This window comes from Phycodurus eques, chromosome 13, assembly GCF_024500275.1.
Source record: "Phycodurus eques isolate BA_2022a chromosome 13, UOR_Pequ_1.1, whole genome shotgun sequence".
Classification (NCBI taxonomy): domain Eukaryota; kingdom Metazoa; phylum Chordata; class Actinopteri; order Syngnathiformes; family Syngnathidae; genus Phycodurus; species Phycodurus eques.
In genome coordinates, this window is record NC_084537.1 from 9,954,727 (window position 1) to 10,080,405 (window position 125,679).

The window sequence follows — 125,679 nt, forward strand, 5'->3', positions numbered from 1 at the left end:
TCAGATTTCACCACGCCGCGACGCCCACACCCTCTGCCGAAACATCACAATGGCATCATCACAATAAAGCATCATCAACATCTTGAGGCTTTTCTGACAAAATCTTAGGTGAACCAGGTCAATGTGCTTAGCACAGTCCATTAAAGTTTAAAAGATGACATTTCTTATCGCCACTATTAGGGATTTTTTTTGGGAGCATGTACAGGGGAGAGCATTTCCTCTTGTGTGGCAAAGGAAATTTTATAATTTGATGCCCTGCTCCCAACATATAGTATGGCGAAATAAACAGTTAATAACCTTTAATGTTCCAGGCGTCATGAGCTGGCCTGCAGTTCCACTGTTGGAGCCTGGGTGGCGCTTTGCATCCTCTCGCTCTCTCGCTCTCCCCTACCCTCTCTCTTTCCAGCATCTTCCTCGGCCGCGCACCTGTCACCAATCAGCCCTCATTACCACCTGCTTTTAAGCCTGCCTGAACGCAGAAAACCTTGCCAGAGTATTGAAGCTTCCCAGTTACCAAGTAAGCTACGTTATTCCTCGTCATCTTTCTGACCTCCCTATTTCTCCTTGTCCTCAGTGTTCCGTCCGTGCTCCTCATCAAGTGGAATCCTGTCACCACGCAGTCAAGCCAGCCGGCTGTCCTCGTCACCGCCTGCCACACATTCCCTGCCTCTACTGGCGGGTTGCCAGTATATCTCAAGGACCATCTCCATTCCACTTTTCAATAAACTTTTCATCACAACCTCTCTGCCTCCGCCTGCTCTTGGGTCCGGTCTGAATCAACATGTGACAGAATACTCTGGCCAACAATGGACCCAGCAACCCCGGATGCGTTCAAACATGCACTCACCCTCCATGGTGCCCACATAGGACGACAGGAAAAAACTCTGCAAGAGATCATGGAATCCCTAGACTCCCCCACGCATCAAGTCCCCCTCCATTCCTTGAAGATGCAATCCGACCTTCCTCCAGTAAGTACTCCTTCCGAGCCCGGAGCCTCAGAGCCACCCCGCCTCCCGTACAAAGAACCTCATGTCCCACCGCCCGAGCCCTACTCCGGGGACCGAGGTGCATGTAGCCAATTCCTCCTTAATTGCTCCCTAGTTTTTAACCTACAACTGTACAATTATCCCACTGAACGATCCAAGGTTGCGTTTGTCACTAACCTCCTCCACGGCAAAGCAGCTAAATGGTCCACCTCGTTATGGCACAACTCCTCCCCGGTACTCCAGTCATTCAATTCATTCTCCGCCGAACTAAAGAAGGTATTTGATCACCTTGATCAGGGCAGAAAAGCCACCCGCCACCTCCTTACGCTCACACAGGGCGCTAGTTCCGTAGCTGCCTATGCCATCGAATTTTGGATACTTGCGGGGAATGCGGGTAGGATGACGCTGCGCTGAGGAGAATCTTTCTTACGGCCTTTCAGAGGAACTTACAGATGAGCTCGCTGCCCGGGATGAGCCCTCCTCTCTCGATGATCTCATCGCACGCACCATCCGCCTAGATAACAGACCGCGAGAGAGAGCACGAGAGAGGGGGGGGTTCGAGTGCGTAAGATCACTCCCACCATGAGCACCGCGTCGTCAGCATCTCACCCGCCTTCTGCACCTCCGACTGCCCCTTCGCCACCCCCCACTGCACCTGAGGAACCCATGCAAATTGGTCACACCCGACTAGATCCCCAGGAACGTCAGTGTCGTATCGTCCATCGGCTGTGCATTTATTACGGTCAATCAGATCATTTCATTGCCACTTGCCCCCTGCAACCAAAAGACCAGGCTCGCCACGGTCTCAGAGTGCCGTGGTGATCCAAACCAACATTTCCTCTAGCTCTCCCTCCCGTGTGACCGTGCCTGCTCGCATTCTAGGTTCTGCTCACAACACATCCATAGTTGCCCTCATTGATTCCGGTGCAGACGATAGTTTCATTCATGTATGTATAGTACATCAGCTCCAACTCACTCTCCAACCACTTCTGTCCCACAAAGAAGTCATCTCCCCTGTCACCCACCAAACAGTGCCATTCATCTTGCTGATTTCTGGAAATCACCGTGAGAACATCTCTCTTTTTGTTATCCCTTCACCTGAGACCACATTAGTCCTCGGTATTCCCTGGCTCATAACCCCACCATAGACTGGACGCAGTTAGCTATCACCGGTTGGAGTTCTCACTGCCACTCACACTGCCTGCTCTGCTATACCGCCCTTTGGTAAACCACCACCATCTGCCACGCCAGTTGACCTTTCCCGTGTCCCTGAAGAATATCATGATCTCGCCCCTGTTTTCAGTAAAGACCTGGCCATTTCTCTTCCCTCCAGCCTCAGTCTCTTCAACCTTTCCCGACCAAAAGGCAATGGAGGATTATATATCCATGACTCTCTGGCTTCCGGACTCATTCGTCCTTCCTCGTCTCCAGTAGGGGCCAGCTTCTTTCTTTTTTGTTGAGAAGAAAGAAACCACTCTTGGCCCCTGTATCGACTACCGTGTCAATTACAACACCGTGAAAAATAAATCACAGCAAGGTCGCAAGCCCCCTCACCAGCCTTACATCCACAAGCTTCCCCTTTCAGTGGACCTCGGCAGCAACTCAAGCCTGCCCTTGTCACCGCCTGCCACACGTTCCCTGCCTCAACAACCCACCAGTATATCTCAAGGACCATTCCCCTTTTTCAATAAACTTTTCATCACAACCTCTCTTCCTCCACCTGCTCTTGGGTCCCGTCTGAAACAACATGTGACACCAGGTCTTGAGATGGTCCAGAGCATCTATAAAGTGAATTGGTTTGAACTACATTCAACCTTTCTAACTGGAAAATGTTTATCTTATTCAAGAAATGTATGGAACTATTTATCACATTCCTCAAATTCCCACATTTTCACAAAATTCCAAAATGAAGAGAGATTTTGCATATTTACCTTATCTTTCCACATTTCTGACCAAGGGCTATTCTAGGATCAGAGGTTGAGGGGTGCTGGGATTTCATTTTAGCCCAAAAATGGGCTACAAATGTCAGTCAGTGAGCTAAAAATTCCTTCCACATATCTTAAGTGATTAAAGCCATTCTAACTTGAAACTCTTTAGTTTAATTATTCATCTCATTCCCAGCATTATCACATTTTCTACATGAAATTCCCAAATTAAGAAATGTTTTACATATACATTACTTACCTCCTGCTTCCAGATTTCTTGACAAATTCAAAGCATTCCAAGTGAAAATCTCACATTTATTTCTACATTTCAACAAATCAATTAATTTCACAGCATTTTAATTCAGCTTCCGCACCTCAGCTTCAGAAATTGCGTCCAATTCTCCAGTTAAACATGTTTCACCGTATATCCCATTGAATTTAGTATCTAAAAAACATGCCAGGAAATAACATTATGTGCATTTCTGAGTCAGGTGTCACAATGAAGTAGTAAAATGAATCTGTGAGTGTGGAAGTCCACTTAAATGTAGTTCCTAACAGAATTTAGTTGCTTAGCTGTGTTTTATTTACGTGTTTCATATTTTCTTGTGCTGGCAACAAAAAAACATGTTAAGAAATAGCATTGAAGCACAACAGCACACCACCCCAGTACCTCACCAAGGTCAATAACATTTGGTTGACCTGGAATAGAACAACAAATCATCAGTCGACCTGTTTGCTCTGTTAACAAACTCACTGTTAAATGTATAGAAACAAAGTCCAAGTTTAAATTCAGCCAGACAACAAACTATTATTCAGTTGTTGCCTGGAAACTGAGAATATTGGATAATTTTAAAACAAGAAAAAAACAACAACAACAGCATTTTAGTCCATTGTTTCATAACCTCTATTGAGCCAAGGCACATGTTTTACATTAGAAAAATCTCACACCACAAATTACGACTCAGTTGTTGCCTGGAAACTGAGAAAAAGATTTCTCAAACGAGAAAAAAAAAAAAAAAACATCAATTATAGTCCAAGGCACATAAAACATTTCACATTAGCAAATGTCACAGCACACAACCGAACATGTCACAAAATGTATGAATACTGAAATAATAATGAACTCGTCTTAATATAAACACTTGCTATAGGTATAGTATACCAAAATATTTTAGATTTCAGTGAACCAAGCTTGTCTGAAAACCAATAAATGTTCCTGCCCTCAAATAACCGCCCCATAACAAACATCCTTTTTTATTGAGCAAGCCACTGATAACAGAGGGACCCTGCTCAGTGTCTGACCTCAGTGGGTGGACTGTTCTGGTCATCCATTCATGATTTTGACATTCAGCAGACATTTCGGGTTGTGTTGTTAGCTCTGCTGCCTTGTGTTTATTTCAAATTTATAATTTTAGTTTCATTATGTATGGCACTTTTATCTACAAAACAACTGACATGCTTCGTAAAGTTGGAACAGAGATACAGATAGACTGGAAGAGTCACAGAAAGAAATAGAAATGGACGTTCTTGGAAATTTTTTGCGCGAACCCCTGCTCTAAGAGTTTGGCGTTTTCATCAGTGACAATAGCAGCAGGCCTTCTGCTGCGAATGTTTTTTTTGAAGAACAGATCCTGTGTTAAAAATTTGCCATAGATAGCACAAATTGTACAAGGTACTACGCTTTGGAGCAGTGTGACGGCCGTGAAGCTTCTCAAGCTGCCCCTTAACTGCAATCGGGGACAGAAAAATGTCTTGCCAAGCAGCAATTTTGCAACTCTGCTACAATCCCAATTTATGTAGTACTGAATTGTGGATCGTTAAAACTTTTCACCATTTTAGTTATACTGAATTTTTGGGGCGTGACTAAAATGCTGCCTATTGACACAATTTGGAGTCCAGCATGAGTCGCCCCTTCCCCACTAAACAAGAACTTGAGCGCCTTCGTTCGCATCAGCGGTCATCCAGCACAATTGTAATGTGCAGTTAGCTAGCTAGCTATGTCTACACCCCGAAAACGATAGTCGGCTGGCATGACCGCTTTAGAGTGCCTTTTTGTCGACCGAGAGTGCGCACACATCATGGAGAATAAGGCGGAAGAGTGATAACAAAACAAAAAAAAGTCAGCCTTCGTAGCCAGCATGTGGACAGGCTTCAGAGCGCCTCATTGTCAGCTGTGAGTGCAAGGGGGGATTTTTATTTATTAATTTTTTTCCCCAAATTGACAGCCAGCATGTGGACCAGAGCTTCGGGCTGGCATGGCCGCTTTGGAACGTCTCGTTGTTGTGTGGAAAAACCCTGCACTGCTATACATTCTAGCCACCGAAGTGGATATATTTCTGCAGCTCAAACATGTAGTTAAGTGGAGGCATAAGAATGGTGCTAGATGAAGTAGCATCCATTTTTCCAGGTCGTAGAAGTAGTACAGTATAACCTCAATTTAACGGCTCTTGACTTAACGGACTTTGGACTTTGTCCAGTTGGAAATCAAACCACCAATATTTTTCATGCTTTTCTATATTTGTTTCCAATCATTTTGTATAGCTCAAAAGAGCTTTTAGCTCACAAAAAAAAGTACAAAAGAATAATTTTATACTGTACTGGCGTTTTTAGGTTACATAAAAAAGTGCCCTGCGATTGGCTGGCAACCAGTTCAGGGTGTACCCCGCCTCCTGCCCGATGACAGCTGGGATAGGCTCCAGCACGCCCGCGACCCTACTGAGGAGAAGCGGCTCAGAAAATGGATGGATGGATGGATAAAAAAGTGCCTTCATTTAATAAACAATCAGATTTAATGGATGGCCCCCACATCGAGGTTCCACTATCTTTGATTTTGCTGTAAGTTCATTCAGCGGACACACACACAGCATTTGGAAGCGGAGAGAGCGGGTTGATTTTTCGTGATTTTGATGCCTCGTTTTATACGTATGGCGATTGTTTTTTATCATGCAAATTTGTTAGGGTTGTTAAACTCTCTTCTCTATGGTGTGTCAAATTTAGAAGACTTTTATTTTCACTTGACAGGGACTTGAACCGGCAGAACAGTGGAGGATGGTGAGAGCGTCTGCCACACCGTTCTGAGGACCGGGGTTCAATCCCCGGCCTGTGTGGAGTTTGCATGTTCTCCCCGTGCCTGCGTGGGTTTTCTCCAGGCACTCCGGTTTCCTCCCACATCCCAAAAAACATGCATGATAGGTTCATTGAATACTCTGAAGTGTCCCTACATGTGAATGTGAGTGTGAGGGGTTGTTTGTTTATGTGTGCCCTGCGATTGGCTGGCAACCAGTTCAGGGTGTACCCCGCCTCCTGCCCGAAGATAGCTGGGATAGGCTCCAGCACTCCCGCAACCCTTGTGAGGATAAGCGGCTCAGAAAATGGAGGGAGGAGACTTTAACCGAACTGTGTCAGTTTTCTGAATTTATTTTAACCATGTAAAGCATATAAATAACTTCCATTTACGTGACTACTTGTGTCAATTGGGAATATTTGCATTATAGAGCACTGCTCGACAAAGTGGGAATTGGATGTGAATGTATGAATGAAATGAATAATATTGGGAAAGTCTCAACTTTTTCTTTTTTTCTTTTTGTTTTTTTTTACTATTGACCCCACCATTCAACAGACTTCGGTCAGCATTCAGTCTATACCACCCACCCACACGTGACGTGAAAGGAAGGACAGTACTTGTTTAACTTGGCTGTTTTCCCATTTAAAGTAATATATATACACTCAACCTGCATGAGGCCTCCCTCTTTTCCTTATCATTCTTTCCAATTTTCCACCTCCTCTTGCATAGAAATGAATCGGCTAAGTATCATAGTGGTTCTGGGACTACTGGCACTCGGGTGCGCTCAGCTCAGTCTTCGTCAGCCCGAGTGTGACTCTCCTGAGGCAGAAGAAGCCGCATTGGTGGCTCAGGATTACCTCAATGGCCAGCATACTCATGGCTACAAATATGCACTAAACAGGATTGAGGACATCAAGATCATCTCTAAGGTGAGTCAGTGACATTCAGTCAAATACAATAGTTATGTATGCAAAATATCTTTTTTCTTTTCCATGCAGAGGATATCCATCCATTTTCCGTATTGCTTATCCTCACTAGGGTCCCAGCGTGCTGGATCCTATCCCAGCTGACTCTGGGCGAGAGGTGGGGTACACCCTGAACTAGTGTACCGTTCAGTTCAACATGCTTAACATATCAACATATGCCATAGTTAGCATAAATTGAAGAAAAATCAGGTCCAATCTCATCTTGGTGTTATCAATAACAAAGCAAATAAGAACAAATGTATGTTTTGATATCTAAAAAAAAAATGTGATTAAATACATTTTTGATCTCTTGTAATATGAAAATTTATTTCAAGTTTTTAATAAAAAAATCGTGTGACCAAATTACATTTAATCAATGTAATGTTAAAACAAAAACAAAAAAGAAAGGAAAATGTTGGGTACTTTGTATCATTCAATTATATCATTTTAAATAAAGAAAATGTTAAAAATTGTATGGCAATTTATACCCGTGACCCTAGTGTGGATAAGCTGTATATGGATGGATGGTAGGCCAATTTTTTTTTTTTACATTGAAAATTTTGAATTACATAAATTTTAATTATTTTTAAATATATAATGTATAAATGTTTTTAAATTACATAAAATGAAATAAGTGTCATATCTTGTAACATTCAAATGTACAATTTCAAATAAAAATTTTAATTGCTTTTAAAATTAATTTTATGAAAAAAAAAATATTTTTTGGGTGGACGACTGGTTAGCACATCCGCCTCAAAGTTCTGAGGACCGGGGTTTAAATTCTGGCCTCACCTGTGTGGAGTTTGCATGTTCTCCCTGTACCTGCATGGGTTTTCTCTGGGTACTCCGGTTTCCTCCCACATCCCAAAAACATGCAAGGTAGGTTACTTGAGGACTCTGAATTGCCCGTAGGTGTGAATGTTGAGTGCAAATGGTTGTTTGTTTATATGTGCCCTGCAATTGGCTGGCAACCAGTTCAGGGTGTACCCTGTCGCCCGAAGTTGGCTAGGATAGGCTCCAGCACGCCCGCAACCCTAGTGAGGATAAGCGGAACAGAAGATGAATGAATGAATGAATAATATTTTTTAAATGTTTATTTATTTATTAATTTTTAGACAAATATAGATTTATTTCAGACTTTTAAAATCATGTGGCAATGTTCTTTTTAAAAAATTTAAATTATATAAAATAAGTTTGATATCTTGTAACAATCCGACTTTTTTTCCATTTTCATTCTTGATTTTAACAAAGTGTGTGCAGCTCGCCAGTGGGCTGAAAATCTTTGGACTTTGGGCACCCTCTGGTGTAGCCTGAACTCAGAATTTCATGTTAACTTCTATTGCGATATTAAATTTGAATGTTTGCTTTGTCATAGCCCGACGCAGATGACGTGTATGTCGTTGAAGTGGACCTTCTGGAGACAGATTGTCACGTGTTGGACCCCACACCTGTTGCTAACTGCACAGTCCGACCCAAAGCACTGACGGTAAGTAAAAAACAAATGTAGACTTGAGCAATAGCATGAGCCAAATATTCTGTATGATAATAAAGCTTTTTAACTGTATAATTTGTGTCTCAATTCAGGCAGTAGAAGGAGACTGTGACGTGGTTCTGAAAAGGGTTGGAGGAGTGCTGACTGTCACAGCGTTCAAGTGTAAGACAGAAGGTAAAATTTGACACTGTGTGTGCACAGTGTCAATAGAATATTATTTGGATAAGAAATATGCTGTATTGTTTCGACCCCAAAAGTCTGTGATGATACAATTTATATTTATATACAAGCAATGTGAAAACAGGGAAAAATATTAATCATACGTGGCAAAAGTACTCCCACTCTGTATTTAAAGTAGAAGTACAGAAAAGTGTATTATAGTGGTAACTTGACTTAGGAATACCCTAATTTAAGAGTCTTTGCCACATTTTTTGCATCAATTCAATGGACATTGTGCTGCTCCCTGGTGTGTGCATTGGCCACCTAGGGGCAGTATAATTCAGATTTAGATACACAAGGTCCCACATGGTCTAGCGGTTAGGATTCCTGGGTTTGACTCCCAGTATGGGAACATCTCTTTAAATTCCTTGTGTGTTTTTGACATACTTGGCAAATAAAGATGATTCTGACAAAGAAGACGGTCACAACTGCCCAGTAAGCCACAGTAATTTTAGTAGTTCTTGACAGAGGAAAAATAATATATGCCCTTGACTATTGTTGTACTGTTTACATGTGTTACTCCACATTTGTGTTCAAACATCCGTTGCCTAAAGAGTTACAACACCGCAACACGGATGCTATTTGTTAGCCCGTCGATGGCGTTTCGCATGTGTTAGCATTAAGCCAAACTGACTTTATTAAAGCAAAACTATGGGGTTGTTTTAAATACATGTGTAATTCTCTCTGTTTTATGTTTAGCTTGACAGTAAGCTTTAACAAGGAGTGGCAATAAAAAAGCTTGAAGCCTATTTTTTGAATAAATGCTCACTATCTTCCAAACTGCTGTTTGCTGTGATGTGAGTTGAGCTCACCCGCACCACAGAGCTCTCATGTTAAATCTTTGCTCATATCTCGAGGCACCACTGTATTTGTACTTCATTACTTCCCACCGCTAGTTTTACATGTAGGAAAAAAATGTCATCAAGTCCTATTCGTGACTATCATCACTTTTAGTGTAAAGGTTGTGTAAATGATATCAACATCCAGATGAATGTGTCTTTATTTCTCTACGATGATGTTTAGAATCAACAGAGGACCTCTGTTTGGGCTGTCCTATCCTCCTTCCACTGAACGACACCAAAGCACTGGACTTGGTGCACGCCTCTCTGGCAACCTTCAACAACATCACGGTCAATACAACATACTCTCTACTTGAGGTCGGAAGAATGTCGACACAGGTGGGCCTCCCCAATTTGTTGTATTGACAAGCTCTACTGCATCTGGATCTGTTACTTTGTGTGACAACCTGTCGGGACTTGAACAGTTGAATAATTGTTTCAGATTGTCTCCGGTGGGCCTCGCTATTTGGCTGAATACGTTATCGCTGAGGCTAATTGCACTAATGATGTCTGTGTGCCGCTGAATGATGTCATGGCTGTAAGTATACAAATTATCAAGATGGTTCCCTAACAGTGTGCAGTGGGAAATTATCCAATTTGATTTAATTGGTCTGAAAATTATATATTTTTTTACTACAAATGTATCTGTTCCTCTATTTATGCCAGTGATATACAACGGGTATAGTGACAAGCAGAACAATTAAATGCTCTTCCACTAGATGACAGAAGGTACAATTAATCTGTGTATACACCTCTTGCCATACATACAGTACAACATAGCTTTGTGTTCAACAAAACAGGCCCCGATTTCACATTGTGCAAGTACATTTGGAAGTAAATTGAGAGACATTTTTACACAATATATAGTTTTTATGACATTTTTTGTTTGTTGGTGTACCATGAGATTATTCTGTTAAATATCTGCCTTGGGTAAAGAAAGCTTGGTTGTTTTTGAAGCTTTAATTAATTATGGCATAGTTCAACCACAAACATTGATCTCCATTTTTCTTGCGTCACAGACTAGCATTGAAATTACGCTGAATACAAGTAATCTAAAAATACAGACTGGTTATTTTCCCCACCAAGCCACCAACTGTGCACATGATTTTCCAACTTTGATTTTCTCAATTAGAATCGTGGTATTTGCACTGCCAAAGGCCTAGGAACTGCCCACGCAGTAGACTGCAAGATGTTTCCCGTTATGGTGAGTTACACAGTATTCTTGTCTAAACCATGTTGACATTACACTACTCACAAACCGTTCGGGATATTGGGCTTTCAGTTTAAAATTTTAGTATGAACTGACTACAAAATGCACTGTAACCTTCACAGGTCAACTTAATTTGACTTTTCTAAACTTTTGAATGCAAATGTCCAACTGTTCAATGTTTCAAAACTTCTCCAAATTTCCAAGGACTTCTATGCCTTTCTGTGACTCTTCCCATCTCTCTGCTGTAAAAAGCTGATGCTCTAAACTCAGTAGCCACTTTCTGAAAACATTGAATTATTAGACAGTCTGTCAAAATGTGTACATAGTTGAAATACAAATTCTAATTAAATCAAAAAAATGGCCAATTCATGGATTAACTGTTGTGAATTTAAAGGTAAAAAAAAAAAAGGTTGGTTATGGCGCATTTTAGTTTATCCTGAAACTTCACCTGAGCGCTGAATATTCATAACTGTGGTGCAGGTTACTGACTGGATTCCACTTATGCATATCCTTCAGGTACCGCCTCAGGATGCAAACAGCACTTACGTCTTTCCGACAAGCCATGTGCGCACACAAAACGTGACCAGAAAGCATGGTCTAAGACACTACAAGCTGACTTCGATCCACAACCCGCATATTACTGGTCTTCTGTCTGCCGAGACGGCGTCAGAATCTTCTGAAGTGGTGTCCGTAGCAACTCCTGCACTGTTAAATGCTACAGCGTCTGTTGCCTCAACCCCAGCTGCTGACACATCATCAGCCTCAGTCAGTGCAGAGGTTCCTGTTGTGGTGGTTAAGAGAGACGTGCCCGCCGCACCCGCCACAGTAACAGACCCTGTTCTCCTGATACCACGATGCCCAGGAAGGGTCAGATTCTTTTCTTAAGTGTTCCTTACCATCATGTTCTTTTCTTAAAAACCTGGGTTTTAACAGTCTTAAACAGCTATTTTTCATGTTTGTAAAGGTGGCATTTAACACCCTAGTATTCCTAGGCTTGAAGTGTCAAACTAAAAATCAGACAAAGCTATTTTATTGTAATAAATTGCACTGCTTGAAATTTGTCTCAAAATGTGTACTTCAGTTTTATTCAAATAAAATCCTATGCATGCATATATACACCCATACTTGCTCAGCTAGTTTAAACATTTGGAGGCATCACTAGTTCAAAGTTGGTCGTACAGACAAAACAGACCAACTGCCCATTAACTGCCCACTATTCTCCTTGAATAGCTAAAACAGGATACTACTGTAAATGAGTAGTGGGAAGCGAGAAAGTACAAATAGTTACTGGACTTGAGTGATCAGGTATCTGTACATTATCTGTACATACATCTATTTTTCTGATGGGTTTTGCTCTAAATCTGAAAACACATGCGCACCCTACTCTGTCAAAGAAGGCTTGCTGGTTTTTCCAAACTTCACAGATGACAAAAGAGAGGTAAAGTCAATAGTTTATTTGCAATTAATGCAATTCATCTCAGCTTGTTACAGTCCAACCCTGTAAAAAAAAAAAAGATCAGTTTCAACATTAGCAGAGGAAAATTAATAGTTTCAAGATTAGCAGTGGAACTTTAAAATGACATACCATGTTTGTTGAACTCTATTTTGGTCCAAGAACAAGCGGTGCATTTGTTTGAGTTTTTTTTAGTTTAAAGTGATTTCTTGAAGACTCGGTCAATCCTTTACCAAGCAGAGCTTTCCTATTCCAGGTGTTAACATGCTGGTGCCTTGCAAAATGTTGGACCGGGACATTTTGGTCATGAACGCCAACCTTGAAATTTTTGGACTTCACAGACCACCTTGGTGCTTTACCTGGTGGGCCACGCTGAAGGAGTACGTATCCTTTTGGGTCAGAAGAATGGTCAGTCTGATCACGTTTGGAGGATTTTTTGGGTTTATTCCAATGTGACGATTGTGGCAAATTCTGCAGGAATGAAGTGTTTTTTGTTGCTTCAGCATCATTAAGCATGGAGTAAGGAAGCAAAGGGCTAAGCCCGTCCTGGACTTCAGAACGGGAAGGTCTGTCAGATCCATATGAGAATTCCCTAGGTATTGGCATACGATTTGGGTTGTGCTGTTGAAGATACTGGTCGATATTCGACCTGGCATTCAGACCAGATGGATAATTTATGACTCTAGGTAAATGTTGGTAGTTTTGAGTCTTTGGGTGCTCATTTTGTGCCTCTTGATTTACAGGGGTAAATAAAGGGCTGTAAAATCGATTCTGAACCCTGAAGGGCATAACTTGTGGTGATAATTGGCTTGGTGCTAAATTTGGACTATTCTCATACAGCCACCTGGAATACTGTGAATTAGGTTTAAAAGCCAAATAAGGGTAACTTGGTCTTTCAGGAGCTGCTACCTTGTTGGGAATACTTCCAAGTAATGAAGCAGTATTGCTACCTGATGACTGGTGATATGGTTGCTTTTCATTTGGAACAGAGTCTACATTTTTCTCAGGATTTTTTTCAGGTTTTTTTTTATAACCCATGCCATTTCTAGGTCCATAATAGGCCATTGAAGCAAGAAATGGAAATTTATGTGTCACTTTATCAGCTGGTCCAGGAGAGGAAAGATACAGATGCTGATGCAAAGTAATTTGTGGGCAGCAATTTGAAAAACCAACAGCACAAATTTGAAAGCAACCACTTGCTGAACCCTGGGGGACCACAGCACCGTTAGTGGACTGCAGGAGTGGAGTAGCCTGTTGTGGTTCCTTGGCTGGGGGTAATGTTACATTATGCTCCCATTGTGGAGGAGGCATCTTACTCTCCGGTGACTGGATGGGTGAAAGTTTTTCACCTTCTGCAGGCTTCTGAGTGGTATGTTTAAAAAGATGTGTTGAAATATGTTTTACTGGTGTTTGAGGTTTCAAAGGCCAATAGACATTCCCAGGGACCTCAGGTTTCAGTGGAGCAGGTGAACTTTTAACTGGTCCAACATTAATTGGATAGTAGGGATAAGCTGGTTGCTGCACAGGGCCAGGGACTTCAGGTTGTTTTGAGTCTGGTGGCTGTGGAAAAGTCATTGGCTTTTTGGGCAATTCTCCTAGGCTGGGAACAGGGTAAACCAGGTAGGGATTGTGCGGCTGTGAGACCAGACTTGGAGGGAATACGGGTGTTTGGGGGTGCTGTACAGGCTTGGCAACTGGTTTGTTTTGATGCCACAAGGGGTAGACTGGCCACGCCACATGACTCTGTGGGGCCTCAGGGTCTTGTGATTTAAATGTCCATGGATCTGGCACTGGCTTCTTGGCTGTTTTTTTAGGGCTGGGCCTAGGGTAAGGTGGAAAGTGGTATGGATCAGCTGGCTGCTTCACTTGTCCAGGAGGGAACTTGGGCTGTTGTGGTTTGAATAGCCATGGATTTGGCATGGGCTTTTTGGCTGGTTGTTTAAGACCTGGCTTAGGGTAAAGTGGATAGGGGTATGGATCGGTTGGTTGCTTCACTGATCCAGGAGGGACTTCAGGTATTTGTGGTTTGAATGGCCATAGCTCCAGCATTGGCTTTTTGGCTGGTTCTTTAGGTATAGGGTAAAGTGGATAGGGGTATGGGTCGGTTGGCTGCTCCACTGGACTTGAAGGAACCTCAGGATTGTATGGATGAGGCAATGGCTTTTCGGTGGGTTCTTTAGGACTGAGCATAGGGTAAAATGGGTAGGTGTATGGATTGGGTGGCTGCTGCACTGGCCCTGTAGTGATCTTGGGCTTTGGCATTGGTTTTCTGGTGGGTTCTTTTGGTCTGGGTGTAGAATTAAGTGGGTAGAAGTATGGATTGGGTGGCTGCTGTATTTGACCTGGCGTAACCTCAGGCTTTTGTGGATTAGGCGTTGTTTTGGTGGGTTCTTTAGGTCTGGGCAAAGGGTAAAGTGGATAGGTGTGTGGATGGGTTGGCTGCTCTATTTGATCCAGAGGGTCATTAGGCTGTTGTGAAGCAGTCATGTGCTTGTCATTTGGTTTAGGTCCAGGTCCTAGCATGGGGTTTGAAGGAAAATAATTGACTGGCTGTTGCACTTTGCCTGGTGGTTTCTCAGGTTCTTCTGGTTGGGATGGCTGGGGTTCATTATCAGGGTCTGGGAAAAATGAAGAGAGGTAGGGATAGAGTGGTTGCCCAGCTCGAACTGTTGGAGCCTCTGGGTTTTGTGGCTGTGTGAGCTGTGGAGAAAGTGTAGGCTTGGCTTTAGGGGTTTGCAGAGGTTGGTTAGGGGAAGCTGGCTGTGCACCTTGACCTGGTTGAACCTCAGCTTGTTGTGGAGAAGGAACCGTCTTGGTATCTGTGCTTTGTTTATTTTCAGTCTGTGAATTTGGTAAGAATGAGTAATATGGTTTCTGCAAATAACCTGAAGGGACATCAGGTGGTTGTGGCTTGGGGGGTTGTGGAGAAGGAGCTTTCTTGGCGTTTTTGCTTGGTTTATTTTGCGGTGTGAATTCAGCCTGTGGATTTGGCAAGAAGGGATAATATGGCTTCACATGACCAGGGAATTCTGGTTGTTGACGCTTTGGGGTGTGTGCAGAAGGAACTGTCTTAATATCCTTGCTTGGGTTATATTCAGGATGTGGCTTTGGCAAGAAGGGATAATATGGCTCCTCCAAATTACCAGAAGGGACTTCAGGTTGTTGCGTCTTGGGGGGGTTCAGAGAAGGAACAGACTTTGTATCTTTGCTTGGTTTATTTTCAGGCAAGAAGTGATAATATGGCTTCTCCACATGACCTGGAGGTACTTCGGGTCGATGCGGCTGTGGAGCAGGTGTGGGCTTTTGGACAGGGTTTGCTACAGGCGCAGGTGTAGTATAAAATGGATAGGGGAAGAGATAAGATGGAGTATCAGGAGTTTGTGCTTGGAGAGGCTGTAGATGAGGTGTGAGCTTATCGTTTGGTTTAGTTTCAGGCCGTGGTACAGGAAAGAGAGAGTACACTGGCTGCCGTACATGAGCAGGAACTGCTTCAATTTGGAACGGATGTCGAACAGGCTTGGGGTTGTGAGGTACCACAGGTTTGGCGGGACTTAAAGGTGAATGATGGAATGGGTATGAGGGATACAAGCCTATGTTCAGGGGTTCCAGTGGTTCCTGTGTTGGGCTTTTTGTAGGTTGAGATAGACCTGGGGCCACTGATGGACAAGAAACCTTAGTTTCTCCTTCACCAGCCAATTCAAAAGTGTACAGCCCATCCTGAAAGAAGTCAATCATTGAAATATGTTGAATAAAATCTTACATGCTAATTACATTTCTTTACCTTCTCCTTCAGACAGGGACCATATCGAACAGACATGACCACACCTTGGCCATGTTTTACTATGCTGATCCCACATTTGGGTGATGCAGCAGTTAGAAACTCCCACTTGCCATTCACTGTTAGGGGAGTTACAATGGGATCAGACAGTTTAAGAAAACAATAAATGTACAAACTATTTTTGCATACAGTTTAATTTACACAGTGGAAATAAGTTCTCAAACTGGGCTCCTGGGACCATTGTCAGCCTGTGGGCCACAAATTATGGTAGGTCTGCAAAATAATTTAACCATATCGTATTTGAAAGTGCATGCCAACCAGGGGTTTTTAAGTTGACACTAATGTGATGGAAGTTGAGTCAACTAGACTAATTTCTTTTCAGTACTGCAATTAAAAACAATTTTAAATTTAAAAAATAAAAATCAGCCAGAGGAATACTTTGTAATTTATATTCACTGGCAATGGAAAGCTCAGAATAGATTACATTTATGCAGAACATAAACTACAACACAACAGCATTGATGTGGGCTGGGTGATGGTATTTCCAGCCAGAGAAAAAAAAATCCTCACGCTCTGCTTGCCGCTAGGACAGTCCGGTAACATTTACATAACTTTGCTAAAGGGGGAAACCTGTACTCGTTCTGGGTACGAGTTCTGCATGGCAGGAATTTGTGGTGTTTGCAAATCATGGACCAGTGTCTGCAGAGGAATAACTACCCAGGTTGTCCTTCCACTTTAATAGTGCAGGCCGAAAAGTTGTTCAAACTCTTACTCGAGCCTAGCTACCCCCCAAACCATTTGTTGGTTCTCCCTCCCTTACCAAAGGTGTGCATTTAGAAATACAGTGGAACCTTGAGCAATGTAGCCAGAGAATGGGACTGACATATTTACGGATCACAGCTATACAAAAAATAAAAAATAAATAAATAAAAATCCAATTCCAAAAGATGTGGCAGCTCTGTCAATGGTTATAGCTATTGTGCCGTAGAGTGCAAAGAGCGAGAGAGACATGGCAGCAGTGTTTAAGGATTACAAGCCCTTGGACTCCGGAACATGCCATTTTTGGTACAGTAAGTTTTTTGTCAAGCAGTTTGCCTTTGGAAACGGGTTTGGAACTAAGAAGCACCCCCAGTCCATTCTATCGAGGTTCCACTGTAAGAGAATTTAAATCAATGAAGGTGACCGATTTCATTCAACATACTGAGTGGAGTCTGAACATTTCTACCCTGTAAGGGTATCCCTGGACCCAAAAGGTTTGAGAACCCCTGGACTAAATGTACAGTAACAGCTTTCAGATACCAAGAAAAAGTGATTTAAAGTTATTGAACAGTGACTCACCATTTATTTTTATTCTCGAGAGTGGAATAGCCCATTCAGTTTTCACAATCATGCCCTCTGGATGGCAGGTGACCATTGGTGGGTTAGTTGAAGATTGTCTAATGAGTGGGCATGTCATCCTCACTGGGAACCCCCACCAAAGTAAGGGTAGGACATAAGAATCCTCCTGGAAAAACATGTTTTAAAGTCAATATTTATTGTGTGCGCAGTTTTGATTTTTAAGTGTCCTACCAAGTGTTGACAACTACTTTTCAGGAGATGTTGCCAAAGGCGGGTCTTGTTGAACCCTGAAATTTGTTGATTTAGATTACTCAAATATTTATGAGGGCTTATTTTATTAATTTGGTTTTGACTGGTTGTTGAACTGAAAATTTAAACGTACCAGGTAAATTTTGCAAATAAGCTACTCGAGAAATGTCTTTGAAAACGTTTGAAAGTCTTTGCTTGATTTAAATCTGTAGTGATGTATTGTTTGTCATTTCTAACATTTGTATTTTAATCTATATATTTCACCATTTAATTTTATTATATAGAATCATTTTAGGCTGAGCCCTTTTCAGAATGTTAATGCAATGCTACTGTGCATGACCAACTTCCCGAACCCCCGCAACTGTACTCAGCCAATTTTTATTTTTTATTTTATTTTATTTTTTTTTTAAATCACAATGCGGTGGATAACTGGTTAGCATTTCTGCCTCACAGTTCTGAGGACCAGGGTTCAAATTCCGGCCCCACCTGTGTGGAGTTTGCATGTTCTCCCCGTGCCTGCGTGGATTTTCTCTGGGTACTCCGGCTTCCTCCCACATCCCAAAAATATGTGGTAGGTTGATTGAAGAGTAAATGGCCGTAGGTGTGAATGCGAATGGTTGTGTTTATATGTGCCCTGCGATTGGCTGGCGACCAGTTCAGGGTGTACCCAGCCTCTCGCCCGAAGATACCTGGGATAGGCTCCAGCACGCCCGAGACTCTTGTGAGGATAAGCGCTACAGAAACTTGATAAATCACAATGCACTTTTACATCGAGGCAAGTGTGTTTTTCTGACAGTAGTGGCTTTTCCACCCACAATCCTGGGGACTATGACTTCCTGGAAGCAAAAGGTTCCTGTGGCCCATGTGGTTGTCACACTTAGTTCATTGTAGCTTAAGCAAATGAAGCAGATTTTCTCAATGACACCGAGGTAGTGTGTTTTATGTACAGGCACATTTATATATAAAAAAAAAAAAAAAAAAAAAAAAAAAATACATTCTATTTTATTGAGATCACATGCCTAAATACTGCGCAACAGAAGCTTGCAGATGACTATAGATGTGATTTACCAGCTGGAAAATGCAATAGGGACATGAACCTGAAGCCATACAGTTCCACTACAAATTTGAGACTAAATCACTCATCTGCATGCTTCTCCATTTATTTAAAAAGACAAGTTTTTCAAATGTCTTAGCATTCAGGCAATTACATTTTTCTTCATGCAAATTCTCCAGCTTTAGAGGAAATCCACTCACAAGCATTTTATTCACCATGTGCTATGTTGAATGTAATATTTAACTTGTTACTATACCAGTTTGTATACAGTGGGTACAGAAAGTATTTAGATCCCCTTAAATTTTATATTTATTATTTATATTGCAGCCATTTGCTAAAATCATTTTTCATGTTTTCCCCTCAATGTACACACAGCACCCCATATTGACAAAAAAAAACAAAAAAAACAATTGTTGAAATGTTTTCAGATTTAAAAAAAAACCAAATATCACAGCATAAGTATGCAGACCCTTTGGTCAGTTATTTAGAAGCAGCACCCTTTTGAGCTAATACACCCATGAGTCTTTTTGGGAATGACGCAACACCTTTTGCCACACCTGGATTTGGGGACCCTCTCCCATCCCTTCTTGCAGATTCTCTCCAGTTCTGTCAGGTTGGATGGTGAACAGTCATTTTCAGGTCTCTCCAGAGATACTCAATTGGCTATAAATCAGGGCTCTGGCTGGGCCATTCAAGAACAGCCACGGAGTTGTTCTGAAGCCACTCTGTTATTTTAGCTGTCTGCTTAGGGTCATTATCTTGTTGGAAGGTGAACCTTCAGCCCAGTCTGACGTCCTGAGCACTGGAGAAGGTTTTCATCCAGGATATCCCTCTACTTGGCCGCAGTCATCTTACCTTTGATTTCAACCAGGCGTCCTGTCCCTGCAGCTGAAAAACACCCAACAGCATAATGCTCCCACCACCATGCTTCACTATTGGGACAATTGATGAGCAGTGCCTGGTTTTCTCCACACATACCACTTAGAATTAAGGCCAAAAAGGTCTCTCGGTCTCATCAGATGACAATCGTATTTCTCACCATCTTAGAGTCTTGGTGTTTTTTTAAGCAAACTCCTGCAGGCTTTCATGTGTCTTGCACTGAGAAGAGGGTCTTCTCCACTCTGCCATAAATCCCCGACTGGTGGAGGGCTGCAGTGATGGTTGACTTTCTGGAACTTTCTCCCATCTCCCGACTGCATCTCTGGAGCTCAGCCACATTGATCTTTGGGTTCTTCTTTGCCTCTCTCACAAAGGCTCTTCTCCCCCAATTGCTCAGTTTGGCCGGACGGCCAGCTCTAGGAAGGGTTCCGGTTGTCCCAAACATCTTCCATTTAAGGATTATGGAGGCCACTGTGCTCTTAGGAACCTCAAGTGCAGCAGAATCTTTTTTGTAAACTTGGCCAGATCTGTGGCTTGCCACAATTCTGTCGCTGAGCTCTTCAGGCAGTTCCTTTGACCTCATGATTCTCATTTGCTCTGACATGCACTGTGAGCTGTAAGGTCTTAGACAGGTGTGGCTTTCCTAATCAAGTCCAATCAGTAGAATCAAACACAGCTGGACTCCACTGAAGGTGTAGAACCATCAAGGATGATCAGAAGAAATGGACAGCACCAGTTAAATATATGAGTGTCACAGCAAAGGGTCTGAATACTTATGGCTGTGTGATATTTCAGTTTTTCTTTCATAAATCAAAAATTTCAATTCCTTTTTTTCTTCCCGTCAATATGAGGTGCTGTGTGCACATTGAGCAAAAAAATGAAAAATGATTTTAGCAAATGGCTACAACAGAGAAATTTAAAGGGGTCTACTACTATACTTTCCATACACTATGCATTTGCTTGTTTTTTTATTTTGTATTTATTTTTATTTTTTTTAAATACCGTCTGCAGCCAGGTTGGCATTGCAAATACCTTACTTGCATGTATAAGTTTCAATAAATACATGACTTCATGGACAGCTTTTTAAATACTGCAGTGTGAAGTATTTGGTATCTGTAAATGTGTTGCTAAAAGTTCAAATTAAATTTTAAATTGCTAAATGTGTTGGTGAGTGCTAGTTGTAAGGGTAGTCTGTAAAGTTGCCAAATTTAGCAACAATAGTGCTAAACTGGCATAAATGGTTTTACCTCAAGAGTAACAAAACAGCCATCATAAGGAGCAACCAAGACCATTTCTCTTCGTGTTGACATGATGTTGTAACCACAGCTTTGGGGTAGCATGGATAAAGGCAATGGAGACAGAGTACCTAGGACATAATTTCAATTCAACAGATCAATTAGAATGGGATTAAGTGAATGATTCAGCCATTTCCGCATTAGAGTTAAAATATTCCTAAAGTAGAAAACATACCCCTATCCACCAAAATCAGAGCTCCAGGAGTGGAAGCAACATCTTGGACTTGAAGTTTCATAGAGTTGGCTGTACATTCCACCTTTGGATCCATTTTAATGAGATGATCCGTCAATACTTTGTCAGCTTTTGAAAAATCATCCTGCACACCGGGCTGCCAGTAAATATTCCCCCCTTTGCAAAAAAAAAAAAAAAAAAAAGAGAATATTTTTACAGTCACTTTCAGAGGCTCCAATGGTCAGGCTCCTCCATATTTGGCGTCATTTTAATGTCTTTGCCTTTTACTTAGTCTCACACACAAGATTAAAAATTGAATGATACAGCCTTGCAGTACATTGCGCCCAAATTGTTGAATGCACTTATGAGCTCAGAAATGCCTCCGAGGACATTCTTAAAATATAAAGTTACAAATTTTGTTCGACCTTTGATTTAATTTCCTTATATAACCCTCAGGCCTTGTTGGATTTTATCCTTTCGACTTGTTCATGGCCAATCCCATTTTTTAAGATTGAGTTGAGTAGTTTATTTTTTCAACTTAAATTCCACTTTGTGTACAACAATGCAAAGGTTGGAAAACTTAAAGAAAATGAAACTATTCTCAGTAACAGACTTTCCAAAAAATTAAAATAGCATTGGTTTATTTCCATAATTCCATTTAAAAAATTTAACTTTCATAGATTCAGAGCACACAATTTAACAAATTTCAAGTATTTATACATAATTTTGTCTTCCAGCTCATAAAACCCACAAAATCAGGAATTACAAAAATTGGAATACTGTGAGGAAATCAGCCCAAACTTTGCAGGCCATAAATGTTTTAAACAGTCACAAATCTACTAAACTCAAAGCACCTGCACAGGTGTCATTAAATTGCTTCAATTTGGGTCAATTGTCTCAGTTGGGTTTAATATAGGGATGACTGCAGACTTGGCAACTGGCCAGAAGACCATTGATACCCTCCATAGGATGGGAAGCCACAAAAGTTCATAGCTAAGGAGGGTGGCTGTTCACAGAGTGCTGTGTCCAAGCATATCAAGGGAAAGTCTAGTGGAAGGGGAAAAAAATGTGACAGAAGATAATCCAGCAAAAGAGATGACCGTGGGCTTCAGCGGATTATCAAACAGAAAACTCAAGAATCTAGCAGAGATTCAGAAAGAGTGGAATGAGGCAGGAGTAAAAAACCATCACATTCAGACACATCCGGGAGATGGGCTACAACTAACTGGGAGGAGGACTGGACTATTGATCAGTGGTCCAAGGTTCTCTTTTCCGATTAAAGTAAAGTGTGCCTTTCATTCAGGAATCAAGGTCCAAGGCTTTGGAGGAAGACCGGTGAAGAACAGAACCCAAGCTGCTTGAGCTCCAGTATGAAATATCCAGTCAGTCATGATTTGGGGTGCAATGTCCACTGCAGGTGTTGGCAAACTCTCTTAAATCCGGTCACAACAACAGTCTACCAAAATGTTTTAGAGGACTTCATGATTCCTTCTGCTGAGTATCTGTATGGAGATACAGATTTCATCTTCCAGCAGGACCTGGCCCCTGCTTGTACCGCCAGAAGCACCAAAACCTGGTTTGATGCCCATGCTATCACAATGCTTGACTGGCCAGCCAACTCGCCAGATTTAAACCCTGTTGAGAATCTATGGGGTATTATCAAGAGGAAAATGAGGGGCACCAGACCCAAAAACAAAAGAACTGACAGCAAGCATGAAGGAAATCTGGGCTTCCTTAACACCCAGGCAATGCCACAGGCTGATTGTCTCAATGCCACAGCACATTGAGGCAGTGATTTAAGCAAAAGGGATTCCCAAACAAGTAACATATCACTTTGAAAGTACCATATTTTAATTGATTTAATTTGATCATTATTTCTCTTTTCTACAAAAACTGAGAAGTAAATGATTTCTTCACAGTACTCTAACTTTTGGAATTCCTGATTTTGTGTTTTATGAGCTGGAAAACCAAATTATGTAAAAATACTTGAAATTGTTAAAATTGTGGGCCCTAAATCTATAGTCTATCAAAGTTAACTTTTTGAATGGAATTATAGAAAAACGTTTACATGAGATTAAATTGTTTTGTTTTTTTTGGAAAGGGTCTGTATATTGCTAATAGTACAGTCTACAGCCAGGAAAGGGAGCTTACACTGAAAACCAAAATTCATTTGCTCTATTGAAGTGCTGTACGACAATGGTTAAACCTTTTACACCAAGTAGCGCCTAAAAAGAAATACTTGGGACTTGTGCGCTACTTTATCAATCATGATGGTGGTACTTGGGTTGCCAAATGTTCTTCAGAAATTATATACAGTATATATTATATTTATTATTGTAAGCCACTAACATGATGCAATATGCACAGTTTAAACATTAACACTGCATTTAAACATACTGGATGTTAAATTTCTATCAAAATTGTACCTAAAATGTTTAAAACCAATGAAATGCAAGTGTTTTACAAAAAGTTCTAAAGTTAAATTTAACTGAACTATATTTAAGCAGTGTATTTCGCAGACCACTAAAGGAAGCCCATACCGACCGAATGGTATCCATACCACACTGAGAATCATTGCCAGTGAAACACAAACGCCTCAGTCAGAAACCAATTATATGAAATTGCTCGCTTAGCTAATCATTGTGAAAGGTGTTGAGTCTAAAATAACTTTTTACTTTTTTCTTAAATGTATTTTTCATGGTTTCAATTGACAAAGTGGCCATGACAGAGCCAAAAGGTAGTTATGTTTAGCTAAAGTAAGCAATTTAAAAAATAAAAAGACAAAATACCTCACCTCCAGGTTTCATTACATTTCCATTAACACAGCTATAATGGTTTAAAAAAAGCAAGATGGACACAAACAGTAGTAAACCAAAGGGCTTACTACAAAATTATGTTTACTATTTGTATGACTCCCAAGAAATCATATGTCCACAGTCCTTTGAATGGATTGATAAACGTCACCAACAATGTGAAAATAATACATACCCACATCTGCCTGGTAATCTGAATCAGCATCAAGGATGTTTGAATGAGGAACTTGCTGAGGGACTAACAGCCTTCCACTGTAGGAAATACCACTTTTGTCTGCAATCAGTGGGGAGTTGTGTCTTACTTGAACTGATGTCTTCAGCCTTGCCAATTGGGAGCATTTGCAAAATGTACCGGCAGCAAGCAGAAAAAGTCCAAAATAGAGTAAAAACTTAGAGCCACCTGGCTCTCTACACGCCATTGGAACTAAAGAGGAAGGCTCTGCATACAGACAAAGTCAGATTCTGCTCTGTGCTGACAATTTAAAAGAATGCTGTCTCCACAGGTTGGATTAATAGGGAACCAAAGGGCTGTACCACTGCAGGTGTTAGCAATGGGGTAATTATGGGTGTGGCCCCAAATGTATCCCATTGGCTCTTCGAGCCTGTTCACCAGGAGAGGGACAAAATATTAGAAACACAGGGGTGGGCCATGCATTTAGTACCTGGACCTTTACAGGGGATTCATCCATCTCTTAACACCCCCACTATCATGTCGCAATTATAAAAACCTTTAACACTATAAAAAAATGCAATGTACTGTAACAGCATACAAATGTCCCATGTACATCATCTGGAACAGTTCAAAATCTTATTTATCAAATTACATGACAAAAACATATATATGAAAAAATGTAATACACCATACTCACCAGATACTAATTACAGTGGATTCTCAGGTTACAAATTTGTTCCGTTACCCTGTTCTCAAACTAAATATTATATTTACCTTATTTTGATCAATATGTGGTTAAAAATGAATACTGTGCTGTGTAAAAATAGGTGAAAAATCCAATTTCCTATGATGAAATAACAGTGAGGTTGCTAGCAAATCACTGCAGTACCCTAGCCTTTTCGGACACAGCCCTTAATTGCCATTTTAGGCAAAAAAAACTAAGATACCTCAAGCAGAGAGCCAATTATGTTTGTGCGGCAAGAGAAAAAAACAAACTTAGCCTTATGCAGCCATACCAAGACTGTTTGTAAACCGAAGTGTGAAACCCAAGGTAATGTGTATTTTAAAAAATTGTTCATACACGGAATTGTTCGCAAACCGAGGTTCCGCTGTATTAAATATTGTGTGCAAATCGTTCCAATCGTGTTTTGCTAGTTGAACAGTTTTGCTCAGACCGAACGATTACAGGATGGAAACAACGCTGACATCACTGAGGGCCGTCTCAGTGGCCTTATGATGACAACATCTGATTGGTCAAAGAATAATATATTTGAAGTTTACATGAGCCGGCACCACTGATTCTGAAGGCCCTGGGCAGATTAAATTGACATGGTAAAAAAGGAAGAGAGGAAAAAACACCAAACATCCACATACATGTAGAGACTGGAAGCAGCGCAGTGCAGGCAAGAGAAATGCTACTAAATGAAGATAATTACTACAATTTCATGGACCAGATATTAGAATTTAGGTTGTAAATGTACTACTATCGGACTACATTTAAGATGCATGATCCTATTGCTATTTCATTAGCTATCCCATTTCTGTCTTTACACTCCAAAAGTGTGAGATCTTGTAGAGACAAAATCTGTTGAGTAAATGCTACTTTCCAGACTGGCTTTTTTTAAACTGCCAACTAGGTTTTGTTAATTAAAAGGTTTCAAACAATAAAATTAATTACACGTCTATACAGTCAGTATAGCAATGTACAGTATAAGGCTGATTAATAAAATCGGTGCCCGTGCCCCTCTTTTGGGAATGGACGGACGGGGTGCTTCGGTCGGGCTCGGGACTTCCTTGGGTCCTGCGGGGGTCAGTGGCGTCCCCCTGGTTGGGTCCCCTGCTGGACGGGCACACAGACATGGGCCCTCCCCTTGTGCCAGCTCAGCAACTCCATACACCAGTTGACTAACATGCGATATGGTGTTCATTCACAAATAAGTTTGATAGATACACAATAGGCTTTAATTACTTGTGTTTGGATCACTAACAATACAGATTATACTAACATATTAATTACTTGTGTTTGGATCACTAACAATACAGATTATACTAACATATAAACTCACAGGTCCTTACAGGTGTTTAGACTCTAAAAAAGAATTCCACCGCACCACTCGTCAATAGCACTGCCTTGCTCATTTTCCCACATCCTGTCCTGCCCTTTTCTGTCCTCTTGGTTAGTTATTGCATGTCTTCACCGGGTGCCCCCCATCTCCTAATGACTGCTGTAATGTTGTGTTCAAATATCTAGACTCTCACTATTATTCTGCTGTGGTTCTCACCCTTAGTCCACTCTATCCCTTAAAACCATTTTCTGTTCGGCTGCATTTTCAATAAACATCAGAATAAAAATTACAAATAAACAGAGGGAATATTTCAATCTCCCCTGTTGCACTGCAAACCTGTTCCAGCACAAAGGCATACAGATACACCATTCTACAAGGCCATCCAGCTGAACAGGACAGGTTAAAAAAAATTGGGGGTTTCCATCGGCGGCACGGTGGACGACTGGTTACAGCATCAGCATCACAGTTCTGAGGACCGGGGTTCAATCCCCGTGCCAGCGTGGGTTTTCTCTGGGCACTCCGGTTTCCTCCCACATCCCAAAAACATGCATTGGAGACTCTAAATTGCCCGTAGGTGTGACTGTGAATGCGAATGGTTGTTTGTTTGTATGTGCCCTGCAATTGGCTGGCAACCAGTTCAGGGTGTACCCCGCCTCCTGCCCGATGATAGCTGGGATAGGCTCCAGCACGCCCGCGACCCTAGTGAGGAGAAGCGGCTCAGAAAATGGATGGATAGGGGTTTCCATCATTTTATACAATTTTTTTGTAATCCATTGGACGTACGGGATTTTTGGCATTTGCCACGCACTACTCTGCTAACTACAGTGTGGGTAATAAGTGGTAAATTATTTTTTTACATGGTTTTATTGTCCACAAATTTAAGTAATTTTGATCATTTGTATTCAATTTTCACATTTGGCACGTTGCTGTCCGTCCTGTCATTTTGGGGTAACTGCCCTTTTAAGAAACTGTTTTCATTGACACGATGATCAGCATTTTGTCTTTCTTCAATGGAGACCGAAACAGTACCATTTTCCAGGTGTTTCCTAATTTTCATATTGTGTGTAGTTAAGGTGGCACAGTGGATGGTGGGTTAGCACACCTGCTTCACATTTGTGTGTGGAGTTTGTATGTCCTCCTCGTGCCAGCATGGGTTTTCTCCCAAAACATGCATGGTAGGTTAATTGAAGACTAAATTGCCCGTTATGTGTGAATCAAAGAGTGAATGGTTTGTTATATGTGCCCTGCGATGGGCTGGAGACCAGTCTAGGGTGTACAACCCCTCTCATCCAGTCAGCTGGGATAGGCTGCAGGACACCCACGACCCTATTGAGAATAAACGGTACGGAAAATGGATGCATGTGTGTAGTTGGATGTTGTCAAGCTTTTGCTAGCTTGACAAATTAACATTGTCATAGCAAAATATCAGTTGATCAAAAACCTTTACCTTAAAATGAGAATATATTTAATGTTAAATCTCAATTTCTGGGGGGTGAAATTGGTACAGCACTAGGATATTGACTCATCTGAGTCATTACATGTTCTGGGCAAATATAATAGCCTTTAGGTTCAAATATAAAAGATTTCTCAAAATTTCAACATTCAATTCGATATAGATTTAATCAGATTTTTGTGTGACAATTCTTAATCCTTGTCATATTTTGACAATGTTATGACACCTGGGAACTATGTGAAATTTTGTCACCCTGAAACTTAAGTGTTTAAACATTATTTGAGATTGAGAATGGACCATTATTAGATTACAAAAATTGGGGACTACCCTATTATCGTTAGCACAAACAGTATTACAATTTATTATCCACAATTATAAAAATGGTCAGATTACAATATTTTTTTTCAGCATCACAAAAGACACAAACACATTTTTTTCTCTCTCGTTTAATTCTGTACATAGTCCATAAAGTCCGGAGATAACTGATGCCAAAATGTCCCTTCGGAAAGTGCCGTTAAAAGTTATATCTTGCCAGGGCAGCATGTAAAAATCCAACTAGTAGCAACACATGAGGTTGATTTTTATGGCACTGAATACACAATTCTCTGAAATTTATCACAAGACAACTTACAAATGTTCTTATTCCAACCAACACCACTTTCAATTAGTGTACACAGCATTTATTTATTTTTTTTAGCTATAATACTTCTAAGTACCATACGATGACAATTTGTGAATACATCTTGGATGACTAAAGCACAATGCAAATAACGACAAGATGTCAGAAGCAGACACCCTTGGTTTACAGTCAATATGCATTCATGTAGATTCAGTAGTTAATGAAGTTAGTCAAAAAATGAAAAACAAATACAATTAGTGTTGACAAATGTATAGTGTCGAAGTCTTGTATATATATAAAAAAAAGGGAGCAGTTACGGTTTTACCACTTTCTGAAGCCGTCAAGTTTTTTTTACTTTTTAAATTACAGTCAACGGGTGATGCCAACAATCATCTATCAGAATGGCGGTGAACATCCTTGTACATCAAAGATTGGTCCAAGGGGGAACAAATGGGGAAGGAGGACGAGGAAGGAAGAGGTGCTAATTAACAGCCAATTGGACATATTGCAGGAGCTGATTGATAAATGTGAGCTGTCACAGAAGTGGAATGACCACAAACTCCAGAATGTATGGAAAATTGTTGAGCATTTATTCCATATCCTTGATATCCAGCTTAAGGTCCATGTACTAGAACACTGCCCTCACTAGTAAGACAATTAATTGCACTGGTAGAACACAACAATTCCTACTTCTAAACATTTTCTCCACAACTTGTGCCACTTTTGGCCTACTAGTATGAATTTAAACTGGATATCGAGGATATTGAAAAAATGCTCATATGGTAAGCCGTTCGAGCAATTATATCCATCTTAAGGTCTATGTACTAGTGCTTTTTGTCCTCACTAGGAGGACATCTTTGACATTAAGAGTAGGACAACTACATGTTACTTTTCAAAGTGAGGCAGAACTGTGCACTAGTTTACCACTGCATGATACTTGACAAAATTAAGCAATTCACTCGTAGTACTTGTAATGTGCAGTTTTCAACGACTGCAGTTTTGCCTCTCTAGTAACATGTACTTGTCCAATTAGTATGCTAAAGTTGTCCTACAAGTGAGGACAAAGAGCGTACTACAGGTGGATCTCAAATTATAAAACATATTTCTGGAGTTAAATTCAAAAACTCATACACTCATTCCACAGAGTAAACTATAATTTTTGTTATTTTAGAACCGGTCAAAATTTTTAATATGGAAATGAGGTTGGAATTGGCCTTCTGAAAAGTATTTCGTGTTGACTGAATCGGTATAATTTATGGGTTTCACTTTCGGAATCGCAATGATCTCTCCCACAGTATTCAAATTTATTGAGAGATGCACCTGTAGTACATGGACCTTAAACTTGATAAAGGATATTGACATCCTTAACTAGTAATATTAGTAAGACAATTCATTTTATATCCATTACTGTAGGACACTCCTGCACACTAGTAGGACAACATGTGACGAGTGAGGTAAAACTACTAGTGGGCATTATGGTGCTACTAGTAGGGTCTAGTAGTAACTACTACATAAGTTAACTAATCAGGTTTATTACATACTTGCAGGTCAAAAGTGGCACTAGTAGTGGAAAAACATTACTAGCAAGTGTCATTCTAAGAGTGCGCTGAATTGTCTTATTAGTACATGGACATTAAGATGGTTATCAAGGATATTGATTAAATGCTCAGTTTGCCAAAATGTACAAGTAGTGGGCAGATGTCAACTAGTGCAGTTTTGTCTCTCCACAAACAGTTGTCCTACTAGTATACTAAAGTTGTCCTACATGTGAGGAGAAAGAACATACGAGTATATGGACCTCACACTGGATTTCAAATAAATGCCACTGGATTTCAAATAAATGTCAAACAGCTTGTCATAAAGCCAATTGAGCATTTATTCACAACGCAGTCGTTTTTTCATAATTCCGCGCACTAGTAGCCTGAAAATCCATTTGAGCATTTATTAGCTTACTATGAGGACAAAGAGTATACTAGTACAGGAGCTTCAGGTGGATATTAAGGCTAGAGTAATTGCTCAAATGGTTTCCGTATGAATGTGTTAAAGTATCACAACGCTGTCCTAACACTATACTCTAACAAGAAACCAACGACGCAGCTTTAAAAGACCACATCCAGGTACAACACAAAAGCATGTGATGGTAGGTTTATTTATTTAAAAAAAAAAAAAAAAAAAAAAAAAAAAAAAATAGGAGGGTGGGGGTGTGAGTGGCAAATTTATCCACAGATACAAGATTTTGTTTGCGTAAGCCGTTTTATTGGAGGCAGGTGTTTTGGCTGGGAATATGGGTGAAGGGCCTGGAGAACCATAAAAGCAGATATGCATGCAACAATGCAGACATGCTGATGAATGGGGTGGGGGGGGGGGGTGCCTTTTTTCAATTAGCTACTAGCGAAGCAGGTGTCATACAAGGCAAATTCATTTTTATTACACTTTGTGGTTATTTTTTTGTACACTCCTTTGGTATATAAACATTGAAACAATTTCATGATCATGCCATTACTGTAGTGTTGGGGGGAAAAAAAATTCAAACACATCGTGATGAAAGGGGGGGGGGGGCTGTGTATCAAAGAGAAGGGGATGAAAGAAACATTTGCCCTTTAATCCTAGAAGTATGTGGTGAGCTGTTAGGTTGACGGATGGTGAGGTTGCTTAAAATCCAACCTTCCTCAGGTAATCCGCCATATCATGTGCTTTCTTGTTAAGCTTTCCACCATGGACGGCCTCCTTTCCCATGAGTATAACCAATACTGGGGCACATTTTGGTGGGGGTGTGTGGGGGTGGTGGAGAGAGGGAAAAAATGCAGGGGGAAAATGAACAAACCTGAACTGTCCCCACCCCCACATAATGGAGGGGGAGGTCCAGATGTCAGGATCTTACCACTCTTCAATGCTATATAGGTTTCCATGACATTTGACAGCTTGCAGGAGAAATCTTAACAGCAATATTTATTTTCTCTTCTTTATGTCCCTCAAATTTTTACCTAAATGATCCTGGGAAACATTAAAAGCCTGAATCCCTCAAGTATTTTGCCATCGAGTAAGCCTTCTTATTCAATCCGCCTCCATGGACCCCTTCCTTTCCCATTACAAGAACCAAAACTGAAAGAGAAGAGATAGAAAGGGGGGGGGGGGGGGGGGGGTTGTTAAGGAAAAAGGTGAGAAATCCCATCAGTAGTTATCTGGCGTAATTGCGAGTTATTACTAGGCCCAAGCCTGCTAGCTTACAAGCTAGCTGGTAGCTAGCGCTGATTTTTCCAGCCACCAGAGTCTATATATTTAACTTGAACTTTTATGTAACATGTAGGGACTCTGTGAAGGCGTTTAAGGTCGTAGTAGTGGTATTTGACTGACAGTTAGCAGGACGCTTCAGCAAATTCAGTGGAACAGCGTTTGAGTGCATACAATGGCTTGATTTTTCACCACTTTGAAGCCTCATTCTATAGTGCCAATTTTATTAATCATTCAAATTTGGCAGGGTTGTTAACAACACTACTCTGGGATGAGTCAAATTTTGAAGACATTTTCTCTTTACAGGGACTTTGTGACAACAAACTGTCACTGTAATCATGCCACAAAAAAAAAAAGCATCAAACTAGTTGTCAGTTCAACCAAACTTCTGCGCAAACAAACTGTTTCAGAAGGCAAAAAGGTCTTTCATATCTAATCACAAATCTAACAGACGCCGTGTTAGATTTGTGATTGACAGTCAGTCAGTTGGCAGGAGTATTGTACATGGTAGCGCCCAAGTCTCCTTTGGCTTAAGATAGTATTGCCAAACTAGGACTACACTCTGCATCAAAACCAGTCGAATCTCTAACAGCAGCTCAGCAGAACATCGCTAAACCCATTTACGACTGCCAGTTTGTTGTCACTGCGTAGATCCAGCAGTTTCGGGACCCTCTGCCTAAGAAGCAGCGGCTTCAGCACAAGCTGCCCCAGGAGTGTCAGCCCCATTGATTCAATTCCTGCGCATTGCTGTGCAGTCAAATATTCATTGATTTACACTGGACAGCACTACGACAGTAATGCTTTACAATCATCAGAACGGTTTATGTTAGTTAATGTACAGGTACTACACTATGTCTATCTGCATGCTTAGCTATAAGTTGTCTATAGTACTGTATTTTCAAGTAATGTTTTAAGATCTTTCAGAATTTGAAGACCAAGTTATTTGGGATCCTAGTTTGTGGTATATTTATAGTTTAAACTATTAATATAGGAAATTATCACTCCTAGGGGAGAGTCAATTTGTAGAAATTTGTCATTCACTGTAAGGCTCGAACCCTGTCTGAATAACGGGACTCCACTTTATCTGTATTGAGACAGAATATGAATAAATTTGACATGGGAACCTTTGGTAAAAACAAACAAAACAAAATCTCAGCACATTTTCGAGTCTTTCTGCCATGTTCTTGATCTAATTTTCAGCCAAAGATCCACTCACAAGACAAAAACTCACTAACTAAAATTTTTGCTAGGATATGAATCATTCTGGTTTTAACTGCTTGACCTAACAAAGCCAGACATTTTAACAAGGTGTATCCCCCTAATTGAGGAATCTAAAGAGCATAATATCAAAAAAAAAACTGTGAGGAATCTAAAGAGCATAATCAATAAAACACTAAGTGTTAGGACTTCAGTCTTGATGCAGTTTATTTATATTTTTGATACTGCAATGGTAAACTGAGGAGAAGAAAAAGGCTGAAATGGGAAACAGTTTGGTTCTGTTGTTCCCATAAAAGACTTGGCTGTAGACTGAAAAAGTTGATACGAGGGAAAGGCTGAAACACCTCAGACATGAAAAGACCAAACAGAGGAAATTATGCGAGACAAACCTTACATGAGATTTAATGAGGCAATGGCACAGATCTCGGAATTCCACCCAAAAACTTAAATGTTGCTACTTTGACCTCCCCTACAATACAGCAAACTGATCATTTCTAAAGAGGTATCATACTAATATTTATGTTGGATCTATCTGCAGAATGCATTTCCTTAATTAAACAAACCATGCACTTTTGAGGAGCACACCTACTTCTGATAAGCCTACTCTAAACCTCATATTTACCTTGTCCGGCTCGTCCCACAGAGATGTTGTATGTAGGTTCTCCTCCTTGGCTCTTTGTTCTCATGTCCATTGTCCAGTCACCCTCATCTTGCAGACTGTCTCTGAGCAATGAACACTTCTTTGAGCCCAGGGTGAGACCAGAAGTGTAAAAGGTCTCTCTGTCTTTGCCTACCAGCACATCAATTTCTTGGGACTGAAAAACAAAAACCACAACTATAGAAACGGCATTGCGGCAATTTAAGAGAGTGAATTACATCAACAATGAATGTTGCGCATTATTTGAAGATCATTGCTTTTAATTTCATTATTTTGCAGACTATCTGCTCATTCCGATTGTGACCTGAACAATACAATCACATTTCCCTGCAAATCTAGAACACAATTTAAAATAATTATTTGCAGTTAAATGGGTGAGATTTATTGGTAGATTACTCACTTTTTTAAATTATTATTATTTTTATTTTAGTTTTTAATTCTACTCCGGCAAAGAAATTATACTTTATTTAATTGGGCTTAACTTACGTTTTACTTTAACAGATATTTTTCACATTTGTACTTTAAGTAATTCTGCCTTTGTATCGTTTTCATTGTGGATAATGCAATTGTGAAATTCCCTGAGGTGTGCAAAAAAGTATCTACAGGGTGGGCCAGAGTTGATGACTCACTTGATTATAGCTACATTTGTTAAAGTGAACTCCGATTGCAATTACATGTTTTGTATATATGATCTCTTTCAACTTGAGTAACATAAGATACAACTTTCGATAATCATTTCCAGATTTATATATTTTTACAAATCGTAATTTCGTAATTTCAACACGCCATTGTTTTTTTGTCGCAGTGCATTCTGAGTAGTGACGTCAAATGGGGATGTGCCCGACGCCCAGAGTTTTTTGCACTAGCCACAGTAGCAGCCCCTCGGAGCGATGAACGCTGTTCAGCCATTTCAGTTCGAGCCAGTGTGTGATCAGGGAAATGAGAGGTGTGAAGAAACTCATTTTCAGTGGTGCATTTGTAGCTAATGCTTGCCAATGCCGACTGAGAAAGAGTATCTGCTGTAAAGAGCTCTGTTTCATTTCTGCCGCTGCTAATGGTACTTGTTCGTTTTGCCCGATGTTATAAATGTATTCAGTGATAACTGAGTAAAGTTACATGCATACCTATTTTACCATTTTTCACTGCTAACTCAGTGTCCGATGGCAATGGTTTGTTTACAACAGCTGGCGCTGCTAAAGTGAGCTGTTCAAGGTAAGCGGCCAACACCTCTTGTGTTTCTAGTCTTTTTGCTTAGCTTTCGCTTGTCACACACGGCCATTTAGGCTCCTTGTGAGCAAAGATAGTCGGCACGGCATTGAACTTAAGCCGTCGTTTATACCCAGACACACTGGTGAGCTCTCTCATGAGCTGGAGCTATCAAAGGCTTCGAACAACTACGGATATATCGGAAGCTAAACTCTTCCGGCCACCGTTTCCTCAACTTTATCTTTTTGGGAAAGCCATGAATGCTCACTTCCTTTTTTGCATTCTGTCCTGATTGGAAATTGCATCCCAAAGCGGTGCAGTATGACATTTTTAACTATTTTCACGGAGGATAAAAGTTGTTCGCAAGTTGCTAGCTTAGCACCACAGAGAGCAGCAACGTAACAATTTTACAACAGCCATTCTACCTCATCATTCCCAGAATTCTTTGTGCACGCTAAACATAGCGACGACAGTGTATGAAATTATGGCCTAACAAATTTTTTTTAAGTTATAGGAATAATTTACAAATATATACCACTGCATTTCAGTAGTAGAGGTCAGTAGTTGTAAAAATAAAATGTGTCATTTCAAATCGGAGTTTACTTTAACACAAATTCTTAGTGACCATAATACTATATACACAAATTAATGAACAAAATACAGTACAAACTAATCTGATATATATAATTAATTCATAAATAACTGAAACGTCATGATAACTAGGCTTTACACAATCAGGATTTTTGGGGCCGATCACAGAGTTTAAAAAAACGATAACTGATCAGATCACAAGATGGAGCAATGTGTCTATTTAAATAACATTTAGTGTATATACTTGTGTACTGTATACTGAGTATTCTCTATTCAGGTCATGTATTCTAATCAGGAGGGTCAAACCAACATTACAGAAATAATTGGTGCTAACTTATTGTAATTACTTTGTAATTAAATTACTTCAGACCCACCAAAACTTTAGAGAAACAAGGCTAAAAATAAACTCTTTTGGATTAAAATATGCTATACACGATGGTGACGTGAATAAAAGACAGGATGTGGTGGTATCGGAATACAAGATTGTATTGCAGTAGTCTGAATAGTGAATAGTGCAATCGTGAAAGACCAAATTTGTCTTTTAGTCTGATCCACGCATTACACGTCTGTCCCACACTGCCGCCCTGTTTTTTGTTTTTGTTTTGTAAACTTCATTGGTGGTCGGATATTTACAGTACTATGTCAAAAGACACGCAAGAAGGCTAAAAATAAACTAGCTTTTGGATTCAAATACACTGTATACGATGGTGACATGGAGTAATTATCTTTTGTGGACCCCATCAATGATGTCATTGATCAGATCGGCAAATGATTAAAGCCGATCAGCATAAAATGCTAATTATCAGGAGATACCAATCAGATCGGTGTAAAGTCTAATAACTTGTGTTTTCGTGGAGAAGTTTTTAATGTTCTTTGTTCAAACAGCTCTTGGTTGTCCCACTCTTTTGGGGTCCACAACGCTGCTTGTTTCATCAAATAATTTATTGATCCAAGCAAGTCTCATGTTAGTGCTAGTGGCCCACAAGTTGACATCCATTACTTGGCCAACTTCAGTGACAACATCCATTTGAGCAAAATAGCTTTTTCTCCATGCTTAGCAAAGAAAGTGCAAATTATATCTTAATTATTAAAAGGGATGTTAAGCTTAAGAAATTCAAAAATTGAGAATGCAATTTCTGTATTAATTGCATGGGAGTGCTGAAGAGCTGACGCTGAACTGAAATTCTGTGGAATTGTTGAAATTGCATTTAAGTTGGAATGGTTTGAATAGGTCCAAAAAAAAGTGAGCAGGTAAATTTGTAAAATCTCTTAATTTAGAAATTTTGTGAAAATCTGGGAATTGTGACAGTTCACGTTTATGTCCTGAATGAGTTGAACAGTTTGAAGTTGTAAATGTGAAAGGAGGAAGTAAATGTGTAGAATAACTGCATTTCATTTGAGAATGTTATGAAAATGTGGGATGTGAAAAATAGTTCAAGATGGCCTTAATGACTTGCACAGTCTGAAATTGGAATGTGAATGATTTTTTTGGTTTTTTTCCTCTTAACTGTCTCATTCACTTGAAATGTCAAGTTAATCAGCCCTTAATCACTAAAGAGTCTCAAAGGACTTTACAGGAACCGCTAACAAAAGATCGGCGACACCACCAAATGTGTTTTTGTGTGGGGTAAAACTGGGAATTTTTGGAACTGGTACAATACTTCCCTCAATATACTGTATTTTGTTAATATTTGAATCAGTTGAGAAATGATAATTTTGTGAAATATGGGAACTTTGGGAATGTGATCAATTGTTCCCTAAATGTTCTGAATGACTAAAATTTTTAAGTGGAAATGGTTTGAATGGGTCAATGAATGTGGAAAGATGAGGTAAAATATGTAAGATTTCTCTTAGTGTAGGAATTTTAAATGTGGGAATGTTGGGACCATCCTAAATAGTTCCCAGCATGTCCTGATGTAGCTCAATTTTGACATTGGAATGGTTTGAATCATAAAAATACTGAGGGAGTAGGTAAACGTGTAAAAATCTCTAAAATTTGGGAATTTTATTGTGAAAATTTGGGGAACATGATAATTCCCAAGATCCCTTGAATGAGCTGAATATTTTGAAGTTGGAACGGTTTCAATCGATCGAAAAATGTGGTAGGAGGAAATTAATGCGTAAAAGATCTCTTAATTTGGATATTTCCAATGTGAAAATGTGGGTTTTTGGGAATGTTCTTGTTGCTCCATGCATCTCCTGAATGAGCTCAACAGTTTGAAGTTGAACTGGAAGTTGAATCAGTCAACTACTGTTGAAGAAAGGAGTGAACATCCAAACTCTCTCAAATTTGGTAATTTTAGTTTGACAAGTCTGGAATTGATGAGTTTTCTTGGAATGCGGAAAGGAGTTTCTATGTCTTGAATGAGCTGAGCAAGTTGAATGTGAAAAATGTACTTTTGTTGAAGGTCTCATTCACTTGAATGTTTTTTTCCCATATGGGACAATGCAGAATTGTGGGAGAACTGGGAATTTTTGAAACAGGGAAAATAGTTTCCTGCATATCCTGAATTCTGTGAATATTTGACAATTGGAATGCGCTTTGTCATTCACACAGTCACAATAAAATACGCATATTGAGAACTAAAAAGTAAGTCACATTAGCACATTCTATCTACAACAATATCAATGATGCCACACAATCAAAGCAATGAAGAATGACGAATAGTCCTTTCCACCGACGATTGCAACAATCCCACATCCCGTGCTACATCCAATGCAATCACAATAAAGCGGGTTTAAAATGCATTTATTATCACAGGTTAACTAAAAGTCACCAAGTACACGCTTGTTTTGTCTTTTTTTTTTTTTTGTAACCACAGGTAACCGGCGGATCGGAGGCTTAACGTTAGCTAATCACCACATCCAGGGCACACAAAGAATTCTCCTTTGACTTCAATGTCTAACCGCGGCTCCTTGATGGTTTAACAAAAAATCAAAACCGAAATTATCAATGGTTCTCTAAAATAGGCTTTGGCTTTGGCTATGGATAAGATGTTTTGCGTTGGTGTCCACGCCCGTTTTCAATGTGTCTCGTCGTCCACGAGGCGGCTGAATAATCCTGCGGCGTTTCCTCAGCCAGGAAAGGCCAGGGATGCGTTAGCCTAGCATCGCCGATAGCTGGCTAGTCATTTGCATATATAACGGATTTTTTTTTTCACCCGTCGTTTTTTTCCCCCAGGAGTGTCCGCCTTGGGTTGTGATTCCTTCACATTTATGATTAATTCATTATAATTTATTCATTCTTACCGTGATATTGTTGAAAGTGCCACCGTCATGTGCTGCCCAAACGTATTTGGCGTCCAAATACCCAACAATGGCGCTGTCCTGACAGCTGCCGTCGGCCATCAGGTTTTCCACGTAGTTTTGCCAAGACGACATGTTGAAAAAGACAAAGCGGGGGGGTTACAAAATGGCTAAGAAGAAGGGCGAAAAGAGAGAGAGAGAGTTTGGGAGCCTCGGATGTAAGCCACCACTACTCGGACGCGCTGGGGCGGCAAAGAAAGCCGAGGGGGCACTAGTGCGGCTGCGGTAGCGGCTGCGGCTGCGGCTGGCTGGGTGTTGTCCGTATTTCAGATCACTCCGCACAATGAGCATCCAACACCACCGGTGCTTTTACGGCAGCAGGCGGCGGAAGAAAGGAACGAAGAAAAGGAAGAAGCAATTATCGGCTCGGCTCAGAGGCAAACTGTCTAGAGGAATGTTGGGGTACACAAAAAGGCTGTTAGGAGGTTTACGACAATGCTCATTTATTGTGTGAATGCTTAAGAATTCACGCCTATGTTACTTTGCAGCCTTTTTTAAAATTCTTAATACTCGACCAATTTCTACTCCTTCCACATTTCTTCAAACCATGCCAACTTTCACCTCGTTGAAGACATCTTGGGGACTAGTTTCTCAAAAATGTCAACTTTTCCCCACAAATTCACACTTCCACGAAAATAATTACCAGTAAAAAAAACGAGGACATTTTCCAAAATTTATTTAACAATTTATTCAGCCAATTCAAACATCTTGGACTATTGAACTATTAGCTACTACCCTGAACTATTTTTCACATGACCCAAATTCCCAGATTATTTATTCCTCATTTTCACAATAAAATTCCCAAATTAAGAGAGCGTTAACATACTGACCTTATCGATCCACATTTCTTGACCAGTTCAAACCATTTCAACTTCAAATGTTCAACTCATTCAGACATATATGGACCTATCTATAACAATTTAATTAATTCCACAACATTTCAGTTCAGCATCAGCTCCTCTACATTCACATACAGTTTATAGCATTGTCTAGTTAATTATTAGTCATTCAAACAATGAATTTTGTTTTGTTCATCACACTTAAATCTTTCTGATCATCAAGACAATTTTAACATCTCACAAAGACAACCAAGCCACAATTGTTTTTCACAGCACTATATAATAATTGGACAGCATTTTACAACTCCACTACACAGAATTGTGCCCCACAAAAATAATTTTAAGAGGATAATTATGCTCAGTTTTGAACACTGTCCAAGAGGTATTCAGTTAATACACAGGTGTCAAACTCAAGGCCCGCAGTCCAGATGCGGTCCGCCACATCATTTTATGTGGCCCAGGAAAGCAAATCAGGTACGTCGTCATCTACTTCATGTTTCTCACGAAAATGTGCTCCAAAATTGAGAATTGTCCTCACTTTTAATAACGTTCAGAGATTGCAAGCATTTTTTCCTTACAAACCACTTTTTAAAATATATTGAACAGCAGTTGAACACATTGTTTTCCTTGACTTTGTATTTCAAAACTAGTTAACCAATTTTTGGGGGGGTTTATATGTATGTAATAATATGATAATAATATGGTTTTACAGTCATAACAGCCCTCAAATGGAAACCATAACTACAGTGTGGCCCATGGCAAAACTTAATTTGCCACGTCTGATTTAAAAGTTCACCTACTATTGTGGTAGCAGTTTGCACTATGTTTGTGAAAAACTGGACTACCTAATACCAATATCATGAAGTGTATGGGGAAATATACGTAAATGCCCGTCAGTGTAATGCAATGTGGTTAAAGAACCACAATAATTAATATTATTCAACTGGTAGCCGTCATCAAAACCGAGCATTATTATTTTTGATGTTTTTTTCTTTAATACACCTTGTGTGTCGTTTTTTTTATTATTGTGTGGGTTTAACTCGTGTTGTTGCCAGTGCAAGTGTGTAATGGCTTTCAACATCCATTCATTCCCTCTACCGCTTATCCTCACTAGGGTCTCGGGGGTGCTGGAGCCTATCCCAGCTATCTTCGGGTGGGAGGTGGGGTACACCCTGAACCGGTCGCCAGCCAATCGCAGAGCACATGAAACAAACAACCATTCGCACTCACAATCACACCTACGGGCAATTTAGAGTCTCCAATCAACCTATCACGCATCTTTTTGGGATGTGGGAGGAAACCGGAGTGCCCGGAGAAAACCCACCCAGGCACGGGGAGAACATGCACAATCCACACAGGCAGGGCCGGGATTTGAACCCTGGTCCCCAGAACTGCAAGGTGGATGTGCTAACCAGTTGGTTACTGTGCCGGCGGCTTTCAACATCCATCCATCCATCCATCCATTTTGTGAGCCGCTTCTCCTCACTAGGGTCGCGGGCATGCTGGAGCCTATCCCAGCTATCATTGGGCAGGAGGCGGGGTACACCCTGAACTGGTCGCCAGCCAATCGTAGGGCACATACAAACAAACAACATTTTGCACTCACATTCACACCTACAATCTAGAGTCGTCAATTAACCTACCATGCATGTTTTTGGGATGTGGCAGGAAAACGGAGTGCCCGGAGAAAACCCACGCAGGCACGGGGAGAACATGCAAACTCCACACAGGCGGGGCCGGGGATTGAACCACAGTCCTCAGAATTATGAGGCAGACGCTCTAACCAGTCGTCCACCGTGCCGCCTAGAGAATTTCATACACAGATAAATCTACCATTTGGCACTTAATAGCATTAGCAATTCTTGTTGTAATGCCATATGACCCCTTCTGTGACAAATTAAACCATAGTAACAATCTCTTTTTGTGTTTGTCAGATGAAACCAGAAGACTTTTTGTTTTAATTTGGCTGAACATTTCAATTCGTCACTGTTTTTAACTCTCTGGGTCACATTCTTTGAACTTGTGAGTGCAACCAGTAGCATAGTAGTTTCACCCGTACGGACCCTCTAGGCACATCACTAAACCCAATTATTCATTGCAATAGTCATTGCTATGCAAGTCCTCACATTATAGTAGTGCTGCTGATGACTTGGTCTCTTCTTTTCCTCACAAGACAAAGTTATTCAATTTTGAACAGATCAACATTATTGTTCCCTTAGGGAAATCGATCTGTCGCGTTTTTTTTTTTTTTAAGCCAAAGCAAAATGTGGAGGACCCATGTGCAGGGAAGCAAGGAGGCAAGGCAGGAGTCTTAAAAATGCTAAATAAACAAGATACCAAAACTGATCACCAAAGAAACACTTGAATACCTAAAACTGGGAGCAAGACATGACAAGTGAAACTACAGGGGACTATGACATGTGACACAGACAGTGACAGTAACAAGGATTGAAAGAAACCTGGGAACTAATTACACAAATTGACGAGACAACGACGAACACCTGGACAAGACACGAGTGGCTGGAGGGAGCTGATTGGTCGACACAAGGTAGAAGGTTGACGAGAACAGGTGGACATAATAAATAAACGAGCACACAAAACATGGAAAACATGGGACACAGAAAAACCTGAAACAAAACCAAACACAATCCAACCCAAAACATGGATTGTTGCTTCACCAGTGAAGCAACTGCAACTACTGCACTATACATGGATTCTTCTACAACACAATCATTACATACATGTCATAAAAAACATACACTACACACACACACACACACACAAATTGGTACCTCCACTTAGGAGTGTTTTTTGAGATATGTGCCGTTTGTCGGACAAATATTTTTGTCTTGAGACGCGAGGAAAAAAAAAAAAGTTACAAGCGCTAGACGGCAGCAGTTTGGCAGGTAGTGAACAATTCTTTTAAAAAAAAAGAGGCTTCAAGCTGTTTATCCCCATTTCCAATTAAGTTTAATGTCAAACTAAACAGAAAAAAAATTATTTGTGCATGAACCAAACATCATAAATTTACCTTACGAAAGTCTGCTAGTGTCATGCTAACACACAATGCAAGACGCCATAGACTGGCTAACGAATAGCATTGATGTTGCGGTGTTACAACCAGAGGTGGGTAGTCATGCGTTACATTTACTCAAGTAACATTTTTGATAAACTGTACTTGGCAGAGTACTTTAAATGCACCATACTTTTTACTTTAAATTGAGTATTCATGTGAAGAAGGAGCGATACTTTTATTATGTTTATGTTACAATGATCGACATGCCGTTCACTATTTTTATTTATTCATTCTTGCATGTGCGCCTATTTTTAAATTCCATCTTCGACTTCCATATAGGGCGCCCGTTGCGCCAATCCACCGTGTGAGCACGAATGTCGTTTGACTCCAATTCACCAATCAGACGACACAAGATAGTCACATGACCGCGCACGTAGCCTTCGCGAGCCAATCAAAATGATTCATTTTAGGGTTTTAAAAAAACCCAAAATAAAACAAACAAACAAAGAAAAACAGCCGTGCTTTACAGACTCAAAACACAAAACAAACAAAAAACCAACAACAGCTTTGTCGTGGAGGTCTTAAATTGTGGCTTCCCAAACTTTGTTATTTCAGCCCACTTCAAACTTGAGAAAACACCTTGCGGTACATTGCAGTTGTTGGCAGTGGCTATGGCAACATGAGCCCTAGCTTATAGTGTCACACACACACACACACACACACACACAAGCACTACGCCTGTTCAGCAAACAGCTTCTTCATTCAGTCATTTAAGTGAATAAAGCAAATAATGTTTCTGTAGGGCCCAATGCATGAGTTGTTGGTTTTTGGGCAGTTACAAATTTAAGTGGTGGCAGGTGTGTGTCGTCTCCCATATATTATGATTATAATTTTTTTAATTTGATTTGATGTTCATACTCTGATTTAAAAAAAAATAAAAATAAATAAAATTAAGTTACTCACAAGTTACTCTTTACTTGAGTAGTTTTTTCATTGAGTACTCTTACTCAAATATTTGGATGACTACTTTTTACTTTTACTTGAGTTTACAGCTTATTCTAAAGGAACTACTCTTGAGTACACTATTTGGCTACTCGACCTCCCTCTGGTTATAACCCCTTAAGCAACGGACGTTTGAAAACAAATAGTGCATACAATATAACCACACTCAGGCATATACGCTGTATCCTTTGTGAAAAACAACTAATATTACTGCAGTTTATAGAGCAGTTGTCACAGTCTTCTTCGTGTATATCCATATAGTTGTACTCTATAGAATAATAATACTCTGGTGTTGAATCTCTGGGTCAGGTGGCTCCTGACGTCCTACCAGCCTCCTCAGGAGTCCCTAATCAATGAGTTGTCCAAAATAAGCTTCCGCGAGGTCCAGGAGCGTTCTTCCGAACCATACACCTCCCAGTCCACCAGGAATTGAAAACCCCTTCTCCAGGGCCGCACATCAAGGGTGCGTGATACCGTGAATGCAGGATGGTTGTTGATGACACGGGGGTTGGGGTGTAGGTGGGGAGTACGGCCGGAGGACTAAGGGTACTGGCGGAGCCATCTTAAGCAGTGAAACACGAAATGTCGGATGGAGCTTGAGAGATAGTGGAAGTTTTAACTGTACTGAGGTGGCATTGATTATTTTAGTGACAGGAAAGAGACCAATGAAGCGTGGAGTAAGCTGATTCAGTTTGGAGAGGGAGGTCATGGGAAGAGAGCCAAGCCCTTTGACCCACCTTATTTTCTGGTGTGGGAGAGCGATGAAGATCCGCCAGTCGCTTGTTTTTCTCGGCTGAACGAGTAAGAGCAGCCCTGATGTCCTTCCACACAGATTGGACACGTCGAAGGTGCTCCCTCACTGCGGGAACCACCACCATATGCTCTTGTTCCTTAAACAAGGGAGGTTGGAAACCGTAGCATGCCATAAAGGGAGACATACCTGTTGCAGAGCTGGTGAGGGAGTTGTTGGCATATTCCACCAATGGAAGAAAGCTGCTCCAGGAGGCGGGAATGGGGGCAGCAACACAGCGAAGAGCGGACTCCAGGTTTTGATTCACCCGCTCCGTCTGGCCATTGGATTGGGGGTGGTAGCTGGAAGACAAACTGGCTGCTGCACCTATCGCCTTGCAGAACTCCTTCCAAACCTGCGAGGAGAACTGAGGCCCTCGGTCCGAGACAATGTCGTTCGGGATGCCGTGAAGTCTGAATACATGCAGGACTAAGAGGTTAGCAGTCTCAAAAGCAGAGGGCAACTTGGGAAGGTGTACATAATGGACATACTTGGAGAAACAATCTATGATGGTGATGATGGGGTAGGCCCATAACGAAGTCCAAGGAAATGTGGGACCAAGGGGGACTGGGAATGGGTAAGAGGCGCAGAAGACCAGCTGCGGGTTAGTGTGAAGCCTTACCTCAGGCACAGACAGTGCAGGCTAGGACGAACTCTTGGGTGTCTTTAGCCAGACTGGGCCGCCATAAGTGTTGTTGAATGCATTGAATGGTTCGGGTGATTCCGGGATGACAGGTTAGTTTGGAGTTATGGGCCCACTGAAGTACTTCTGAGCGGACAGAATTGGGCACAAAGAGACGGTCAGTTGGTCCAGTCTTGGGATCGGGTTGGGTTTTCTGAGCCTTCTTGTTCGATCTTCCACATGGCAGCCCAAACAAAGCAGGAGGAGGGAAGGATGGGGTCCAGGTCCCACGAGTTGGAGAGGGGGTGAATAAATGCGAGAGAGGGCGTCCGGTTTGCAGTTACGAGAACCAGGGCGAATAACAAACAGCTGGAGTGTTTCATTGTGATTACTGGAAATGAGCAGGGTGAATGGTGCAGTTTGGTGGGTGACAGGGGAGATGAGTCGCCCGTCCAGGGCCGTAACTTTTTTAGGGAACGGGAGTGGTTTGAGGGGAAGCTGGAGCTGACACGCCAAGCCCTCGTGAATTAAGTAGTCATCTGTACCGGAGTCGATGAGGGTTGGGACAGGGGTATTGTGATTGGGACCAAGAATACATGAGGGAACGGTCATACGGGAGGAAGACCTAGGAGAGGTGTTGGTTTGGCTCACCATGGCGCTCTTGGGTTGTGGTGAGCCCGATCTTTTGGTTTTATGGAGCAGGTGGCTATGAAGTGACCTGGCTGTCCACAGTAAATACATAATCACTGATTGAAGCGACGCTGGCGTTCCAGGGGGTCTAAACGTGGGACATGAGGCTCTTTGTACGGGAGGAGGGATTGGTTGGAGGCTGCGGGCTCGGGAGGAATACTCACGGGAGGTTTGCGGAGGTGTGGGTTGCCGGAGCGGGAGGACAGGTGAGATACTTGTTGTGCGAGGATATTTCATGAGTCCATAATTTCACGGAGGGCTTTGTCCTGTCTGCTGAGGTGAGCGCCCTGGTGGGCGAGCGCTTCCCTCAACGCTTTCGGTGTCACCGGGTCCATGTTGGCCACAGTATTCTGTCACAATACGTATTCGTATCGAATTAGACTGGAACCTAAAGCAGACTGAGGCGGAGGGAGTAGATGATAATTTATTTTATTTATTTTGAAGTGGCTTATAGTTCATGTATCCAAGGCGTGCTTGTGATCCGTCGGAACAAGGAATGAGCAGGAATCGGGAACGTGAGGAGGTGGACGAGCGTGACGGCGTGGTTGGAGCGGGCAGCAAAGCGGGAGGCACGGGAGGAGCACTGGAAGTGGAAGAGAACAAGTGGTTAAGTACAGGTGCGGATCGTCAGATAATAACTTACACACGAGAGCTGGCCTGTGTACCACAAACGAGTGCAAATATTCTGCCGTTGAATCTTTGGGTCAGACAGGCTTAAATACAGGCAGTGATGACTGCTGATTGGGCACAGGTGCGCAGGCAGTGATGAGTGCTGATTGGGAACAGGTGCGCAGGCAAGGTGACGGTAATAGCTGGGGAGGGTGGGGCGCAAAGCGCCATCCAAGCTCCAAAAGAGGAATTGCAGGGCACATATCACGACATTACCAAGCTGTTAATTCAGATCACACATATCTTAACTATGTTAGGGCGCCACTGTACAGAGATTTAACGAACATTCTACACACTTCTCATGTCATCTTCATGTCATGCAATTCAGTCTTTGTGATAGTTTTGCACAAATACTGTTGTCAACATGCTGACTCCATTTCAATAAATTATGTATTTGTGCTCTCAGGTATACATGAAGATGCACTGTAATTGATACCAGTTGTATTACACTACTAAATTATTAGTTATTACTGAATAAACAGTACTGATCTGAATCTGAATTATGGGACCGATGAATGATGCAATAAACATGTCTATCAAGAGTGCCGTAGTATTTGTTGCATTAATTTAGCCGTTCCCCCCTCAAATTGACGATTCAAGATCAGCAATTTACAGGTGTATATAATTCGATTTGATTGACTCCATTGTAAGTAAATTTGAAAAAAACAAAATAAAAAACTAGATGAATTATGTTACTATTAAAACAAATGATTTGACAGATTGTACCTACACATTTGAATGTTTTAACCTTTATTGATTTATCTCCTTTAACTAATAGAATTTGAAAAAAAATTTTTAAAAAACAATTATAGATGCACATAACATTTTTATTTGATTAAATCATCCATCCATCCATTTTCTGAGCCGCTTCTCCTCACTAGGGTCGCGGGCGTGCTGGATCCTATCCCAGCTGTCATCGGGCAGGAGGCGGGGTACACCCTGAACTGGTTGCCAGCCAATCGCAGGGCACATAGAAACAAACAACCATCCGTACTCACATTCACACCTACGGGTAATTTAGAGTCTCCAATTAATGCATGTTTTTGGGATGTGGGAGGAAACCGGAGTGCCCGGAGAAAACCCACGCAGGCACGGGGAGAACATGCAAACTCCACACAGGCGGGGCCAGGGATTGAACACGGGTCCTCAGAACTGTGAGGCTGACGCTCTAACCAGTCGGCTACCGTGCCGCCTTGATTAAATCAATTATAATAAATTACAAATAAAAAAATTTAAACAAATAATTATTTTCAAAATAAAGACAATTGGAATATTTCCCTTACTTATTTTGAGTTTTTCAACCTTTATTCATTTAGTTCATCAAATAATTGCTTCGTTGATTTATTGTAAATAACATTTAAAAACAAATTTACAAATATATAACATTTGTTTCACTTTGAAAAAATACATTTTACGTACATTTTTTTTACTTTGAATAAATAAATTAGGCATAATTACTTCGGAAATGATACAGTAAAAACGAGAATTACTTCGTATTTTTTATTTATAAAATAAAATATTTTACACGTTTTACAAATACTATTTCATTACCTTCATTTAGCCACTAGGGGCAGTGTTAGATAAGGCTCATATGTTTACCGCAGACCACTCCACACTCCAAGGCAGAAGTATGGGCAACCTCGCTGATTTCAACATGAAATATAAAAGGACGTGAAAATAAAATGCATATTTAACCACCCTTTAACTGCGTCTTACGAATCTTCTACCTCCGATCTCAAATAAAGGCTCTATGTCATCATCCGTTCTCATGGCCACTCTTACGCTGTCCGATTTTTCCGCCCGGTACGGGAACGCAGCACCGACCGCACTAGTCTACCCAGCATGCACCGCCGCAGCATACAACATATGAACATAGCCATCTTGTCACCGAGTGAGGGAGGTAACAGTTAGGTTCTCGTCTCAATATCCTCGTTATTCTTAAACAGTGACATTCTGGGACGCTTCCCTCCCCCCTCCGATTCCTTCGACCATAGTTGCGTGTATGGTAAGTGAGCGGTGAAGTGAGTGGAGACTGCGCGGGTGGGAGGGGAGTGGGGGGTGCTTTGGAAAAGATGTCTCGCTTACTTGTTCCGACGTAGGGGGGAGTGTGCGGCAGCCAGTTGGCTTGACACGCTAGCTTTTTGCGAGGGCTGCGGGGCCCTCCTCGGCCCTCAAGTAGCTTCCTCCCGTAGCGGTGGAACACACTCTGCGACAACGGCACCGACCGGGGGAGTCTAACAGACGAGGCAGGCAACCCCCCCCGGACTTTGAGACAACTCCGTCCGACGAGTGGACGTCGTCTGAGTCGTGAATCGCATCCGGAGACGCGAAAGGGATGGCGCAGATTCACCTCAATTACAATTAATCCTAAAATATATCCAAGTGTGCCGTTTAGTAACTCTAGTCAATTTTAACCCCAGAAAAAAACACAACACCGCCTGATGGACAGAATGAATTTGCCTGCTGTGTAATTGTCAGCCTGTCCTTTTCTGGTGGAGGAGGTTAGTGACACACTCGAGGTGAGGAATTGGCCTTGCCACTATGTGGAAAATGCCGGCCAAGAAGAAGAGCTGCTTCCAGATCACAAGTGTGACTCAGGCCCAGGTGGCTGCTGTAGGGGCCACGGACGACACGGAGAGCCTAGAGGACCCGGACGAGTCCCGCACAGAGGATGTGTCGTCCGAGATGTACGAGCCAATGTGTGACAGGAATTCGTCAGAAGAAGGGCTGAATAACACCGGAGAGCCAGAGGCGACGGGAGTCATAGCGCCGTCGCAGTTACATCACTTCTCTCTGCTGTCAGTAAATCCCCTGGGGGAGGTTCGGAAAGCGCCCGTGTCTGGTCCCGTTCAGCAGCCAGCCGGGATTGGCTGTACAGCAGTCTTACCCCTCGTCACACAGCAACAAGCGGCCCCGACCTCCAGTTCCGGTCTGGTCATTATGTCTGTAAATGTATCCCAACCCGCTACAGTGCCCAGTCCAGGTCCTCCTCCTCCTGCTGCCACCACAGTGACTTGTACTTCCCGTTTTAGGGTCATCAAACTTGACCATGGTACTGGAGAACCCTTCCGAAGAGGGCGGTGGATGTGTACAGAGTTTTACGAGAAAGAGTCTGATGGTTCTATTGCGAATCGGACTGTTGATGTCACGAGGCGAGATATCAGCGCGACGCCGGAGACTGCTGCAGACAGAGACAGTGCGGTGGGGCATACCACCGGCTCTGTAGTTGCCCCGGCGCCGCATTCGACTCAGGCCTCCGGAGCTTCACCGGATGTCACCCGCATGCATCCAGCGGAGACGTCTGCACAGCAGAACTTCACTACCCGGCAACATGCTGTCAGCGGGTCTGGCCCGCAGATTGTCCTCACTGGTAGCAAGCCCACATCTGTGCCAGTTCAGCCTGTGGTGGTGAGCATCCAGCCCGCTGCTCCTCAGAGCGTCGGCAACGGATTGCCTCACATGCAGAAGTCCCCTATTTTGCCTCCATCAGGCCAGACCCAAGCTTACCAACTTTCCATGGGACACCACCTAACGGGCCTGAACCAGACCGAGTATTATGAACAACAACCTGGAATTGCCACCGGTCAGTCACTTTCAGTGTCAGGCCAGTCCGCAGGGGCACAGACAATGGGACAAGCAACCTCTCCTGCTATGCCTCAAGGGTCTACAGGAGTTTCCATGCCCGTTCATTTTGGGGATGTTGCTGGCGTTGGAGCAGTACTTCCTGGACAGACTGCTCCAAGTCAGACTGGTGGAATGGGAAGTGTTGCTGGCTCCATATTGGTCAGTGGATCTACTCACGGTCAGTATGCCACCACTGGACAGCCCAAACCCCAGGCCCTCCACCCCGCATCCTCTGGTGTGCAAAATGTGCCTGTCACTGCAGCGAACTCCGGCATGCCCCCCACTGTGCCTATTGTGGTGCCCAGTGCCTCCAGCACAGCCGTGCCAAAGGTGACAGCCGCTAGTTTGACTCCAGGTCAGATGACCCAAGGCAAAACACCAGGAGCGTTGGCGGGTCACAGCCTCCTTGTAGCCGGATTTGGACAGGTAGAGGGAGTTCCTGTAAGGAAATCTGATGGGGTTGTCAATGCACAGTCATTTGGGAAGGATCTGGTGAAGCCCCTCATGCCTGAGAGCCTGCAGCTCGCCACGCCAACTGTCAACAGCCTGTTTGGAATCCACATACCAGTCGACGGGGATGAGGACAGGTAACGTGTTTTCTTACTTGGCATCTTTTTGTTTTGTATTTTTTCTGTCTTGCAAATTGTGGGTTGTTAGAGGTCTCACATACCTGGTGAGAATGACATTGTCATCACTAAACTGTAACACATACCCATTATAAATCACAAGCAGGTCAGTATCTCTATAGTGCTTATTGGTATCCTCGTCAGAATTAATCAATCACCATGAAAATGTAGCAGAATAATTAAACTCTCAGGTCTTATAAGTGGTCAAATATTTGTACACATACCAGTACTATACGTCTCTTAAGATGTTTCCTTCGTTATACCATTCCCCCACTGGCTATACGAAATTTTGCTATGTCCCACACACTGCTTTGCTAACTACAGCCTGTGTAATAAGTGGTTGAATAATACTCAATCCAATGTTTTTTTTAATTTTTTTAGTTTTACTGTTCACAGCAAGTTATTTGATAAAATGAATAACTTTGAACATGTATATTCTATTTTCATAATCAAACTTTTCACGTTTCCCTGAAATTGCTGTCCACCCTGTCATTTTGGGGTAACTTCCCTTTTAAGAAACCCTCTGGTGTTTTCACTAGTGATATTACAACTAGCATTTTCTCTTTCTTCAATGGAGGCTGAAACACGGGCCAGTTACACTTTGTTTCATAATTTTCACCACATTATGTGTGTAGTTGGATGTAGTCAAGCTTAGCATGTCCACCCTATCATGTGAAATATCAATTGCTATAACAATCTTCAAGAAATTTTCATTATTTTTGTTAAACAGGACAAATACAGCTTCCTAACCGAATCATGTTGCTAAAGTCCACCATGTGCTCATAAAATGCTCACAGCTGAAATTGTCCACCCTGTCATTGTCCACCCTGTCAGCAAGCTCACATATTTGGCAATTAATTTATAAAAAAGTGTGGCATCTTGACCAATATGCATTTTTACAGCATACATTCTACTTAATACAATGAATTTGAAGTTCAATGGAAAATTTCAACTGTTTTAGTTGAAATGGGGAAGTATCAAAGGGACCTTATGGTGATAGTGACTCAAGTATGTAAATGTTCTCCTACTGTGGGTTGGCTCTATGCACCAACATTTTCCCAAAGTGTTACAGTTTTAAAAAAAAAAAAAGCTGGGACTTCCCTTAGTGTCAGTGAGATGTGCAAGGGATGACGTTTCGAAGGAAGTGATAAGAGGAAGGAAATAGTGTGTCAGATGTTTCTCACTTGTGCTCAGAAAAGTGATGTAGCACGTGTGGAAGAAAACCATCACTGCCTCCGCTTACTCAGAAAACATAACCATGCAAATGATTTACATTTGAAGTAGGGTGTTATGTTTATGTAAATGGATTCAGTTATCACCCACCAGGAAATGTCCATTTTGCACAGTAGATTTAGACTCTTAATTTTTGAATGAAAATTTCATATCGATTATGGTGACTAACATCAGTATCATCGTGTGATGCTAAAATAAATGTAAACAAGAATGTCACAGATACATGCACCAATAACCTTGCAGCAGTTTCACTTTGAATATTAAAAAATATAGATAAAATCACCAATCTTGGCCGAGTTGCAACCAAAATGAATTCTGTACAGAGATGACTCAGAAGTTTGGCATATTGCCCCCCTTAAAAAAAGAAACACAGAAAATAAACACCCCCATACATCTTCCCTAATCCTCTTTGTATGTGGATCTTATCTTAAGTCAGTCCTCATGAAATTCCCCCAAGGTAAATATTCTCACAGCACTGGCTGAAATAATTGTAGTGGTGCTCTGCTTCCACAGGGGAGTCTAATACCTACCCACGCCATACGCATCATACAAGGAGGACATATGAATATATCATGTTCTCACCCCCCCCCCCCCCCAAAAAAAACCCAAAACAAACCATAGTTTAAATCTGTGCTAAGCAAGTAAAATCTTGTGCATCTCTTCAGTGTTGTTGATTGAGGGCATAGGTATTAAGCCCACGATCAAGGATTGATTCGATTCTATAGCCAAACATTTTGATGGGCGCAAGAGTAATTGATTCATAGCAAACCATTTTCTGGGAGTCCTGAATAGGGATATCAGCGAAAGTCAAAAGATAATCTTCACTTTCATGCAGCAGTGTGAATGAAAAAGGTTAGAGCATGGCCGGCCCTAGCCAATGTGGCGCCCTAGGTGAGATTTTATATGGCGCCCCCCCTCCATCAATAATTTAAATAAGCTTTCAAAAAAGTCGAATACCAATAGTTTTTAACATTTCCTTTAATTTATAAGATAACATGCGACACAATTTAAAATAAAACATTTTCTTCATTTGGTTACTCAATCGTTACTGCCAAACAAATCCTGCAAGTAATGGCTGTTACGACAGCTAATAGGACAAACCAAAAGTTGCAAAACTAGACCTGTCATTCTCCCATTCCCCCCCCTTTTTTTTCTTCTTCTTCCCTATGTTCTGGACAGTTTTGGTCATTTTGACATTTCTAGAGTTCTCTGGGGTGACGTCAATAAATTTGCCCAGACAGAGCAAACAGTGTTACCAATCACCCAGAGGAGGGAGTATTTGCTATTATCATTTATAATCATATTCATTGGGAATTTGTTGACATTTGAATCTACATTGTCGGATGTTTTTGCATGTTAAAAGTTAGTTGTCAAGCTTCCCCACTTAAAACAGATTGATTCAGCAATGGAAGATTTCATCTGGATTTTACTCAATGACCAAGAATCATTTTCTTTTTGTCTCATTTTAATTTTTCATTGAGTAGTTTGACAGTTCCTCAACAAGTTTCATTCCTTACATTTGTCTCTAGCAATGAGGTGCTTGTAAGTCCATTGACATCTTCATTTTAATTATATTTAGGATTTTGAGAAATACCGAAAAAAATATGTTGTGTATAATTATGAGAGAGAGAGCTAGAGAGTACACAAATTTGTAATTTCTATACAAAATTTTCTCCACAGCAAATGAGGTCACTGTTGTTTTAACTTTTTAGTTTAACATTAAATAATTAAAGCTTTTACTTCCTTCTAACCCTAAATTCTTCTACATAAGATTATTATTGTCTAGCTGTGATTATGCATCAATAATAAAAAGAGAGTAATCGTTACACAAGTCCAAGTAATTATTTGTTTAAATTGGTCACTTAATTACAGCATAAGCACCAAGGGTTAAGACGCATTCACACTGCACCTAGCACAACGCTGTGCACCGTCAACAACCCATTGGTTTGGAAGGTGCACTGTGATGACATTTCGGCACATCCTTTGGGAGTGATGTTGGCCGAGTTATTTTTGCTTTAAAATAGACAGAGATTGTACAGTGAAAACAGCATGGAGGAGAAAATTGAGGAATCAGTAATTAATGCAGTGTCCTGAACTTTGTGGCACAAAACCGATGACGTACTGTGATTTGGTAAAAATGAAACTGCTCCTTGCTAAGCCTGAAGTACACCTCAAAGCGGTCTTCACGGACAAGCCTAATCTCCCCCAGATCCTGCAGTGCCATTACAATGTGTTCAATCAATATCCAACTGCTGCTCATCTATTACCGGGCTGCAGCCTACTTTATGCCCAAACCAGCAGGAAAAGGCACCATGCTACATCCTGTTCAGTCACTTCGTAACCAGCGCCAAATATGGGCAAGCTTCTGCAGTGCCATCATTCCTGTGCACTACCCTGAGCTGGTCACGATGAAAATCTAGTGCAGTGTGTAAGCTCTATTATTATTCTATAGGTATGCAGTTTACGTTGTTTGGATGACAGTTCTGGTAAAGCTTTTTTTTTTTTCTCTGTAATTGTTTGTTTCTCTGAGAAAACCCAGCCCCTTGACTGATAAGGGCAGGGGTCCCTTACCTCAGCAAAGCCCTATCGGACATGGACATGAAGCAGCACTCTTTCCACTATGCTACCATTTTGCTGATAAGAGCTCTGTCAGTGGGGTGTGCAGACAGACTGGGCTTGATGTATACATTTTCTTTACATTACCTTTTAGGGCCCTCTGAAATGCCAAAATATACATACTGTACTGTATCTAATATGTACACACTGGGTGTTGTGGTATCAGTGTCGCCAGGGCTTTGTACCTGCGGACCGGCGCTTGACATACAAGCTGTGGCAATTGTTAATGTGTAAATGAGGTGCTGAATGACATTCCTTTTCTGCAGCAACTGTTATACTCCAAATAGGTGGAGGAAGTTGCAGAGGGAAACTTGTTGTGTGCTACTTGAGCAGGCATTTGAGCTATACTTCAGTCACCCCTCCACACTCTGCTCTATCTACATTGGTTCTACACTTTATTTTTCTCCCCCCATGTAACACAAATGATACTTACAATCCTACCCCCTCTACTTTTCAACTTGATTTATGTTAATGACGTAGTAATCTGTTTTAAATAGCAAAAATTATGCACACTATTGATTGATATAAACACAGTTGAACAGCCGTAGATAAAATTTCCTCCTTCACCTTGCCACTGCAGTCCTTCAGACTAAACAGCAGAGATACCAAAGTCATGAGAACCAAGATGCTGCTCACATACTTGGAATATGATTCACTCTTTAATGTTTCCCAGATGGGTTCGGCAACCCAAGGTGTAAAAGAACAATGCAACATTGTTATTAAGTACTCTGGGGTTTGCTTCAGTTTTTGCAGAATAATTTGCACAAACAATTTGTGTTTGGAGGTTGGGGGAGATGCAGATGCAGGAATTGGTCATTGTGGAAATTCTGATTCCGATAGTAGACTGGAGAAGTCATTCCAGTGTTTTGATGAGATGAGTGTGGAGAGCGCAGAATGGTGGAAGACTGGTTAGCATGTCTGCCTCACAATTTGGAGTTCTAGGGTTTGAATCTCTGCTCAGGGTTCTCTGGTTTCCTCCCACATCCCCAAAACATGCATGTTAGGTTAACGAAAAACAAAATGTCCATAGATGTGAGTGTGAGTGTAAATGGTTGTCTATCTGTATGTGCCCTGCAATTGGCTGTATAAAAGTTAGGTTCACACAAATTTTTGTCTTAAAAAAAAAAAAAAAAAAATAGCTCCCTCTCTTTTCAGGCAGTATTGACTGGTAAAATCTGGTTAGCAAAGTTCAATTTCACTTACTGAAAACTGTTGGTGCTTGATGTGCTCCATGTCAGAGCGTTGGTAAGGACTTTCGGACGCATCAAGCCTTAACATTCTTCACTAGGGTTGGGCATCGTTTTAATTTGAGGGATTCCGGTCACGATTCCGGTTCCAAACGATTCTCGTTTCCGATTCTTTTAGAGGGCTGGGTCAAAAACGTTTGCATGGTTTAAATAAAGGGTGTCCAAATTATGAACATCAATTTTCTTAGCCACAGCATAGACTAAAATGAACATTTGAACCAGGGTTCCTGATAACTCGTATCAACATCAAACCTATGAGCTAAAAGGCAATGTGTGTGGAACTAACCGAATTGACTATTGAATATTTATTAATTAATGTTTCAGCTAAAAGTTAAATATAGCATTGTTAAAATCATTATTTGGGACTGTTTTATCACGTCAAATGGTTTACATGTGCAAGTTTTAACTTGACTTCCTGTTTTAAGCTTGTAGCGTTTTAATCTGAAGGGTACGCACCGGAACTCAGCATTTGGGCACGAAAAGTAAGTTCACATGGCACCGTTGATTTTTAATGGTAGAACCAAATGCTATAAAACTTTGATTCCTTTCCTTACCCACCGATGAGGCACAGGGTTAGTGTTTGTGATACTGTGAGGCAACGTTTATGTGAATTTTGTCCCAATTCGTTGTGATTAGGCTTTACACGATCAGGATTTTTGGGACCGATCAGCAAGTTTAAAAAAAAAAAAAAAAAAAAAGAAAAAACTATCACGAGATGGAACAATGTGTCTATTTAAATGACTTGTTCATTTTTTGTATATACTTGTTTACTGTATACTGTACCCATCCATCTACCCCATTTTCTGTACAATTTATCCTCACAAGGGTTGAGGTTAAAACACCAATGACCTGTAGGGGGCATTCAAGGATTGGCCACTGACATAAGTTTAGGTCAAATCAACATTACGTGACAGAAATAATGGGTGCTAACTTACTGTTAATTACAGTAAGTACAACTTGCAAACAAGTAGATCTAATAGATTTAATCTATGGAATAATGGGTAGAATAATCCATCCATCCATTTTCTGAGCCGCTTCTCCTCACTAGGGTCACGGGCGTGCTGGAGCCTATCCCACCTATCATCGGGCAGGAGGTGGGGTACACCCTGAACTGGTTGCCAGCCAATCGCAGGGCACATACAAACAAACAACCATTCGCAATCACATTCACACCTACGAGCAATTAGGAGTCTCCAATTCATGCATGTTTTTGGGATGTGGGAGGAAACCGGAGTGCCCGGAGAAAACCCACGCAGGCACAGGGAGAACATGCAAACTCCACACAGGCGGAGCTGGGGATTGAACCCCGGTCCTCAGAACTGTGAGGCTGACGCTGTAACCAGTCGGCCGCCGGGTAGAATAATCTATTCTAAAAATATTTTATAGCTGCTGCCCAAAAGGCAGCATTATTTGATTTAAAGGCATTTAACAACACTGCAAACACTACTATCCCTCAACCTTAAAGCTGATTTCACAAAGAAGTTTTGTTCTTCAGGTTGGACTGACACTTCTTGTCTGATGGCTTTGCATAAATCATCACCTCCAAGCAAGCTAGGGAGGCCCGCCATTGTTCTTACAACCCTGACAACAAAGTCAAAGTTCAAATGATTGAGCTTTGGTTTCAACAAGGTGATAGAGTACTATGCTTTCCATATTGTTTATAGAATATTGCATTGAAGTGGCTTGGAAGTTGAGTAAAACGCTTGATTTGATTTGTTTGCTTAAGCTATTTTCTGCTGTAGCAAAAAGAGGCACTTTAATTTATGGAACAACCCAACCCAATGTGCTGTCAGTCAATATTTAGTCTCATGTTCCCATTTTATCATCCTTTTGTCTGAATGACTTTATACTTTTAGCACTTGCTTTCTGTTGGAATTTATCCTGTGCTCACAAGTTACCTGGTGTGCAAATTCTTGGAATTCGAAACTACTGTATGCCCTTGCATTAATCACATCCTTAGAGAATTTCCTTTGGAAGTGGACTGTGTGAATGGGATGATGAGTAGTAGTTAGCCTGGGACATGCTTTCTTTCTCCTGGAATCCAAATCCTTTGCAACAAACCAAAACAAGACAACCACACCAATTTAAATAGTTTTGACCTACTTCTTCTCTGTGGCAAGTTGATGGCTGTTGCTGAGTGCGTGAAGCCTTATGAGCACCAGCAGTGGGAGGTTTCAACACCCTTGTTAATCCCGCACTTCAACTCGCTGCACCACGTGCGTCCTGATTAGTCTAACTATCCATCTACCCTCTCACTTTTTTTAATTGTCCCCCTTTGCTGAAGATTTTGAAGCCTAATGAAGTCACTTAGAATGGATTGCTCGGAATTGTAAATTTTTTAAACTTGCTATTCGCGTGGAATAGGGACAGAGCTCTGCTGTGAATGGTGAAAATCAGAATAATTGACTACAACTGTATTGTAGGGATGGGCGATTATGGAAAAAATTAATAATCACGATTATTTTGATCGCTATTGAAATCACGATTGAGAAACCAACCAACCAACCGTTATCTGAGCCGCTTATCCCCACAAGGGTCGCGGGAGCGCTGGAGCCTATCCTAGCTATCATCGGGCAAGAGGCGGGGTACACCCTGAACTGGTTGCCAGCCAATGCCAGGGCACATATAAACAAACAACCATTCGCACTCACATTCACACCTACGGGCAATTTAGAGTTTTCAATCAACCTACCATGCATGTTTTTGGGATGTGGGAGGAAACCGGAGTCCCCAGAGAAAACCCACGCAGGCACGGAGAGAACATGCAAACGCCACACAGGCGGGGCCGGGGATTGAACCCCAGTCCTCAGAACTGTGAGGCAGACGCTCTAACCAGTCAAAACTTTTGATATGAAACTTTTCAATTAATTACCTAAACTCAACTTTAAATATAACTTAAAACAACCTGAAAACAAATTAGTAACAGGTAAAATAATGACTCTTTAAAAAAATAGAAAAAAACATGGCTAAAAACATTGGCATGCCTGGGGAAACACTTTTATTTATATATATACAAATATATATATATATATATATATATATATATATATATATGTCAAACAAAAATTATTTCCATTTAGCAAATGGAAATAATGTTGGTATTCCTAATTGACCGAAAAGAGATTTCATGTCGGGGGGGGGAGGAGTGTTTGTCTTTTTATGCAAAGCCATGACTGTATCTGCTGTTCCTGCTATACTTGCCTTTGCCTCTTAGGGGCAGTGTGGTACGTGCATGGAGCTGAATATTTACAGGAAGCTAAAAAAAGAGTAGAAGGACAAAGTCCCAATAAAACTTTAACTTGTTCTTCACAGATTAGGAAGAATATATCCTTGTGAGTATTGTTATAGTGTCTGTCTGTATGTGTTACTAGGGCGTTTCTGTGTGAATATTTATTTGAAGGTAAATCCCTCCCATGATCTAATGCTAATGTTAGGTAGCCCATCAATAGGGTTTTCCATGGACTGTTAGCATAAGCTGGAGATTTCTAAAACATTGTGTGTCTTGTATAAATATACAGTGTGTGTGTGTAATTATTTTTGTTCTGCGTTTAGTTTTACAGTAAAGTCCAATTGGGCTGTCAATAAACAGCTTAAAACACGCTCAGGGAGGGCAGAAGAACCTGCGTCACACGTTTGCTACAAGCAACACGGTACGTTCACAACACAGGAACTTACATACACAACCCGCACTGCGGCACATTAATCTTTTTTCTTCGATTATAGTGTTATGATCGTGAGAAGCCCAAATCGAAATCACGATTACATTTTGATTAATCACCCAGTCCTACTGTATTGCCATGTGTACTGTATGCCATTAGTCCATAAATAAGAGCACATGTACAAGGGCTGCACGATATTGGGAAAATAATTACTTGGATTTTTTTTTTTTTTAACCCTGCGATATATTGCCATGTGGAAAAAATACATAACATACTTGTGACGGGAAAACTAGCACACATTTGTCTTTTTTCCTCGATTTTTTTTTTTTTTAGACACTTTATAAAAGCTTCAGTAGAAAAGAAACTATACTTATAGAGCACAAAGGTGTACTGAATAATTTGTATATAGTCAAGTCATTATATTTAAATGCACTGTAGTACTATTGAGAAGGTAATAGTCCAGCCAGACAAATAAAATAATTTGTGATATTTGATGGAACCTGTAATGACGGGTTGACGTTGATGCGGCGTATGTTTGCTGACTGGGTACCGTCCCACCCCTTGTTTTATGATAGTTTGTTGCTTGAAAGCAAGGAACGATGACCTCATTCCAAGTCATCTGACCTTGATAATTTCAGCCCATTGCTGGCTTTCACTGAGCTTTGAGGTTTAAGCTGTGAAGGGAGATTTTGTCTCGTGGGCTTGCACGTACGTGCATGTGTTGAGGGTCTTTAACACTGTTGTCCATAAAGGAAAAGTGTGCAAGGCATAGGGAGAGGTTTGTGAGAGTGTTTAGTCATGAGGTAATGCGAGGAAGAGTGTGTGTGTGTGTGTGTGTGTGTGTGTGTGTGTTTCTAGGAAAAGAGCCTTGTATTGGTGCTTACACACATGCTATAAATCAAGTCCTTATTCCTGTGTGCAATTTGTGTATATGCTGAGCTATGTGTCCACTTGCTCACTGTTTGCTAAGTTACGTTATATATATTTTTTGCTCGTTTTGGTTTGAGAAATAGTTTTAAAGTGCACAAATGTTTCTGTGTGGGGGGTTGGGGGCGAGGGGACAGTCTGGGGATTTCCTTTCCCTTTTTCAGCATACATCCGTTACTGTAGGACACAATGTTCCCATAGCCAAACATCAGGAATATCTGCGCATTGGACACTTTTTAGGTACACAAGCATGACACTGTGGCTTGGATCACTCGACACTACTGATTACAATGAAATTGGGTAGTGCATGAAAGATTTAATTTTGCTTTAAAATGTATATATGTTTTTATGTAGAACCAATTGATTAATTTTCAATGACTTTCTGGTTACTGCCACCTACAGGACTGGTGTCAAACTCTTACAGTGGTCAATGAAGGACGTTTAATATTGTTTGGCCTTAGCAGAGATTTCCGCTATACTGAGGGGCATTCTAGTCATCTTTGCAAAGATAAAGTTGAGTTGTTTAATGGGATATAATTATACAGTGGTGACTTGATATGCAAGTTTAATTACTTCTGTGATCAGGCTCGTAACTCAAAACAGTGATATCTCAAATCATCTTTCCCTTTGAACTGAATAGAAATGCCATTTATCAGTTCCAGCACCCCCAAAAAGCAAAAATGTTATTTAATAAGAAAAACAGCACTCTATAATGTACTTTTTAAAAGTACTCTGTCAGTACGATATGACAAATAAAATGTGCACGACTCAACCACCAGGGGGCAGACAAGGATATACAAGTATATGGAGACGGTCAAAACCCCCTTGTAAATTGCAGTAATATTATACATTCTGCGCAGAGGATAAAGAATACATTCCTGTGAGTGTTTTTATATTATCTATCTACATGTGTTGGTCAACCTTTCGTGTTCAAATATCTGCTGCCATTCTGTGGCTTGTTGTGAAGTGAGTTGAGTTGAGCTCACTGCCACCATACAGCACTCTTATTAAAATTTTCAAGGCACCGCTTCTGCTTTCCGTTCATTGTGTAGAGGTAATAAAGTTAACATTTCATGTTTAAAATGAAGTTATAATACAAGGCAGACCTTTTTTGGTTACTCATGACAACAGTCAAACAAGTTACAATGTGCAAGAGCATAATAATTGAGGAAGGCGATCTTCAGCCAAGTTTACTAGTGGTGAACAGCTTAAAGAGTATATGGCGCTGCACCTTTCTTTGCGTGTCTGTCGACTTCTGTGCAACTTTGCATGCAGTCAATATCAAATTTTTGTTAAATGAAATGACAAAGGAGTTTTCTCCAGACAAATTCAGTTAATAAGCCAAACCGTTAATTTCCATTGCCATTTCTAAGAATCTCATTTGCGATGATGCATTAGTCTTGTTTCCCTGTTTCAACTGTCCTTATTTCTTTTTCTTTTCCCCCTTTCCTGAATCTGGCTGACACAGGAACCCCTCCAAGGCTTTCTACCAGGCCTTCCAGTCTGGCACCAGATTAAGGGACTCAAAGGCCCACAGTGATAGGTACAGTACGATACTGGAATGGACTGGCCGGGGCCTTGCAAGAGTGCAACAATGTGTGTGCCGTGTTCTTTTGGTAGCTCAGAGCTTTGCAATTGGCCACATGCATGAGTTGAGATTGGAAAAGCCTGGGAGCAAACGCAGAATTGGCCAGTAGACCTCTCACCAACATCTTTGTCTGCCTTTAATATTCTCACATTTCTTCCTCTTGGACTTTCTCTGACACACTTTTGCTGTTGTAATTTAAGGGCATTTAACTTTATACGTTCCATTGTACATTAGAAATGTTTTACAAAAACTAACCCTGTAAAATAGGGGTGGGAAAAGTATTCGATTCCTAGATGCTTTACGATGCAGATGTAAACGATTCATAATCAATTAATATTAATAACGTACATAACAGCCATCTGACCTTTCACTTGTAATTTGCAGCGAATAAAAAAACTCTGATATACGTCAGAGGGAAAAAAAGTTCTAGGACTGGTGTCATATAAGATTCCAAACCCAAAACTATGAGTTTTTCCCATCAACCAGAAGTTCAGTGGGCGAGAAGAAGCGAGAGTTTTGGCAGGACAACTCGTGGCAGATTCACCATGACAGCACACCTGTTCATAATGCCCTGAGCAACTGACCGTTCCTGGCCCAGAAGAACATCGCCGTGATGGAGCAATCTTTCAATCACCCAACCTGTTTTTTTTTTTATTCCCCCTTTCTTAAGCTCAAGGAGGTCATCAATGGGACCTGTTTTGAAGACGAGGACAGCATCAAGATGGCCATGATGACAGTGCTGTGGAGGATCCCGGAAGAATCCTTCCAGGAGTGCATGAAGGCGTGGTCGAGAAGGCTTAGCATATTTTACATTCAATAGGGATTGCTTCGAAGGTGAAAACCTATAGTTTGTAGTCCATCTAAAACCCCAATTCCAATGAAGTTGGGACGTTGTTAAATATAAATAAAAACAATACAATGATTTGAAAATCATGTTCAAACTATATTTAATTGAATACACCAAGACAAGATGTTTAACGTTCAAACTAATCAACTTTATTGTTTTTAGCAAATAATCATTAACTTAGAATTTTATGGCTGCAACACGCTGCAAAAGCTGGGACAGGGTCATGTTTACCACTGTTACATCACCTTTTCCTTTTAACAACATTCAATAAATGTTTGGGAATTGAGGACACTAATTGTTGAAGCTTTGTAGGTGGAATTATTTCCCATTCTTGCTTGTTTTACAGCTTCAGCTGTTCAACAGTCCGGGGTCTCCGTTGTTGTACTTTACGCTTCATAATGCGCCACACATTTTCAATGGGAGACAGGCTTGCTGTGTCTTGCTGAATAAGCAGGGGCGTCCATGAAAATGACGTTGCTTGGATGGCAGCATATGTTTCTCCAAAACCTGTATGTACCTTTCAGCATTAATGGTGCCTTCACAGATGTGTAAGTTACCCATGCCATTGGCACTAACACAGCCCCATACCATCACAGATGCTGGCTTTTGAACTTTGCGTCCATAACAGTCTGGATGGTTCGTTTCCTCTTTGGCCAGGACTCGTCGGACCATAGAACACTTTTCCATCAGTCCATCTTAGATGAGCTCGGGCCCAGAGAAGCCGGCGGCATTTCTGGGTGTTGTTGAGAAATGGCTTTTGCACTTACGGATGTAGCGCTGAACTGTATTTACTGACATTGGTTTTCTGAAGTGTTCCTGAGCCCATGTGGTGATATCCTTTACACATTGATGTCGGTTTTTGATGCAGTGCCGCCTGAGGGATCGAAGCTCACGGGCATTCAATGTTGGTTTTCGGCCTTGCCGCTTACATGCAGTGATTTCTCCAGATTCTCTGAACCTTTTGATGATGATATGGACCGTAGATGATGAAATCCCTACATTCCTTGCAATTTTTACGTTGAGGAACATTGTCCTTAAACTGTGCTTGTGAATGAGTGAGCAATTTAGGGAAGCTCCTTTTATACCCAATCATGGCACCCACCTATTCCCAATTAGTCTGTTCACCTGTGGGAGGGTCCAAACAGGTGTTTGATGAGCATTCCTCAACTTTATCAGTCTTTTTTGCCACCTGTCCCAGCTTTTTTGGAACGTGTTGCAGCCATAAAATTCTAAGTTCATGATTATTTGCTAAAAACAATATAGTTTATCAGTTTGAACATTAAATATCTTCTCTTGGTAGTGTATTCAATTAAATATAGGTTGAACATGATTTGCAAATCATTGTCTTCTGTTTTTATTTATGTTTAACACAATGTCCCAACTTCATTGGAATTGGGGTTGTACTCATTTTCCGTACTGCTTATCCTCACTAGAGTCGCGGGCGCGCCAGAGCCTATCCCAGCTATCTTCGGGCGAAAGGTGTGGGGTACACCCTAAACTGGTCGCCAGCCAATTGCAGCACACACATTAACAAATAACCATTCGCACTCACATTCATACCTACGGGCAATTTAGAGTCTTCATTTAACCTACAATAACATACCATGCATGATTTTGGGATGTGGGAGGAAAGCGGAATATCCGGAGAAAACCCACGCATGGGAGAACATTCAAACTCCACACAGGCTAGGCAGGATTTGAACCTGGGTCCTCAGAACTGTGAGGCAGATGTGCTAAACAGTCTTCACCGGCACGCCCATAGTTGGTAGTTTAGTTTTGAAATATATCTTTTGTGACACTAGTCCTGGAACTTTTTTGACATGACTCATATCATGTAAATCACTCACTTGTGTCTTGGAGCTCAGCCAGGTGCGCATAGCTCCTCCTGCTGCTAGAACAAGAATGCTGTGTGTGATGCAAAACCCAAACCAGCAAAACTAGAAATTATAACGCCTAAATATTTTTTCATTTAACACTTTAAAGTTCATCAGAAACATTTTTGCATTTTCTTAATGAAAGATAATGTATGTAAAATTTGTTTCAATCATGGTAGTATGTCATTACTAGACATTCCACTGATTTTATAGGCCTGATCGGTATCGGCCAATAATTAGCATTTTATGGTGATCGGCTTTGTCATAATTCGCCAATCCGATCAATGACGTCATTGATCAGCTCCCCAAAAGACATTTACTCCGCGTTGCCAACGTGCACAGTCTATTTGAATCCAAAAGCTAGTTTATTTTTAGCCTTGTCGCGTATCTTTTGATGTAGTACTGTAAATATCTGACAGCCAATAAAGTTATTTAGAAAAAAGAAAAAAGCTGGCGGTGTGTGACAGATAACACGACTGAGACAGACATGTAATGCGTGGATCAGACTACAAGACAAATTTGCTCTTTCAGGATTGCACTATGTCAGACTACTGCAATAAAATCTTGTATTCTGATACCACCGCATCCTGTTTTTTACAATCATTGGGCTTTATCTTGTCAACTCAAATGCAACCGGATACACTGGTTACTGTGGCGACGACAACACGAGTGGATCGCGCCGACTGTATTATAAGGACAAAATGGGGAAAAACCTGTGTTGGTGGTCACCGGTGCTCAGGACAGGAGAGGATGTTCGTTTAAGGCTTGTTTGAGGTATGTTCCCATACTTTTAATACGATACGCGTATCGTTCCCGTACTTTTAATACGATACGCGTACCGGCTGGCCGCTTGGCCAGCCGGTACCCATCAGCTGCCTCAGGAGTCCCACATGCCAAAAAGGCCCGATAGGACTCCTTCTTCAGCTTGACGGCATCCCTCACCGTTGGTGTCCACCACCAGGTTCGGGGATTGCCACCACGACAGGCACCAACCAACTTACGGCCACAGCTCCGGTCGGCCGCCTCAGCAACGGAGGCGCGGAACATGGTCCACTCGGACTCGATGTCCCCCGCCTCCCCCGGAACATGAGCAAAGTTCTGTCGGAGGTGGGAGTTGAAACTCCTTCTGACAGGGGATTCCGCCAGACGTTCCCAGCAGACCCTCACAATACGTTTGGGCCTGCCATGTCGGACCGGCTTCTTCCCCCACCATCGGAGCCAACTCACCACCAGGTGGTGATCAGTTGACAGCTCCGCCCCTCTCTTTACCCGAGTGTCCAAGACATGCGGCCGCAAGTCCGATGACACGATCACAAAGTCTATCATCGAACTGCGACCTACGGTGTCCTGGTGCCAAGTGCATGTGTGGACACCCTTATGCTTGAACATGGTGTTTGTTATGGACAATCCATGATGAGCACAGAAGTCCAATAACATAACACCGCTCGGGTTCTGATCGGGGGGGCCGTTCCTCCCAATCACACCCTTCCAGGTCTCACTGTCTTTGCCCAGGTGAGCATTGAAGTCCCCCAGCAGAACGGGGAGCGCTCTCCAGCACCCCCTCCAAGGACTCCAAAAACGGTGGGTACTCTGAACTGCTGTTTGGTGCATAGGCACAAACAACAGTCAGGACCCGCTCCCCCACCCAAAGGCGGAGGGAGGCTACCCTCTCGTCCACCGGGGTGAACCCCAACGTACAGGCGCCGAGCCGGGGAGCAATAAGTATACCCACACCTGCTTGGCGCCTCTCACTGTGGGCAACTCCAGAGTGGAAGAGAGTCCAACCACTCTCGAGAGGACTGGTACCAGAGCCCAAGCTCTGCGTGGAGGCGAGTCAGACTATATCTAGTCAGAACTTCTCGACCTCACACACCAGCTCGGGCTCCTTCCCTGCCAGAGAGGTGACATTCCACGTCCCAACAGCCAGCTTCTGTAGCCGGGGATCGGATCCCACAGGTGGTGAGCCCATGGAAACGGGGACCCACGTTACCCTTTCGGGCTGTGCCCGGCCGGGCCCCATGGGTGCAGGCCCGGGCCACCAGGCGCTCGCCTTCGAGCCCCACATCCGGGCCTGGCCTCAGAGGGGGGCCCCGATGACCCACGTCCGGGCAAGGGAAACCTGAATCCATTTATTGTACTCGTCATAGGGGTTTTTGGAGCCGTGCTTTGTCTGGTCCCTCACCTAGGACCTGTTTGCCATGGGTGACCCTGCCAGGGGCATAAAGCCCCAGACAACTTAGCTCCTAGGATCATTGGGACACACAAACCCCTCCACCACGATAAGGTGACGGCTCAAGGAGGTGCTCTTGGACAACTCTTATGAATATTCTTGGCACTCGTCTGTCAGAAATCTTGTGAGGAGCACCTGATCGAGGTACATTTATGGTGGTATGATTGGCTTTCCACTTGTGGTCCCAACTGTGCTCACTGGAACGTTCAGAAGCTTAGCTATGCGCCTGTAACCAATGCCATCGTTATTTTTTGCAGCAATTAGTTTGCAATGATCATGACCACCAGAGCAACTAGAAACCCATCAGTGACGTGTTCCAATACTTTTTCTCACTTGAAAAGTGGGTGGGTTCAAGCAAAAGGTGTTCTGCCCTGAGTTGTTTAACACATCTCGATGTAAATACCATGAAATAAAAGCAATCACTGGAATTAATTAGTTTGCCATGGTCTTGAGACAGCTCTCTGCTCTTACCCATCATATGATGCATCTTGACTCACACCTTGTCAATGAGACCTTTTTGTTAGCCATCAATTAGGACTGAACCAGCTGATATTCATTCACACTGACAAGGGGCTGGATTGCTGTTTAATTATTGATATTTTAGCAGTCTTGGCTTTCCATGGCTTTTTACACCTCCCTTTCTTCGTGTTCAATACATTTTCCCTGTGTCATTTCACATTATTACACACAACTTAATTTCTGATCTTATTTGTTCTACTTTCTTTGTATGTATGGATTACTTGGGTTTTTCCCAAAATCTGGTGAAATGTTCAGGTCAATAGCACCTTTAGAAAATATATTTAGTGAGAAAAATGGTGACATTTTAAATACTTAATTCAGCCGCTTGTATTCCCTTCAGCTTGTGTGTATTTTTTATATAAATTTGGCCACATTGTTCAAAGTAGTTTCCACAACAAGATGGCATCCGTAACACCAATGAGAGTTTATTGGTTCAAGAACCAGCTTTGGATCGTGAAGTGTAGTCCACTTTTAGCATTCGCATCAAGTTTCACTTCCCAGTAAGCAAGCTGCTCAAACCTTTTATAACCTTCCTGGTCATATGACCGCTCATGTGGCATGAATGAATTTTATAATTCTCCATGCAGTTTTTGTTAGAAATATTTTGGCACCCCTCAGCTTGTTTCTATCAGTGTGCAGTTTAATTACTTATTAACCTGTAAAATCTTGAACAAATGCTCAGCTTAAGCTTGGCTTGTTGCAGCACTCTGTCTGATTCTAAATATACAGTACTGTGCAAAAGTATTGGTCTTCCATTAGATTTGCTATTTTAGCAATGCCATAATAACTTGGTATAACTAAAATGTCACACAGTAGAGCACATACCTCCCCCAGGGTTAGTCTTTTGTTTGTAGTTATATGTATATGTATATGTGTGCACACACACACCGCGTCTAAAATAAGTATTTAACACGTCAGCCTTTTTCTCATTTTATATATTTATATTTCCAAAGGTGTCTTGGTGGGGTGTTGCTTGGTGACCGTGCATACAGGCCATGGAGTGCATTACTCACTGTTTTCTTTGTGACAACAGTACATGCTAATTCCAGGTATTTTTTAAGCTCTCCACAGGTGGTCCTTTGCTCTTGGACAACTCTTCTGATTATTCTTTGTACTCCTGTGTCAGAAATCTTGCAAGGAACACCTGATCGAGGCAAATTTATGATGGTATGATTGGCTTTCCACTTACGAATTATGACCCCAACTGTGCTCACTGGACATTCAGAAGCTTAGATATGCGCCTGCAACAAATGCCATTGTTACCCATCATGAGATGTGTCTTGACTCACACCTTGGCAGTGAGACCTTTTTGTAGGCCATCAATTAGGACTGAACCAGCTGATATCCATTTGCACTGACAAGGGGCTGGAACACTGTTTGATAGATTTTAGGTGTTATCTTGGCTTTCCATGCCTTTTTGAACCTCCCTTTCTTCATGTGTTCAATACTTACTCCCCGTGTCATTTCACATTATTACTTTTTAAATAATGTATTAGCAAATTATGGTGGCATTTGGTCGCCTACAAACAAGCAAGATTACCATGAAATAAAAGATGGAAGTCTGAACTTTTGTCTCATATTTATCTTTAGATCTGAAACCGCAGTGTCTTCAGTATACAACAAAAACAAAGGAATTGATTGGTCTTGCCCTTCCAATACTTTTGGAGGGGACTGTATATTTAGTGAGAAAAATGGTGACATGTTAAATACTTATTTCAGCTGGTGTATTAGATATGCATGAGGTTCTCATGGGACCAAAGGGACACACAGTCCCAACATTTATTTCTGTATGGCATTTATTATCTGCTAATAACAGAGCACTAAAGGAAATGAATGTGAATTGTAGTAAATTGAATATACCCAGCGGCACAGTGTACGACTGGTTAGGACATCTGCATCACAGTTCTGAGGACCCGGGTTCAAATCGGGCCTCGCATTTGTGGAGTTTACACGTTCGCCCCGTCTGCGTCGGTTTTCTCCCGGTAATCCGGTTTCCTCCCACATCCCAAAACAGGCATGTTATGTTAATTGAAGACTCTAAATTGCCCGTAGGTATGAATGTGAGTGGGAATGGTTGGTTGTTTATTTGTGCCCTATGATTGGCTGGCAACCAGTTCAGGGTGTAACCCGCCTCCTGCCCAAAGATAGCTAGGATAGGTGCCCACGACCATAGTGAGGATAAGCGGTGTAGGAAATGGATGGATGAATATACCCAAGTGTTTTTACAATGGTTTGCTCTTGTGTTGGAGTCATCTGCACTGCTACATTGCTGTGGTTCTTATTTCACACCTGACCTACTGGCCTTCAGTGCAACTATTTCTGATGCACAGCACTTGTGGTCAAAAAGAAAAGGCTCCTGTGTGGGCATCCTGTCTGTCAGTTTGACACAGGTTCCTGGCAGTGGATTATTATTTTTTTAATTTGATTTGTTTTTAAGCACACCCGCTTACTCTTTGATTGTTCGTTCCTTCGCAACAGTCTACTCCAAGTCTCCTTAAAGTAAACTGATTTAGTATATGTCATCTTTGGAAGGATGAACATGGCATAGTGTAAAGCGCTACATTTTACATTGCGCTTTACAAGCAGAAGAACACAAAGGCGATGATTTCAAGGTTGTTGGTCTTTTTATATGCGGTGTATTGTTTCTTTTTTTTTTTTTTTAACTCATTATGAAACATATTGTCATAAATTATGTCAGTAATTTTAATACAAATCGTTTGACGCACAACCCTGTGATTTATCAATATCTTTGTACTTGTTTTTGTTTGTACTCTGTGAACAAATTTAGAACATCCTCAGACCATGTGTACACACAAATAATGGAGGATCCTTTTGCTCTGCTATTCCCTAGTCTTAACAACCTATCATAACATTTGTTCATTCTCAGCTCTTAAATAGTTTTTTTATGGTTGTTTTGTGCCACATTCTGTAATTTAACTGTGAAATTAATTACATGATTAAAATGACTTTGATATGTTATCGGTTTCTGTGTTTAGTAAGCTTTTCGATAATACCAACATTTTGAATTTCGGATAAAGATTAAGAAAGTTTTTAAAGTTTTGGATCAGCCATCTCTTGTGGGGGGGAATCCTCAGCACATTGGCTGACATGCATCAGACGGACGACCTTTTAAAGGGAAATAGGGGCACGATTTATGCAGCTCGGACATCGCAGGGACAAGCCCGTCATGTAGAATGAATTGCGATTCATTAACATACATGTATTTCAACACATTGGTGAACAAGGCCCAGTGTGTAAAGACTACATACTAACTGTCTTGAATGTCTACTTGCTTGAATTCATTGTAAAGATTAATAAAGACCTGTAATAATTATTTACAAATGTAAATGTGGAAGACTTGACTCTTAGAGCCTGTTATAGCACGTGTTCGGCTGGTTTTTGTTCCACATACCCACGACTGTTTCTAATAGACTTTTCATTAACAGATCTATTGGAAATGAACTCCACTGATGCCGATTACAGGTGTTGCTTGTGCATAATCAACTGCAGGAAAAGTTAATATCCTCATTAGCAGTCTCTTATCCCAGTAGCCCCTGGCGGGTGCTTGACCTTAAATACGTGACCACTGTTTACTTTGTACACTGCTCCGACCCAGTGAGTTACACTGCGAGTGTGTTTCGAAAGTCAGCCACTCAAACAAGCTCTTTGTTAGTTTGACATGAGATCTGGAGGCTTAAACAAGATCATGTGTGTCAGGAGACAGAGTCTTGCCAAGCTCTCTCTGGCTTGCTCTCTCTGACTTTCTGTCTTTTGCTCTGCAAAACATGTCATTCACGCTGTTGCGTCAAAAGTATTTGCCTTGTGCCAGCTATTCCTGGAAGTTCTACTCTCAGTTCCAGATGCTGTCCCAATATAGTTTTGACTTGATCACAATTCCTGCTTGTTTCCTCATGTATTTTCAATCAAATATGTAATAATTTTAAAGACCATGAAACTTTTATGACCTGTGTAGATCTTTTTGGGCCATTGAAGTTAGCCTTTTGTTAATTGGTCGAGCAGCTCTAGCTATCAGCTGCTGTGTACCGGTGCTATGATTTACAGCTCACCAAGCTGTTTTGTTATGTGGGGTTTATCATAAAATGTGGCGAAATAGAAACGCCTCATTGAGGGGAAAGTAATTTAACCTGTCAGAGGTTTTCATGCTGTTGCTGTGCTGAAGAAGAAAACAACCACAACAGTCAGTCAGTATATGTTGACTGTAGTTAAATGTCATCAGTCACTTAAGGTTAAAAATGTTTTGTCATTTTTGGCAAGGAATAAACAACTTCAAAAGAATTGTTAATAGCCAGAGGAACTCTACAGCGCCTCCAAGAGGTCAAATTCTTCCACCCAGGTGGTCAGTTATAGCCTTATCCAATATTGACACACCATCTCATCACATCCATATTGACAGAAAAAAATGAATTGTTTAATTATTTTGCAGATTTATGAAAAAAGAAAAACTGAAATATCACACAGCCATAAGTATTCAGACCCTTTGCTGTGACACACACACTTTAACTCAGGTGCTGTCTGTTGCTTCTGATCATCCTTGAGATGGTTCTACACCTTCATTGGATTCCAGCTGTGTTTGATTCTACTGATTGGACTTGATGAAAGCCACACACGTCTATAGAAGACCTTACAGCTCACAGTGCATGTCAGAGCAAATGAGAATCATGAGGTCAAAGGAACTGCCTGAAGAGCTCAGAGACAGAATTGTGGCAAGGCACAGATCTGGCCAAGCTTACAATTTTATTTTTTATTTTTTTGCTGCACTTAAGGTTCCTAAGAGCACAGTGGCCTCCATCAACATTCCCAAAAAGACTCATCATGGCTCATCAAAAGTGTGCTTCTACTAAATACTGAGCAAAGGGTTTGAATATGTATGGCTGTGGGATATTTCTTTTTTTGTTGTTGTTGTTGTTTTTTAAATTGCAAAAATGTCAACAATAAAAAAAATTCTGTCAATATGGGGTTCTGTGTGCACATTAATGAGGTAAAAGTAAACTTAAATGATTTTAGCAAATGGTTGCCATATAAGAGTAAAAAATTTAAGGGGGTCTGAATACATTCCGTACCCTCTGTATATAGACAGACTATAACAATACAGTGGACCCCTCTATTCGCGGAGGGCAGGGACCGGGCCGGATCGCTAATAGCAAAAATACTTCGATAATTGACAGCCATTGGAATTGTTTAGATGATTATAAATGTTTTTTATTACTGTCCCCTCCAAAAGTATTGGAAGGGCAAGGTCAGTTCCTTTGTTTTTGTTGTATACTGAAGACATTTGAAGACACAAAAAATGGTCTTAGTTGGCCAAGTCAATCACCGGACCTTAACCCAATAGATTGAGAAAAACCGTCACTGAGCAATAAAGGGTTGCTAGTTATCTGGTAATGTCGGTACAATTTTTTTTAGGACTATTGTGCAAAAAGATGCAGAGTCCTGTAGCACTGAGAGCAGTTTGAATGACTAATCTTGCAATAGTCGGGTGCAATGACCATTGTGCAAAGGGCACCGAGACTTCAAGGAGTGTATGCAGTTTAAAGTGACTAGTAGCGCGATAATCTGGGACAATGTTGATTGTGCAAATGTTGCAGATACTCCTCAGTCAGTGTGCAAATGGGGCAGATGCTACTCTGGCCTGAGTGGCCAGTATTGGTCAACAACAGATATGCAAATAGTGCAGCGTGCACGAGTAGTATATAATTGGCCAGACAAACATGTGACAACAAACTCAGACATCCTGTAACATTTGGTTATGTAACCATTTTGGGGAGGGGCTCTTAGGGGCTCCTACACTATCATTTATGTGAAATATGAGTGAGGCACTTCTGGCTCCGATAGTGTAAATTCCTGCATGTGATTTATGTGAGGTGTGTGTGTTTATCTTTTGGTTGAGAGTCACTCAATGTCTCAGTCACCATACTTGCCTTTTTCATTGTGCAATGACTTGGCAGACGTCATTGTCAGTCGTCTCCAATTAAGTCAGTCATATAGGACAAATGATGTGACACTTTGATGGGTGAACATTGTGTAGCCCCCTCAAGCACAGCCTCTTGACTACAGTCTACCAAAAGCCATGCTGACCTCACTCCCATAAAATGGAGGACATTAAAGAACGGAACATTTTGTCCTGAAAGGGAGAAATAATTGGGTGTTTTAAAGTAATGGGCTGCTTTTTTATCAACCTCTGTGCGGACTGAATCCAAAATTATATTTTTATAAGCTTGACTTGATTTCTGGTGCTGGGATAAGACAGTTAAACTGGAGGAAAATGCTGCTCCCACGTAGGCCACATGGACCTTTTTATTAGCAGTGATTTCCAAGCACCTGCCATTCAGGTGTTCCGCGGGAGTTTATCCAATTTCACTTAGTTGGTGCCAACATGAACATTTATTGACTACAAGTAATGTATCTTTGTTCATGTATGCCACTTGAGGACAGGATGTAATGTACTATTAACCTGTGTCATTCATAGAAAATAATTTTTTATATTATACTAAACAGGCCTAGAATTAACACAAGGTCTTTGTCAGTAAATTGATCATCATTATTTCAGTATACAATGTTCCCCCGCTATTTGCGGGTGATACGAGCTAAGCCCTGCCACGGATAGCAAAAATTCTGATTCTAATTTGCATTTATAATTTTCTATCGTTGCCACAAGATGGCGGCAAAGCTAGTTTATACAGTATTATACAGTGCAAGGCCTATCTAAACGAAGCTCCTAAACTCACTTCAATAAAGCTCTTTGGCAAAAAGATGCCAGAAAATGGCGGTGAAATAAATAACTTTATATTTAACAGGGTTATGGCCTGAGCACAAAAACGGTAACAATAACGGAGGATAGGTTCTAAACAAATCTGTGAATAGCTGAATCAGCAAGTCTTGAAATGCGAATATGCAGGGGAACGCGATACTTGGTGACAATTTTGTTTGTTGGGATTTTTGCAGTGGGATTTTTCTAATGTAAAATATTTGCCTTGGCTTCATTAAGGTTGGGGGGAAAACTACTGTATCAGACATCATCATCAGTAGACCGTTGAAGTCTGCATCTACTGTCATGAGTGACACTGTGTGTGTGTTTGTGCTGAGGCTGAGTTGTCACAGCAGTGCCATACAGTACAGGAAAAAAATAGTAGGCTTACCTTTGCAATCATTTGAAAAACATTAGGAAGAAGTGATCAGTGTAAATTACGCTTAAAATCACAGTAGGTTACAGTGATTTTAACCGTCACTTTACTAATGTTGGCCTGATATTTTTGGAAGAAATCAGATGTTCATAGTTACAGAAACAAATTTCTTTATTTTTTTTTTATTTTTTTTAACCTGTTTAAAAATCCACCAAATCGTCCTGAAACATTTGCAGTGTCTCTGATACTCTGCCATACTGTAATACTGTGGTTGCAGTTAAAAGTACATGACACCCACCTTCGTGCAAAACTTAAAAAATAAAATAAAATATCTGTTTCAGTGATGTCAGAGATTATAGAGCCGGAGGTGACCGGATATTAGGCTGAGGCAGTCCCCTCCATATTTTATGTGCAGGAAAAACACGGGGTTTACTACAATATCAATGTTGGATTGGCTTGTGTCAACTAATAGAAATATCCATATTTACTATCCTCTTTATGACCAGTAGAGTGTAGTCAAGGTTCATTCATCAGCAGTCAAGATATTTTCAAATGGAAAAAAAGGCATCTTTTATCGTGTGAAATTAAAAAACAAAACAAAAAACACCAACAGCAAGTTCTGTCAAGTTAGAATCTACATTTAACTTGATGTTCAGTTGAGCCGTGAAGTATTCATATTTTGGCAAATTAAAGTGGATTTTTATTTGATGAATGGTTATTTTTCTGGCTGAAAATGACAAGGAAGTGGCAAAAGAGAGATTCATTTTTATTTTTTTAGTCTTAACTATTAATGTTTAAACTGCGTAATGTTACAGTGACTGCCAATAATTATATATTATGCCAATAACCTTTTGGAATAAAACCTGTCTCGTTTGAGATGAACCCTATGGCCTACTGTATTGTATATAATGTTGTTCATGATGCTGACACTTGGTGAGTTAAGTATTTTTTTAGGTGGTACTTGGGGTAAAAAAAGTTACTACAAAACAGCGAACTCACTATATACAGTGGGTACGGAAAGTATTCAGACCCCCTTAAATTTTTCACTGTTATATTGCAGCCATTTGTTAAAATCAATCATTTTTTCCCCTCATAAAGTACACACAGCACCCCATATTGACAGAAAAAAAACAGAATTGTTTAAATTTTTGCAGATTTAAAAAAACAAAAACAAAACTGAAATATCCCACAGCCATAAGTATTCAAAACCTTTCCTCAGTATTTAGTAGAAGCACCCTTTTGAGCTAATACAGCCATGAGTCTTTTTGGGAATGGTGATGGAGGCCACTGTGCTCCTAGGAACCTTAAGTGCAGCAAAAAAAAATTTGTAAGCTTGGCCAGATCTGTGCCTTGCCACAATTCTGCTTCTGAGCTCTTCAGGCAGTTCCTTTGACCTCACGATTGTCATTTGCTCTGACATGCACTGTGAGCTGTAAGGTCTTATATAGACGTGTGTGGCTTTCCTAATCAAGTCCAATCAGTAGAATAAAACACAGCTGGAATCCAATTAAGGTGTAGAACCATCTCAAGGTTGATCAGAAGAAATGGACAGCACCAGAGTTAAATATGAGTGTCACAGCAAAGGGTCTGAATACTTATGGCTGTGTGATATTTCAGTTTTTCTTTTTTTTTTTTTTAAACTGCAAAAATTTAAACAATTCAGTTTTTTTCTGTCAATATGGAGTGCTGTATGTACATTATTGCGGGAAAAGAATTAACTTAAATGATTTTAGCAAATGGTTGCAATATAACCGAGTGAAAGTTTTAAGGGGGTCTGAAGACTTTCCGTACCTACCGTAGTGACTAGGGAGCGATTTCAAACACAGCCAATCTCTCTCACTCTCTCTAGTGGTGGGTTCATGTTTCTTTATTCTAAATGCGGTCACAGTTACACCCACTAAATGCCTCCCGTCCGCCACCGTGGCCCTCTTTTTCTCAACTGCCCACCAAGCGGTCAGTGCTGGCAGACAAAAGTATGCTGTGTAGATTTTCCTACAAGGTTCCATGCTGTCCCGCTGGTCCGGCCCAGGGTGGGACAAGCTCGGTGCTGTCCCGTCGCCCATCCAGCAGGTAATCATTGGCTGCACGACTGCAAACCTGATGGCTTCAAAGGCTCTGAGTTTTGAAATTGCTTCAAACCTTTTGGATTTATATCTCAGGATGTGTTGGATTGGTCTGGCTCCCACCACGAACTGGGAATGTGCATTATTTGTATGAATCTAGACCCAAGTATCTGACCCACATTTGAGGAGTTGTATCTTACCCAAATGAATAATGATTGTTTGTGGAAGTTGTTGAAATCCCAAAATTATGTTTCATTCATTATTTGTCTCTGTCATTTGTACTGTCCATCAATGCTGACCTGTGTTTTTTATTCTTTTTATGTTACAGTGCCTCTGGAACCAATATTGTTGCCATTGATAATAAAATAGAGCAGGCCATGGTGAGTACTTGCTTCAAAATTAAAATGTTATATAACATTAATGTTAAATGTTAATAATAGTGGTAATAATTGATAAGATATCTGACATCAACTAAGGGCAGTTGAGCTAAATAAAATATATTGTGACCCCTTCTCAGGATGGCATATGACACTGGCATCCAAAGAGTGGTTCAGAACATTTAGAGAGAGCTTCACATATTGAAGTACAAATAAACATTTAAAAATAACTTTCATTCATCTTCCATTCCGCTTATCCTCACTTGGGTCGCGGGCGCGCTGGAGCCTATCCCAGCTATCTTCGGGCGAGAGGCGGGGTACACCCTGAACTGGTTGCCAGCCAATCGCAGGGCACATATAAACAAAGAACCGTTTGCACTCACATTCACACCTACGGTCAATTTAGAGTCTCCAATTAAACCTACCTTGCATGTTTTTGGGATGTGGAAGGAGAAAACTCACGCAGGCACGGGGGGGAACATGCAGGCACGGGGGGGAACATGCAACATGCAAACTCCACACAGGTGGTGCCGGGTTTCGAGCCCCGGTCCTCAGAACTGTGAGGCAGATGTGCTAAACAGTCGTGCCGCCTTAAAAATAACTTGATATATACTATTCAATTTATTCAAAATTTTCCCTGTCAGTGATTAAGGAAATTTTGACCCATCCTTACTATCCAGATGTGAATCCGTTTAACTGGACACAACCTGAATTCTTACTGATGATGTAACTTTAAGATGAAGGCATTAACAATAGGGTTATTGTTGCTAGGTGTGACTGAAGAATGACCATTTTGCATACCAACTGGTCGTTCACCTCCCTGGTGGCAAAACAGCTCTTCACGTGGAATGAGACAACCTTTGGGGGAGAGATGTCAGGATGTTGTTTTCAACAAAGAAGAATCCAGTTGCCTTGTTTTTTGGCGGGGGGACAGATTGACATTTCAGTTCAATTCAATGGGGATTTTTGATTTGATATTGAGTTCCAAACTTGGTCATGGAAAGAATTAACCTCGTGTCAAGGTATCACTATATCAGACGCTCTGTCTCTTCTTTTTGCCGTCAGGACCTGGTGAAAAGCCATCTGATGTACGCTGTACGTGAGGAAGTGGAGGTCTTAAAGGAGCAGATCAAAGAGCTCTTCGAGAGGAACTCTCTGCTGGAGCGAGAGAACGCTGTGTTGAAATCTCTGGCGAACAGCGAGCAGCTCTCGCAGCTTCCTGCCCAGTCGGCGGGTGGGTCGGCAGGCCCGACACCGCCACTGCCTCAACCCTCACAGCCCCCCCAGCAGCTGGCGGCTGGGCTCCCGCCTCAAGTGCAGCCTCTGCTCCAGCAGCAGCAGCAACACCCGAAGGCCCCACAGACTCATCCCCAGCTCGACGCAAGCCAACAGCAACCCAACGTCACCTCAGCTTGAAAAACATCGCTACGGGTGCAGACAACCACAAGATACATTACAATTATAGTCAACCCCCGCAATTCACGTGGGATCGGGACGGAGTCCTGACGCCAATGGTGGTGCCAACTCAAAACTTGTCTAATTTCAAACACATCTTATATTATTGCCCTGAAAAATAAATGGCTTACAGATTAAATGACTTATTCAAAATGCACTGGAGGTAATAATGATAACTTTATTATACAGCACCTCTAAAAACGTGTTGAACTGGAGAGCTTACATGAAACAGAATGAGCACAAATACCAAGGTGTGCTAGAAAATACGAAGTGACCCATAAAAAACGCATTGGAAACAATGAGACGAGACGTTACCGCAAACAAGACTACCTGCGAACAATCCAAGCTAAACTCAACTCCTCTCCTGGCATACAAAGACCAGTCAAGATGTCTTACTTCAAAATACACTACTCACAAAAAGTTTGGGATATTGAGCTCTAACAAGGAGCCGAATGGCACAGTCCACAACAGGTGTTTGATACATGAACATTTCCAAGTTCGTACACTTCTATGTCTTTCTGTGACTTTTCCAGACTCTCTGTTGCAACCTGTTGATGACACTGTAGCAAGGCTTCAGACAGGATGTTCTCAGAGGGATGTGGCCGCTGAGTTTGGAGTGTGACTGGGGGAGGCACAGAAGACGACGTCCTTGGAAATTGTCATGCATCAAACACCGTCGGACATGTGCATTCAGGAGTTTAGAGGTCAAACTAAGTTAATCTGTAAAGGTTCTAGTGCATTTTAGGCTCATCCTGAAATTACACTATTCACAACATTTCAACATTTTGTGAATAGTGTACTTTCTCGACACCAATTACTACTTTCCTATTAGCCAGGGCTTTGGCGTAATCTTGGGGCATTACGAAAAGAGCACAAAAATACACCGAGATCCACAGAAAAGTGGGGGTTCACTGTAGTGTCTGTGAAATTTACAGGAAAAAAAGTTTCAAGAAACTTGTCCTCTTAGCCACCAGCTTGACCACGAAGTGCAGTGCTTTTGTGTGTGTGTGTGTGTGTGTGAGAGACTGATCTTTGAATGTATGTGTGTCTGTACTGTGGGCCTTTCCAGTGTTAATGCAATCATTAGGAGACAGAATTTTGTCAGAGATGGAGAACTCAAGAGTGGCTGTGTGGGCATCCAAGACTGATCTGAGACCTGCCCAAGTCTGTAAAGGAGAGGATAAAGGGAGGGGTTTTGCCTCACATTAAGGGACAAACGATTGTTTAAAAGAAGCATTATTTTTTTATGATCATTGTAGGTAAAGAGGGGTTGGGGGGTGCATTTTAGCCTTGCTGAATCCTTGTAAAGAAAGAAATGTCTTCTGGAGTGCCACCTCTGCCGTTACTTGTACATGAACCCTTGCATCAGTCTTTTTGACGTCTGCTGTCAAGTGTTTTATTTATTACAGGGGCTGCTGTATTCATAAATGAATTGAATGAAACTATAGCCCTCTTGTTTTTTTTGTAAGTGTTTTAAAAAAAAAAAAAAAAGAACTTGGCCAAACCTCCGGGGGAAGGGAGGGGGGCAATGCTTTACATTAGGGGTTCTCAAACTGGAGTCTGGAGACACCCAGGTTTCTGCAAAACATTAGCATAATTATGTTGTATCATTTTTTTTTTTAAATACAAAACTAAATTTTTAGCAAACGGTATTTTTTTAAGTTAAAAATAACTTGGGCAATTTTGCTATTTGGCTAACAATATGGGGAACGATGTCCAATAAAACAAACATAACAAACCAGTGACTCCAACCTACCCTAGCTTTGGGCTAATTAAAAGCTCTGATATGATCATGATGTATCTCATAAATCTGACCCCCCCCCCCCCCCCCCCCAAAAAATGAACAAAACATGTATTCCATGCATAGTCACATTTACTTCAAGATCATGGGACAATTGAGCTGCAGATATGCTGCCCCAACATCTGCAGCTTACAGTTTGAGATATGAGAAAATTGAACTTTGTCACAGAATTAATTAAACTCATAAGCTACCACTGTTAAGTCCTTTTTTTTTTTTTTTTCGAGCGTATTAATCTTTTGCAGAATAAAATGTGTAATGTTAGAAGGTCGAAGTTGTATTTTAAAAATTCACTTCTTAAAATGTGACTTTCTTCCCTGGTTCAACTTTGATTTTAATATAATCATATTGTGGTGGATAGGGAACGAGCCAGACTGGGAATAGCGAAAACTTGGCAAAATGTTGCAAAAAAAAGGTCAAAGCACTTCCTCCCGGCTTGGGTGGTTGGTGAAGGGGACTGTGACAAAATGCCACCACAGAGTTACCAAACAAGACAATATCCAATATTTAGGCTCTTTAGTGTAGCATACACAGGAAGTCCGCTAACCTGCTTTCCAGGTTTGGTCACGTGGCGTTCCGCATTTAGCGGATTGAAGCTCCCTTATAATTGCCTTGTAAAAACAAAACAAACAAAAAATTTAATAAGCGGGGAATAGGTTGCACCCCCAAAAAAAATCCATGAATACGTGAGGTTGTGAATGCTGCACTGCGAAAATGTGGGAGTCCACTATTTCTGACTTTATCTTGGAAAAATACAACTTTGTTCTCATAAGATTAAGACTTTTTAGCCTGACAAAACATTTGTTCCTGTGAACATATCTTCTTCTTGAAAATTACAGTTATTCTCATAATGTTACACATTTTTTTTCTTCATTTGTTTTTGGAACATTACACCTTTTTAATTCCTGTGGCATTTAGGGAAGTGCTGAGGCACAACTTTACGGAAAATCTCACAGCACACCACCAAACAAAAACATAAAAGTCTAGTGGAAGGGCATTTAATTGTTCTGTCACTGGCATAGAAAATAAAAGAAACAATATTTCAAGTACATTTTTGGCCCGATTTAGTGAAATTGAATAATTTCCCGCAGCCTTATGACCTCACGGCACACTGGTTGGGAATCACTGATTTGGGGTACACATGGTAGTTATGTTTGATTGGCATTGTGATTATGATCAGGGGGTCCTTGGAAAAAGTTTGAGAACCCATGCTTTACATGTAGTAGTGAAAAGCCACATGGAAGTCTGACAAATCTTAAAACACTAACTCAAATTTCATGCTGCAATTGTCTATTTCGAGTTAGACTCTTTATGAATGTATGTTATTAAATCTGTTCGGGAGCCCTGTTGGCCAAAAGTGAATCGGTATCCCCCCGTGTAAAGCTCTGAAATCATTCAACCTACTTTGTAACCAAAGATGCAAAGCTGTATCGATTGATTACTTTTTCAAATGAACACATGTACACTACTTGGAAAAAGTTAGGGATATTTGGCTTTGGGGTGAAACCTCAGGATGAAGCAAAAATTTCATTTCTGTGACTTACAGTTTCTCTGTTGCAACCTGACAGACAAGGCAAGTTTCTCAAAACAGGATCTGCTCTGGACAAACCATGCGGTGGAAGGCTTGCTACTACCACCACTGATAAAAACACAGAACTGCTTGAGCAGGTGTTCCCGCAAAGCCATGAACATTTTCAAGGATGTCCACTTCTACGTCATTCTGTGACTCTTCCTGTCTCTTTATTTCTTTGACAACCTGCTGAAGACACTGTTTTTTAAGCTTAGTGGATACTTCCCTCTGAAAGCATCTTGTCTTTGTAGAGGAAAGTGGCCACTGATCTTACTGTCATCAACATGTTGCAACAGAGACTGGAAGAGAGAAAAGACATACAAGTGATGCTCTTGTCTCTTCCTTGTTATAGCAAGTTGTGCAAAAAGAACTCAACAGTCGGACATTAAAAAGTTTCGAAAAGGTCAACTTCAGTTCACCTGAGTAGGTAGGATCTAGTGCATTTTAGGTTCATCCTGGAATTTCATCCCAGTCCAATATTCTGAAACTTGTTGTGACTAGTGTATTTTCTTTTTTTTTTTTTTCCTCTTGTGACTCCATCACAAAATATTTGTGTTGTCATTCAGCATGTTCTGTCACCTTCATACCACTTTCTTACCTCATTTTTATTCATCACTCTGATTGGAAGACAGTCTGTGAACAGTGTAAGTGGGGAGAGGGGGGGGGGAAATTTGGGGTTCTGAAAAAGGGGTTGAATCACGCAGCAGAGTTGGCGCCAGCAGCGAGGGGGGGGGGGGGGGAAGGTCGTGATTACGGACGCTAGTCACAAAATTAAGTGAGCCATCTTTTGTTTGTTGAAATGGTGTTTGAATTTCATATACCAATAGTTTTGTTACATTGCAAATTTTATTGTATTTAAATAAAAGAAATATTCAAATTCCATAAGTGCTTTTGTTGTTTTAGTAAACACTGATTAGTACCTTATTTAATATTTTGTGCTCAAAGGCAATATTTAATTTTTAAAGTGGACAGATGGGGCAAAAAAAAGAACTGCAGGCCTCCCTTTCCTCAGTTAAGGTCAGTATTCATGACACAAAAATAAGGTGAAAACCACTGCTGACCAAAAAGAACATAAAGGCTCATCTTACTTTTGCAAAAAAATTAAAATAAATAAATAAAATAAATGTCAATGATTCCTAAGATTTTTGGGAGAATATTATATGGACAGAGGTGATGAAAGTTGAGCTTTTTGGAAGGTGTGTGTCTCGTTGCATCTGGTGTAAATGTAGCACAGCATTTCAGAAAAAGAACATTATACCAACAGTCACTCGTGGTGTGGTAGTGTGATGGTCTTGGGCTGTTTGCTACTTCAGGACCTGGCCAACTTTCTGTGATTGATGGAACCATGTATTCTGCTCTTTTAACAGACAATCCTGAAGGAGAATGTTCAGCCATCAGTTTGTGATCTCAAGCTGAAGCACACTTGGGTTCTGCAGCAGGATAACGGTCCAAAACACACCAACAAGTCAACTTCTGAATGGCTTAAAAAAAACAAAATAAGGATCCGACTGAAATGCAGTGGCATAACCTTAAAAAGGCTGTTCATGCTCAAAACCCTGCATTTTGGCTGAATTCAAACAATTTTGCAAGGAAGAGTCGGCCAAAATATCTTCATAGATATGTGAAAGACTCATTGCCAGTTATGGAAAATCCTTGATTTCAGTTGTCGCTGCTGAGGATAGCCCAACCAGTTATTAGATTTAGGGGGCCATTACTTTTTTCCACACAGGGCCAGATAAGTGGGGAAACTGGGAGAGGCTCCAGCACGCCCGCGACCCGAGTGAGGATAAGCAGTACAGAAAATTGATGGATGGATGATGTTTAATCTTTATGTACAGTACTGGAGTTGATTTTGAAAGTGCTCTATAAATACAACCCCAATTCCAATGAAGTTGGGACATTGTGTTAAACAAATAAAAACAGAAAGAATACAATGATTTGCAAATCATGTTCAACCTATATTTAATTGAATACACCAAGATATTAGATATTTAACGTTCAAACTAATCAACTTTATTGTTTTTAGCAAATAATCATTAATTCAGAATTTTATGGCTGCAACACATTCCAAAAAAGCTGGGACAGGGTCATGTTTACCACTTTGTGACATAACCTTTTCTTTTAACAACATTCAATAAACGTTTGGGAACTGAGGACACCAATTGTTGAAGCTTTGTAGGTGGAATTCTTTCCCATTTTGCTTGATGGACAGCTTCAGGTGTTTAACAGGCCGGGGTCTCCGTTGTCGTATTTTACGCTTCATAATGCGCCACGCATTTTCAATGGGAGACAGGTCTGGACTGCAAGCAGGCATCTACTACCAGCACTCTTTTACTACGAAGCCACGCCGTTGTAACACGTACAGAATGTGGTTTGGCATTGTCTTGTGTTTGACACAACGTCCCCACTTCATTGGAATTGGCGTTGTACAATTAAGTCAAAGGACAACAACTGAGGAGGAATTTCCTTTAATTGAATAAAAATGGCCCAAAAAAAATCTTGTGGTTCTTACAGCAGCAACAATAAAAGTGCAGATACAACAAAAGCAGAGTATATAACAATAGAAAAAGTCAGTGGGTGTCCACACTGTTGTGTTTTGGCCTCAGTTGACACCCACAACCCCCTACTGTGGAAAAAGTGTCCACTCTTGTTTTTACAGTCTGTAGTTCTTCCTGAAGTCTAGTCCACCACGACAAATCTGCTGCCTTTACTTTTTTGCACACGTTGATCTTTTAGGATACGGAACCTCTCATTCAAGGTAATCGACGTATGCTTATGGAAGGAGAAATTGGGGGGGGTGACATGTTTGCTCAAGTGCATTTTAGGGTCATTCTCAAACTTCACACCAAAGCTCAATATGTCAAACTTTTTCTGAGTAATGAACTGAATGTGTGGTCCTCCACTTTATAACTTACCGGTTTCCCAACACTGTTGATGTCAAATTGTAGTGGAACTCCTTTTGGTATTTTCTTCTCCGCCGTTTCCACGTTACTTATGGGCAAGTGAGCAGTCGTGGGATGCAGAGTCCAAGCAGAAGGAGGCCTATGGCGAGAAAAACCAGGTCTAATAAGTCATATTCCTCCCGAGTTTGTGTTTGTCTAGTGACTTACTCAGGCTGAGTCATGGCCGTGGGGTTGTCTATTGATACAGTCAAGATTCCAGACCTATTCGTTGACGCACGCCACCTAATGGATACATGGTAAAGATAAGACATACATGGCCTCTGATAAACCTAAAAGTACTTTCGGTCAGTGCATCCCAACCTTTATTGAACCCAAGCACATATTTTACATTGGAAAAAATCACAGCACACCAAACAAGAAATGTTGAGCTGAAACCTTGTACAGTGGAACTTCGATAAAAGGGACGCCGATATAATGGATATCACATAAAACAGATCATCTGGACTGAACAATGTGTCCATAACGTTTCCATTTGTCACTTAAACTTTAGGAGACAAAGTCTGTTAGTTCCAGAATTGGCTGCTGTTGTTTACTGGCGCTGCGGCGCAATGAAGGCAAAGAATGGGACTGACTGTTTTTCGGGTCAGAGATATACAAAAAAAATAAAAAATAAAAGTTGCACTTACGGATGCGGGCGTGTTGAATGTGGGGCATTGACGTGGCGGCAATGTCATGATGGATATACTCTATCTATTGTACATAGAGCAGAGAGAAAGCGGCATGTCTGCGGCACTAACTCTGAGGAATACAAACAAGTCTCTGGAGTCTGGAACATGCTATTTCTGGTACAGTAACAGTTTTTTTTTGTCAAGCTGTTCACCTACGGCAACAAATTTGGAACTAGAAGGCACAGGAATTCCTCACGGCTCATGAAATTGACTCGCCTATGATGAGTACTGTATGTCAAAAATGTCACCATGACCAAGCACACCGGCATTTTAAGTTTGGATGAAATGTGAAATTTGCAAACATTTCCAACCTTTTTTTACCATATTTATTGACAATAACTTTGTACTGGACTGGACATTTTAGGCCACGAAAAAAAAACAATGTTGTACTGTACAGTAAGATGGGTGCATATGGCCTCAAAAAAGTGCCTCACTATATCAGACAATCGGCTATATCGGACAACCCCCCCGCCCCTATTAGTGCGTTCTATCGAGGTTACACTGTATCGATCAATCGATCAAGTCGATCAATCAATGATGCCATTTCTATTTTACCAGTCCGGAACAGCAGTCCCCAACATTTTTTTGCGCCACGAACCTGTTTCACAGAAAGATATATTTCGATGGCCCAGCATAGAAACAAATAAAAACGGGAGCCGTACAGCATTATGTCGCCTAAAGATGTATTCAGTTTTTTAGACAAAACGAGTGAAAATTGTTAGGTTAGATACATTTGTGTAAGCCTGTTTTGTTAAAAATCGATAGCTGTAATGATTCGTTGTAAAAGGAACTGGTCAGCCAGGAAACTAAGTTTGCGCATATATATATATATATATATATATATATATAAAATCAACAACAACTCACAGATGAGTTCTGATGGGAAGAGTGTGGGGATGTGTCTTCTGCACCAGAGCTTGCACCTGATGTGGAGCAGAAAACAACAGCAAGTAAAAAAAAAAAAAAAAACTGTCGTACTGCCACAACATCCTTGTTTTCATAACCAGACAGTCACCTTGAGTCCTCTGTGATAAAGAAATGTGGCCTGGCGTGTGTCCGTCTGATGCACTGGAAGGAGATATCTTCACAGAAAAACAGTGCCTTTTTATATTATTTCTTTTTGTACAACAACCAAGAGGTCCAACTGTTCTCTAATCCACTCTTGTCGATGATGAGCAAAGGTTTTCTCACCGTCGTTGCAATTGAAATGGTCTGTTGACTGGCATTCCACTGGGGTCCTTCTTGGGGACGTCAGCATTTCTGTACAAAGCCGAAGCTCCAATCTTTCCTTCAACGTGCATAGTGCGTTGAAGGAAAGGTTGGGCCTTCTGCTTTGTTCTCTAAAAACAAACAACATGCTTTTTTAAAAATCATATGAAAGACTACAAATCAAACTTCCACAACTCAACAATACCTAAATGTACAGTCCCCTACAAAAGTATTGGAACGGCAAGGCCAATTCCTTTGTTTTTGTTGTATACTGAAGACATTTGGGTTTCATTTGGGTTTGTCTGGCAGTTTACAGAAAAATGCATCCAAACTAATCGGGAGAAGCTTCATCACGCAACAAGACAATGACCCAAAACACACTGCCAACACAACAAAAGGATTTCATCAGCAGGAAAAAGTGGAAGGTCTTAGACTGATCAATCACCAGCCCTTAACCAAATAGAGCATGTATTTTACCTGCTGAAGAGGAGACTGAAGGAAGAAAGGGGTGACTGTTACAGGTCATTATTGCCCTGTGACCGTCACACCTCACCCCCATCAGTCTCCCCAATTTTAATACACCACACACAATCACGTTACACGGATAATTGTTGCCAGCCGGGGACCTGGTACCATAGTAATTGGGCGGGTGGTGGTTTTTCACATTTCTTTTAGCTTGATTCCTGGGGCCTAGGGCTGCCTTCAGCTGTCATGCCACAGAGAAATGCCCCTCCCTCCCCTTTGGGCCCCACCTTCCTCTCCCCTCTCTTGGTGCCCTCGCCCGTCCTTGCTCACGATGGGCTAGCTTTTGGCGTGCTGTGACCGTTTTTGGGAGGCGGCTGGGGCCCCCATCCTCTCTGGGGGTGGCGATAGCGGCAGTGGGGTTGGTTGGGCATGGGGCGCGGTGGTCCGGTGCCTGTGCCCCACCCTTTGGGACTGGTTGGGGTGCTTCAGTTGGTCTCGGGACCTTCCCGGGTACTGGGGGGTCCCATGCTAGAGAGGCTCGCTGCCTTGGCCCCCCTTGTAGGTGGAGGGGGCCGGGCCCACCCTTCCTCAATGTGCCGGCTTGTAATGTTACGTGTGCTAAAATATCTAGACTAACTGTGCTGTGGTTCGCACCCCTACTCCCCTTGTCCACTCTGTCTGTCCCTTAAAACCCTTTTCTGTCCAGCTAGCTACATTTTCAATAAACATCAGAATAATTTAAAAAAAAAATTATAAGCAGAAGGAGTGTTTCAAACTCCCCTGTGGCACAGCAAAACTGTTCCAGCACAAAAGTCATACAGATCCACCATTCTGCAAGTAACCGGACAAATTCAATTATTAAGCCACGCTGTTCTCACATCATGAGCGATGCAGGCAAATACAGTTATGTCCTGTTGGAAGTCACCTGAGCGGGTCGCCTGAGGAGGCTGGCGTTCTTCCTGGCTGCCAGACCGGTGACTAGCCCCTGTCCTCGTCGCACACCCGGCATGACCCGCGTTCTTAATTTAGCCGCTCCTCCTCCAAACACGATGCCTGTAACATGTTAATAGGTACAGATAATGTGTCGACAAGGCAACGTGAAGAAAAAAATTGATATACCATCAGTGTTTCTCGACCAAGCTTTCATCTTTCCTTGAGATAAACGATTCCTTCGCCCGACTGCTTGTTGATTGGGCCGTTTCCTGTTTGTATGTTGCTCTTTTTTATTCAACCGAATAATGTCATCTGTCAAAAATAAGACAGAAGAGCAGTTGCAACATAGACTGAAGGAGTCACAGAAAGGCATGCACATGGAGGTCCTTGACTAACAGAATACATGCACTTGTTTGTTTTCTGCTGGTCAAAGATAATTGGATGCGTGTGTAACTAACCTGGCTAACAGCGAATTAAACTGAATAGTAAACATGAGAGGCAAACGTTCTACGATTAAGGTAACTGAACTGAACACAGCAGACTGAGAGTAACAGCCAGGAATAAATTTTTAGACTAAAGTGACCATGGTGAGGACCTCACCTAGTGACATATCCACCTTATCGCGAACTATCGTTTTTTTCCTCCCGCCGGCAGTAAAATTACGTTTATTCATCCCGGTGGGCAGCACGGATAAACGCCACACAAAAACTAACACAAACAAAATAACGGCGTTACGTTTGATTCTGCTAACCCTTTCACGCTAAATGATCATAGACCCCCTCATAGATATTAATGGATAGATACGCCAGCGCAGTGAAGCAGCCCGGTTTAACCAACGTGCCTATAGAGCGGCCATGTTGGGGAGGTCGACGTTCCCAAAGAAGGCGATGCATGGACACCAATTAAGTCGTAACTTGACTATTCCTGAAGTCATTTTCACAAGGGTTATTGTTTTGTTGACGTCAAAGCGTATACTATCAATAAACATTTTTAAAAGCAAAAAAGAATGCATTTAAGTATATTTTTTCATGTGGAAGGGACTCAGTACCCTTGACGTAATATAAAATAATACATCTCATAATATAATGTAATATAATAAAAAATACTTTACGCAACCGTATGCAGAATAACGAACCCGCATCGTTGGTCTATAGGGTTTCTTGCCTTTCACATACTGTGAATGCGCTGACGACTTCGACCTCCCTAGCTTAGCGTCGCAGTCAGCACGCAGTTTAAATGGGCGTGTCTATCTACTAAGGCCTTGTGTGTGCGGTCTTTGTGGTTGCCGCGTCCCATTCAGCTAATTTTCGATAGCTGGTTGGACATATAGCTAGCTGGCGTGACAGATTAGCTAGCTAGCTAGCTAGATAAATAGAATCTTAGATAACACATATAGGCTTGACGTATTAAAAATGTGGCCAACCCAATCAAGTACAGGAGTACCAGTACACAAACAATCAGCAGCATTCAGGAGGGATTCAAATAAATTGTAATCTAATCTAAACAGAAATAAAAATTAAATAAAAACTGCTGTTTAGAGTCTGGATGTCAGTATTTGGTAGACGACAAGAACTAACAAAAACAAATTCACTGAGGCTAATATTTAAGGACATTTCTTCCCACTGTTCCACAATGGTCACAATAGTCTCCTATGTTAGGAGCCGAAAGCTGTTTTAAATGTGACCCAAACGCAAATAGCGGCATCCAAACATCAGTGGTGCCGTATGTACTCACAATCTGCACCAAATTAGAATTATAAATATGTGTGTAAAAAGAACACTCTCATAAAAGTAGAAGTACTGATTCAGGTGCTTTACTTATGTAAAAGTAATGAAGTACAAACTCTGAAATGTACATAAGTGCAAATGTTCTTTTTATGTCGATTGTTTTGAAAACTTCTCTCCACACGGAAATATTGTCTTACATACAGTGGGGCAAGAAAGTATTTAGTCAGCCACCAATTGTGAGAAGCAAGATATTCCCTATCAAGGTCTTTTGTAAGAGAATGTTTTAATCTTGTCACCTACGAGAATGATTCATGGTGTAGGTTGTGTCTTGTGCCAGCTTTTTTTTTTTAATATAAGAGAATGTGCTGTATTAACTACAGTGGGGCAAAAAAATAATTTAGTCAGCCACCAATTGTGCAAGTTCTCCCACTTAAAAAGATGAGCGAGGCCTGTAATTTTCATCATAGGTATACCTCACCTATGAGAGACAAAATGAGGGGAAGGAGAAAAAAAATAAAATAAAATCACATCTGATTTTTAAATAATTTAATATTAGCACACTATGGTGGAAAATAAGTATTTAGTCATTAACAAAAGTTAATCTCAATACTTTGTTATATACCCTCTGTAGGCAATGAAAATGTTTTCTGTAAGTCTTCACAAGGTTTTCACACATTGTTGCTGGTATTTTGTCCCATTCCGCCATGCAGATCTCCTCTAAAGCAGTGATGTTTTGGGGCTGTCGCTGGGCAACAAAGACTTTCACTTCCCCCCAAATATTTTCTATGGGGTTGAGATCTGGAGAATGGCTAACCCTCTCCAGGACCTTGAAATGCTTCTTACCAAGCCACTCCTTCGTTGCCCGGGCGGTGTGTTTGGGATCATTGTCATGCTGAAAGACCCAGCCACGTTTCATCTTCAATGCCCTTGCTGATGGAAGGAGGTTTACACTCAAGATCTCACGATATATGGCCCCATTCATTCTTTCCTTTACGCGGATCAGTCTTCCTGGTCCCTTTGCAGGAAAACAGCCCCAAAGCATGATGTTTCCACCCCCATGCTTCACAGTAGTTATGGTGTTCTTTGGATGCAACTCAGCATTCTTTCTCCTCCAAACACAACAAGTAAGACTTTTTACCAAAAAGTTCTATTGTGGTTTCATCTGACCATATGACATTCTCCCAATCCTCTTCTGGCGCATCCAAATGCTCTCTAGCAAACTTCAGACGGGCCTGGACATGTTCACTGCTTCAGCAGGGGGACAGAGATCTTGCGTGGAGCCCCAGCTCAAGGTAGATTATCAGTGGTCTTATATGTCTTCCATTTTCTAATGATAATCCTCGCCTGGTGGAGGTATCCAATTTTGTTTGTGGTGTTCATTCATTCACCTCATTCTTGTAGGCGACAACATTAAAACATTCTCTTACAAAAAGGCCTTGATTGGGAATATCTTGCTTCTGCTTATGTGTTGCGTCAAGGTCGGCAATGCTCCCTGGTCCACAAGATCTCAATCAATCAACTTGACTTGACTTCTTGCGATTTATGTCTTTTTTATGTCAAGTCATCATCTGCGGGAAGTTGACAAAAGTATTTTGTAAAAGGACTACAAAATATATATATTTTTCAAATGAAGGGAGTAAAGGTAAAAAGTTGTCAAAAATATAAATGCTCAAGTGGCGATACCTGAAAAAATGTATTGAAGTACAGTAAATTTATTCGTACTTCATCACTTCTCACCACTGCACAAGATGTTTTCTGTTGCTGTGACTTAGTGTACAGCTAAAGGAGGGAGGAAGTCATGGTTGAAGTTCATAAAAGACTCTTTATTTCAAATTAACAACCCTGAGCGGACACAGTCGCACTGTACTTTTGTACGCCGGTCTTCTCTCGTTGAGGTTGAAGCCGAGGAGTCGAGGCAAGCCAAATCGAACGCGCCCCACTGTTGCAAAACAATGACGTCATCACTTTCGTCACGCGCTTGTGTAAACTCAAACCAGCTCACGCGGCATCATCGTGTACAGTGGACATTACAGCTAGCGCAGTGTATTTATTTCATTGAATTCTAATTCATTCTCGACTTCTTTTGTGACTTCCTTTCCACCGTGTATGAGGCATTGTGTCACGAGGAAGTAAGTTGAAACACGAGTGAACAGTCGTTGAGTGAGTTTGTGGCATTGTCTTACATTGGTTTTCAACAGTATTCATTTTTCCTCATTGGCCTTCTTATTTCACAGCTCATTGTTCTCCTTCCTGACCAAATCATTTGCTACCATGTCGGACAAAAAGCGCAAAGCAACCTCTGCTACTGCTCAGCCCAGCGCCAAGCAGCAGAAGTTGGCTTGCACCAAGGAGGCCAAGAAGGAGAAGGCAACAGGCTGGCTGCAAGACCTTGTCAAACAACACAGGTCCAACAATAAGGACATGAAAGTCAACAAGAAACGTGTTCGATTGATATCAGACGCGCAACAGACAAAGCAGGACTCGGAAGGGGTCCTCTACTGGATGCTTAGGGACCAGAGAGTACAAGGTGAACACATGATATCATGCAATGAGGAAAAAAACAACAACAACAGTCAGCTCTTCCTTATGGTCATTGTTATAACACGATGAGACTTGTTTTTCTCTAGATAACTGGGCATTGATCCACGCCCAACGCCTGGCCTCGAAGAAGAACCTGCCTCTTCACGTCTGCTTCTGCTTGTTTGCCCCCAAATCCGAGCTGTCCACCCTGCGACATTACAGCTTCATGCTGAAAGGTCTGGAAGAAGTTGAAAAGGTGCACTAATGTATTCTGTGTTTAGGATTCAACTGTAACCTGCATGGCTGGTTTTGTTCTTTTTCTGATTTTGGAAAACATGTTGCTGCAGGACAGCGCGAGAGGACATTTTGTATCACGAATATGGCCCAAGTCATCACGATTATTGTTGTTATCACAATATCACAAAAAAAAAAAAGAAATGTAAATACAAAATTCACAGATTTACACAGCCAAAAATGCAGCACGTTTTGTTTTGAATACAAAAATTAGCACTACGGCTGCAAGTAGTTTTCAAAAATGAGCACTAGGGCTGCAACTAACACTTATTTTCATAATCAATTAATTTTTTGATTATAGTTTCATATTTAATAGATGAATTGGATTAAAAAACATTTAATTTCCATCCCTTTAGTCAAAAATCAGGACATTATTTCACATTTCATTTGCGAGTGCAGACGTTTCACTAACATAAATGGATTATGATTCAGTTACTGGTTTGGTCTGTAACACGTCAGAAAATAGGCTGCCATATTGATCATCCGTCCATTTACCGTACCGCTTATCCTCACTAGGGTCGCGGGCGTGCTAGAGCCTTTCCCAGCTGACTCTGGGTGAGAGGCGGGGTACACCCTGTACTGGCCTCTTACATATTACTGCAGTTAAATGAGTTGTGACCACCAGAAAATCTCCATGTATATCTGTATTATGCTGCCCCCAGATGGCCAAGGTGTGCACAACAGAAGGAGCAGCACAATATCCATTGAATTTAAGCAAACATTTTTTTATTTCATTCTGTTTATGTCATTATTGTATGTTCTTAAGAAGTACAAAATCCATCCATCCATTTTCTGTACCGCTTTATCCTCACTAGGGTCGCGGGCGTGCTGGAGCCTATCCCAGCTATCTTTGGGCGAGAAAAAAAAAATATATATTTTGATTACTATTTGATTAACATGAGATTTATTTATTTTCCATCTTGAAAAAATTATTTTCCATCTTGAAAAAAGGGGCCCCCACAAAAACGTTTTGGCACTGTTATTGAAAGTTGCGCTTCATCCATGCCCAAAACGGCACTGGCACAGAATCTCCCTACCCCTTCGAAAATAATATTTAGAAAATTAACAAGTGAAATTGTTTTGTAAATTAAACGGAGGTCCCCTGCGATATTTATATTATCTTATCTAAAGTAAGGTGCATGCATGAAGGGGGTTGAAATTCCAAAGTTTTAAATTGAAAATTAGCATTAGCAATGGGACTGTTCAACCAATCAGATTTAAAATGTGTTCTTCTGTACTATACTTCTACAATTGGGACATGGTAGCAGTAGTGTTAAGAGGTGGATTAAGGCAGTTATGTCCCTGCCAAAAACCTAGGTACAGAGTGCCCAGGTACCAACTGGCCAGCCCGCCCTTGGTTAAAACATTCTGTTCTTGTCATCCAACAGGAATGCAAATCTTTAGATATCCAGTTCCATTTACTGTCCGGCTCTGCAGGAAAAGTGCTGCCTGGCTTTGTATCCAACCGTGGCTTTGGAGCGGTTGTGACGGACTTCTCGCCCCTCAGGGAGCCTCTGAAGTGGTTGGACGATGTGAAAAATAGTCTTCCAGATGATGTTCCACTCATTCAGGTAACTGAAAAAGCTTGGAGATAATTGGATTCTGTAATTCCCTGAATGCATTCGCAGTGAAAACCATGTTTGGTTTATTTCTATCTGTTGTTTACCATAAGTCACTATTACTTCATAAACTGTCTTTTTAATTTGGGACCTGATTTTTGTTCTACAGGTTGATGCCCACAATATTGTTCCATGCTGGGTCGCATCTCCTAAACTTGAATATGCTGCTAGGACAATGCGGGGAAAACTTACAAAACTTTTACCGGAGTTCCTCACTGATTTTCCCATGGTTGAGAAGCACCCCTACACAGCGACCAAAAAAGCCAATGTACGTTATGAGAAACCAATGACTCCTCATCCCTGCTTGAATAATGTTTTTTTTTTTTTTTTTTTTTTTTAAAAGAACTAAAGGCGGCACGGTGGCCGACTGGTTAGAGCGTCAGCCTCACAGTTCTGAGGAGCGGGGTTCAATCTCCGGCCCCGCCTGTGTGGAGTTTGCATGTTCTCCCCGTGCCTGCGTGGGTTTTCTCCGGGCACTCCGGTTTCCTCCCACATCCCAAAAACATGCACGTTAATTGAAAACTGTATGTGCCCTGCGATTGGCTGGCAACCAGTTCAGGGTGTACCCCGCCTCCTGCCCGATGATAGCTGGGATGGGCTCCAGCACGCCCGCGACCCTACTGAGGAGAAGCGGCTCAGAAAATGGATGGATGGATAAAGAACTAGAGGGGTATTATTACAGAAATTAAGTTTTTTTTCAGGAAACACAATTTTTTTCAAGGATATGATCCTACTTTTTTAAAGAGAATAAAGTAGTCTTTTTCTTAATACAGCCTTATGAGACTGTAGGCTGGTCCCAAGCCTGGATAAATGCAGAGAGTTGCGTCAGGAAGGGCATACGGCTTAAAACTTTGCCAAACATCCAAAGATTCCATACCGAATTGGTCTTGGCCCGTCTGCCACCAGCGCTGTTAACCTACAGGGCGCCAGTGGAAATTCAGCTACTGTGGGTCAAAGATGAAGGAGAGGTGAAAAGCAAGTTACTAGGCAGAAATAAAAGAGAAAAGTACAGAGCCTAGAACTGAATGTGGGGACTTTGAATGTTGGGACTATGACAGGAAAAGCCCGGGACTTTGTTGACATGATGATATGTGTCCAGGAGAGCAGGTGGAGAGGCAGTAAGGCTAGAAGTTTAGGGGCAGGGTTCAAATTATTTTACCATGGTGTACATGGGAAGAGAAATGGAGTAGGGGTTGTTTTAAAGGAAAAGTTAGCTAAGAATGTCTTGGAGGTGAAAAGAGTATCAGATCAAGTGATGAGGCTGAAAGTTGAAATTGAGGGTGTTATGTATAATATAATTAGTGGCTATGCCCCACAGGTAGGATGTGACCTAGAGGTGAAAGAGACATTCTGGAAGGAGGTAGACGGAGTAGCTCTGAGCATCCCAGACAGAGAAAGAGTCCTGATTGGTGCAGATTGTAATGGACATGTTGGTGAAGGAAACGGGTGATGAAGTGATGGGAAAGCTTGGTATGTTACAATAGTACAGGACATGTACGAGGGGCGCAGAACAGCTGTGAGGTGTGCTATACGTAGGTGTGACAGAGGAGTTTAAGGTGGAGATGGGACTGCATCAGGGATCAGCCCTGAGCCCCTTCCTGTTAGCAGTGGTGATGGATAGGCTGACAGATGAGGTTAGACTGGAATCCCCGTGGACCATGATGTTTGCAGATGACATTGTGAGTAATGTAAGACTCAATTTATGTGCATGAATGAGAGGGATGGAGGGGGAGGAGTGAGGCTAAAGGGGGAAGAGATAGCAAGGGTGGAGGACTTTAAATACTTGGGGTCAACAGTCCAGAGCAACGGTGAGTGTGGTAAGGAAGCGAAGATACGGGTCCGAGCAGGCTGGAACGGGTGGAGGAAGGTGTCAGGTGTGTTATGTGACAAAAGAGTTTCTGCTAGGATGAAGGGTAAAGTTTATAAAACAGTGGTGAGGCCTGCCATGATGTACAGATTAGAGACCGTGGCACTGAAGAGACAACAGAATGCAGAGCTGGAGGTAGCAGAAATGAAGATGTTGAGGTTCTCTCTCGGAGGGACCAGGTTGGATAGGATTAGAAATGAGCTCAACAGAGGAACAGCCAGGGTTAGATGTTTTTGGAGACAAAGTTAGAAAGGGCAGACTTCGATGGTTTGGACCTGTCCTGAAGAGAGAGTGAGTACATTGGTAGAAGGATGATGAGGATGAAGCTGCCAGGCAAGAGAGCTCGAACAAGACCAAAGAGAAGGTTGATGGATGTCGTGAGGGAAGACATGAGGGCAGTTGGTGTTCGAGATGAGGATACAGTTTTACATTGAAAAGGATGACACGCTTTGTCCCTCATGGGACAAGCTGAAAGGAAAAGAAGAAGAAATTACTCTTTTTCCCTCAATAATCTTTGACCTTAGCATCATAATTAAACAATTAAAACATAACTTTCTTGAAAAACTTTGACTTTAATATTATATTACGACTGTCTTGGAAAAATGCAATTTAATTCTCGTAAGATTATAACCGAACAAAATCGGTCTTTACTCCCGTAAGGATTACGATTTATTTTGTCTTTAAAGAAATATTAGATGAAAATAAAGATTACTGCAATAACATCACAGTTGGTTTCTTCCAAGTTTATTGTAACATTCGGAATGTTTTTTCTTTTGTTGAAATTTGACTTTGATATATATCTTTTCCCCCTCAAATCTGAATTTATTATAACATTGACTTTCTTCCCTTGTTAAAGTATGACCAAAGTATTATAGTATTATGAGCATTATCATAATATTACAACTTGACCCTGCGAAAAGATTTAATTCTCGTACGATTACGACCTTTTACCCCGACAAAATGCGTCTTTGTTCTTGTAAAAATTGAGTTTTTTTATTTCTTAAAAAAAAAATCTGACTTTATTGTCATAACATAACTTTTTCCCCCTCTAAACAATATGAATTTATCATATCAAATGACTTTCTTCCCTTTTTAAACACTATTACAACTCTACAAGAATTATCACTCAAGCAGTGGATTGACATTTACTGTAAATGTTTTTGGTTTGTTTTTTCAGCCAGTAGAATGGGCCAAAACCTTGGCCTCCCTGCAGGTTGACCGAACCGTGGATGAGCCAGAGTGGGCCCAGCCAGGCACCATGTCGGGAATGGCCATGTTGGAATCCTTCATCGACGTTCGCCTGAAACTGTTTGGCACTCAACGTAATGACCCCAATGCTGCTGCGCTCAGCCAACTCTCCCCTTGGATTCGCTTTGGTTAGTAGAAGAAAGATGATTTGAACACATGCATACACAAGCTTGCATGCGTGGGCCTCTGTGATTTGAATCCTAATCTTACTTGGCCAAGCTCACAGTTCTTAAATAGTTGATTTAGGCACACTGTTATGTCTTGTATGAACACATATATTTTAAAGAAATGCACAGACAGTGGTGCCTTCATTTAAGAGTTATAGTCATTACATGACCACATTTGTAACTCAAAACATACATCTTTCAGTAACTTTGCCCATCAAAATGAATGAAAATGCCTTAAAATACGTTCCAGCACCCCCCAGAAAAAAATGTGTAACATTCTTAATACAAAAAACGGCACACGTTACTGTCTTTAAAAAAAACAAAAAACTACGGTAATAACATAAATTAAACTTAAAGAATTAAATAGTTTATGCATCATGAGTTTATGGTTTAATACATTGTGCAGCTCCTACTGGTTTCTGCGGCTTGGCCACCAGGCGGCAGCATAATAGTTGCATACATGCATTCTTGAAGAACATGGTCACAATTGCTCCAGTATGCTGCAGTAATAGAAGGTGTTTTTTTTAAGAGGATAAAGAATATATGCCTGAGTATTGTTATATTGTCTGCCTACATGTGTGATGATGCACCATTTGCTGTTGCTTTAAAAGTTCTAACTACAATGCTAGTTTCGTTAGTTTGTCGATGGCGTTTTGTATTGTGTGTTAGCATTAAGGTTGCAGACTTTTGCAAGGCTAAATTCTGTTGTGACCTTTGGCTTTTGGTTGGCTAAGTACACAATGTGTAATAATTCTCATTGTTTTATGCGTCGTTGTACACTAAACTTCAACTGGGAATGGTAATAAACAGCTTGAAGCAACCACACTGAGCACCTTATTTGAAGAGTTGTTCACTATCTGCCAAACTGCTGCTTGTTGTGAAGTTCACTGTTAGCATAGCTAGCTCTCGTAACTCAAATTTTTGCTTGTATCTCAAGCCCCAAAAAATCTTCCAAATGACAGCTCGTATCTCAAAAAACTCATAAGTCAGGACACTTGGGATGGGGACCGAGTCCTTCCATGAATAGCGAAAATCCGCAAGTAATTGACTCACACAAAAAGATTTGTCATTGCCTTTTGATGCCACAAGACGGCAGCAAAGCACCTTTTTTTAAATTAAACATGGCCTGACGACATGTCGTTCCTCCCTTCACGTTATGGCGGCAAAGCAATACTTTTATTTTAGAAAGGGCTTTGGGCTGAGTAAAAAAACTGCGATTAGGTGAGATTTACAGCGAATAACAGCGGATAGGTTAAAAAGAATATCTGCAAATAGGTAAATTCGTGAGTATGCAGGGGAACACTGTACATGCTGTACATATGATGCAACTGAAGAGTACACTTTTCCACTCCCAAATCTGTTTTTCACCAATTTAAGTGTGGGGAAAAAAAAAAAAAAAACAGCTGCACGTGGAGCTTTAAGTGCTTCCGAAAGGGGCTCACTCAATAAAAACGCATTCTGTGTAAATGGACCTCTCGTCACGCCGACATTGCAATCGCTCTACGCCACCTCAATCCATAATGCGGCTGTGTAGCAATTTCCCGCGCGATCATGCTGCTGCCTCTTATCCTTGAAGCGCTGGATTGCTTTTGTCACAGTGCTCTTCTATTGATTTCTCCAGAGAGCTGTTGATCTCAGCAGTGTGTCATGAAGAGATGCAAGTGCTTGTCGCTTGCATCCACGTGGCATAAGCACGGCCCAGTTTTCAGTTCGACACCGAACCCACATTTGTCCGTGATATAGAGAAACCATGGATGTATTTTTATTTAGTTTTATTTTTTTACCCGTACCACTCGCCTGATACTCATTTAAACTTTTTAATTAAACACCGTTAAACTTAGTCAAACGTGCTTTTTCAACTATAGTGGACCCCCACATATTTACTACCGCACTTAATCGCAGATTTAGTAGGGGGTTCACTGTATTGTGCTCTTGTAACTCCTTCCTGATATTGTGAAAATTCGTGACTGATCCCATCAGGATACCTGTCCGCCCAGCGTGTGGCACTGCAAGTCCAGCACGGAGGGAAGAACGCCAGTCAATCGGTGGCGCCCTTCATCGAAGAGCTGGTGGTGCGCAGAGAGCTAACGGACAACTTCTGCTTTTACAACGACAAATACGACAGTGTGGAAGGTCTGTTAAGATCTTAAATGTTTCGTTTCTAATTATGCACTGTGAAGATTAACTTTGCAAGTGTGTTTTGCTTTTTTTTTTATTTCCCCAATGAAGGGTACCGTTTGATGACAAAGCGTGAAAGTGTAATGGTAACTATAGCATCATAAAATACATCCGGGCTGCTCAGTTCAATATGAGCAATGCAATAAATGTTTTTTATACTTCATCATGTCACTAACGTAGCGGATGGCCAATCTTAACAATGCAAATCACTAGAGAAGCATAACAAATGGCACAAAACTTTTCTAATCAACAATTTAGACTGTTGATGTTCTTAACCAAGCCATGCCAAAGAATAAATACAATTGTTAATGATTGCAAATTGTAATATGAATCATACATTGTTAAAAAAGTACAATTGTTATGTTTTTTTTTTTATTACATATATTAAAAAGTCAACATTCTATGACATGACTGACTAATACATTTGTTATTTGAGAAAGTTCTTCATTGTTAGGTGTGTCCAATTTTTCTTCATTCAAAGTGGTGACTCACAAAATAGATGATTTCCTCCATTGTCAGTCCATCAAGTCATTAACATTGAGTGCATCTGAAATGACAACCTTTTTTCCCTTTGTGCCATACATTTCCAGGCGCTTACGAATGGGCTCAAAAGAGCTTGAAAGATCACGCCAAGGACAAGAGGCCTTATCTGTACACCCGAGAGCAACTGGAGAAAGCCAAGACGCATGACAAGCTGTGGAATGCGGCTCAGGTATAACGTTTTTCCTAAATTAAAGGGGGAATATAATGGAAAGGCGCAGCATGGTAAGTGTTAGGACAAATCTGGAAAGTTTTCAGGGCACTTCACTTTTTCCACATTTTTTTAATGTTACAGCCTTATTCTATAATTGATTGAATTCATTTTTTTCCCCTCAAAATTCTACTCACACACCCCACTGGTGCACTCACGAATTACGGCACCAAAAATCTTCTTGTCTGTGGGGAAAGCCGACGTCTCCCCGAGTCATGACGCCGTGAAATTTAACCAATAAAGAAGCGACCTGACAAAAGAACAAGAAAATGGCCATCAATAAAAACATGCATGTCTTACCCAATGTTTTTTTTTTTTTTTTTTTTGTATAAAAGTGGATTCCACAGACGGCAAGATGTATTTTCCAAAGCAAGTAGATTTTTGACGACAACGGCATTTTCCAATGCTCCTGCCTCCGGTCCTTCGGAAACACTTGGCAAACATCGGCGCATACCCGGAATTGTCTGCTTGTCTTCGTTTTTGTGAGATTACGTATGATCGCAGGAGATTTCTTCCTCGGAGGTCTTGTTTCTGCACCTTTGGCGGAACAGAATGTTTATTTGTGCGGTGCTCTGTGTTGAAATTATCGGCACACACCACACACAATACCATCAAAACTGTTGAATGCCAAGTTTTTTTTATCTTCATGTGTACGGTGTGTCACAGATTGAAAAAAATATTTTAAAATTGGAAAAATCCTTATGTGTCTACAAGGCCTAAATCTAAATTAAGTTCCTCAACTCGCTTTAGCACCAAGATGCCACCAGATGGCGTCAGAGAAACGGTATTGCGGTTTTGCGAATAACAGGATAAGTTTGAAAAAAATCTGCAAATAGGTAAATTTGCGAATGCTGAACCGCGCCTCAGCTGGCCGGGGTTTGGTACTTTTGTACATCGTTAGCCCAATAATATAGTTTCTAAGTCATATTTGAATGTTTTTTGAAAAAAAAAAATAATAATCTTTAGCAGGTACAATAGTTTTTTTTATTTTTTTTATTTATCTGGTAACAGGAGCTTTAAAATGACTTAGTTATGGTTACAGGCTCACATGATTTCTTTTTTTATTTTTATAAAATTTGCACAAAAAAACTTTTGAAATTGTCATGATGGGGTCTTGGGTGTAGAATTTTGAGAGGACAAAATGAATTTAATATATTTTGGAAGAAGAGTGTAACTTACTATAAATAAATACAAAATTGGAGTGATGGAAATAATGAAGCTCTAGGAATACCTTCCGGATACACAGTAAATTGCCCACAGGTGTGAATGTACATGTGAATGGTTGTTTGTCAATGTATGCCCTGCAATTGGCTGGTGACCAGTCGAGAGTGTACCCCTCTTCTCGCCCAAATCCAGCTGGGATAGACTCCAGCTCACCCGCGACCTTAATGAAGACAAATTGGACGGACGGAAATCATGGAAAACCTTTTAATTCCTTATTTACAAATAATCGTGTCTGTGGAGTGCCTGGCAAGCCATGAAGTGTGAAATTAACAACAAAGTCATTTTTTTGTGAGCCCATGTCAGAAAATGTGTCTGTAAACAAAACATTTAGATATTTTTATTTCCTTGCACGTTAGAACCAGACTACACAGAAACACAATATATCAAATCATGTAAAACAAAGATTCTGATAATTGGTACATAGATGGAACGTATTTGACTGACGGGTATTTAAAGAAAAGGGTGGTGAGAAGTGTGCTGGAATTCTTGATCGTATTTTGACAAAAGACGGACATTTCATGAAACCACCTGGCAACTGTTTTTATTTATGGAAAATTTGAACAAAAAAGTTAGGTCCCTTTTTGATTGCCTATATTAACTCATTCTTTGCCGTGGATGTTTATATTTGTCAACTGGAATCCAATCATGTAGTGCCATCTATTTTCTGAGCCGCTTCTCCTCACTAGGGTCGCGGGCGTGCTGGAGCCTCTCCCAGCTATCATCGGGCAGGAGGCGGGGTACACCCTGAACTGGTTGCCAGCCAATCGCAGGACACATACAAACAAACATTCGCACTCACAGTCACACCTACGGGCAATTTAGAGTCTCCAATTCATGCATGTTTTTGGGATGTGGGAGGAAACCGGAGTGCCCAGAGAAAACCCACGCAGGCACGGGGAGAACATGCAAACTCCACACAGGCGGGGCCGGGGATTGAACCCCGCTCCTCAGAACTGTGAGGCAGACGCTCTAACCGTTTCTATGTTGTATATCTTTAAATATGTTTTGCCACAAAAAGCCCTATCTCAGTGTTGTTTTTGTTGTTTCAGAGCATATGGTATAGTATAGTAAATTCACAGTTGTGTTTGACATGCATTTGTTTTCCACAAAAAAAGGTTGTTTTCTCAGCTTTCGGTCAGAAACCGGTGTTTTGGTGAAACCAACCCATGTTCGACTGCTAATTACTAAAGAATGGAAAAAGTGAGATACAAACTGTTTTTTTCTGCTGAAAGAATAGGGTTTTTTTTTTTGCAAAAAATTACTCGGTGTCCGGTTTGAATTGATGGTTTTATGTTTTAAGTTGTCATGATAGCGATTGTAAATTGCATCCTTTCTTTAGTATCAGATGGTCTCTGAGGGCAAGATGCATGGCTTCCTGAGGATGTATTGGGCTAAAAAGATTCTCGAGTGGACTTCTTCACCAGAGGAGGCGCTCTCCATCGCTCTCTACCTCAACGATCGCTACGAGCTGGATGGCCAGGACCCTAACGGATTTGTGGGTAAGCTGCATCGCTGCCAATTCTTTTGTAAGGTTAAGCCAATCATTGTCCTCTATGATTCAACTTTGGACCTGCCTTTTAGGTTGTATGTGGTCTATTTGTGGCACCCACGACCGAGGATGGGCAGAGAGACCTGTTTTCGGAAAGATCCGTTACATGAACTACAAAGGCTGCCTTCGCAAGTTTGACGTTCCCAAGTTTGAGAAAAAATACTGTCCCAAAGGTCTTTGAGCCCCTTCAAAAGCTCGTAGAAAACTGCAGAAAGCTTATTTGAAGCTGCATGTTCTGTTTCGATTTTTCTCCATTTTACTGAGTTAGAGAGCATTTTGATATGTTGTGAAATGCAGGTGAAAACTGTTGGTGCTATTGTTTCATACAAATTTTCATTTACTTGAAGTGTCATACCTATATCTACTTTATCCATCTTCTGAGCCGCTTATCCTCACAAGGGTCGCGGGAGCGCTGGAGCCTTTCCCAGCTATCATCGGGCAGGAGGCGGGGTACACCCTGAACTGGTTGCCAGCCAATCGCAGGGCACACATAAACAAACAACCATACGCACTCACATTCACACCTGGGGGCAATTTAGAGACTTCAATTAACCTACCATGCATGTTTTTGGGATGTGGGAGAAAACCGGAGTCCCCGGAGAAAACCCACGCAGGCACAGGGAGAACATGCAAACCCCACACAGGCGGGGCTGGGGATTGAACCCCGGTCCTCAGAACTGTGAGACAGACGGTCTAACCAGTCGTCTGCTGTGCCGCCTATCTACTTTATGTGGACCATAAAAACTTTGTATTTTGATAGTAACGTGCAGGCCTTAACATTCGTTTCTCAGCAGAAACAAAAAAACAATTATTATGAGTGCTGAAATGTGGGGTGGTGGCCTAATACATTTCGTAAGGAGTATATATGTATTTTTTTTAAATTTTTCCTCATGTTGGTTTTCTGTTGGAAGACTAAAAAAGTATTTTTAAAAACTTGATCGTTATTGTTCATTACAGTTTGTCTAAAGTATTTGCGGAGAAATAAAGTAATGAAATAAAAAACACTTTCAACCCAAAATATCCTAATCACAATAAGGATGAATAATTAATTTCAATGACATATGCCCTTTATGCTTTTATTTTCAACCACTGCGAAAATAGCCAAAAGGGAATTTCCACGTCTGCGTTCACACATCCATCAATGACTCCAACTTCTACAATGTGTATTTTTACACACTGAGAGTTGCATCACACTTACATAACAAGCTGAACACTGATTACATTAAGCTTTAATAAAGACTTCATTAACTACACTAGATGGGGGGAGGGCAACTTTTACCTTGAGCAAGCCACACACTATTTCACAAACATCCATCCATCCATTTTCTGAACCGCTTATCCTCACTAGGGTCGCAGGCGTGCAGGAGCCTATCTCAGCTGTCATCGGGCAGGAGGCGGGGTACACCCTGAACTGGTTGCCAGCCAATCGCAGGGCACATGCAAACAGACAACCATTCGCACTCACATGCACACCTACGGGCAAATTAGAGTCTCCAATTTATGCATGTTTTTGGGATGTGGGAGGAAACCGGAGTGCCCGGAGAAAACCCACGCAGGCACGGGGAGAACATGCAAACTCCACACAGTCGGGGCCGGGGATTGAACCCTGGTCCTCAGAACTGTGTGGCTGACGCTCTAACCAGTCGGCCACCGTGCCGCCTATTTCACAAATAGTATATTACAAATATGAAACGTCTTTTAAAAAAATGATAATAATTAAATCGGAAAAAATGTCCTCTCAGATCATGTTTTGCACTAATTAGCAAAAAGGATTTATGCAGTGTAGGTCTTTGATGCAGTAAGAAGGGATAATAGTATCAAAGTGGCAATATGAATTGAATATACCTAAAAAGAACACCTAACTAGAAACTGCAATTCTCTTAGAAATTGTGCCTGAGCAGTATAGGCAATGTCAGTAATTTGATTAAGATATCATTCTAGTGCCCATAGCTCGCCAGCCAATTGACAGCAGTGCAGACTGCATTTCAGTGCCAGTTTGAGACGCTTTTTGGCTGTACTCTGGGAATTGAATTGATCGCAACTGGACGGTTGTCTTAAACGACGTTTTGGAGGCATAAATAGTTGAATTTTTCAACATCAACTCAGGCTAGTTCTGTCCTAACTTAGCCATGTTGCATGAACTGATGAAGCCCGCTCGGATGAGACACTTCTAATGACCTCTTTATACTCCCGCAGTCGCGCGGCTGACAACGCCTCACGTTGCCGACGAATTGGCCCATGCGGCCCCTCCGCGTATCTTGATGCGCACACGGCAAAAATTGTTGCTGCGCGTAGAATGGCGCGGAGATCATCTCTGGTGATTGGTACATTTTAGTCACATGCTGTGATGATGTAATCAGCGTTCCTCCCGGTTCCACATAGCACCGACGCCTCCGCCTTCTCGATCGATTTTGCAGTATAATTAAACATATCATCTGGTCATCAAGGTCCATTTGTTCTAGCAGACTCTGTTCCACGGTTCCTTGTTACGGAAAGGAAAGGAAAAAACGGCTACCGGAAATGGCCAAAGAAATGCAGAGGAAACTCCACCCTGTGGTGTCCTAGCCAATACCAGCCCTAGCGACACCCCCGACTTGGAGGAGAACTGCAGCACACTTTCAAAACAGCGCGCATGGGTTGCGCTCGAGTATAAAGTCAAACTGCGAGCGGGATAGCCGCAGTGATGTCAGCGCGGTCGCTGTCCGCGCGAGTATAAAGAAGCCTAAAGATAACCAGAACAGTTGAGTTGCAATCCATTCAATGCCCTGAGAATTAAATGACCCGGATAATTTATATTTACAGGCATATTTATGGCTGTACACTGTTCCAGCACAAAGTGCAAGTTTCTCAAAACGGGATCTGTTCCTGACTAACTACACAGCGGAAGGCCTGCTATTACCACCACTCGTGAAAACACCAAACGTCTAGAACAGGTATTCATGCAAAGCCAGGTGAAGTCTATTCGGCGGGTTGCACTGGAACTCGGCATCAACAAAAGCTCGATTCAGCAGATGCTTCGGAGAGTGATAAACCTTTACCAGGTATCAACTTCAGGTTGTTGAGCATCATAATTTGCTTGAGGCCTTTTAACAACCAGAAGTTGCCATGGGTGTTTTCATCAGCCGTGGTTTATCAAGAACAGATCCTCTTTCGAGAAACTTGCCATGGGTAGCGTAAATGCTACGATGCAGTGTGACAGCTACGAATCTTGGTGCTGAACTGAAGTCTGCAATTTTGCAATGCTGCTCCAGTGAGAATTGGTGAGCCATTGGCAAAGGAATGATAAGCTTAGAAAACCTACAAAGTTATGCTGTGAAATGTAGTTCGAGAAGCTTTATGGCCAACAGACTGCTCCATTGCGTAATACAATTTACATGATGGAAGGCCTGCTACCACCACCACTCATAAAAACACAGAACTTCTAGAGCAGGCATTCACGCAAAACCAGGAAATGTGTATTTGGAGGGCTGCGCTAGATTCAGCCGATGCTTCGGAGAGTAATAAAGCTGAAGCAGCATTGGGAAGAGATCCTTTTTTAAGAAAGTTTTCATGCATAGAATAAATTGTACTGCGTGTTAGAGGATTGTGACGGCCATAAATCGTCTCAAACTGGCGCTGAACTGCAGTTGGGGACAGAAGAACTTCTGTAATAGGTCAGGCCAGTAGCCTGCAATGTCACTTTGCAAAGAAACATGATGCAGGTAGGTGCTACCTGCTGGTTTTGACAAGGCTGTCATGAGCAAATATAACAAGAATGTCATTTAGTCCAGCACAGACTTCCACCAAGGCCAAATGCTTTATAAAAATGAAAAGAGAAGGCATGGAGCTCCGTATTTGTGTTTCTCCCCCATCTGTTAGTTAGCCGGCTACTTCCTGTTTCATGGAGGATGAAGAACAAATACAGGGTGCCATTATGATTCTTGGTGGGGTTGATTCTCACCCAAATGTATTTGGGGTTGTCCTTGCTCAGGCTGCTGGGACTTAATGATGCGTGTATTTGGGATCATTAGTGTACAGTTCAATGGGGATCACTTTATAAAATTGATGGGACAGGTGCGAACACTAGCTTTCCTCCATTTAGTTTACTGGATTGCCTGCCTTCTGTTTTTTATTTCTCCCTGGTAATCTTCATGTGTGTCAGTTATTCCAGGACAGGAGGGAATGCACTGTAAATGTAGTTCTTCACACTTCACTGTGGTGTTCTTGGATTTGGTAGTATGAAGTAACAAATTACTAATACGTTTTTTTTACTTAACTACTAATAGTACGAACACTTGGTTCCTGTGCTTAAGTAGATTTTCAGGAATCTGTATTTATTCTTACTACCTACATTTGAAAACAAGTATCTGCACTTAAAAAAAAACCAACAAAACAAAAAGCTGACTAAAGAAATTAACATTACAAAGAGAAACTATGCAGCAAAGTTGGAAAAACAGTTTAGCGCTAACGACTCTAAATCAGTCTGGCATGCATTCCAATCGCTGACCAATTACAAGCGACGATCACCCCAAGCTGAGAACAATAGCACACTAGCCAACGACTTGAATACTTTCTACTGCAGATTTGAAAAGGACACTTTCACCAGCTCGCTCCAATCTTCACACAGATCTTCAATAGAACTCTGGAACTGTGCAAAGTCCTGTTTCAAACGCTCCACCATCATTCCAGTCCCCAAGAAACCTACAATCTCGGGTCTAAATGACTACAGGCCTGTCGCCTTGACATCTGTGGTCATGAAAATGTGGACGTTCCCTCTCATATCTGGCCTTGCGCGTATTCTGCCCAAGACTTAAACGTGGGGCGGATTCGCGCCTATCCGTGCAAACTTCATTGACTTTCTAATCACGCTGCGTCAAACGCCCAAAACGCATCCGGTGTGAACGCAGCATTAAGCGGGTTTCCTCTTGCACGCTCCAGAGGCTGTAGTAAGTTTAGTGCCCCGGGAAGGTGAAACATCATATTGCACGTTTGGATTTGCTCGCATGCTCTGAGCCTCCGACGGCTGCTGCTTGCTTCTCGGCGCTTGATTATTTGTTCTGTGTGGAAAAATTGGGGCGTTCTAAAACTTTTGACCGGTAGTTACGGTGGCCTAGAAGTGCAAAACAATACCGCTATTTGGGATGGACATCTCGTGCCATCTGCGTACCATTAGTGCAAACAAGTTGTTAACCTTATTTCCATGGCTACTTACACCACTGTCATATTTTTGTTAATCATGTGGCATTGTTAAAAGCCTTGAGTGCCTCGAAAGTCGAAAACTTTTTCGCATTTTAGCGGTGGGCCATATTTTATCCATGTAATAATTAATGTAATCAGCGTGTATTATGTGGAATGACATGATAGATCACTTTCGGTACCACCTGAAAATATATTTTACTGATACCGTTTATAAAAACAACACAATAACTTCCATCCATCCATCCATCCATTTTCTGAGCCACTTCTCCTCACTAGGGTCGCGAGCGTGCTGGAGCCTATCCCAGCTACCATCGGCCAGGAGGCGGGGTACACCGTGAACTGGTTGTCAGCCAATCGCAGGGCACATACAAACAAACAACCATTCGCACTCACATTCACACCTACGGGCAATTCAGAGTCTCCAATTAACCTACCATGCATGTTTTTGGGATGTGGGAGGAAAACGGAGTCCCTGGAGAAAACCCACACAGGCACGGGGAGAACATGCAAACTCCACACAGGCGGGACCGGGGATTGAACCCGAGTCCTCAGAACTGTGAGGCTGACGCTCTAACCAGTCGTCCACCGTGCCGCCCACAATAACTTGATCTTGTAAAATAAAATGAATTAAATAAATGTTAAAAACACATTTTAGGGAGGGGTAGATCTATTTTCTTCTTTTTCTAGGCGGTAGGAAGCAATTATTACAGTGAAAATCAATGCAAGCATTAAGATTGTACACATGAAGGAAAGTTTGACAAATCACAATTTATTTGGTTCTTTTGTTGTTCTGTTCATTTTGATAATGTCAAACATCAGAATTAAAATGAAGCAGCAATTTATAAATGTATTTTGCTGTATTTCTGGTGATTCAACACCATAGGCGACATAGGCGGTCGCCTAGGACGCCATCTGCTGGAGGAGCGCACTGCCAGCGCCCTCCTCCTCGGGAAAAATATTTCAATAAAATCATAAAAATTACAAAATAAACTAACGTACCTATGTTTGGTACTTGGCAAGTCACGTCACATGACGTGGGGGCACATCTCAAGTCAGACAATGAGCGATCAGTCAGAACAGGACAGGGAATTTTATTTACATTTTTTTCCCCCATCATGAAAAGTACAGCTAAGCCCTCGTGTGCACAGTTCCGCAAAAGAAGAAAAGTGGAGGAGGAAAATAAGTCAAAATATAAAGGTAATGTTATGTCAACATATTTTGAAAATATTATTTTGTGTAAAGAACATGTTTTAGCTAGCTAGCTTGAAATAAAGTAAGCATTAGCTTAACATGCTTAACATGCATTCGCTTAACAGCTGTTCATTTCGGATACAGAAGATGAGGACTTTGATAGATTTGTGGATGAGGATTGATCAAAAAATAACGTGAGTACATTGTTAAATACTTCAATAAAGTACAACTGAACTCAGTTTTGCTGCCGCTGCCTTTTTAAAAGCATTGTTTTAGCGTGCATGCATGCTACTGTACGTTTTAAGCTAGCGTATGTTTTACCATCCCTGCGCCCAATAATACGGTGTGCCTTATGTATGTGTTAAATACAGAAATCGACCCTGTAACTGAGACTGCGCCTTTTAATGCAGTGCGCCTTATGGTCGTGAAAATACGGTAGTCAGGGATTCTCGAAGTACTACACACCCCTCCCCCTCCCCCCCGCTACGGTTGTTAATTTGAACTAATAATTACTTGGGTCTGTGCAATGATTACTCTGTTTTTTTATTAGTAATGCGTAATCACAGCTAGACAATAATAATCTTATGTAGAAGAAGAACACACCGATGCATTCAAAACTTTCAAAATTAACGCCAAACCTGAATTAACCGCCGAGCACAATTTAACTCGCAAACCCCCCCCTCAACAGCAACACACAACAATAAACACACATAACAATTCATTACAATATTAAAGGACAAAAAACATAAATACATTGATCTTTATTTATCTCTAACAATCAAAACATCATCTGAATTATTTAATGTTAAACTAAAAAGTTCAAACAACAGTGACCTAATTTGCTGTGGAGAAAATTTTAAAAATATGAGTAAATCTCAGGCTAGAATGTGACGTTATAGAAATTACAAAATTGTGTCATCTCTCTCTCTCGTAACTACTTATTCACAATAACACATTTTCTGTGGATATTTCTCAAAATCCTAAATATAATTAAAACCCCAGATGCCAATGCACTTACAAGCACCGCATTGCCAGAGACACATGTAAGGAATGAAACTTCTTAAGGGTCTGTCAAACTACTTAATGCAAAATAAAAATGACACAAAAGGAAAATGTTTCTTGGCCATTGAGTAAAATGCAGATGAATCATCTCTTTCAAGTGGGGAAGCGGCACTTATTTGCAATAATTTGACAACTAACTTTTAACGTAGACATGGAAAACATAGACAACATCGATTCAAATGTCAAGAAATGCCCATTCATCCAACCATTTTCTGTAGTGCTAATGCTGACCAGGGTCGCGGGTGTGCTGGAACCTATCCCAGCTATCAATTAATATGATTATAAATAAGCAAATACTCCCTCCTCTGGCTGATTGGTTTCCTGCTCGCTCTCTGTTGGGGCTGGGGCAAATTTATTGACATCACCCCAGAGAACTCTGGAAACGTCAAAACGACCAAAACTGTCCAGAACACAGGGAAGAAGAAGAAAAAAGGGGGGAATGGGAGAATGAGAGGTCAAGTTGTTGCAACGTTTGGTTTGTCCCATTAGCTGTTGTAATTGCTCGCATGATTTCTTTGGCAGTAATGATAGAGTGATCAAATGAAGAAATTTTTCTATTTTATATTTTAAATTGTATGGCATGTTATCTTTATTTTATTTTATCTTCATCCTTTCTAAATGAAAGGCAATGTTAAAAACTATTGGTATTTGACTTCTTTGAAAGCTTATGCAAATCATTGATGGAGGGGAGCGTCTATCAGTCATCAAATAGATGTGTTGTCTTGGTTCCTCCAGTCTCTTATGCGTTTACATTGTGACCCCAATAATTCCTTAACTGTTGCTCATACAAAGATGCAAAGAAACTGCCTGATGAAAAAATACTTTTAATTAAGTTCGACTACCGGTCGCGTTTCAATAGCTTTGTGCAGGAGGCATTTTCATCCCGGAGCAGGTTGCACTGTGAAAATGAAAATGAATCCAAGGCTCATTAAGGCAGAACTGCTTTCCGAAGAGCAATAAGCCTTCTGTTTTATTCCACTTGCTGCACCAATGTTTAGAAGGGAGCTCATGTTGCCGTAAATCCTTAACAAGAGAAAATACGTGCTTTCATACAGTATAGTCATTGAAACAAGAGGTGATACATATTCACATATGTTTTAGCTATAGGATATGCATTCAAGATATTATGCACCCTTGCATATTTTAATGAACATTCAAAAATTCAACTCAAGCACAAGCGTCAAACATTTACACAATACTGGCAGACTATTTGTTTTTGAATTAGTATTCCTCAAATATAGAGAATAAAACTTATATACTGTACATATCCGATAAAGGAAAATGGCTGTCTGTAAAAGGACCATGGCAATTGTTCTTGTCACAACAGCAACAACACATTAAATACACAATTACACTTCACACGCCACTTGATTGTCCTCATTTTGTGTTTGTTTGGCTTCAAGGTTCTGCGTCCATAGTTAGAAAAGCTGAAATGTTACATCTCACATGATGTACCGTATACAACAAATACGTTTTTTCCACCAGAAAGGATTTATTTCCACAATAGTGTTTTGGGTTAATTTTCCAGGTAAGAGAAAATGTATAATGATCATTGAGCAGAATTGGAAATATTCTGCGACATAGGAAAGGGTTTCACCACTCAGTGCAACATAAACAACACATTTTAATTAAATATCAGTTGCAGACACAAATCAAATCTATTTTACCAATCAGATCTCAATGTAAACAGCATGTAACAAACCAATTTCTCTTTTCTGTGGCGAAACCCTCTAGTTTTTTTTTATTTTACAATCAAAATGTTGACTACAGACTAACTGACATAGAACAGACTCAGGTTTTATTGATTTCATCAATACCTATAATAAAACACTGTTAACACTATCTCTCTGAAAAACCCATTCTACATTATGTGACTGTATACTGAAAAAAAATGATTAATTTGATCATGTAGTATGTGTGGTAAACTGAGGTAATTTTCCCCTCTTCGCCTCAGAAATAATAGAATTTGTTAATTTAACACATTTGAATCCTGCAACTGATGTACATGTTTGAATTAAATAAATTTAAAGGACTTTTTTTTCACTGTAAAATGTCTTCAAAATGTGACTATTTTTACTTCAGTTATATTATTATATGTTGCATACATCAGTCTTTCCCATCCATTTTTGTTGGAAAATTATCCAATTTCACTGAATTGGTCCAAGAATTCAAGTTTATTTACAACAAATAATGTATCTCGGTCCATATATATATAGTGACAGTCACAACAATTATAAATGATCTCCACTAGACAGCAGAAGGTACATAAACTCTTATTGTTTGATGGTGTGAGGTGACATTTTTTTTATGTCGTGATTGGTGTCTTTTTTTTTATGTAAAAAAAGAAATTGCCTTGGCTAAATAAAGGCTGTGAAACACTGGTGTATATAAATTCTTTTAAAACGTGTATGACAGGATTTTGACATTTGAAAATGAGACAGCTAAGCTCAATGAAGCATTTACCTTGCTACATGCAGTTAGCCAAGCCTTGTTGCTAAACCAGCTCTTGGAAAAATACCACAAGTATTGTCTCCCTCTGTTTGTGGACTCGTTTAATTTTGATGTTCAGCTGATCAGGTCTGCGCTCTTTCACATCGACCTGCTGCTGGTCCGTTCTCATCTCAAAAGGTTTTGTTTTAAGTGTCGTAAGTTGTCATCTCCAACTACAACAGCTGGACCTGTCAATCAGCCACTTTCTATGACAGACGGATGAAACATCTGCCTCATGGTGGGAGGGTGGTGCTACGTTTCTTAGCGTGAATTAAACTTGCTCGTCGCTTTTTTTTTTTAAATTAGTCGCTAGATTTAAATATTAACTATATATACATATAGTGACAAAATCACAAAATTGTAAACACTGACTGTGCTTTTTTAAACTAGCTCCTCTCTGTTTGCAGCCATGTTGTTAGTGTAAGCAGTGCACATCAGCTAGCGACGATGAATAAAGAGGGAATCCAATTCAAGTTTAGTTACTATTAACCAGGTCATAAATATTTCAGTTAAAACGTCCGATAAATACAAACATTTAAACATTTAGGTGTGCATGTAGTAGTTATGTTTAATTAGCATTTGGATTATAAAAGTGTCTTTTGAATCCCTGTAGGAGTTCTCGATCCTCCAAAATTTTGAGAACCTCTGGCCTATTATCACAATCCTGTTTTTCTGCTGTTGCCAAGGTCATAAAATGTGCTTTATATAATTTTTAGTTGTCATCCAATGCACCAAATGAATGGCTAATTAACTCAGCCATCCATGTTCAATGTATTTTGCTTCAACATGGAGGTTCGAGTCCATTTGGTGCTTCTCTGTGCTTTCTGACTCAAGCTGCTATGCAGAGTCATCTCGATGTTCGAGCGTAGCTTCCAGGTGTCGGCGTAGCACGAGATGTGTCTGAACATTTCTCTGAAGCGTGTTGACATGAGGTTGTAGAGGATGGGGTTGATGGCAGCGCTCAGGTAGAAGAAGACGCCCGAAACGATGTGGATGTGCTCAAAGATCTGGAGATGCTGCTCGAGCGACGTGTCCATCAGGCTCCACATCAGACGGTCCACATGGAAGGGAGCCCAGCACAGGCCAAAAACTACCACCAGCACACCTAGACATATAAAATATAGAGCAGGGGTACTCAAAACCAAACTCAAATTCTGGCTCTTCTGCCTTCTCTCCATGACATGCTTGCCCTCACGGCCGACAAAGAGGCGCTCTAAAGCGATTACATCGGCCCAAAGCCCCAATGTACACCCTGGCTGTCAAGTCGGAAATGGTTTAAATTGTAAGACCTTATTGACACCCTTTACGCTGGAGTAGAGACTTCATCAGTCACACTTAATGCTCCCCTAATCCTAGCCTCACACCAGCCAGCCAATATTTCACAATACACATGTACACATATATTGATACATACTATACAAAGTGTACACAACATCAAGGCACAAGATAAAACAATAAATACATCTAGACGTAAGGTATTCAACTGCGAGAAGATGGGGAGTAATGTATGTCCCGATTGACAGTCCAACAGAAAATGGCAATCAAAAACAAGAGCAGGATGTTGTACAATGAATAAATAAAGATGATTTAAAGATATGATATAGCTGGTACATGGTAGAGAAAATGGAGAGATGAATGTATGGTTGGGGAAAAGTCCATTATCACTCACTCATACTTAGGCGCCATTGGATACTGTAGAGCAGGGGTGGAAAACTCAAATTCACGGTGGGGCAAAAATAAAAAGTGGGACAACGTCGCGGGCCAAACTCAATATTTAATGAAAAATCACTGCGATGTGCATGATTCCCTTTTCTGCAGAAGTGTAGCGTTCAAGTTTATAAATGACAACAAACTTACATTTTGCTTAAACACTGAATCTGGAATAAACAAACTTTAATATTATAAACACGAGAAATCAAATTTGTGATAAAAGACATCAGTGGTATTTGTTTTGTATTTAAATATATAACATGAATTCTTCTGTCTCTCCATCTTCTATTTACCTATCTTCAACTCCCTTTCTCTTTGATGGAAATCTTTTTTCAAAGGCTAACAACAAAACAACCCCCAAAAATAAGAATGCCCTTCAATAAATATCCAAACCTCAAACTATTAATTTCATTTCCTAGGAGATGATAAAGGGCATTTAAAAAAAAAAAAAAAAGTCAATTATCTTATATCCTTTGTTACAGCCACATTGTACCGCACACAACAAACAGGTCTGTCTTTTACTAGACAATCTGCCTCCCACCTGTCTTGGAAGTTAACCGTTTTCCATCTTTCATATGGCCATTTTTGGGAAGGGGAAGTGTAAATTTGCTCGAGGAGACTGGTAGCATTGTTGCTAACGACTGCAACAGAAAGGGAAGGGGCGCTCGACGGTCTAGACTGATGGGCCAACACAGCCAGGTCTAATACACATTTAATACGGTCTTGCGGGCGAAATATAATTACTTCGTGGGAATGATGACTAGTACCACTGTACATATTATTTTGTGACATTTATGTTTGGTGGTGTGTCGTGAGATTTTTCTTATGTAAATTATGTGCCTCAGGGATATAAAGGTTGGAAAAAAACTACACTAAACATACTGTAACTGAGTTAAATGTCTGCTAAATAGTAATAATAATATTTTTATAATGTTACCTACACAACATTTTGGTGACTTGAAGGTTGCGTTTGTTCAGTTTGTGCTTGTGGGATCTGCTGAGGCTTTCTGGTCCAAAGCTGCATCTGTCCTCCACCATGGTCAGTATCCTCTCCTTGTACAGGTGCAATCCGATAAGAAGGTAGAGGATGCTGATGATAAGCATGGGCAGGATGAAGAAGACCAGTGTGGAAATCAGGATGATCAGGTTATACATCCATTTGGGCTTGACCAATTCTGAGGATTGAAACGTAACAATGAGGGATATAATATGTCCAGCTGTTCAATGTTTCAGTAGTTTTTGCATAACAACGAGCTGAACAGCAAAATTCACCACAGGTGTTTGATTCATGAATGGTCCTATACATTTCCTGGTTCAATTAGAATTGACCATGGTTACACATTGTTTTAGGTGGCCACGGCAGCCCCGTTTGCCCGAAACATAGTGCAGAGTCGGATTTTGGCCATATGTTTCCTCTGTATTCAAGTCTTGCTAAGTTTTCTCACAGTCTATCACAGTATCCGTGACGGGCCTGGGGGGAACGGGGCTGCTGAGTCCCGGCGGCTCAAAGGCGCCCTACGGTTCAGCCTGCTGTTTACCATGGATGTCAGTACGCTGCCTCCCGGCCCGTTATGTTCTGACGGGCTCCCTCATGTTTCCCACTCTCTGTCAAGGCTTTATTCGGATTTTCTACAGATTTTGGGCAGATGTGGAGCATGTTTGTTGCCCCGGTAATGACGAATAAAGCTCCCATGGCTGATCCGGCCCCAGAGTCGGCGTCAGCGTGAGTGGGCACACACTGCCGTTCAATAAATGTTTGTTAATATTATTTTTCTGTCTACAACTAATTCACTAATCCATCTCTTCTACCAAAACATGCAAAAGAGTCCTTAATTCACATACACTATGCACCCACATAGATCTCTCTCACTGTCTCTCATACACATTCAACATTAGGCGTTACAAACAGGTATGGGTTAGGGTTAGCATTTTAGGCATGCGTTTTAGGTAAATTAAACACATGGTTTAACGTTAGAAGAGTTGTACGTGGCGAGTATGAGAGGCCAAGGAATATTTTTATTTTTAAATATTTTGTAAAACTTCATTTATCCAGGTAAGCATTTGAGAACTGATTCTCTTTTGCAATGCTGACCTGGCTTCAGACAGCAGTGAAACAAGGCACAACAGGAATAAAATATGGCTATACAGTATAATATAAAATATTCGGTGGCATGGTGGATAACTGGTTAGCACATGTACCTCACAGTTCCGAGGTTCTGTATTCAAATCCGACCTCCAAGTTTACATTTTCTTCCCGTGCCTGCGTAGGTTTTCTCCGGTTACTCCGGTTTCCTCCCACATCCCCAAAACATGCATGGCAGGTTAATTGAAGACTCTAAATTGTCCGTAGGTGTGAATGTGAGTGCAAATGGTTGTTTGTCTCCAGTTCAGGGTGTACCCCGCCTCTCGCCCAAAGTCAGCTGGGGTAGGTGCCAGCACACCTGGGAGCCTGGTGAGGATAAAAGATTAAGAGAATGGATGGATGGATGGATAATATTGCCATGGTTGCCAGGAACTCAGTGTAACTAAGACTAACTTTATGTGAGTAGTGTAAGCATAGTGTATTGGTACTTTTGTAACCGCTGGAAATCGTGTTGGCGAGCAAAGACATCTTAAAGAAATTCCATACATACGGCAGATAGCAGAACGAGGGAAGTTTCGTCCGAACCTCGGCGGCAGCACCACGATCCCGTGCAGGCTGGTGTTGGGGACGGAGCACAGCATGGAGAGCAACCACAGCGTGAAGACCACCCTCTTGACGTGAGCCGACGTCATCATGTATTTGACCTTGAGGGGGTGGACCACGGCCAAGTAGCGTTCCACGCTGAGCGCCGTGACGTTGAGGATGGAGGCGAAACAGACTGTCTCGAACAGAAAGGTTTTAAAGTAGCAGCCGCCCTCCCCGAACAGGAACGGGTAGTTCTGCCACATCTCGTAGAGTTCCTGCGGCATGCCCAGAAGCAGCACCAGGAGGTCGGACACAGCCAGGCTCAGAAGATAGTAGTTGGTGGGGGTCTGCATCACCTTGTAGCGCAAGATGACCGCACAGGTGAGGGAATTGCCCAGGACACCCACCATGAAGATGGTCAGGTAGGTGATACAGACCGGAAGGAACACAGGGGACCTCGGAGGCCCCAGTTGCGTGGACATGTATTCCTCCTCGCTCAAGCACTTTTCATCCACGTCCTGCTCGGTGGCGTTCTCCAGTAACCGGGAGATGTTCATCCCACACAGCAGAGCAGCATTTGGGCAGTCAGTGGAGATGTTAGGGGTGGAAAGACTTGCACGGGAGCAGACCAATTCCGGCATCCTGCCGAGGTTGGTTCTTGGATTACAACAGGGAAAATGAGGAGACACTTTCTGTTGTACCTGCATTGGCCTCCTAGGGGCAAGACAGACAGACAGATATACTGTTCATTGAGTGTGTTGTGTTGTTTTGGAAAGTAGCGTGTATTCAACACAGAACTAAATTAACTAATACATAAAAACTAAAACAAAAAATTAAGTCAGGTAAACTTTTTTTTTAATTTGCATGCATGTCTTCTTGGTTTACGTTTGTTACATAAATTGCCAAAAACTTTCAGTTAATACACGTTCATTCTCAATAATTCCAATTGAATGTGTCCTGCCTGTTTCCAAGGCTCCGAATATAAAGTGCTCTTTGAAAATTCCTGGAAATTACAAACTTTTTTTGTAATGTTCCACCAGATTGCACCTCGACTCCAGAGGAAAATGACCTGGTAAAAAATATCTGTCAATTCTAAAACAAATACTACGTCATACATCATACACCTATTTTGTACATACTGTGTTTGATGGGACAATGTGTACATAATCTGTTGTCCCTACAGGAAATGATGCTCAAACAGAAAGCTGACACATTGTCTTTGGAGGATTGGCTAAGTGTTGGAAACCAAAGCCTTCTCACGACTGTGTAAGTAGGCTATAGTTACCAACTTGGACACCTAGCAACTCACCAATGGCAACTAACACTGAAATGTATCACCACTGGAATCAGGATGTAGAAATGTTATTATCCCGTTATCATGCCATAGCATAGTTTTTATTCTCATTAACACTTATTCACACAATCCTGCCCTTTCATTTAAATGCCCTTCAGCAAAGTGTTACGGTCACAAGCATACGGTAGGATCAACATTATACATATTCTTTCAGCACGTTTCATCACTTTAAGGACCATAATTTCTTTCAGTTTCAGTCCGCAATAGAATTATTATTAGGGCTGTCAACGTTAATCACAAAAGATTATGCGATAAAAGATTATTGCATTAATTATATATTAATCACACAATTTATTTTGACCACACACGCGCCTTTACCTTAACCGCGGAAGGATATCTAAAATGCGGTGGAGGTTGCTTCAAAAGTTACCCCGATGTGCCTTTTTTAAAAAAAATAATTAAAATAAATTAAAAATGAAGATCATATGCATATTTTGCAGCGCTGAACAGTCTTTTCCATCGAAGCACAACAAGTTTAAAATGCCATTAAAATACTCTCTCAAAGCAAAATGACGTACTATGTGTTGTATATTTGGCGCCTGTGAATAATCGCAATTAATCAAAATTCAAAAGTGTGATTAATCTGATTTTAAAAAATTAATCTATTGACAGCCCTAATTATTATTCATATATATTGTGCATATCAAAAGGTTCATATAGCCTAATATTGAGTGTATTATAAATCTGTATTATGAGTGTATTATAATGCAATATAAATCCATCAATCCATTATCCATCTATCGATCTATCCAGAAATGTATTTCCAGTTCCAACAATTCTTTTCTGACAATAGAACAGTAAAATATGACTTGTCAAATTTTTTGTTAAGCAAGTAAACATAGCTAACTAACCCTAACCATATTGATGTCTGAAAAATAAGTACACATACAAAGAATTATGGTATTTCTCATCTTAAGCTAAAACTTAGTCTTAAAACATTTCACTAACTATCTATCCATCAATCATTCTTTTTGCACGCTGGATTTATTTATCACTTAAACATGCAAGATTTATGATGATGAACTTGAGCGGGAAGAAGATAAAAACGCACCTGGCTGCAGATTGTAGTCCTCAAGGAAATTTTGAAGTTGAAGGTATGGGACAAAAGTAGAAATGTTGGTAAGCCTGTCAGGTCAGAATGTCATATGGTGTGCTCTTGGTGCCTCAACAGTGTGTCACAACTGCCTTAGATACTCAAATTGTGCTATATACTAAGAGTTATCTCTCCCTCTCCCGCTCTCTCTCTCTTTTCTCTCTCTCTTTCTCTCTAAGCATCCCCGGGGAAAGAGCAGTGTCTTAATGTACGTAGTTGAGCAACGGCAGATGCTATAGGTGGATCAAGATTTCAAGTCAAATTTATTTAAATAGCCCTTATTCACAAAAGAGTCTCAAAGGCACAAAAATCAACATCTCCTGGTCTAGATCCCCAATCCGCCAAAATAAAAATCAGTGAAAATCCATTTAGGGGAAAAAAATGAAGAAACCTGGAGAAGGGATCATAGATGGAGACCCCCCCCCCCTCCTGGCTGCAATGGTTGGTGGAAGAGAGAAGTAAAAAAGGCCAAAATCCAGATATCAGGGGCTGAGGCAGGGAAAGAGACTAGTTGCATGCTAGGTCTGGTTTAACCATATGGGAGTGTAGAAATAAGTCTTAAGTTGAGATTTAAACATTTCTACAGGTCGGGCATTCAAGAGTTCTGGAGCCCTAATAGAGAATGTTCTAGAATCTGCTTGACTTCTTTTTAGGACCCAGGAGTCACCAAAAGACCAGCTTGTTGTGAGTTTTAGGCTCGGGAAGGGAATTGAAGGAATATTCAAGCAGGCAGAGTGTGATGGTGTTTAGTCACTGCAAGAATTAGTTGGGGTGCTTTGTTGTCTTGGTACCAGGTCCTGCCACACATAGTGCAGCTGTAGTAGCCTACAACCACACTAGCTATGCCTTAGAGTAGCAGTTGTCGGTGTGTTAAGAGCATGGGAAGTTTAGCACAAGAAGCCGCATTTTGGAAATATAGTCACGAGAGGTTTTTGAATACTCATTAAAATTTGGGCTGTAATGATAAAATATCGAAACCGAAAATTGCGATACTCTTAAGACACAAATCTGTGTTGCTTTAGAAAAGGCAGAACCGTGACACGGCCCTCTCAACTCCCAGAGGTTGTGCCTCCGATACTCATAGGTTACAGCCATATGACCTAACCTTAAAGAAAACTGGTATTATGATTATCATGATTGTTATGATGATGATGAGTATTATTATTATTATTATTATTATTTTAAATTGATTAAAATAGCCAAGATTAAGGATACATTTCTCCAGCCAGCCTCCTCCGACTGCATGACGTGACTACTTTTTCTTTTTTCTGTCATCTGACCGGAGTGAAAAAAACTGTGGCGAGCGCTGATGCTCGTTCTCCTCAACTACTTGAGGAGAGCGGCGGGGAGGAGAGGTGGAAACATGGCTAGTACTACTAATAACCCTGAAACTGCCAACTCTCCAAGCTCATCTAGGTCAGCAGTATGGGAGCATTTCAGCTACCCGGTTGAGAACAGCGCTGGAAATCGTGCAGTTGACAAGACCACGAGTATCTCCGCTTCAAACAACTTCCCCAAGTCAAGGGCAACACGTCGAACATGTTAATGCTCCTTCAAAGACACGAAAAAGTAAAATGTCTTCTTTTATGCTGGGCTGTAATTTTATTCCCTGAATTGGCTGCAGCTCAGTTTGAAAAAACAAAAACATTCTCATTTCGTTTCAATAGATTCAGAAAATTGCACCGATAGTTTGAGAGCTGTTAGACCTTGACTTATGGCCAAGTAGACATATTCAGACACTATTTGCTTTGTGTAAATATGCAATATGGTTTTCAGTTGGGTAGTCATAAGTGGTGTATAGTGTAGTGTGTGTTTTGTCGCTCTGGCCGTAGGTTCTCAAGGTCAAAGTAATCTATAACCTCTTTTTCCACCCTGCTGCACTGCTGTGGTCTTTCAGGGGGGGAAAAGTAATTGAACGAAAGATGAGATAGGAAAAGGGCTCCATGGGTTCACATACAAAAGGTAGTAATGGTTAAATGTCTGCCTGGAAGAGAATGTGAGGAGAACATGTCAAATAAAGGTGATTGAAAGGGTGTAAAGAATCATCAAGATTCTGAACAAGCCAGTATATAAAGACAGAGACCTTCACATTTAGAATCAGTTCCAAGATTATACCGGAATAACACCTATATAACTGTTGTTTAAATCCTTTCATTGAAATAAAATGAGATTCAGAGCGAAAGCGAAAGCAAGAGTGACGGATGATTGATGGATGGAGGATTAACAAACATGCTTTTTTTCCCCCAGTGTAAGGAGAAAATAAAGATGGAAGAAAACATACAAATGCAACCTGGTTTGCTTTTGATTTGTTTCTCCTTATTTTACAAAAACAGGATTTCCTTGATTTACAGACCACAGTCCTCACAAAAGATGTACTTTCTTGTTTAAGTTCACGCTTAATGGGTGGATAGGCACTGCAGAGACCCAGCTATTGACAGTACAGCATGCCCTCGTTAAGCAAGTGCTTTTCTTGTATTGTACTTCTTACCGTTGACACACAGCTCAACTCAACTCAACTTAATTTTCTTTATAGAACACTTTTTAAAACAACCACGGCTGAAACAAAGTGCTGTAAAAAAAAAAAAAAATGCACCCAAAGTTATAAACAATAGAAATAAATAAGACATTAAATTAAGGGCTCAAGTTAAAAAATGGAGAGCACTTGTGTAAAGTGCACTGGGTGGTCATTCCTTAGTTGGGGACAAGCAACGGAAAAGCGCTCTGTTAGCTTCCGCTTAGACTTTCACTACAGCTAGTGGAGGGAGGTCAGAATAGCATTTACAGGTATGTGCTCCCTCTTATGTGTTCCAGTTAAGAGGCGAGGGGCAGCACTTTGAACCAACTGGAGATGTTTGAGAGAGGACAGGCTGACTCCAAAATAAAAGTGCATTACAGTGATCCAGCCGAGATGTGGTGAAGGCATGAATGTTACTATATAAGAAAAAGCTTTAACTTGAGACACGAAAAAAAGCTGGACTTAACTACTACACCAATTTCTCGATCCAATTTAAAACCACTGTCCAATTTAAAGTCCAAATTTGAGACTGCTCCCCCAAGGGGCATTTGCACAAGCCACTCTGCTGTCTCCTCTTCATCGTGATTGTCTGCCTCGCCCCTGAATGTCTCTACCTGTGTCCCACGTCCTAGTGTATTTATCGTCTGCGTCTGCCTGTGTCCTTCGTCCGATCGTCTTGTCTTCTGTCACGTCCTGCGGCAGCCATCGTTGTAACCGTTTCTGCTTCATGTTACTAGAGTCCATGCTTTTGTTCCGAGTGCTTCCTGAGTTCCAGTCTTGCTGTGATTTTTCGTTACTCCTAATATAGACTGTTCTGTTTCCCATGTTGCAATGATTTTTGTCTGTACTTTGTTGTTTTACATCTATGTTGAAATGTTTCAATACATTTACTGTGTTTTTTTTTTTTTTTAAACCGGAGAAATCTGCTTTTGGGTGCTTTTTAAAATCCTTGTCATATTGATCAAAATGTTAGGTAACCTAAATGTTTTCACTTAGTAATGCTGATGTTTCATTTGCATTTGGAAAATGATAAAACATCAATTTTTGCATTAGCGTGTGAGAAATGCCACGGAAAATTATCCAGTTTCACTTGGTCAATTGATTCAAAATGTATTTATTTACTACAAATACCTTAATGTATCTTTGCTCACCTATCTATGCCAGCGACATATAGTGACAGGGAGAAATTTTAAATACTCCTCCAGTCGATGCCAGAATCAACTTGTGTACCCACTAGTTGCCATTCATACAACGGAATAAGAGCTGCAATCTTAAAATTACAGGCCCTGATTTCACACTTAGTACATTTGTGAATAAACTGAGACGAAACCAAAATCATTATTTCCGTGATTATATTTTTGGTGACATTTTTTGTTTGGTCTGCTGTGAGAGTTTTCTAATGTAAAATATATGCCTTGGAGCAATAAATGTTGAGAAAAATCGTTTTTTATTAAATGTATTACCATGGGGTTAAATAATCCCAAATGAAATTATAGGAACTGTAGTATTTGTAGTTGATTGACTTAATTTTGTTCTATCCAAATGTGTACGCTTTCTTCCCCTTTTGCTTGGTCTCATGATGAAAGTAATTGTACTTCCACTTTCATACACTGGGAGGGGCTCAGATTCCACAAGTGAGTAAGAGAATTGAGTCGACCATACATCAGTTTGCATCATGATTCATTTTCCCAGCGTCCCCCTGCCAGATTAAATTAATTTCCGACCTTAAATTTGCATTTGTGGAACAACCAGGCGTTTGTGTCCTCTCGGCCTCTGTCGTCACCCTTTGCAGGGGTGAGGACGAGTGGAGGGTTCCAAAGGGGTCGGCAGTCACTTGCACTTACTGTCATTACCATTCCCTCTTTTTATGTACTGTATGCATGTGGCTGTGTGTCATTTGTGCAATGTGCACTTTTGGTTTAGTCTCTAACTGCCCTGTGTCTAATCCACTAAAACACCAAATAAACCTAACTCGAGGCATTTCACTCACACATACGTTTATGTTCTGCTATTTTTACGAATACAGTAATCTTCATCATATTCGTGGTTCACTATTCAATAATTATCTATCCATGTTTTTGTGCTCTTTCTGAAATTATTTTAGATTGCCGCCAAAGCCCTGTCGAAATTGGAGAGTATAGGCTAATTGGTGTCAAGGAATTATGTTGAAGTGACACATCTCGACTGAGAGACAAGCTTTGTATGTCAGGGAGGAGGTAATCTTAACCTGGGTTGTTAGTGGAGATTATGGAGAGTCTTATGCACATGTTCATGTGCATGTGTGCTTCCAGTGTAATCAAATAATCTGTAAACCATTGATTTTTAATGGTAATGATGTAATATGATTTAAATTACATTAAACAGTTTTGGGATTATAGTTTGTGGTACTAGTTTAAACTATTAACATAAGCAATGATAAACATTTTTAGGGGATGTTATTTACTCGGGCGGCACGGTGGCGTCTGGTTAGAGCGTCAGCCTCACAGTTCTGAGGACCCGAGTTCAATCGCCGGCCCCGACTGTGTGGAGTTTGCATGTTCTCCCCGTGCCTGCGTGGGTTTTCTCCGGGCACTCCGGTTTCCTCCCACATCCCAAAAACATGCATAAATTGGAGACTCTAAATTGCCCGTAGGTGTGACTGTGAGTGCGAATGATTGGCTGGCAACCAGTTCAGGGTGTACCCCGCCTCCTGCCAGATGACAGCTGGGATAGGCTCCAGCACGCCCGCGACCCTAGTGAGGAGAAGTGGCTCAGAAAATGGATGGATGGATGGATGTTATTTACTCGTAATTTTTCGCTATTTGCGGCATGGCTCAGTCCCTATTTACAGCTTTTCTGTACTGCATAATCATGTGATACGGAATCATCGATTTCTCACCTCCAGTGATGTCAGACAATACATTTAACCAAATAAGATACGATTTAGGTATTTTCTGACTGGGTAATGAAATTGAAAGTAAAGAGGCTACACCAGAAGATGCACACGACCCATTAGGAAGAAAACTAGGAAGGCCAGGCTGGAATTTGTAAAGATTAACCGAAGTGATGGAAAGACTAACTAAAGTTTGGAGAGAGAAAGGATCTGCTTCTTTCTTCTGAGATGGGTTCATTAATTTTCTGTCTGCTAATTTCAAGCAAACCAAACTGATTGGGAAGGCCTTCATCACGAAGAAAGATAATGACCCCAGAAACACTGCCAAGATAACAAGAGGAGTTCATCAGGAGCAAGAAGTAGAAGGTTTTAAACTGGCCAAGTTAATGTGTTGATTTAACCCCTATAGAGCATGCCTTTTAGAAACAAACAAATAACTAAATAGTCTGCGAGACCATTGAAAATTGTTAGACGAGGCGCTGTTATTAAGCACCGCAGTTATTTAAAAAAAAAGTTGTGTCAAGCCCCTTAACTATTCAGTATGAATGAATTGAAATTTCTCACACAAATGCACCTTGATGTGCTCTCTATCAATAAGTATCTTCTGGGACCGTTTAAGTCTGCAGTGATGGATTTTTCTTTTTCAAACTTTGCAAGCTTTTTCTCAACTTCTTTTTTGATTCTCACCCAATCAACTACAAATTTGACATGCAACATTAGGTCGTCCAAATATTAAAAGCCTCCCAGTATAATGCTGTACAGTTCTATTTTAAACGTATTGCTTAAATTAGTACATCTCTGATTGTGTCAATAAGAAGTAACATTATTATCTGTGTCAAAGCACAATTTTTGATGCATTTCTTGTATTTGATCTGATTCTGTGTCCCTAA

At 41.1% G+C, this 125,679-nt stretch overlaps 7 protein-coding genes across 11 annotated transcripts; 3 read left to right on the forward strand and 4 right to left on the reverse strand.

The window, feature by feature from the left end:
- The first annotated feature begins 6,706 nt into the window (after positions 1 to 6,706).
- Positions 6,707 to 11,585, forward strand: ahsg2 (alpha-2-HS-glycoprotein 2). Its single transcript, XM_061694377.1, has 7 exons — positions 6,707 to 6,904; positions 8,316 to 8,426; positions 8,525 to 8,606; positions 9,675 to 9,829; positions 9,933 to 10,028; positions 10,623 to 10,694; positions 11,217 to 11,585. Exons 1-7 carry the CDS (start codon positions 6,707 to 6,709, stop codon positions 11,583 to 11,585), a joined length of 1,083 nt encoding a protein of 360 aa, XP_061550361.1.
- Positions 11,586 to 12,139: 554 nt separating this feature from the next.
- LOC133411813 (uncharacterized) lies at positions 12,140 to 17,359 on the reverse strand. Its single transcript, XM_061694512.1, has 3 exons — positions 17,270 to 17,359; positions 12,286 to 15,870; positions 12,140 to 12,198 (listed from the first exon to the last, which is right to left on the reverse strand). Exons 1-2 carry the CDS (start codon positions 17,270 to 17,272, stop codon positions 12,301 to 12,303), a joined length of 3,573 nt encoding a protein of 1,190 aa, XP_061550496.1. The 5' UTR covers positions 17,273 to 17,359; the 3' UTR covers positions 12,140 to 12,198; positions 12,286 to 12,300.
- Positions 17,277 to 38,512, reverse strand: pfn2a (profilin 2a). Of its 2 annotated transcripts, none has more exons than XM_061694514.1 (3): positions 38,195 to 38,512; positions 33,113 to 33,305; positions 17,277 to 17,435 (listed from the first exon to the last, which is right to left on the reverse strand). In XM_061694514.1, the coding sequence occupies exons 1-3, from the start codon at positions 38,324 to 38,326 to the stop codon at positions 17,368 to 17,370; spliced, it is 393 nt and encodes a 130-aa protein (XP_061550498.1). In that variant the 5' UTR covers positions 38,327 to 38,512; the 3' UTR covers positions 17,277 to 17,367. The 2 variants fall into 2 exon arrangements, with proteins under 2 accessions (XP_061550498.1, XP_061550497.1); XM_061694513.1 differs by lacking the exon at positions 17,277 to 17,435 and adding an exon at positions 30,885 to 31,143 and having other exon boundaries at positions 38,195 to 38,505.
- A 9,246-nt stretch (positions 38,513 to 47,758) lies between these two features.
- On the forward strand, positions 47,759 to 82,252 carry LOC133411201 (TSC22 domain family protein 2-like). 4 transcript variants are annotated; one of them, XR_009769630.1, is made up of 4 exons: positions 47,759 to 50,090; positions 61,280 to 61,354; positions 62,070 to 62,233; positions 76,403 to 76,452. XR_009769630.1 is itself a non-coding variant. In XM_061693230.1 (4 exons), exons 1-4 carry the CDS (start codon positions 48,421 to 48,423, stop codon positions 77,865 to 77,867), a joined length of 2,148 nt encoding a protein of 715 aa, XP_061549214.1. In that variant the 5' UTR covers positions 47,759 to 48,420; the 3' UTR covers positions 77,868 to 82,252. The 4 variants fall into 4 exon arrangements, 2 of the variants coding, with proteins under 2 accessions (XP_061549214.1, XP_061549215.1); XM_061693230.1 differs by lacking the exon at positions 62,070 to 62,233 and adding an exon at positions 77,517 to 82,252 and having other exon boundaries at positions 76,403 to 76,454; XR_009769631.1 differs by lacking the exon at positions 61,280 to 61,354 and having other exon boundaries at positions 76,403 to 76,451.
- A 1,474-nt stretch (positions 82,253 to 83,726) lies between these two features.
- On the reverse strand, positions 83,727 to 88,285 carry LOC133412094 (UAP56-interacting factor-like). Its single transcript, XM_061695150.1, has 9 exons — positions 88,113 to 88,285; positions 87,699 to 87,824; positions 87,505 to 87,632; positions 86,097 to 86,245; positions 85,921 to 85,987; positions 85,773 to 85,828; positions 84,385 to 84,459; positions 84,190 to 84,316; positions 83,727 to 84,046 (listed from the first exon to the last, which is right to left on the reverse strand). The coding sequence occupies exons 1-9, from the start codon at positions 88,183 to 88,185 to the stop codon at positions 83,954 to 83,956; spliced, it is 894 nt and encodes a 297-aa protein (XP_061551134.1). The 5' UTR covers positions 88,186 to 88,285; the 3' UTR covers positions 83,727 to 83,953.
- A 2,947-nt stretch (positions 88,286 to 91,232) lies between these two features.
- On the forward strand, positions 91,233 to 103,590 carry cpdp (CPD photolyase). The gene is made up of 10 exons (XM_061694136.1): positions 91,233 to 91,368; positions 91,474 to 91,766; positions 91,867 to 92,015; positions 93,442 to 93,624; positions 93,782 to 93,940; positions 96,717 to 96,915; positions 98,935 to 99,087; positions 99,723 to 99,844; positions 102,447 to 102,606; positions 102,689 to 103,590. Exons 1-10 carry the CDS (start codon positions 91,346 to 91,348, stop codon positions 102,835 to 102,837), a joined length of 1,590 nt encoding a protein of 529 aa, XP_061550120.1. The 5' UTR covers positions 91,233 to 91,345; the 3' UTR covers positions 102,838 to 103,590.
- A 9,739-nt stretch (positions 103,591 to 113,329) lies between these two features.
- Positions 113,330 to 117,596, reverse strand: LOC133411718 (neuromedin-U receptor 1-like). Its single transcript, XM_061694378.1, has 3 exons — positions 116,921 to 117,596; positions 115,229 to 115,462; positions 113,330 to 113,682 (listed from the first exon to the last, which is right to left on the reverse strand). The coding sequence occupies exons 1-3, from the start codon at positions 117,594 to 117,596 to the stop codon at positions 113,330 to 113,332; spliced, it is 1,263 nt and encodes a 420-aa protein (XP_061550362.1).
- Between the last annotated feature and the right edge of the window lie 8,083 nt (positions 117,597 to 125,679).

Bases quoted from the DNA above. Each gene is read 5' to 3' on its own strand.
- LOC133412094 (XM_061695150.1), bottom strand. From the start codon at position 88,185: ATGAATAAACGTAATTTTACTGCCGGCGGGAGGAAAAAAACGATAGTT. The intron at 87,825-88,112 runs GTGAGGTCCTCA...TATTTTTGACAG, and splicing joins TAAGGTGGATATGTCACTAG to ATGACATTATTCGGTTGAAT. The intron at 84,317-84,384 runs GTAAGTCACTAG...TTCTCGCCATAG, and splicing joins ACGGCCATGACTCAGCCTGA to GCCTCCTTCTGCTTGGACTC.
- ahsg2 (XM_061694377.1), top strand. From the start codon at position 6,707: ATGAATCGGCTAAGTATCATAGTGGTTCTGGGACTACTGGCACTCGGG. The intron at 6,905-8,315 runs GTGAGTCAGTGA...GCTTTGTCATAG, and splicing joins ACATCAAGATCATCTCTAAG to CCCGACGCAGATGACGTGTA. The intron at 8,607-9,674 runs GTAAAATTTGAC...GATGATGTTTAG, and splicing joins GTTCAAGTGTAAGACAGAAG to AATCAACAGAGGACCTCTGT.
- LOC133411718 (XM_061694378.1), bottom strand. From the start codon at position 117,596: ATGCCGGAATTGGTCTGCTCCCGTGCAAGTCTTTCCACCCCTAACATC. The intron at 115,463-116,920 runs GTATGTATGGAA...TTCAATCCTCAG, and splicing joins CCCTCGTTCTGCTATCTGCC to AATTGGTCAAGCCCAAATGG. The intron at 113,683-115,228 runs GTAGGTAACATT...TTATATGTCTAG, and splicing joins TCAAGTCACCAAAATGTTGT to GTGTGCTGGTGGTAGTTTTT.
- pfn2a (XM_061694513.1), bottom strand. From the start codon at position 38,326: ATGTCGTCTTGGCAAAACTACGTGGAAAACCTGATGGCCGACGGCAGC. The intron at 33,306-38,194 runs GTAAGAATGAAT...TTTGTTTTTCAG, and splicing joins GCACTTTCAACAATATCACG to TCCCAAGAAATTGATGTGCT. The intron at 31,144-33,112 runs GTAAATATGAGG...CTTCTCTTTCAG, and splicing joins TGTGGGACGAGCCGGACAAG to TTTTGGTTCTTGTAATGGGA.
- LOC133411201 (XM_061693230.1), top strand. From the start codon at position 48,421: ATGTGGAAAATGCCGGCCAAGAAGAAGAGCTGCTTCCAGATCACAAGT. The intron at 50,091-61,279 runs GTAACGTGTTTT...TGGCTGACACAG, and splicing joins GTCGACGGGGATGAGGACAG to GAACCCCTCCAAGGCTTTCT. The intron at 61,355-76,402 runs GTACAGTACGAT...TTTATGTTACAG, and splicing joins TCAAAGGCCCACAGTGATAG to TGCCTCTGGAACCAATATTG.
- cpdp (XM_061694136.1), top strand. From the start codon at position 91,346: ATGAGGCATTGTGTCACGAGGAA. The intron at 91,767-91,866 runs GTGAACACATGA...GTTTTTCTCTAG, and splicing joins TAGGGACCAGAGAGTACAAG to ATAACTGGGCATTGATCCAC. The intron at 92,016-93,441 runs GTGCACTAATGT...GTCATCCAACAG, and splicing joins GTCTGGAAGAAGTTGAAAAG to GAATGCAAATCTTTAGATAT.